The 144179-nt window shown below is 36.8% G+C and overlaps 2 protein-coding genes and 2 long non-coding RNA genes across 4 annotated transcripts; 2 read left to right on the top strand and 2 right to left on the bottom strand.

Moving 5' to 3' along the window:
* Positions 1 to 49174: 49174 nt before the first annotated feature.
* Positions 49175 to 50185, top strand: LOC129353443 (uncharacterized). The gene is made up of 4 exons (XR_008605016.1): positions 49175 to 49250; positions 49342 to 49513; positions 49692 to 49820; positions 49977 to 50185. It is a non-coding gene; the product is annotated as an uncharacterized LOC129353443 (long non-coding RNA).
* Positions 50186 to 53351: 3166 nt separating this feature from the next.
* Positions 53352 to 75508, top strand: snx7 (sorting nexin 7). Its single transcript, XM_055022787.1, has 9 exons — positions 53352 to 53522; positions 55313 to 55504; positions 56463 to 56573; positions 57400 to 57558; positions 58748 to 58946; positions 59279 to 59478; positions 61279 to 61365; positions 64266 to 64418; positions 74659 to 75508. The coding sequence occupies exons 1-9, from the start codon at positions 53439 to 53441 to the stop codon at positions 74737 to 74739; spliced, it is 1266 nt and encodes a 421-aa protein (XP_054878762.1). The 5' UTR covers positions 53352 to 53438; the 3' UTR covers positions 74740 to 75508.
* On the bottom strand, positions 67571 to 68224 carry LOC129353445 (uncharacterized). The gene is made up of 3 exons (XR_008605017.1): positions 68130 to 68224; positions 67915 to 67986; positions 67571 to 67824 (listed from the first exon to the last, which is right to left on the bottom strand). It is a non-coding gene; the product is annotated as an uncharacterized LOC129353445 (long non-coding RNA).
* An 8065-nt stretch (positions 75509 to 83573) lies between the features above and the next one.
* LOC129353435 (phospholipid phosphatase-related protein type 5-like) lies at positions 83574 to 143588 on the bottom strand. The gene is made up of 6 exons (XM_055022776.1): positions 143158 to 143588; positions 129645 to 129777; positions 112728 to 112978; positions 97271 to 97447; positions 94490 to 94624; positions 83574 to 88357 (listed from the first exon to the last, which is right to left on the bottom strand). Exons 1-6 carry the CDS (start codon positions 143359 to 143361, stop codon positions 88328 to 88330), a joined length of 930 nt encoding a protein of 309 aa, XP_054878751.1. The 5' UTR covers positions 143362 to 143588; the 3' UTR covers positions 83574 to 88327.
* Between the last annotated feature and the right edge of the window lie 591 nt (positions 143589 to 144179).

The following is a 144179-nucleotide window of genomic DNA, read 5'->3' as shown; positions in this document are numbered from 1 at the left end:
CCTAAGCTGTTTCAAAGATTATGAAGCTGAACTTTCATGAATTTGCAGATAATTACACAGTGGTGCATTTTTGACTTATTTCACTGAGAGAAAGCTTTTTTCTCTTAGTCTTATTTTTGACTTCTTTCACTGAGATCAACACTGGAATTGTTCAAAACACTAAAATATACTGCTTCTCAGTACTTCTAAGCTGTTTCAAAGATTATGAAGCTGAACTTTCATGAATTTGCAGAAAATTACACAGTGGTGCATTTTTGACTTATTTCACTGAGAGAAAGTTTTTTTCGTCTTAGTCTTTTTTTGACTTCTTTCACTGAGATCAACACTGGAATTGTTCAAAACACTAAAATATACTGCTTCTCAGTACTTCTAAGCTGTTTCAAAGATTATGAAGCTGAACTTTCATGAATTTGCAGAAAATTACACAGTGGTGCATTTTTGACTTATTTCACTGAGAGAAACTTTTTTCGTCTTAGTCTTATTTTTGACTTCTTTCACTGAGATCAACACTGGAATTGTTCAAACACTAAAATATACTGCTTCTCAGTACTTCTATGCTGTTTCAAAGATTATGAAGCTGAACTTTCATGAATTTGCAGAAAATTACACAGTGGTGCATTTTTGACTTATTTCACTGAGAGAAAGCTTTTTTCTCTTAGTCTTATTTTTGACTTCTTTCACTGAGATCAACACTGGAATTGTTCAAAACATTAAAATATACTGCTTCTCAGTACTTCTATACTTTTCAAAGATTATAAAGCTGAACTTTCATGAATTTGCAGAAAATTACACAGTGGTGCATTTTTGACTTATTTCACTGAGAGAAAGCTTTTTTCGTCTTAGTCTTATTTTTGACCTTTTCACTGAGATCAACACTGGAATTGTTCAAAACACTAAAATATACTGCTTCTCAGTACTTTTCAAAGATTATAAAGCTGAACTTTCATGAATTTGCAGAAAATTACACAGTGGTGCATTTTTGACTTATTTCACTGAGAGAAAGCTTTTTTCGTCTTAGTCTTATTTTTGACTTCTTTCACTGAGATCAACACTGGAATTGTTCAAAACACTAAAATATACTGCTTCTCAGTACTTCTAAGCTGTTTCAAAGATTATGAAGCTGAACTTTCATGAATTTGCAGAAAATTACACAGTGGTGCATTTTTGACTTATTTCACTGAGAGAAAGCTTTTTTTCGTCTTAGTCTTATTTTTGACTTCTTTCACTGAGATCAACACTGGAATTGTTCAAAACACTAAATATACTGCTTCTCAGTACTTCTATGCTGTTTCAAAGATTATGAAGCTGAACTTCATGAATTTGCAGAAAATTACACAGTGTGCATTTTTGACTTATTTCACTGAGAGAAAGCTTTTTTCTCTTAGTCTTATTTTTGACTTCTTTCACTGAGATCAACTGGAATTGTTCAAAACACTAAAATATACTGCTTCTCAGTACTTCTATACTCTTTCAAAGATTATAAAGCTGAACTTTCATGAATTTGCAGAAAATTACACAGTGGTGCATTTTTGACTTATTTCACTGAGAGAAAGCTTTTTTCGTCTTAGTCTTATTTTTGACTTCTTTCACTGAGATCAACACTGGAATTGTTCAAAACACTAAAATATACTGCTTCTCAGTACTTCTAAGCTGTTTCAAAGATTATGAAGCTGAACTTTCATGAATTTGCAGAAAATTACAGTGGTGCATTTTTGACTTATTTCACTGAGAGAAAGCTTTTTTCGTCTTAGTCTTATTTTTGACTTCTTTCACTGAGATCAACACTGGAATTGTTCAAAACACTAAAATATGCTTCTCAGTACTTCTATGCTGTTTCAAAGATTATGAAGCTGAACTTTCATGAATTTGCAGAAAATTACACAGTGGTGCATTTTTGACTTATTTCACTGAGAGAAAGCTTTTTTCGTCTTAGTCTTATTTTTGACTCTTTCACTGAGATCAACACTGGAATTGTTCAAAAACACTAAAATATACTGCTTCTCAGTACTTCTATGCTGTTTCAAAGATTATGAAGCTGAACTTTCATGAATTTGCAGAAAATTACACAGTGGTGCATTTTTGACTTATTTCACTGAGAGAAAGCTTTTTTCGTCTTAGTCTTATTTTTGACTTCTTTCACTGAGATCAACACTGGAATTGTTCAAAACACTAAATATACTGCTTCTCAGTACTTCTATGCTGTTTCAAAGATTATAAAGCTGAACTTTCATGAATTTGCAGAAAATTACACAGTGGTGCATTTTTGACTTATTTCACTGAGAGAAAGCTTTTTTCGTCTTAGTCTTATTTTTGACTTCTTTCACTGAGATCAACACTGGAATTGTTCAAAACACTAAAATATACTGCTTCTCAGTACTTCTATACTCTTTCAAAGATTATAAAGCTGAACTTTCATGAATTTGCAGAAAATTACACAGTGGTGCATTTTTGACTTATTTCACTGAAAGCTTTTTTCGTCTTAGTCTTATTTTTGACTTCTTTCACTGAGATCAACACTGGAATTGTTCAAAACACTAAAATATACTGCTTCTCAGTACTTCTATACTCTTTCAAAGATTATAAAGCTGAACTTTCATGAATTTGCAGAAAATTACACAGTGGTGCATTTTTGACTTATTTCACTGAGAGAAAGCTTTTTCGTCTTAGTCTTATTTTTGACTTCTTTCACTGAGATCAACACTGGAATTGTTCAAAACACTAAAATATACTGCTTCTCAGTACTTCTATACTCTTTCAAAGATTATGAAGCTGAACTTTCATAAATTTGCAGAAAATTACACAGTGTGCATTTGACTTATTTCACTGAAAGCTTTTTTCGTCTTAGTCTTATTTTTGACTTCTTTCACTGAGATCAACTGGAATTGTTCAAAACACTAAAAATACTGCTTCTCAGTACTTCTATGCTGTTTCAAAGATTATAAAGCTGAACTTTCATGAATTTGCAGAAAATTACACAGTGGTGCATTTTGACTTATTTCACTAGAGAAAGCTTTTTTCGTCTTAGTCTTATTTTTGACTTCTTTCACTGAGATCAACACTGGAATTGTTCAAAACACTAAAATATACTGCTTCTCAGTACTTCTATGCTTTCAAAGATTATGAAGCTGAACTTTCATGAATTTGCAGAAAATTACACAGTGGTGCATTTTTGACTTATTTCACTGAGAGAAAGCTTTTTTCGTCTTAGTCTTATTTTGACTTCTTTCACTGAGATCAACACTGGAATTGTTCAAAACACTAAAATATACTGCTTCTCAGTACTTCTAGCTGTTTCAAAGATTATGAAGCTGAACTTTCATGAATTTGCAGAAAATTACACAGTGGTGCATTTTTGACTTATTTCACTGAGAGAAAGCTTTTTTCGTCTTAGTCTTATTTTTGACTTCTTTCACTGAGATCAACACTGGAATTGTTCAAAACACTAAAATATATTGCTCTCAGTACTTCTATGCTGTTTCAAAGATTATGAAGCTGAACTTTCATGAATTTGCAGAAAATTACACAGTGGTGCATTTTTGACTTATTTCACTGAGAGAAAGCTTTTTTCGTCTTAGTCTTATTTTTGACTTCTTTCACTGAGATCAACACTGGAATTGTTCAAAACACTAAAAATACTGCTTCTCAGTACTTCTAAGCTGTTTCAAAGATTATGAAGCTGAACTTTCATGAATTTGCAGAAAATTACACAGTGGTGTATTTTTGACTTATTTCACTGAGAGAAAGCTTTTTTCGTCTTAGTCTTACTTTTTGACTTCTTTCACTGAGATCAACACTGGAATTGTTCAAAACACTAAAATATACTGCTTCTCAGTACTTCTAAGCTGTTTCAAAGATTATGAAGCTGAACTTTCATGAATTTGCAGAAAATTACACAGTGGTGCATTTTTGACTTATTTCACTGAAAGCTTTTTTCGTCTTAGTCTTATTTTTGACTTCTTTCACTGAGATCAACACTGGAATTGTTCAAAACACTAAAATATACTGCTTCTCAGTACTTCTAAGCTGTTTCAAAGATTATGAAGCTGAACTTTCATGAATTTGCAGAAAATTACACAGTGGTGCATTTTGACTTATTTCACTGAGAGAAAGCTTTTTTCGTCTTAGTCTTATTTTTGACTTCTTTCACTGAGATCAACACTGGAATTGTTCAAAACACTAAAATATACTGCTTCTCAGTACTTCTAAGCTGTTTCAAAGATTATGAAGCTGAACTTTCATGAATTTGCAGAAAATTACACAGTGGTGCATTTTTGACTTATTTCACTGAGAGAAAGCTTTTTTCGTCTTAGTCTTTTTTTGACTTCTTTCACTGAGATCAACACTGGAATTGTTCAAAACACTAAAATATACTGCTTCTCAGTACTTCTATAGCTGTTTCAAAGATTATAAAGCTGAACTTTCATGAATTTGCAGAAAATTACAGTGGTGCATTTTTGACTTATTTCACTGAGAGAAGCTTTTTTCGTCTTAGTCTTTTTTTGACTTCTTTCACTGAGATCAACACTGGAATTGTTCAAAACACTAAAATATACTGCTTCTCAGTACTTCTATGCTGTTTCAAAGATTATAAAGCTGAACTTTCATGACTTTGCAGAAAATTACTAAGTGGTGCATTTTTGACTTATTTCACTGAGAGAAAACTTTTTTCGTCTTAGTCTTATTTTTGACTTCTTTCACTGAGATCAACACTGGAATGTTCAAAACACTAAAATATACTGCTTCTCAGTACTTCTATGCTGTTTCAAAGATTATGAAGCTGAACTTTCATGAATTTGCAGAAAATTACAAAGTGGTGCATTTTTGACTTATTTCACTGAAAGCTTTTTCGTCTTAGTCTTATTTTTGACTTCTTTCACTGAGATCAACACTGGAATTGTTCAAAACACTAAAATATACTGCTTCTCAGTACTTCTATGCTGTTTCAAAGATTATAAAGCTGAACTTTCATGAATTTGCAGAAAATTACATGGTGCATTTTTGACTTATTTCACTGAGAGAAAGCTTTTTTCGTCTTAGTCTTATTTTTGACTTCTTTCACTGAGATCAACACTGGAATTGTTCAAAACATAAATATACTGCTTCTCAGTACTTCTATGCTGTTTCAAAGATTATAAAGCTGAACTTTCATGAATTTGCAGAAAATTACACAGTGGTGCATTTTTGACTTATTTCACTGAGAGAAAGCTTTTTTCGTCTTAGTCTTATTTTTGACTTCTTTCACTGAGATCAACACTGGAATTGTTCAAAACACTAAAATATACTGCTTCTCAGTACTTCTAAGCTGTTTCAAAGATTATGAAGCTGAACTTTCATGAATTTGCAGAAAATTACACAGTGGTGCATTTTTGACTTATTTCACTGAGAGAAAGCTTTTTCGTCTTAGTCTTATTTTTGACTTCTTTCACTGAGATCAACACTGGAATTGTTCAAAACACTAAAATATACTGCTTCTCAGTACTTAAGCTGTTTCAAAGATTATGAAGCTGAACTTTCATGAATTTGCAGAAAATTACACAGTGGTGCATTTTTGACTTATTTCACTGAGAGAAAGCTTTTTTCGTCTTAGTCTTATTTTTGACTTCTTTCACTGAGATCAACACTGGAATTGTTCAAAACACTAAAATATACTGCTTCTCAGTACTTCTAGCTGTTTCAAAGATTATGAAGCTGAACTTTCATGAATTTGCAGAAAATTACACAGTGGTGCATTTTTGACTTATTTCACTGAGAGAAAGCTTTTTTCGTCTTAGTCTTATTTTTGACTTCTTTCACTGAGATCAACACTGGAATTGTTCAAAACACTAAAATATACTGCTTCTCAGTACTTCTATGCTGTTTCAAAGATTATAAAGCTGAACTTTCATGAATTTGCAGAAAATTACACAGTGGTGCATTTTTGACTTATTTCACTGAGAGAAAGCTTTTTTCGTCTTAGTCTTATTTTTGACTTCTTTCACTGAGATCAACACTGGAAATTTTAAGAAATTTTTCTTATTCAAAACACTAAAATATACTGCTTCTCAGTACTTCTAGCTGTTTCAAAGATTATGAAGCTGAACTTTCATGAATTTTCAGAAAATTACACAGTGGTGCATTTTTGACTTATTTCACTGAGAGAAAGCTTTTTTCGTCTTAGTCTTTTTTGACTTCTTTCACTGAGATCAACACTGGAATTGTTCAAAACACTAAAATATACTGCTTCTCAGTACTTCTATGCTGTTTCAAAGATTATGAAGCTGAACTTTCATGAATTTGCAGAAAATTACACAGTGGTGCATTTTTGACTTATTTCACTGAGAGAAAGCTTTTTTCGTCTTAGTCTTATTTTTGACTTCTTTCACTGAGATCAACACTGGAATTGTTCAAAACACTAAATATACTGCTTCTCAGTACTTCTATGCTGTTTCAAAGATTATAAAGCTGAACTTTCATGAATTTGCAGAAAATTACACAGTGGTGCATTTTTGACTTATTTCACTGAGAGAAAGCTTTTTTCGTCTTAGTCTTATTTTTGACTTCTTTCACTGAGATCAACACTGGAATTGTTCAAAACACTAAAATATACTGCTTCTCAGTACTTCTATACTCTTTCAAAGATTATAAAGCTGAACTTTCATGAATTTGCAGAAAATTACACAGTGGTGCATTTTTGACTTATTTCACTGAAAGCTTTTTTCGTCTTAGTCTTATTTTTGACTTCTTTCACTGAGATCAACACTGGAATTGTTCAAAACACTAAAATATACTGCTTCTCAGTACTTCTATACTCTTTCAAAGATTATAAAGCTGAACTTTCATAAATTTGCAGAAAATTACACAGTGGTGCATTTTTGACTTATTTCACTGAGAGAAAGCTTTTTTCGTCTTAGTCTTATTTTTGACTTCTTTCACTGAGATCAACACTGGAATTGTTCAAAACACTAAAATATACTGCTTCTCAGTACTTCTATACTCTTTCAAAGATTATGAAGCTGAACTTTCATAAATTTGCAGAAAATTACACAGTGGTGCATTTTTGACTTATTTCACTGAGAGAAAGCTTTTTTCGTCTTAGTCTTATTTTTGACTTCTTTCACTGAGATCAACACTGGAATTGTTCAAAACACTAAAATATACTGCTTCTCAGTACTTCTATGCTGTTTCAAAGATTATGAAGCTGAACTTTCATGAATTTGCAGAAAATTACACAGTGGTGCATTTTTGACTTATTTCACTAGAGAAAGCTTTTTTCGTCTTAGTATTTTTGACTTCTTTCACTGAGATCAACACTGGAATTGTTCAAAACACTAAAATATACTGCTTCTCAGTACTTCTACTGTTTCAAAGATTATGAAGCTGAACTTTCATGAATTTGCAGAAAATTACACAGTGGTGCATTTTTGACTTATTTCACTGAGAGAAAGCTTTTTTCGTCTTAGTCTTATTTTTGACTTCTTTCACTGAGATCAACACTGGAATTGTTCAAAACACTAAAATATACTGCTTCTCAGTACTTCTAAGCTGTTTCAAAGATTATGAAGCTGAACTTTCATGAATTTGCAGAAAATTACACAGTGGTGCATTTTTGACTTATTTCACTGAGAGAAAGCTTTTTTCGTCTTAGTCTTATTTTTGACTTCTTTCACTGAGATCAACACTGGAATTGTTCAAAACACTAAAATATATTGCTTCTCAGTACTTCTATGCTGTTTCAAAGATTATGAAGCTGAACTTTCATGAATTTGCAGAAAATTACAAAGTGGTGCATTTTTGACTTATTTCACTGAGAGAAAACTTTTTTCGTCTTAGTCTTATTTTTGACTTCTTTCACTGAGATCAACACTGGAATTGTTCAAAACACTAAAATATACTGCTTCTCAGTACTTCTATGCTGTTTCAAAGATTATGAAGCTGAACTTTCATGAATTTGCAGAAAATTACACAGTGGTGCATTTTTGACTTATTTCACTGAGAGAAAGCTTTTTTCGTCTTAGTCTTATTTTTGACTTCTTTCACTGAGATCAACACTGGAATTGTTCAAAACACTAAATATACTGCTTCTCAGTACTTCTAGCTGTTTCAAAGATTATAAAGCTGAACTTTCATGAATTTGCAGAAAATTACACAGTGGTGCATTTTTGACTTATTTCACTGAGAGAAAGCTTTTTTCGTCTTAGTCTTATTTTTGACTTCTTTCACTGAGATCAACACTGGAATTGTTCAAAACACTAAAATATACTGCTTGTCAGTACTTCTAAGCTGTTTCAAAGATTATAAAGCTGAACTTTCATGAATTTGCAGAAAATTACACAGTGGTGCATTTTTGACTTATTTCACTGAAAGCTTTTTTCGTCTTAGTCTTATTTTTGACTTCTTTCACTGAGATCAACACTGGAATTGTTCAAAACACTAAAATATACTGCTTCTCAGTACTTCTAAGCTGTTTCAAAGATTATGAAGCTGAACTTTCATGAATTTGCAGAAAATTACACAGTGGTGCATTTTTGACTTATTTCACTGAGAGAAATTTTTCGTCTTAGTCTTATTTTTGACTTCTTTCACTGAGATCAACACTGGAATTGTTCAAAACACTAAAATATACTGCTTCTCAGTACTTCTAAGCTGTTTCAAAGATTATGAAGCTGAACTTTCATGAATTTGCAGAAAATTACACAGTGGTGCATTTTTGACTTATTTCACTGAAAGCTTTTTTCGTCTTAGTCTTATTTTTGACTCTTTCACTGAGATCAACACTGGAATTGTTCAAAACACTAAAATATACTGCTTCTCAGTACTTCTAAGCTGTTTCAAAGATTATGAAGCTGAACTTTCATGAATTTGCAGAAAATTACACAGTGGTGTATTTTTGACTTATTTCACTGAGAGAAAGCTTTTTTCGTCTTAGTCTTATTTTTGACTTCTTCACTGAGATCAACACTGGAATTGTTCAAAACACTAAAATATACTGCTTCTCAGTACTTCTAAGCTGTTTCAAAGATTATAAAGCTGAACTTTCATGAATTTGCAGAAAATTACAGTGGTGCATTTTTGACTTATTTCACTGAGAGAAAGCTTTTTTCGTCTTAGTCTTTTTTGACTTCTTTCACTGAGATCAACACTGGAATTGTTCAAAACACTAAAATATACTGCTTCTCAGTACTTCTATACTCTTTCAAAGATTAAAGCTGAACTTTCATGAATTTGCAGAAAATTACACAGTGGTGCATTTTTGACTTATTTCACTGAGAGATAGCTTTTTTCGTCTTAGTCTTATTTTTGACTTCTTTCACTGAGATCAACACTGGAATTGTTCAAAACACTAAAATATACTGCTTCTCAGTACTTCTATGCTGTTTCAAAGATTATGAAGCTGAACTTTCATGAATTTGCAGAAAATTACAAAGTGGTGCATTTTTGACTTATTTCACTGAGAGAAAACTTTTTTCGTCTTAGTCTTATTTTTGACTTCTTTCACTGAGATCAACACTGGAATGTTCAAAACACTAAAAATATTGCTTCTCAGTACTTCTATGCTGTTTCAAAGATTATGAAGCTGAACTTTCATGAATTTGCAGAAAATTACACAGTGGTGCATTTTTGACTTATTTCACTGAGAGAAAGCTTTTTTCCGTCTTAGTCTTATTTTTGACTTCTTTCACTGAGATCAACACTGGAATTGTTCAAAACATTAAATATACTGCTTCTCAGTACTTCTATACTCTTTCAAAGATTATAAAGCTGAACTTTCATAAATTTGCAGAAAATTACAGTGGTGCATTTTTGACTTATTTCACTGAGAGAAAGCTTTTTTCGTCTTAGTCTTATTTTGACTTCTTTCACTGAGATCAACACTGGAATGTTCAAAACACTAAAATATACTGCTTCTCAGTACTTCTAAGCTGTTCAAAGATTATGAAGCTGAACTTTCATGAATTTGCAGAAAATTACACAGTGGTGCATTTTTGACTTATTTCACTGAGAGAAAGCTTTTTCGTCTTAGTCTTATTTTTGACTTCTTTCACTGAGATCAACACTGGAATTGTTCAAAACACTAAATATACTGCTTCTCAGTACTTCTATGCTGTTTCAAAGATTATGAAGCTGAACTTCATGAATTTGCAGAAAATTACACAGTGGTGCATTTTGACTTATTTCACTGAGAGAAAGCTTTTTTCTTAGTCTTATTTTTGACTTCTTTCACTGAGATCAACACTGGAATTGTTCAAAACACTAAATATACTGCTTCTCAGTACTTCTATGCTGTTTCAAAGATTATAAAGCTGAACTTTCATGAATTTGCAGAAAATTACACAGTGGTGCATTTTTGACTTATTTCACTGAGAGAAAGCTTTTTCGTCTTAGTCTTATTTTTGACTTCTTTCACTGAGATCAACACTGGAATTGTTCAAAACACTAAAATATACTGCTTCTCAGTACTTCTATACTGTTTCAAAGATTATGAAGCTGAACTTTCATGAATTTGCAGAAAATTACACAGTGGTGCATTTTTGACTTATTTCACTGAGAGAAAGCTTTTTTCGTCTTAGTCTTATTTTTGACTTCTTTCACTGAGATCAACACTGGAATTGTTCAAAACACTAAAATATACTGCTTCTCAGTACTTCTATACTCTTTCAAAGATTATAAAGCTGAACTTTCATAAATTTGAAGAAAATTACACAGTGGTGCATTTTTGACTTATTTCACTGAGAGAAAGCTTTTTTCGTCTTAGTCTTTTTTTTTGACTTTTTTCACTGAGATCAACACTGGAATTGTTCAAAACACTAAAATATACTGCTTCTCAGTACTTCTAAGCTGTTTCAAAGATTATGAAGCTGAACTTTCATGAATTTGCAGAAAATTACACAGTGGTGCATTTTGACTTATTTCACTGAGAGAAAGCTTTTTTCGTCTTAGTCTTATTTTTGACTTCTTTCACTGAGATCAACACTGGAATTGTTCAAAACTGTAAAATATACTGCTTCTCAGTACTTCTAAGCTGTTTCAAAGATTATGAAGCTGAACTTTCATGAATTTGCAGAAAATTACACAGTGGTGCATTTTTGACTTATTTCACTGAGAGAAAGGTTTTTTCGTCTTAGTCTTATTTTTGACTTCTTTCACTGAGATCAACACTGGAATTGTTCAAAACACTAAAATATACTGCTTCTCAGTACTTCTAAGCTGTTTCAAAGATTATGAAGCTGAACTTTCATGAATTTTCAGAAAATTACACAGTGGTGCATTTTTGACTTATTTCACTGAGAGAAAGCTTTTTTCGTCTTAGTCTTATTTTTGACTTCTTTCACTGAGATCAACACTGGAATTGTTCAAAACACTAAAATATACTGCTTCTCAGTACTTCTAAGCTGTTTCAAAGATTATGAAGCTGAACTTTCATGAATTTGCAGAAAATTACACAGTGCTGCATTTTTGACTTATTTCACTGAGAGAAAGGTTTTTTCGTCTTAGTCTTTTTTTTGACTTCTTTCACTGAGATCAACACTGGAATTGTTCAAAACACTAAAATATACTGCTTCTCAGTACTTCTAAGCTGTTTCAAAGATTATGAAGCTGAACTTTCATGAATTTTCAGAAAATTACACAGTGGTGCATTTTTGACTTATTTCACTGAGAGAAAGCTTTTTTCGTCTTAGTCTTATTTTTGACTTCTTTCACTGAGATCAACACTGGAATGTTCAAAACACTAAATTATACTGCTTCTCAGTACTTCTATGCTGTTTCAAAGATTGAAGCTGAACTTTCATGAATTTGCAGAAAATTACAAAGTGTGCATTTTTGACTTATTCACTGAGAGAAGCTTTTTTCCTCTTGTCTTTTTTGACTTCTTTCACTGAGATCAACACTGGATTGTTTCAAAACACTAAAAAATATATTGCTTCTCAGTACTTCTATGCTGTTTCAAAGATTATGAAAGCTGAACTTTCATGAATTTGCAGAAAATTACAAATGGTGCATTTTGACTTATTTCACTAGAGAAAGCTTTTTTCGTCTTAGTCTTATTTTTGACTTCTTTCACTGAGATCAACACTGGAATTGTTCAAAACACTAAAATATATTGCTTCTCAGTAACTTCTATGCTGTTTCAAAGATTATGAAGCTGAACTTTCATGAATTTGCAGAAAATTACACAGTGGTGCATTTTGACTTATTTCACTGAGAGCTTTTTTCGTCTTAGTCTTATTTTGACTTCTTTCACTGAGATCAACACTGGAATTGTTCAAACACTAAATATACTGCTTCTCAGTACTTCTATACTCTTCAAAGATTAAAGCTGAACTTTCATAAATTTGCAGAAAATTACACAGTGGTGCATTTTTGACTTATTTCACTGAGAGAAAGCTTTTTTCGTCTTAGTCTTATTTTTGACTTCTTTCACTGAGATCAACACTGGAATTGTTCAAAACACTAAAATATACTGCTTCTCAGTACTTCTAAGCTGTTTCAAAGATTATGAAGCTGAACTTTCATAAATTTGCAGAAAATTACACAGTGGTGCATTTTTGACTTATTTCACTGAGAGAAAGCTTTTTTCGTCTTAGTCTTTATTTTTGACTTCTTTCACTGAGATCAACACTGGAATTGTTCAAAACACTAAAAATATACTGCTTCTCAGTACTTCTATGCTGTTTCAAAGATTAAAGCTGAACTTTCATGAATTTGCAGAAAATTACACAGTGTGCATTTTTGACTTATTTCACTGAGAGAAAGCTTTTTTCGTCTTAGTCTTATTTTTGACTTCTTTCACTGAGATCAACACTGGAATGTTCAAAACACTAAAATATATGCTTCTCAGTACTTCTATGCTGTTTCAAAGATTATGAAGCTGAACTTTCATGATTTGCAGAAAATTACACAGTGGTGCATTTTTGACTTATTTCACTGAGAGAAAGCTTTTTTCGTCTTAGTCTTATTTTTGACTTCTTTCACTGAGATCAACACTGAATTGTTCAAAACACTAAAATTATACTGCTTCTCAGTACTTCTAAGCTGTTTCAAAGATTATGAAGCTGAACTTTCATGAATTTGCAGAAAATTACACAGTGGCATGCATTTTTGACTTATTTCACTGAGAGAAAGCTTTTTTCGTCTTAGTCTTATTTTTGACTTCTTTCACTGAGATCAACACTGGAATTGTTCAAAACACTAAAATATACTGCTTCTCAGTACTTCTATGCTGTTTCAAAGATTATGAAGCTGAACTTTCATGAATTTGCAGAAAATTACACAGTGGTGCATTTTTGACTTATTTCACTGAGAGAAAGCTTTTTTCGTCTTAGTCTTATTTTGACTTCTTTCACTGAGATCAACACTGGAATTGTTCAAAACACTAAAATATACTGCTTCTCAGTACTTCTAAGCTGTTTCAAAGATTATGAAGCTGAACTTTCATGAATTTGCAGAAAATTACACAGTGGTGCATTTTTGACTTATTTCACTGAGAGAAAGCTTTTTTCGTCTTAGTCTTTTTTTTTCTTCTTTCACTGAGATCAACACTGGAATTGTTCAAAACACTAAAATATACTGCTTCTCAGTACTTCTAAGCTGTTTCAAAGATTATGAAGCTGAACTTTCATGAATTTGCAGAAAATTACACAGTGTGCATTTTTGACTTATTTCACTGAGAGAAAGCTTTTTTCGTCTTAGTCTTATTTTTGACTTCTTTCACTGAGATCAACACTGGAATTGTTCAAAACACTAAAATATACTGCTTCTCAGTACTTCTAAGCTGTTCAAAGATTATGAAGCTGAACTTTCATGAATTTGCAGAAAATTACACAGTGGTGCATTTTTGACTTATTTCACTGAGAGAAAGCTTTTTTCGTCTTAGTCTTTTTTTGACTTCTTTCACTGAGATCAACACTGGAATTGTTCAAAACACTAAAAATACTGCTTCTCAGTACTTCTAAGCTGTTTCAAAGATTATGAAGCTGAACTTTCATGAATTTGCAGAAAATTACACAGTGGTGCATTTTTGACTTATTTCACTGAGAGAAAGCTTTTTTCGTCTTAGTCTTATTTTTGACTTCTTTCACTGAGATCAACACTGGAATTGTTCAAAACACTAAAATATATGCTTCTCAGTACTTCTAAGCTGTTTCAAAGATTATGAAGCTGAACTTTCATGAATTTGCAGAAAATTACACAGTGGTGCATTTTTGACTTATTTCACTGAGAGAAGCTTTTTTCGTCTTAGTCTTATTTTTGACTTCTTTCACTGAGATCAACACTGGAATTGTTCAAAACACTAAAATATATGCTTCTCAGTACTTCTATGCTGTTTCAAAGATTATAAGCTGAACTTTCATGAATTTGCAGAAAATTACACAGTGGTGCATTTTTGACTTATTTCACTGAGAGAAAGCTTTTTTCGTCTTAGTCTTATTTTTGACTTCTTTCACTGAGATCAACACTGGAATTGTTCAAAACACAAAATATACTGCTTCTCAGTACTTCTAAGCTGTTTCAAAGATTATGAAGCTGAACTTTCATGAATTTGCAGAAATTACACAGTGGTGCATTTTGACTTATTTCACTGAGAGAAAGCTTTTTTCGTCTTAGTCTTATTTTTGACTTCTTTCACTGAGATCAACACTGGAATTGTTCAAAACACTAAAATATACTGCTTCTCAGTACTTCTAAGCTGTTTCAAAGATTATGAAGCTGAACTTTCATGAATTTGCAGAAAATTACACAGTGGTGCATTTTTGACTTATTTCACTGAGAGAAAGCTTTTTTCGTCTTAGTCTTATTTTTGACTTCTTTCACTGAGATCAACACTGGAATTGTTCAAAACACTAAAATATACTGCTTCTCAGTACTTCTAAGCTGTTTCAAAGATTATGAAGCTGAACTTTCATGAATTTGCAGAAAATTACACAGTGGTGCATTTTTGACTTATTTCACTGAGAGAAAGCTTTTTTCGTCTTAGTCTTATTTTTGACTTCTTTCACTGAGATCAACACTGGAATTGTTCAAAACACTAAAATATACTGCTTCTCAGTACTTCTAAGCTGTTTCAAAGATTATGAAGCTGAACTTTCATGAATTTGCAGAAAATTACACAGTGGTGCATTTTTGACTTATTTCACTGAGAGAAAGCTTTTTTTCGTCTTAGTCTTATTTTTGACTTCTTTCACTGAGATCAACACTGGAATTGTTCAAAACACTAAAATATACTGCTTCTCAGTACTTCTAAGCTGTTTCAAAGATTATGAAGCTGAACTTTCATGAATTTGCAGAAAATTACACAGTGGTGCATTTTTGACTTATTTCACTGAGAGAAAGCTTTTTTCGTCTTAGTCTTATTTTTGACTTCTTTCACTGAGATCAACACTGGAATTGTTCAAAACACTAAAATATACTGCTTCTCAGTACTTCTAAGCTGTTTCAAAGATTATGAAGCTGAACTTTCATGAATTTGCAGAAAATTACACAGTGGTGCATTTTTGACTTATTTCACTGAGAGAAAGCTTTTTTCGTCTTAGTCTTATTTTTGACTTCTTTCACTGAGATCAACACTGGAATTGTTCAAAACACTAAAATATACTGCTTCTCAGTACTTCTATGCTGTTTCAAAGATTATGAAGCTGAACTTTCATGAATTTGCAGAAAATTACACAGTGGTGCATTTTGACTTATTTCACTGAGAGAAAGCTTTTTTCGTCTTAGTCTTATTTTTGACTTCTTTCACTGAGATCAACACTGGAATTGTTCAAAACACTAAAATATACTGCTTCTCAGTACTTCTAAGCTGTTTCAAAGATTATAAGCTGAACTTTCATGAATTTGCAGAAAATTACACAGTGTGCATTTTGACTTATTTCACTGAGAGAAAGCTTTTTCGTCTTAGTCTTATTTTTGACTTCTTTCACTGAGATCAACACTGGAATTGTTCAAAACACTAAAATATACTGCTTCTCAGTACTTCTAAGCTGTTTCAAAGATTATGAAGCTGAACTTTCATGAATTTGCAGAAAATTACACAGTGGTGCATTTTTGACTTATTTCACTGAGAGAAAGCTTTTTTCGTCTTAGTCTTATTTTTGACTTCTTTCACTGAGATCAACACTGGAATTGTTCAAAACACTAAAATATACTGCTTCTCAGTACTTCTAAGCTGTTTCAAAGATTATGAAGCTGAACTTTCATGAATTTGCAGAAAATTACACAGTGGTGCATTTTTGACTTATTTCACTGAGAGAAAGCTTTTTTCGTCTTAGTCTTATTTTTGACTTCTTTCACTGAGATCAACACTGGAATTGTTCAAAACACTAAAATATACTGCTTCTCAGTACTCCTAAGCTGTTTCAAAGATTATGAAGCTGAACTTTCATGAATTTGCAGAAAATTACACAGTGGTGCATTTTGACTTATTTCACTGAGAGAAAGCTTTTTTCGTCTTAGTCTTATTTTTGACTTCTTTCACTGAGATCAACACTGGAATTGTTCAAAACACTAAAATATACTGCTTCTCAGTACTTCTAAGCTGTTTCAAAGATTATAAAGCTGAACTTTCATGAATTTGCAGAAAATTACACAGTGGTGCATTTTTGACTTATTTCACTGAGAGAAAGCTTTTTTCGTCTTAGTCTTATTTTTGACTTCTTTCACTGAGATCAACACTGGAATTGTTCAAAACACTAAAATATACTGCTTCTCAGTACTTCTAAGCTGTTTCAAAGATTATGAAGCTGAACTTTCATGAATTTGCAGAAAATTACACAGTGGTGCATTTTTGACTTATTTCACTGAGAGAAAGCTTTTTTCGTCTTAGTCTTATTTTTGACTTCTTTCACTGAGATCAACACTGGAATTGTTCAAAACACTAAAATATACTGCTTCTCAGTACTTCTAAGCTGTTTCAAAGATTATGAAGCTGAACTTTCATGAATTTGCAGAAAATTACACAGTGGTGCATTTTTGACTTATTTCACTGAGAGAAAGCTTTTTTCGTCTTAGTCTATTTTGACTTCTTTCACTGAGATCAACACTGGAATTGTTCAAAACACTAAAATATACTGCTTCTCAGTACTTCTAAGCTGTTTCAAAGATTATGAAGCTGAACTTTCATGAATTTGCAGAAAATTACACAGTGGTGCATTTTTGACTTATTTCACTGAGAGAAAGCTTTTTTCGTCTTAGTCTTATTTTTGACTTCTTTCACTGAGATCAACACTGGAATTGTTCAAAACACTAAATATACTGCTTCTCAGTACTTCTAAGCTGTTTCAAAGATTATGAAGCTGAACTTTCATGAATTTGCAGAAAATTACACAGTGGTGCATTTTTGACTTATTTCACTGAGAGAAAGCTTTTTTCGTCTTAGTCTTATTTTTGACTTCTTTCACTGAGATCAACACTGGAATTGTTCAAAACACTAAAATATACTGCTTCTCAGTACTTCTAAGCTGTTTCAAAGATTATGAAGCTGAACTTTCATGAATTTGCAGAAAATTACACAGTGGTGCATTTTTGACTTATTTCACTGAGAGAAAGCTTTTTTCGTCTTAGTCTTATTTTTGACTTCTTTCACTGAGATCAACACTGGAATTGTTCAAAACACTAAAATATACTGCTTCTCAGTACTTCTAAGCTGTTTTCAAAGATTATGAAGCTGAACTTTCATGAATTTGCAGAAAATTACACAGTGGTGCATTTTTGACTTATTTCACTGAGAGAAAGCTTTTTTTCGTCTTAGTCTTATTTTGACTTCTTTCACTGAGATCAACACTGGAATTGTTCAAAACACTAAAATATACTGCTTCTCAGTACTTCTAAGCTGTTTCAAAGATTATGAAGCTGAACTTTCATGAATTTGCAGAAAATTACACAGTGGTGCATTTTTGACTTATTTCACTGAGAGAAAGCTTTTTTCGTCTTAGTCTTATTTTTGACTTCTTTCACTGAGATCAACACTGGAATTGTTCAAAACACTAAAATATACTGCTTCTCAGTACTTCTAAGCTGTTTCAAAGATTATAAGCTGAACTTTCATGAATTTGCAGAAAATTACACAGTGGTGCATTTTTGACTTATTTCACTGAGAGAAAGCTTTTTTCGTCTTAGTCTTATTTTTGACTTCTTTCACTGAGATCAACACTGGAATTGTTCAAAACACTAAAATATACTGCTTCTCAGTACTTCTATGCTGTTTCAAAGATTATGAAGCTGAACTTTCATGAATTTGCAGAAAATTACACAGTGGTGCATTTTTGACTTATTTCACTGAGAGAAAGCTTTTTTCGTCTTAGTCTTATTTTTGACTTCTTTCACTGAGATCAACACTGGAATTGTTCAAAACACTAAAATATACTGCTTCTCAGTACTTCTAAGCTGTTTCAAAGATTATAAGCTGAACTTTCATGAATTTGCAGAAAATTACACAGTGGTGCATTTTTGACTTATTTCACTGAGAGAAAGCTTTTTTCGTCTTAGTCTTATTTTTGACTTCTTTCACTGAGATCAACACTGGAATTGTTCAAAACACTAAAATATACTGCTTCTCAGTACTTCTATGCTGTTTCAAAGATTATAAAGCTGAACTTTCATGAATTTGCAGAAAATTACACAGTGGTGCATTTTTGACTTATTTCACTGAGAGAAAGCTTTTTTCGTCTTAGTCTTTTTTTGACTTCTTTCACTGAGATCAACACTGGAATTGTTCAAAACACTAAAATATACTGCTTCCAGTACTTCTATGCTGTTTCAAAGATTATGAAGCTGAACTTTCATGAATTTGCAGAAAATTACACAGTGGTGCATTTTTGACTTATTTCACTGAGAGAAAGCTTTTTTCGTCTTAGTCTTATTTTTGACTTCTTTCACTGAGATCAACACTGGAATTGTTCAAAACACTAAAATATACTGCTTCTCAGTACTTCTAAGCTGTTTCAAAGATTATAAAGCTGAACTTTCATGAATTTGCAGAAAATTACACAGTGGTGCATTTTTGACTTATTTCACTGAGAGAAAGCTTTTTTCGTCTTAGTCTTATTTTTGACTTCTTTCACTGAGATCAACACTGGAATTGTTCAAAACACTAAAATATACTGCTTCTCAGTACTTCTAAGCTGTTTCAAAGATTATGAAGCTGAACTTTCATGAATTTGCAGAAAATTACACAGTGGTGCATTTTTGACTTATTTCACTGAGAGAAAGCTTTTTTCGTCTTAGTCTTATTTTTGACTTCTTTCACTGAGATCAACACTGGAATTGTTCAAAACACTAAAATATACTGCTTCTCAGTACTTCTAAGCTGTTTCAAAGATTATTAAGCTGAACTTTCATGAATTTGCAGAAAATTACACAGTGGTGCATTTTTGACTTATTTCACTGAGAGAAAGCTTTTTTCGTCTTAGTCTTATTTTTGACTTCTTTCACTGAGATCAACACTGGAATTGTTCAAAACACTAAAATATACTGCTTCTCAGTACTTCTAAGCTGTTTCAAAGATTATGAAGCTGAACTTTCATGAATTTGCAGAAAATTACACAGTGGTGCATTTTTGACTTATTTCACTGAGAGAAAGCTTTTTTCGTCTTAGTCTTATTTTTGACTTCTTTCACTGAGATCAACACTGGAATTGTTCAAAACACTAAAATATACTGCTTCTCAGTACTTCTAAGCTGTTTCAAAGATTATAAGCTGAACTTTCATGAATTTGCAGAAAATTACACAGTGGTGCATTTTTGACTTATTTCACTGAGAGAAAGCTTTTTTCGTCTTAGTCTTATTTTGACTTCTTTCACTGAGATCAACACTGGAATTGTTCAAAACACTAAAATATACTGCTTCTCAGTACTTCTAAGCTGTTTTCAAAGATTACAAAGCTGAACTTTCATGAATTTGCAGAAAATTACACAGTGGTGCATTTTTGACTTATTTCACTGAGAGAAAGCTTTTTTCGTCTTAGTCTTATTTTTGACTTCTTTCACTGAGATCAACACTGGAATTGTTCAAAACACTAAATATACTGCTTCTCAGTACTTCTATGCTGTTTCAAAGATTATAAGCTGAACTTTCATGAATTTGCAGAAAATTACACAGTGGTGCATTTTTGACTTATTTCACTGAGAGAAAGCTTTTTTCGTCTTAGTCTTATTTTTGACTTCTTTCACTGAGATCAACACTGGAATTGTTCAAAACACAAAAAATATACTGCTTCCAGTACTTCTATGCTGTTTCAAAGATTATAAGCTGAACTTTCATGAATTTGCAGAAAATTACACAGTGGTGCATTTTTGACTTATTTCACTGAGAGAAAGCTTTTTTCGTCTTAGTCTTATTTTTGACTTCTTTCACTGAGATCAACACTGGAATTGTTCAAAACACTAAAATATACTGCTCAGTACTTCTATGCTGTTTCAAAGATTATAAGCTGAACTTTCATGAATTTGCAGAAAATTACACAGTGGTGCATTTTTGACTTATTTCACTGAGAGAAAGCTTTTTTCGTCTTAGTCTTATTTTTGACTTCTTTCACTGAGATCAACACTGGAATTGTTCAAAACACTAAAATATACTGCTTCTCAGTACTTCTAAGCTGTTTCAAAGATTATAAGCTGAACTTTCATGAATTTGCAGAAAATTACACAGTGGTGCATTTTTGACTTATTTCACTGAGAGAAAGCTTTTTTCGTCTTAGTCTTATTTTTGACTTCTTTCACTGAGATCAACACTGGAATTGTTCAAAACACTAAAATATACTGCTTCTCAGTACTTCTAAGCTGTTTCAAAGATTATGAAGCTGAACTTTCATGAATTTGCAGAAAATTACACAGTGGTGCATTTTTGACTTATTTCACTGAGAGAAAGCTTTTTTCGTCTTAGTCTTATTTTTGACTTCTTTCACTGAGATCAACACTGGAATTGTTCAAAACACTAAAATATACTGCTTCTCAGTACTTCTAAGCTGTTTCAAAGATTATGAAGCTGAACTTTCATGAATTTGCAGAAAATTACACAGTGGTGCATTTTTGACTTATTTCACTGAGAGAAAGCTTTTTTCGTCTTAGTCTTATTTTGACTTCTTTCACTGAGATCAACACTGGAATTGTTCAAAACACTAAAATATACTGCTTCTCAGTACTTCTAAGCTGTTTCAAAGATTATGAAGCTGAACTTTCATGAATTTGCAGAAAATTACACAGTGGTGCATTTTTGACTTATTTCACTGAGAGAAAGCTTTTTTCGTCTTAGTCTTATTTTTTGACTTCTTTCACTGAGATCAACACTGGAATTGTTCAAAACACTAAAATATACTGCTTCTCAGTACTTCTAAAGCTGTTTCAAAGATTATGAAGCTGAACTTTCATGAATTTGCAGAAAATTACACAGTGGTGCATTTTTGACTTATTTCACTGAGAGAAAGCTTTTTTCGTCTTAGTCTTATTTTTGACTTCTTTCACTGAGATCAACACTGGAATTGTTCAAAACACTAAAATATACTGCTTCTCAGTACTTCCTAAGCTGTTTCAAAGATTATGAAGCTGAACTTTCATGAATTTGCAGAAAATTACACAGTGGTGCATTTTTGACTTATTTCACTGAGAGAAAGCTTTTTTCGTCTTAGTCTTATTTTTGACTTCTTTCACTGAGATCAACACTGGAATTGTTCAAAACACTAAAATATACTGCTTCTCAGTACTTCTAAGCTGTTTCAAAGATTATGAAGCTGAACTTTCATGAATTTGCAGAAAATTACACAGTGGTGCATTTTTGACTTATTTCACTGAGAGAAAGCTTTTTTCGTCTTAGTCTTATTTTTGACTTCTTTCACTGAGATCAACACTGGAATTGTTCAAAACACTAAAATATACTGCTTCTCAGTACTTCTAAGCTGTTTCAAAGATTATGAAGCTGAACTTTCATGAATTTGCAGAAAATTACACAGTGGTGCATTTTTGACTTATTTCACTGAGAGAAAGCTTTTTTCGTCTTAGTCTTATTTTTGACTTCTTTCACTGAGATCAACACTGGAATTGTTCAAAACACTAAAATATACTGCTTCTCAGTACTTCTAAGCTGTTTCAAAGATTATGAAGCTGAACTTTCATGAATTTGCAGAAAATTACACAGTGGTGCATTTTTGACTTATTTCACTGAGAGAAAGTTTTTTCGTCTTAGTCTTTTTTTTGACTTCTTTCACTGAGATCAACACTGGAATTGTTCAAAACACTAAAATATACTGCTTCTCAGTACTTCTAAGCTGTTTCAAAGATTATAAAGCTGAACTTTCATGAATTTGCAGAAAATTACACAGTGGTGCATTTTTGACTTATTTCACTGAGAGAAAGCTTTTTTCGTCTTAGTCTTATTTTTGACTTCTTTCACTGAGATCAACACTGGAATTGTTCAAAACACTAAAATATACTGCTTCTCAGTACTTCTAAGCTGTTTCAAAGATTATGAAGCTGAACTTTCATGAATTTGCAGAAAATTACACAGTGGTGCATTTTTGACTTATTTCACTGAGAGAAAGCTTTTTCGTCTTAGTCTTATTTTTGACTTCTTTCACTGAGATCAACACTGGAATTGTTCAAAACACTAAAATATACTGCTTCTCAGTACTTCTATGCTGTTTCAAAGATTATTAAGCTGAACTTTCATGAATTTGCAGAAAATTACACAGTGTGCATTTTGACTTATTTCACTGAGAAAGCTTTTTTCGTCTTAGTCTTATTTTTGACTTCTTTCACTGAGATCAACACTGGAATTGTTCAAACACTAATTATACTGCTTCTCAGTACTTCTATGCTGTTTCAAAGATCATGAAGCTGAACTTCCATGAATTTGCAGAAAATTACACAGTGGTGCATTTTTGACTTATTCACTGAGAGAAAGCTTTTTCGTCTTAGTCTTTTTTGACTTCTTTCACTGAGATCAACACTGGAAATTGTTCAAAACATTAAATATACTGCTTCTCAGTACTTCTATGCTGTTTCAAAGATTATAAAGCTGAACTTTCATGAATTTGCAGAAAATTACACAGTGGTGCATTTTTGACTTATTTCACTGAGAGAAGCTTTTTTCGTCTTAGTCTTACTTTTTGACTTCTTTCACTGAGATCAACACTGGAATTGTTCAAAACACTAAAATATACTGCTTCTCAGTACTTCTATACTCTTTCAAAGATTATAAAGCTGAACTTTCATGAATTTGCAGAAAATTACACAGTGGTGCATTTTTGACTTATTTCACTGAAAGCTTTTTTCGTCTTAGTCTTATTTTTGACTTCTTTCACTGAGATCAACACTGGAATTGTTCAAAACACTAAAATATACTGCTTCTCAGTACTTCTATACTCTTTCAAAGATTATAAAGCTGAACTTTCATAAATTTGAAGAAAATTACACAGTGGTGCATTTTTGACTTATTTCACTGAAAGCTTTTTTCGTCTTAATCTTATTTTTGACTTCTTTCACTGAGATCAACACTGGAATTGTTCAAAACACTAAAATATACTGCTTCTCAGTACTTCTATACTCTTTCAAAGATTATAAGCTGAACTTTCGTAATTTGAAGAAAATTACACAGTGGTGCATTTTTGACTTATTTCACTGAGAGAAAGCTTTTTCGTCTTAGTCTTATTTTTGGACTTCTTTCACTGAGATCAACACTGGAATTGTTCAAACACAAAATATACTGCTTCCAGTACTTCTATGCTGTTTCAAAGATTATGAAGCTGAACTTTCATGAATTTTGCAGAAAATTACAAAGTGGTGCATTTTTGACTTATTTCACTGAGAGAAAGCTTTTTTCGTCTTAGTCTTATTTTTGACTTCTTTCACTGAGATCACACTGGAATTGTTCAAAACACTAAAATATACTGCTTCTCAGTACTTCTAAGCTGTTTCAAAGATATTAAGCTGAACTTTCATGAATTTGCAGAAAATTACACAGTGGTGCATTTTTGACTTATTTCACTGAGAGAAAGCTTTTTTCGTCTTAGTCTTATTTTTGACTTCTTTCACTGAGATCAACACTGGAATTGTTCAAAACACTAAAATATACTGCTTCTCAGTACTCCTAAGCTGTTTCAAAGATTATGAAGCTGAACTTTCATGAATTTGCAGAAAATTACACAGTGGTGCATTTTGACTTATTTCACTGAGAGAAAGCTTTTTCGTCTTAGTCTTACTTTTTGACTTCTTTCACTGAGATCAACACTGAATTGTTCAAAACACTAAAATATACTGCTTCTCAGTATTCTAAGCTGTTTCAAAGATTATTAAGCTGAACTTTCATGAATTTGCAGAAAATTACACAGTGGTGCATTTTTGACTTATTTCACTGAGAGTAAGCTTTTTTCGTCTTAGTCTTATTTTTGACTTCTTTCACTGAGATCAACACTGGAATTGTTCAAAACACTAAAATATACTGCTTCTCAGTACTCCTAAGCTGTTTCAAAGATTATGAAGCTGAACTTTCATGAATTTGCAGAAAATTACACAGTGGTGCATTTTTGACTTATTTCACTGAGAGAAAGCTTTTTTCGTCTTAGTTTTTTTGACTTCTTTCACTGAGATCAACACTGGAATTGTTCAAAACACTAAAATATACTGCTTCTCAGTACTTCTAAGCTGTTTCAAAGATTATGAAGCTGAACTTTCATGAATTTGCAGAAAATTACACAGTGGTGCATTTTGACTTATTTCACTGAGAGAAAGCTTTTTTCGTCTTAGTCTTATTTTTGACTTCTTTCACTGAGATCAACACTGAATTGTTCAAAAACTAAAATATACTGCTTCTCAGTACTTCTAAGCTGTTTCAAAGATTATAAGCTGAACTTTCATGAATTTGCAGAAATTACACAGTGCTGCATTTTTGACTTATTTCTCTGAGAGAAAGGTTTTTTCGTCTTAGTCTTTTTTTTGACTTCTTTCACTGAGATCAACACTAGAATTGTTCTAAACACTAAAATATACTGCTTCTCAGTACTTCTAAGCTGTTTCAAACATTATAAAGCTGAACTTTCATGAATTTGCAGAAAATTACACTGGTGCATTTTTGACTTATTTCACTGAGAGAAAGCTTTTTTCGTCTTAGTCTTATTTTTGACTTCTTTCACTGAGATCAACACTGGAATTGTTCAAAACACTAAAATATACTGCTTCTCAGTACTTCTAAGCTGTTTCAAAGATTATGAAGCTGAACTTTCATGAATTTGCAAAATTACACAGTGGTGCATTTTTGACTTATTTCACTGAGAGAAAGCTTTTTCGTCTTAGTCTTACTTTTTGACTTCTTTCACTGAGATCAACACTGGAATTGTTCAAAACACTAAAATATACTGCTTCTCAGTACTTCTAAGCTGTTTCAAAGATTATGAAGCTGAACTTTCATGAATTTGCATAAAATTACACAGTGGTGCATTTTTGACTTATTTCACTGAGAGAAAGCTTTTTTCGTCTTAGTCTTATTTTTGACTTCTTTCACTGAGATCAACACTGGAATTGTTCAAAACACTAAAATATACTGCTTCTCAGTACTCCTAAGCTGTTTCAAAGATTATGAAGCTGAACTTTCATGAATTTGCAGATAATTACACAGTGGTGCATTTTTGACTTATTTCACTGAGAGAAAGCTTTTTTCCTCTTAGTCTTATTTTTGACTTCTTTCACTGAGATCAACACTGGAATTGTTCAAAACTAAAATATACTGCTTCTCAGTACTTCTAAGCTGTTTCAAAGATTATGAAGCTGAACTTTCATGAATTTGCAGAAAATTACACAGTGCTGCATTTTTGACTTATTTCACTGAGAGAAAGGTTTTTTCGTCTTAGTCTTTTTTTTGACTTCTTTCACTGAGATCAACACTGAATTGTTCAAAACACTAAAATATACTGCTTCTCAGTACTTCTAAGCTGTTTCAAAGATTATGAAGCTGAACTTTCATGAATTTGCAGAAAATTACAAAGTGGTGCATTTTTGACTTTTCACTGAGAGAAAACTTTTTTCGTCTTAGTCTTATTTTTGACTTCTTTCACTGAGATCAACACTGGAATGGTTCAAATACTAAAATATATTGCTTCTCAGTACTTCTATGCTGTTTCAAAGATTATAAGCTGAACTTTCATGAATTTGCAGAAAATTACACAGTGGTGCATTTTTGACTTATTTCACTGAGAGAAAGCTTTTTCCTCTTAGTCTTATTTTTGACTTCTTTCACTGAGATCAACACTGGAATTGTTCAAAACATTAAATATACTGCTTCTCAGTACTTCTATACTCTTTCAAAGATTATAAAGCTGAACTTTCATAAATTTGCAGAAAATTACACAGTGGTGCATTTTTGACTTATTTCACTGAGAGAAGCTTTTTTCGTCTTAGTTTTATTTTTGACTTCTTTCACTGAGATCAACACTGGAATTGTTCAAAACACTAAAATATACTGCTTCTCAGTACTTCTAAGCTGTTTCAAGATTATGAAGCTGAACTTTCATGAATTTGCAGAAAATTACACAGTGGTGCATTTTTGACTTATTTCACTGAGAGAAAGCTTTTTTCGTCTTAGTCTTATTTTTGACTTCTTTCACTGAGATCAACACTGGAATTGTTCAAAACACTAAAATATACTGCTTCTCAGTAATTCTAAGCTGTTTCAAAGATTATGAAGCTGAACTTTCATGAATTTGCAGAAAATTACACAGTGGTGCATTTTTGACTTATTTCACTGAGAGAAAGCTTTTTTCGTCTTAGTCTTATTTTTGACTTCTTTCACTGAGATCAACACTGGAATTGTTCAAAACACTAAATTATACTGCTTCTCAGTACTTCTATGCTGTTTCAAAGATTATGAAGCTGAACTTCCATGAATTTGCAGAAAATTACACAGTGCTGCATTTTTGACTTATTTCACTGAGAGAAAGCTTTTTTCCTCTTAGTCTTATTTTGACTTCTTTCACTGAGATCAACACTGGAATTGTTCAAAACACTAAAATATACTGCTTCTCAGTACTTCTATACTCTTTCAAAGATTATAAAGCTGAACTTTCATGAATTTGCAGAAAATTACACAGTGGTGCATTTTTGACTTATTTCACTGAGAGAAAGCTTTTTTCGTCTTAGTCTTATTTTTGACTTCTTTCACTGAGATCAACACTGGAATTGTTCAAAACACTAAAATATACTGCTTCTCAGTACTTCTATACTCTTTCAAAGATTATAAAGCTGAACTTTCATGAATTTGCAGAAATTACACAGTGGTGCATTTTTGACTTATTTCACTGAGAGAAAGCTTTTTTCGTCTTAGTCTTATTTTTGACTTCTTTCACTGAGATCAACACTGAATTGTTCAAAACACTAAAATATACTGCTTCTCAGTACTTCTAAGCTGTTTCAAAGATTATGAAGCTGAACTTTCATGAATTTTCAGAAAATTACACAGTGGTGCATTTTGACTTATTTCACTGAGAGAAAGCTTTTTTCGTCTTAGTCTTATTTTTGACTTCTTTCACTGAGATCAACACTGGAATTGTTCAAAACACTAAATATACTGCTTCTCAGTACTTCTATGCTGTTTCAAAGATTATGAAGCTGAACTTTCATGAATTTGCAGAAAATTACACAGTGGTGCATTTTTGACTTATTTCACTGAGAGAAAGCTTTTTTCGTCTTAGTCTTATTTTTGACTTCTTTCACTGAGATCAACACTGGAATTGTTCAAAACATTAAATATACTGCTTCTCAGTACTTCTATGCTGTTTCAAAGATTATAAAGCTGAACTTTCATGAATTTGCAGAAAATTACACAGTGGTGCATTTTTGACTTATTTCACTGAGAGAAAGCTTTTTTCGTCTTAGTCTTACTTTTTGACTCTTTCACTGAGATCAACACTGGAATTGTTCAAAACACTAAAATATACTGCTTCTCAGTACTTCTATACTCTTTCAAAGATTATAAAGCTGAACTTTCATGAATTTGCAGAAAATTACACAGTGGTGCATTTTTGACTTATTTCACTGAGAGAAAGCTTTTTTCGTCTTAGTCTTATTTTTGACTTATTTCACTGAGAGCAACACTGGAATTGTTCAAAACACTAAAATGTACTGCTTCTCAGTACTTCTAAGCTGTTTCAAAGATTATGAAGCTGAACTTTCATGAATTTGCAGAAAATTACACAGTGGTGCATTTTTGACTTATTTCACTGAGAGAAAGCTTTTTTCGTCTTAGTCTTATTTTTGACTTCTTTCACTGAGATCAACACTGGAATTGTTCAAAACACTAAAATATACTGCTTCTCAGTACTTCTAAGCTGTTTCAAAGATTATGAAGCTGAACTTTCATGAATTTTCAGAAAATTACACAGTGGTGCATTTTGACTTATTTCACTGAGAGAAAGCTTTTTTCGTCTTAGTCTTATTTTTGACTTCTTTCACTGAGATCAACACTGGAATTGTTCAAAACACTAAAATATACTGCTTCTCAGTACTTCTATGCTGTTTCAAAGATTATGAAGCTGAACTTTCATGAATTTGCAGAAAATTACACAGTGTGCATTTTGACTTATTTCACTGAGAGAAAGCTTTTTTCGTCTTAGTCTTATTTTTGACTTCTTTCACTGAGATCAACACTGGAATTGTTCAAAACATTAAATATACTGCTTCTCAGTACTTCTATGCTGTTTCAAAGATTATAAAGCTGAACTTTCATGAATTTGCAGAAAATTACACAGTGGTGCATTTTTGACTTATTTCACTGAGAGAAAGCTTTTTCGTCTTAGTCTTACTTTTTGACTTCTTTCACTGAGATCAACACTGGAATTGTTCAAACACTAAAATATACTGCTTCTCAGTACTTCTATACTCTTTCAAAGATTATAAAGCTGAACTTTCATGAATTTGCAGAAAATTACACAGTGGTGCATTTTTGACTTATTTCACTGAAAGCTTTTTTCGTCTTAGTCTTATTTTTGACTTCTTTCACTGAGATCAACACTGGAATTGTTCAAAACACTAAAATATACTGCTTCTCAGTACTTCTATACTCTTTCAAAGATTATAAAGCTGAACTTTCATAAATTTGAAGAAAATTACACAGTGGTGCATTTTTGACTTATTTCACTGAGAGAAAGCTTTTTTCGTCTTAGTCTTATTTTTGACTTCTTTCACTGAGATCAACACTGGAATTGTTCAAAACACTAAAATATACTGCTTCTCAGTACTTCTATACTCTTTCAAAGATTATGAAGCTGAACTTTCATAAATTTGCAGAAAATTACACAGTGGTGCATTTTTGACTTATTTCACTGAAAGCTTTTTTCGTCTTAGTCTTATTTTTGACTTCTTTCACTGAGATCAACACTGGAATTGTTCAAAACACTAAAATATACTGCTTCTCAGTACTTCTATGCTGTTTCAAAGATTATAAAGCTGAACTTTCATGAATTTGCAGAAAATTACACAGTGGTGCATTTTTGACTAATTTCACTTAGAGAAAGCTTTTTTCGTCTTAGTCTTATTTTTGACTTCTTTCACTGAGATCAACACTGGAATTGTTCAAAACACTAAAATATACTGCTTCTCAGTACTTCTATACTCTTTCAAAGATTATGAAGCTGAACTTTCATAAATTTGCAGAAAATTACAAAGTGGTGCATTTTTGACTTATTTCACTGAGAGAAAGCTTTTTTCGTCTTAGTCTTATTTTTGACTTCTTTCACTGAGATCAACACTGGAATTGTTCAAAACACTAAAATATACTGCTTCTCAGTACTTCTAAGCTGTTTCAAAGATTATGAAGCTGAACTTTCATGAATTTGCAGAAAATTACACAGTGGTGCATTTTTGACTTATTTCACTGAGAGAAAGCTTTTTTCGTCTTAGTCTTATTTTTGACTTCTTTCACTGAGATCAACACTGGAATTGTTCAAAACACTAAAATATATTGCTTCTCAGTACTTCTATGCTGTTTCAAAGATTATGAAGCTGAACTTTCATGAATTTGCAGAAAATTACAAAGTGGTGCATTTTTGACTTATTTCACTGAGAGAAAACTTTTTTCGTCTTAGTCTTATTTTTGACTTCTTTCACTGAGATCAACACTGGAATTGTTCAAAACACTAAAATATATTGCTTCTCAGTACTTCTATGCTGTTTCAAAGATTATGAAGCTGAACTTTCATGAATTTGCAGAAAATTACACAGTGGTGCATTTTTGACTTATTTCACTGAGAGAAAGCTTTTTTCCTCTTAGTCTTATTTTTGACTTCTTTCACTGAGATCAACACTGGAATTGTTCAAACATTAAATATACTGCTTCTCAGTACTTCTATGCTGTTTCAAAGATTATAAAGCTGAACTTTCATGAATTTGCAGAAAATTACACAGTGGTGCATTTTTGACTTATTTCACTGAGAGAAAGCTTTTTCGTCTTAGTCTATTTTTGACTTCTTTCACTGAGATCAACACTGGAATTGTTCAAAACACTAAAATATACTGCTTGTCAGTACTTCTAAGCTGTTTCAAAGATTATAAAGCTGAACTTTCATGAATTTGCAGAAAATTACACAGTGGTGCATTTTTGACTTATTTCACTGAAAGCTTTTTTCGTCTTAGTCTTATTTTTTTTTTCTTTCACTGAGATCAACACTGGAATTGTTCAAAACACTAAAATATACTGCTTCTCAGTACTTCTAAGCTGTTTCAAAGATTATGAAGCTGAACTTTCATGATTTGCAGAAAATTACACAGTGGTGTATTTTTGACTTATTTCACTGAGAGAAAGCTTTTTTCGTCTTAGTCTTACTTTTTGACTTCTTTCACTGAGATCAACACTGGAATTGTTCAAAACACTAAAATATACTGCTTCTCAGTACTTCTAAGCTGTTTCAAAGATTATGAAGCTGAACTTTCATGAATTTGCAGAAAATTACACAGTGGTGCATTTTTGACTTATTTCACTGAAAGTTTTTTTTCGTCTTAGTCTTATTTTTGACTTCTTTCACTGAGATCAACACTGGAATTGTTCAAAACACTAAAATATACTGCTTCTCAGTACTTCTAAGCTGTTTCAAAGATTATGAAGCTGAACTTTCATGAATTTGCAGAAAATTACACAGTGGTGTAATTTTGACTTATTTCACTGAGAGAAAGCTTTTTTCGTCTTAGTCTTACTTTTTGACTTCTTTCACTGAGATCAACACTGGAATTGTTCAAAACACTAAAATATACTGCTTCTCAGTACTTCTAAGCTGTTTCAAAGATTATAAAGCTGAACTTTCATGAATTTGCAGAAAATTACACAGTGGTGCATTTTGACTTATTTCACTGAGAGAAAGCTTTTTTCGTCTTAGTCTTTTTTTGACTTCTTTCACTGAGATCAACACTGGAATTGTTCAAAACACTAAAATATACTGCTTCTCAGTACTTCTATACTCTTTCAAAGATTATAAAGCTGAACTTTCATGAATTTGCAGAAAATTACACAGTGGTGCATTTTTGACTTATTTCACTGAGAGATAGCTTTTTTCGTCTTAGTCTTATTTTTGACTTCTTTCACTGAGATCAACACTGGAATTGTTCAAAACACTAAAATATACTGCTTCTCAGTACTTCTATGCTGTTTCAAAGATTATGAAGCTGAACTTTCATGAATTTGCAGAAAATTACAAAGTGGTGCATTTTTGACTTATTTCACTGAGAGAAAACTTTTTTCGTCTTAGTCTTATTTTTGACTTCTTTCACTGAGATCAACACTGGAATGGTTCAAAACACTAAAATATATTGCTTCTCAGTACTTCTATGCTGTTTCAAAGATTATGAAGCTGAACTTTCATGAATTTGCAGAAAATTACATATTGGTGCATTTTTGACTTATTTCACTGAAAGCTTTTTTCGTCTTAGTCTTATTTTGACTTCTTTCACTGAGATCAACACTGGAATTGTTCAAAACACTAAAATATACTGCTTCTCAGTACTTCTATACTCTTTCAAAGATTATAAAGCTGAACTTTCATAAATTTGAAGAAAATTACACAGTGGTGCATTTTTGACTTATTTCACTGAGAGAAAGCTTTTTTCGTCTTAGTCTTATTTTTGACTTCTTTCACTGAGATCAACACTGGAATTGTTCAAAACATTAAATATACTGCTTCTCAGTACTTCTATGCTGTTTCAAAGATTATAAAGCTGAACTTTCATGAATTTGCAGAAAATTACACAGTGGTGCATTTTTGACTTATTTCACTGAGAGAAAGCTTTTTCGTCTTAGTCTTACTTTTTGACTTCTTTCACTGAGATCAACACTGGAATTGTTCAAAACACTAAAATGTACTGCTTCTCAGTACTTCTAAGCTGTTTCAAAGATTATGAAGCTGAACTTTCATGAATTTGCAGAAAATTACACAGTGGTGCATTTTTGACTTATTTCACTGAGAGAAAGCTTTTTTCGTCTTAGTCTTATTTTTGACTTCTTTCACTGAGATCAACACTGGAATTGTTCAAAACACTAAAATATACTGCTTCTCAGTACTTCTAAGCTGTTTCAAAGATTATGAAGCTGAACTTTCATGAATTTTCAGAAAATTACACAGTGGTGCATTTTTGACTTATTTCACTGAGAGAAAGCTTTTTTCGTCTTAGTCTTATTTTGACTTCTTTCACTGAGATCAACACTGGAATTGTTCAAAACACTAAAATATACTGCTTCTCAGTACTTCTATGCTGTTTAAAAGATTATGAAGCTGAACTTTCATGAATTTGCAGAAAATTACACAGTGGTGCATTTTTGACTTATTTCACTGAGAGAAAGCTTTTTTTCGTCTTAGTCTTATTTTTGACTTCTTTCACTGAGATCAACACTGGAATTGTTCAAAACATTAAATATACTGCTTCTCAGTACTTCTATGCTGTTTCAAAGATTATAAAGCTGAACTTTCATGAATTTGCAGAAAATTACACAGTGGTGCATTTTTGACTTATTTCACTGAGAGAAAGCTTTTTTCGTCTTAGTCTTATTTTTGACTTCTTTCACTGAGATCAACACTGGAATTGTTCAAAACACTAAAATATACTGCTTCTCAGTACTTCTAAGCTGTTTCAAAGATTATGAAGCTGAACTTTCATGAATTTTCAGAAAATTACACAGTGGTGCATTTTTGACTTATTTCACTGAGAGAAAGCTTTTTTCGTCTTAGTCTTATTTTTGACTTCTTTCACTGAGATCAACACTGGAATTGTTCAAAACACTAAAATATACTGCTTCTCAGTACTTCTATGCTGTTTAAAAGATTATGAAGCTGAACTTTCATGAATTTGCAGAAAATTACACAGTGGTGCATTTTTGACTTATTTCACTGAGAGAAAGCTTTTTTCGTCTTAGTCTTATTTTTGACTTCTTTCACTGAGATCAACACTGGAATTGTTCAAAACATTAAATATACTGCTTCTCAGTACTTCTATGCTGTTTCAAAGATTATAAAGCTGAACTTTCATGAATTTGCAGAAAATTACACAGTGGTGCATTTTTGACTTATTTCACTGAGAGAAAGCTTTTTTCGTCTTAGTCTTACTTTTGACTTCTTTCACTGAGATCAACACTGGAATTGTTCAAAACACTAAAATATACTGCTTCTCAGTACTTCTATACTCTTTCAAAGATTATAAAGCTGAACTTTCATGAATTTGCAGAAAATTACACAGTGGTGCATTTTTGACTTATTTCACTGAAAGCTTTTTCGTCTTAGTCTTATTTTTGACTTCTTTCACTGAGATCAACACTGGAATTGTTCAAAACACTAAAATATACTGCTTCTCAGTACTTCTATACTCTTTCAAAGATTATAAAGCTGAACTTTCATAAATTTGAAGAAAATTACACAGTGGTGCATTTTGACTTATTTCACTGAGAGAAAGCTTTTTTCGTCTTAGTCTTATTTTTGACTTCTTTCACTGAGATCAACACTGGAATTGTTCAAAACACTAAAATATACTGCTTCTCAGTACTTCTATACTCTTTCAAAGATTATGAAGCTGAACTTTCATAAATTTGCAGAAAATTACACAGTGGTGCATTTTTGACTTATTTCACTGAAAGCTTTTTTCGTCTTAGTCTTATTTTTGACTTCTTTCACTGAGATCAACACTGGAATTGTTCAAAACACTAAAATATACTGCTTCTCAGTACTTCTATGCTGTTTCAAAGATTATAAAGCTGAACTTTCATGAATTTGCAGAAAATTACACAGTGGTGCATTTTTGACTAATTTCACTAGAGAAAGCTTTTTTCGTCTTAGTCTTATTTTTGACTTCTTTCACTGAGATCAACACTGGAATTGTTCAAAACACTAAAATATACTGCTTCTCAGTACTTCTATACTCTTTCAAAGATTATGAAGCTGAACTTTCATAAATTTGCAGAAAATTACAAAGTGGTGCATTTTTGACTTATTTCACTGAGAGAAAGCTTTTTTCGTCTTAGTCTTATTTTTGACTTCTTTCACTGAGATCAACACTGGAATTGTTCAAAACACTAAATATACTGCTTCTCAGTACTTCTAAGCTGTTTCAAAGATTATGAAGCTGAACTTTCATGAATTTGCAGAAAATTACACAGTGGTGCATTTTTGACTTATTTCACTGAGAGAAAGCTTTTTTCGTCTTAGTCTTACTTTTTGACTTCTTTCACTGAGATCAACACTGGAATTGTTCAAAACACTAAAATATATTGCTTCTCAGTACTTCTATGCTGTTTCAAAGATTATGAAGCTGAACTTTCATGAATTTGCAGAAAATTACACAGTGGTGCATTTTTGACTTATTTCACTGAGAGAAAACTTTTTTCGTCTTAGTCTTATTTTTGACTTCTTTCACTGAGATCAACACTGGAATGGTTCAAAACACTAAATATATTGCTTCTCAGTACTTCTATGCTGTTTCAAAGATTATGAAGCTGAACTTTCATGAATTTGCAGAAAATTACACAGTGGTGCATTTTTGACTTATTTCACTGAGAGAAAGCTTTTTTCCTCTTAGTCTTATTTTTGACTTCTTTCACTGAGATCAACACTGGAATTGTTCAAAACATTAAATATACTGCTTCTCAGTACTTCTATGCTGTTTCAAAGATTATAAAGCTGAACTTTCATGAATTTGCAGAAAATTACACAGTGGTGCATTTTTGACTTATTTCACTGAGAGAAAGCTTTTTTCGTCTTAGTCTTATTTTTGACTTCTTTCACTGAGATCAACACTGGAATTGTTCAAAACACTAAAATATACTGCTTGTCAGTACTTCTAAGCTGTTTCAAAGATTATAAAGCTGAACTTTCATGAATTTGCAGAAAATTACACAGTGGTGCATTTTTGACTTATTTCACTGAAAGCTTTTTTCGTCTTAGTCTTATTTTTGACTTCTTTCACTGAGATCAACACTGGAATTGTTCAAAAACTAAAATATACTGCTTCTCAGTACTTCTAAGCTGTTTCAAAGATTATGAAGCTGAACTTTCATGAATTTGCAGAAAATTACACAGTGGTGTATTTTTGACTTATTTCACTGAGAGAAAGCTTTTTTCGTCTTAGTCTTACTTTTTGACTTCTTTCACTGAGATCAACACTGGAATTGTTCAAAACACTAAAATATACTGCTTCTCAGTACTTCTAAGCTGTTTCAAAGATTATGAAGCTGAACTTTCATGAATTTGCAGAAAATTACACAGTGGTGCATTTTTGACTTATTTCACTGAAAGCTTTTTTCGTCTTAGTCTTATTTTTGACTTCTTTCACTGAGATCAACACTGGAATTGTTCAAAACACTAAAATATACTGCTTCTCAGTACTTCTAAGCTGTTTCAAAGATTATGAAGCTGAACTTTCATGAATTTGCAGAAAATTACACAGTGGTGTATTTTGACTTATTTCACTGAGAGAAAGCTTTTTTCGTCTTAGTCTTACTTTTTGACTTCTTTCACTGAGATCAACACTGGAATTGTTCAAAACACTAAAATATACTGCTTCTCAGTACTTCTAAGCTGTTTCAAAGATTATGAAGCTGAACTTTCATGAATTGCAGAAAATTACACAGTGGTGCATTTTTGACTTATTTCACTGAAAGCTTTTTTCGTCTTAGTCTTATTTTTGACTTCTTTCACTGAGATCAACACTGGAATTGTTCAAAACACTAAAATATACTGCTTCTCAGTACTTCTAAGCTGTTTCAAAGATTATGAAGCTGAACTTTCATGAATTTGCAGAAAATTACACAGTGGTGCATTTTGACTTATTTCACTGAGAGAAAGCTTTTTTCGTCTTAGTCTTATTTTTGACTTCTTTCACTGAGATCAACACTGGAATTGTTCAAAACACTAAAATATACTGCTTCTCAGTACTTCTATACTCTTTCAAAGATTATAAAGCTGAACTTTCATGAATTTGCAGAAAATTACACAGTGGTGCATTTTTGACTTATTTCACTGAGAGATAGCTTTTTTCGTCTTAGTCTTATTTTTGACTTCTTTCACTGAGATCAACACTGGAATTGTTCAAAACACTAAAATATACTGCTTCTCAGTACTTCTATGCTGTTTCAAAGATTATGAAGCTGAACTTTCATGAATTTGCAGAAAATTACAAAGTGGTGCATTTTTGACTTATTTCACTGAGAGAAAACTTTTTCGTCTTAGTCTTATTTTTGACTTCTTTCACTGAGATCAACACTGGAATGGTTCAAAACACTAAAATATATTGCTTCTCAGTACTTCTATGCTGTTTCAAAGATTATGAAGCTGAACTTTCATGAATTTGCAGAAAATTACACAGTGGTGCATTTTTGACTTATTTCACTGAGAGAAAGCTTTTTTCCTCTTAGTCTTATTTTTGACTTCTTTCACTGAGATCAACACTGGAATTGTTCAAAACATTAAATATACTGCTTCTCAGTACTTCTATACTCTTTCAAAGATTATAAAGCTGAACTTTCATAAATTTGCAGAAAATTACACAGTGGTGCATTTTTAAGCTTTTTTGACTAGGAAATTTTTGACTTTCTTTGACTTCTTTCACTGAGATCAACACTGGAATTGTTCAAAACACTAAAATATACTGCTTCTCAGTACTTCTAAGCTGTTTCAAAGATTATGAAGCTGAACTTCATGAATTTGCAGAAAATTACACAGTGGTGCATTTTTGACTTATTTCACTGAGAGAAAGCTTTTTTCGTCTTAGTCTTATTTTTGACTTCTTTCACTGAGATCAACACTGGAATTGTTCAAAACACTAAATTATACTGCTTCTCAGTACTTCTATGCTGTTTCAAAGATTATGAAGCTGAACTTCCATGAATTTGCAGAAAATTACACAGTGGTGCATTTTGACTTATTTCACTGAGAGAAAGCTTTTTTCCTCTTAGTCTTACTTTTGACTTCTTTCACTGAGATCAACACTGGAATTGTTCAAAACATTAAATATACTGCTTCTCAGTACTTCTATGCTGTTTCAAAGATTATAAAGCTGAACTTTCATGAATTTGCAGAAAATTACACAGTGGTGCATTTTTGACTTATTTCACTGAGAGAAAGCTTTTTTCGTCTTAGTCTTACTTTTTGACTTCTTTCACTGAGATCAACACTGGAATTGTTCAAAACACTAAAATATACTGCTTCTCAGTACTTCTATACTCTTTCAAAGATTATAAAGCTGAACTTTCATGAATTTGCAGAAAATTACACAGTGGTGCATTTTTGACTTATTTCACTGAAAGCTTTTTCGTCTTAGTCTTATTTTTGACTTCTTTCACTGAGATCAACACTGGAATTGTTCAAAACACTAAAATATACTGCTTCTCAGTACTTCTATACTCTTTCAAAGATTATAAAGCTGAACTTTCATAAATTTGAAGAAAATTACACAGTGGTGCATTTTTGACTTATTTCACTGAGAGAAAGCTTTTTTCGTCTTAGTTTTTTTTGACTTATTTCACTGAGATCAACACTGGAATTGTTCAAAACACTAAAATGTACTGCTTCTCAGTACTTCTAAGCTGTTTCAAAGATTATGAAGCTGAACTTTCATGAATTTGCAGAAAATTACACAGTGGTGCATTTTTGACTTAATTCACTGAGAGAAAGCTTTTTTCGTCTTAGTCTTATTTTTGACTTCTTTCACTGAGATCAACACTGGAATTGTTCAAAAACTAAAATATACTGCTTCTCAGTACTTCTAAGCTGTTTCAAAGATTATGAAGCTGAACTTTCATGAATTTGCAGAAAATTACACAGTGCTGCATTTTGACTTATTTCACTGAGAGAAAGGTTTTTCGTCTTAGTCTTTTTTTTGACTTCTTTCACTGAGATCAACACTGGAATTGTTCAAAACACTAAAATATACTGCTTCTCAGTACTTCTAAGCTGTTTCAAAGATTATGAAGCTGAACTTTCATGAATTTTCAGAAAATTACACAGTGGTGCATTTTTGACTTATTTCACTGAGAGAAAGCTTTTTTCGTCTTAGTCTTATTTTTGACTTCTTTCACTGAGATCAACACTGGAATTGTTCAAAACACTAAAATATACTGCTTCTCAGTACTTCTATGCTGTTTAAAAGATTATGAAGCTGAACTTTCATGAATTTGCAGAAAATTACACAGTGGTGCATTTTTGACTTATTTCACTGAGAGAAAGCTTTTTTCCTCTTAGTCTTATTTTTGACTTCTTTCACTGAGATCAACACTGGAATTGTTCAAAACATTAAATATACTGCTTCTCAGTACTTCTATGCTGTTTCAAAGATTATGAAGCTGAACTTTCATGAATTTGCAGAAAATTACACAGTGGTGCATTTTTGACTTATTTCACTGAGAGAAAGCTTTTTCGTCTTAGTCTTACTTTTTGACTTCTTTCACTGAGATCAACACTGGAATTGTTCAAACACTAAAATATACTGCTTCTCAGTACTTCTATACTCTTTCAAAGATTATAAAGCTGAACTTTCATGAATTTGCAGAAAATTACACAGTGGTGCATTTTTGACTTATTTCACTGAAAGCTTTTTTCGTCTTAGTCTTATTTTTGACTTCTTTCACTGAGATCAACACTGGAATTGTTCAAAACACTAAAATATACTGCTTCTCAGTACTTCTATACTCTTTCAAAGATTATAAAGCTGAACTTTCATAAATTTGAAGAAAATTACACAGTGGTGCATTTTTGACTTATTTCACTGAGAGAAAGCTTTTTTCGTCTTAGTCTTATTTTTGACTTCTTTCACTGAGATCAACACTGGAATTGTTCAAAACACTAAAATATACTGCTTCTCAGTACTTCTATACTCTTTCAAAGATTATGAAGCTGAACTTTCATAAATTTGCAGAAAATTACACAGTGGTGCATTTTTGACTTATTTCACTGAGAGAAAGCTTTTTTCGTCTTAGTCTTATTTTTGACTTCTTTCACTGAGATCAACACTGGAATTGTTCAAAACACTAAAATATACTGCTTCTCAGTACTTCTATGCTGTTTCAAAGATTATAAAGCTGAACTTTCATGAATTTGCAGAAAATTACACAGTGGTGCATTTTTGACTAATTTCACTTAGAGAAAGCTTTTTTCGTCTTAGTCTTATTTTTGACTTCTTTCACTGAGATCAACACTGGAATTGTTCAAAACACTAAAATATACTGCTTCTCAGTACTTCTATACTCTTTCAAAGATTATGAAGCTGAACTTCATAAATTTGCAGAAAATTACAAAGTGGTGCATTTTTGACTTATTTCACTGAGAGAAAGCTTTTTTCGTCTTAGTCTTATTTTTGACTTCTTTCACTGAGATCAACACTGGAATTGTTCAAAACACTAAAATATACTGCTTCTCAGTACTTCTAAGCTGTTTCAAAGATTATGAAGCTGAACTTTCATGAATTTGCAGAAAATTACACAGTGGTGCATTTTGACTTATTTCACTGAGAGAAAGCTTTTTTCGTCTTAGTCTTATTTTTGACTTCTTTCACTGAGATCAACACTGGAATTGTTCAAAACACTAAAATATATTGCTTCTCAGTACTTCTATGCTGTTTCAAAGATTATGAAGCTGAACTTTCATGAATTTGCAGAAAATTACAAAGTGGTGCATTTTTGACTTATTTCACTGAGAGAAAACTTTTTTCGTCTTAGTCTTATTTTTGACTTCTTTCACTGAGATCAACACTGGAATGGTTCAAAACACTAAAATATATTGCTTCTCAGTACTTCTATGCTGTTTCAAAGATTATGAAGCTGAACTTTCATGAATTTGCAGAAAATTACACAGTGGTGCATTTTTGACTTATTTCACTGAGAGAAAGCTTTTTTCCTCTTAGTCTTATTTTTGACTTCTTTCACTGAGATCAACACTGGAATTGTTCAAAACATTAAATATACTGCTTCTCAGTACTTCTATGCTGTTTCAAAGATTATAAAGCTGAACTTTCATGAATTTGCAGAAAATTACACAGTGGTGCATTTTTGACTTATTTCACTGAGAGAAAGCTGTTTTCGTCTTAGTCTTATTTTTGACTTCTTTCACTGAGATCAACACTGGAATTGTTCAAAACACTAAAATATACTGCTTCTCAGTACTTCTATGCTGTTTCAAAGATTATGAAGCTGAACTTTCATGAATTTGCAGAAAATTACACAGTGGTGCATTTTTGACTTATTTCACTGAGAGAAAGCTTTTTTCGTCTTAGTCTTATTTTGACTTCTTTCACTGAGATCAACACTGGAATTGTTCAAAACACAAAAATATACTGCTTCCAGTACTTCTATGCTGTTTCAAAGATTATGAAGCTGAACTTTCATGAATTTGCAGAAAATTACAAAGTGGTTCATTTTTGACTTATTTCACTGAGAGAAAGCTTTTTTTGTCTTAGTCTTATTTTTGACTTCTTTCACTGAGATCAACACTGGAATTGTTCAAAACACTAAAATATACTGCTTCTCAGTACTTCTATGCTGTTTCAAAGATTATAAAGCTGAACTTTCATGAATTTGCAGAAAATTACACAGTGGTGCATTTTTGACTAATTTCACTTAGAGAAAGCTTTTTTCGTCTTAGTCTTATTTTTGACTTCTTTCACTGAGATCAACACTGGAATTGTTCAAAACACTAAAATATACTGCTTCTCAGTACTTCTATACTCTTTCAAAGATTATGAAGCTGAACTTTCATAAATTTGCAGAAAATTACAAAGTGGTGCATTTTGACTTATTTCACTGAGAGAAAGCTTTTTTCGTCTTAGTCTTATTTTTGACTTCTTTCACTGAGATCAACACTGGAATTGTTCAAAACACTAAAATATACTGCTTCTCAGTACTTCTAAGCTGTTTCAAAGATTATGAAGCTGAACTTTCATGAATTTGCAGAAAATTACACAGTGGTGCATTTTTGACTTATTTCACTGAGAGAAAGCTTTTTTCGTCTTAGTCTTATTTTTGACTTCTTTCACTGAGATCAACACTGGAATTGTTCAAAACACTAAAATATATTGCTTCTCAGTACTTCTATGCTGTTTCAAAGATTATGAAGCTGAACTTTCATGAATTTGCAGAAAATTACAAAGTGGTGCATTTTTGACTTATTTCACTGAGAGAAAACTTTTTTCGTCTTAGTCTTATTTTTGACTTCTTTCACTGAGATCAACACTGGAATGGTTCAAAACACTAAAATATATTGCTTCTCAGTACTTCTATGCTGTTTCAAAGATTATGAAGCTGAACTTTCATGAATTTGCAGAAAATTACACAGTGGTGCATTTTTGACTTATTTCACTGAGAGAAAGCTTTTTTCCTCTTAGTCTTATTTTTGACTTCTTTCACTGAGATCAACACTGGAATTGTTCAAAACATTAAATATACTGCTTCTCAGTACTTCTATGCTGTTTCAAAGATTATAAAGCTGAACTTTCATGAATTTGCAGAAAATTACACAGTGGTGCATTTTTGACTTATTTCACTGAGAGAAAGCTGTTTTCGTCTTAGTCTTATTTTTGACTTCTTTCACTGAGATCAACACTGGAATTGTTCAAAACACTAAAATATACTGCTTCTCAGTACTTCTATGCTGTTTCAAAGATTATGAAGCTGAACTTTCATGAATTTGCAGAAAATTACACAGTGGTGCATTTTTGACTTATTTCACTGAGAGAAAGCTTTTTTCGTCTTAGTCTTATTTTTGACTTCTTTCACTGAGATCAACACTGGAATTGTTCAAAACACTAAAATATACTGCTTGTCAGTACTTCTAAGCTGTTTCAAAGATTATAAAGCTGAACTTTCATGAATTTGCAGAAAATTACACAGTGTGCATTTTTGACTTATTTCACTGAAAGCTTTTTTCGTCTTAGTCTTATTTTTGACTTCTTTCACTGAGATCAACACTGGAATTGTTCAAAACACTAAAATATACTGCTTCTCAGTACTTCTAAGCTGTTTCAAAGATTATGAAGCTGAACTTTCATGAATTTGCAGAAAATTACACAGTGGTGTATTTTTGACTTATTTCACTGAGAGAAAGCTTTTTTCGTCTTAGTCTTACTTTTTGACTTCTTTCACTGAGATCAACACTGGAATTGTTCAAAACACTAAAATATACTGCTTCTCAGTACTTCTAAGCTGTTTCAAAGATTATGAAGCTGAACTTTCATGAATTTGCAGAAAATTACACAGTGGTGCATTTTTGACTTATTTCACTGAAAGCTTTTTTCGTCTTAGTCTTATTTTTGACTTCTTTCACTGAGATCAACACTGGAATTGTTCAAAACACTAAAATATACTGCTTCTCAGTACTTCTAAGCTGTTTCAAAGATTATGAAGCTGAACTTTCATGAATTTGCAGAAAATTACACAGTGGTGTATTTTTGACTTATTTCACTGAGAGAAAGCTTTTTTCGTCTTAGTCTTACTTTTTGACTTCTTTCACTGAGATCAACACTGGAATTGTTCAAAACACTAAAATATACTGCTTCTCAGTACTTCTAAGCTGTTTCAAAGATTATAAAGCTGAACTTTCATGAATTTGCAGAAAATTACACAGTGGTGCATTTTTGACTTATTTCACTGAGAGAAAGCTTTTTTCGTCTTAGTCTTATTTTGACTTATTTCACTGAGATCAACACTGGAATTGTTCAAAACACTAAAATATACTGATTCTCAGTACTTCTAAGCTGTTTCAAAGATTATTAAGCTGAACTTTGATAAATTTGCAGAAAATTACACAGTGGTGCATTTTTGACTTATTTCACTGAGAGAAAGCTTTTTTCGTCTTAGTCTTATTTTTGACTTCTTTCACTGAGATCAACTCTGGAATTGTTCAAAACACTAAAATATACTGCTTCTCAGTACTTCTATGCTGTTTCAAAGATTATAAAGCTGAACTTTCATGAATTTGCAGAAAATTACACAGTGGTGCATTTTTGACTTATTTCACTGAGAGAAAGCTTTTTTTTTCTTAGTCTTATTTTTGACTTCTTTCACTGAGATCAACACTGGAATTGTTCAAAACACAAAAATATACTGCTTCCAGTACTTCTATGCTGTTTCAAAGATTATGAAGCTGAACTTTCATGAATTTGCAGAAAATTACAAAGTGGTTCATTTTTGACTTATTTCACTGAGAGAAAGCTTTTTTGTCTTAGTCTTATTTTTGACTTCTTTCACTGAGATCAACACTGGAATTGTTCAAAACACTAAAATATACTGCTTCTCAGTACTTCTAAGCTGTTTCAAAGATTATAAAGCTGAACTTTCATGAATTTGCAGAAAATTACACAGTGGTGCATTTTTGACTTATTTCACTGAGATCAACACTGGAATTGTTCAAAACACTAAAATATACTGCTTCTCAGTACTTCTATGCTGTTTCAAAGATTATGAAGCTGAACTTTCATGAATTTGCAGAAAATTACACAGTGGTGCATTTTTGACTTATTTCACTGAGAGAAAGCTTTTTTCGTCTTAGTCTTATTTTTGACTTCTTTCACTGAGATCAACACTGGAATGGTTCAAAACACTAAAATATATTGCTTCTCAGTACTTCTATGCTGTTTCAAAGATTATGAAGCTGAACTTTCATGAATTTGCAGAAAATTACACAGTGGTGCATTTTTGACTTATTTCACTGAGAGAAAGCTTTTTTCCTCTTAGTCTTATTTTTGACTTCTTTCACTGAGATCAACACTGGAATTGTTCAAAACATTAAATATACTGCTTCTCAGTACTTCTAAGCTGTTTCAAAGATTATAAAGCTGAACTTTCATAAATTTGCAGAAAATTACACAGTGGTGCATTTTTGACTTATTTCACTGAGAGAAAGCTTTTTCGTCTTAGTTTTATTTTTGACTTCTTTCACTGAGATCAACACTGGAATTGTTCAAAACACTAAAATATACTGCTTCTCAGTACTTCTAAGCTGTTTTAAAGATTATGAAGCTGAACTTCCATGAATTTGCAGAAAATTACACAGTGGTGCATTTTTGACTTATTTCACTGAGAGAAAGCTTTTTTCGTCTTAGTCTTATTTTGACTTCTTTCACTGAGATCAACACTGGTATTGTTCAAAACACTAAAATATATTGCTTCTCAGTACTTCTATGCTGTTTCAAAGATTATGAAGCTGAACTTTCATGAATTTGCAGAAAATTACAAAGTGGTGTATTTTTGACTTATTTCACTGAGAGAAAGCTTTTTTCGTCTTAGTCTTACTTTTTGACTTCTTTCACTGAGATCAACACTGGAATTGTTCAAAACACTAAAATATACTGCTTCTCAGTACTTCTAAGCTGTTTCAAAGATTATTAAGCTGAACTTTCATGAATTTGCAGAAAATTACACAGTGGTGCATTTTTGACTTATTTCACTGAGAGAAAGCTTTTTTCGTCTTAGTCTTATTTTTGACTTCTTTCACTGAGATCAACACTGGAATTGTTCAAAACACTAAAATATACTGCTTCTCAGTACTCCTAAGCTGTTTCAAAGATTATGAAGCTGAACTTTCATGAATTTGCAGAAAATTACACAGTGGTGCATTTTTGACTTATTTCACTGAGAGAAAGCTTTTTTCGTCTTAGTCTTATTTTTGACTTCTTTCACTGAGATCAACACTGGAATTGTTCAAAATACTAAAATATACTGCTTCTCAGTACTTCTAAGCTGTTTCAAAGATTATGAAGCTGAACTTTCATGAATTTTCAGAAAATTACACAGTGGTGCATTTTTGACTTATTTCACTGAGAGAAAGCTTTTTTCGTCTTAGTCTTATTTTTGACTTCTTTCACTGAGATCAACACTGGAATTGTTCAAAACACTAAATTATACTGCTTCTCAGTACTTCTATGCTGTTTCAAAGATTATGAAGCTGAACTTCCATGAATTTGCAGAAAATTACACAGTGGTGCATTTTTGACTTATTTCACTGAGAGAAAGCTTTTTTCGTCTTAGTCTTATTTTTGACTTCTTTCACTGAGATCAACACTGGAATTGTTCAAAACATTAAATATACTGCTTCTCAGTACTTCTATGCTGTTTCAAAGATTATAAAGCTGAACTTTCATGAATTTGCAGAAAATTACACAGTGGTGCATTTTTGACTTATTTCACTGAGAGAAAGCTTTTTTCGTCTTAGTCTTACTTTTTGACTTCTTTCACTGAGATCAACACTGGAATTGTTCAAAACACTAAAATATACTGCTTCTCAGTACTTCTATACTCTTTCAAAGATTATAAAGCTGAACTTTCATGAATTTGCAGAAAATTACACAGTGGTGCATTTTTGACTTATTTCACTGAAAGCTTTTTTCGTCTTAGTCTTATTTTTGACTTCTTTCACTGAGATCAACACTGGAATTATTCAAAACACTAAAATATACTGCTTCTCAGTACTTCTAAGCTGTTTCAAAGATTATGAAGCTGAACTTTCATGAATTTGCAGAAAATTACACAGTGGTGCATTTTTGACTTATTTCACTGAGAGAAAGCTTTTTTCGTCTTAGTCTTATTTTTGACTTCTTTCACTGAGATCAACACTGGAATTGTTCAAAACACTAAAATATACTGCTTCTCAGTACTTCTAAGCTGTTTCAAAGATTATGATGCTGAACTTTCATGAATTTGCAGAAAATTACACAGTGGTGCATTTTTGACTAATTTCACTGAGAAAGCTTTTTTTCGTCTTAGTCTTATTTTTGACTTCTTTCACTGAGATCAACACTGGAATTGTTCAAAACACTAAAATATACTGCTTCTCAATACTTCTAAGCTATTTCAAAGATTATGAAGCTGAACTTTCATGAATTTGCACAAAATTACACAGTGGTGCATTATTGACTTATTTCACTGAGAGAAAGCTTTTTTCGTCTTAATCTTATTTTTGGGCGAATACCCGTGGTTAAACGGATGGCGGAGTCCGGCGGTAACAGGCGCTTAAATTCCGTGTCAAAGGGAAGGGGGAAGAAAGGGAAAAAGGGAAAACAAAACAAAACAAAACAAAAAAAACCTTGGTATTTTATTCTATGTTGCATGCCTTTGTGTTTTGTGTTCATGATGTAAAGCACTTTGAAATGCCTTGTAGCTGAAATGTGCTATACAAATAAAATTTGATTGAGTGATAAAGCAGTTTTCCATCCACTCCAAAACTCATACAATGGTTTTCAAGCCAGCCTTTGTTGAATCATGGGAGTTGTTGCTCTTCTTGACATATTTTCAGCCTTTCTGGAGTTCGGCTTTCAATACTAAATATGGTGCATATAAATCTAGAAGGAAAATTGTTGCAGTAACCATCATTGATGCTTGAAACCACTACAGAACAGATTAACTGAATCTACACGCAAAAATGCTTTTGTTGGCACTTCTCCGACAAGTGCAGCATAAATCAAAATCGACCACGTTCCTCTCCTAAAGCGACTTCAGCGGCACCCTGTAGAAGAACAAGCTGCATTGTGCCTATTGATGTGAAAAAGAATGGCATTAATCATTGATCATTTTCCAACATGGGAAGCCCAACAGAGATGCAAGCACTGTGGTGAGAGATGCAAGACCGTTTTGCCCCTTGTTTTCCTTCACAGGAAAAATAGGAGAGTAATTTTTTCGGAGTTAACATTATTTTCATCAAAAAGAGTCAAATTTATACATTAGAGAGTGAAATCATTTCAGTTGGTCAATAGAATCGGAGTAAAAAAATAGAGGAAATTATATCGGAGTAAAACAAGACCACGCCTACTGAAGTTCCTTAAGTTTCGTTTCTTCCGCCATCTTGTCATCCCGCAGTGGAAACGGAGGCGACGGTTAGCTATGTGCCAGGTAAGTCCCTAAACGGGTTTTAGATATATTTTACGTGGGATTTTATATGTTTTTTTATTATTAAGACTAAAGGTGTGATAAGGTGCTGGTGTATGGTTGTGGAGTGTTAAGAATTAAAAAGATGAAGAACTTGATCTTAGCTCGTTAATTAATTCTTAGTCCCGAATTCCTGTGTCTGTGTAAGTGTGCAGAGAGAAAAGAGCAATCATACGACGTCAGACTTCAGATTCAGAGTTTTATCCAGAGAAAATCAATGCAAGAAGAATGTTACAATAAGCACCTCACCTAGAATATCAAAAGTCCAAGACATTACAAAACAGAGACAAAGAACTGAGTAAAAAAAAAACAGAAGTATAACAGAAGATGCATCCTCCGGGAAACTCTCACTCAGCACAAAGAGATTCCAACCTCTGTTGTGAAACAAACCATTTTTTATAGACTGCATATTCTCCTCATTTAAATATATGCATTAGGAGGTGTGTTCTTTTCCTTTGTGTGGGCTGTCTTAATGTTAATTTTATTACCTCCTGCTAAAGAGCCCCAAAAACAGATATACGGCAAACCCTTCTCGTATCAGCCGCTGTCCAGTTTGATATATGATTGCAGCTGCAGCGCTATCTGTGCCTCAAAATGTTTCCACAAGAAAGTAGTTTGTATTTTTAACCAAGCTTGCACACAATGTAATGCTAAATAATGACTATAAGTTTGGATCTAATAAGTAACTAATTAAAAACATGCTTAAAGAAATATAGTTAATTCTAATATAGATAAAATTATTTATAAAAAGTTTTAAGATCCTAGTGAACTTTTGAACCATGCTAAGGAATTTGTTAATTGCCTGGCAGACAGACTCTGTCTAAAGAGATTCTAGGCCTGTCTTTTCTGTAGAATCCTCCCTAAGAATTTATATAAGTTCAGAGATTCAGCAGTTGTTTTAGTTTGGATCTTTATCTCAATTTATGTGAATGTAGAGTGTACTTTAACTTTCTATGGTATATTTCATATGTATCAAAACTATCCTGTGCAGTATTGTGCTAATTTAAAATATTATTTCAACAGGAGGAAGGAGGGATGCAGCGAGGAATTAACATGGTTGGCTAACTAGTTAGCATGTGTACTTCAGCTAACTTAATTTAGCAGTTTACAGCAATGTACGCAGAAAAAACATCAATGCTGTCCAATGCTTCGTCCATTATTTTATTTTCACAAGTCAAGGCTGTCGCTATTTTTAAGCTGAGAGACTGAGCTGTACTGTCGGAGCTAGCTCTGCTAGCATGTGGAGTCAGTATTCCGCCCAGAAAAAGCGCGAGAAGGCTATGCTAGTAACTGCTCTTGAAATTACTAGCATAGTATTATTTTAGTGAATCCTAGGGTTGCAGCTCGTAGAGCAACGATAAAATAATAAAAAAAACAGAATTCAAGTTGTGCTTTATATGCAAACTGTGTAAGTTGTCACGGTTGTCTTTGTTTTGACAGCTTTAAAAACATTTGTCATTCACCTACTTTTAGGAGCATTATTACAATGCAGAAGATGGAAGTGGGTATTTGGCTTGGAGACTGAAGTTTGTACAGAGGGAAGCTTCTAATGGACAAAAAAAGGTCCCCAGACTGTCACAAACCCAAACAGGTATATGTATTTATATTTGTACACATTTCATCCTGCAACCAAACTGCACAATAAGTTCCCAAGCCTTATTTATGAATCCTAACATGGAGTCTCACATATATATGTTTTTTTAGGGGGACCAACAACTGATAAGAGACTGTTTGAGAGAAGAAGACTATCTTCTGACAGATAGCTTGTGTTCTGAGGCTATTGCACTGATGAAGCACACAGCTGATGAAGAGACTGTTATGAGGAACATGAAACAGACTTTCAACTCTCGTCAGAAGATGATTCATGACCCAGCGAAGTCATCTAGTGTCTTTTTGGACTTCCAAGATTCCTGGACATAGGAGGATTGGTATGTTTATTTTCACTTCAGTTTAACCAACAAAGTTTAAATAAGAAAACTTAAAATGATTTTTAAAACCCTCACTTCATCTATTCTCCAGGTTGAGCAAGATATTATGTTGATGTTTGGGGAAGCCATCTCTGCAAAGTTCCCTGAGAAGTGGCCCACTGTCTACAAGCATAAAATCCTCAAACAAAGCCGCAGTCTCACACAGTCTGATGACCTTCAGAACCTTCTTTACAATGCTGAAGGCACAACAGAAGTGGAAAATGGTAAGTTGCAATTACTTATAAAGAAAGTGTTTTATGTAACAGAATTTTATTTGAATTGGTTCAATATAAGTGCACCTCCTCCTGCTGTTAGTTAGATTTGGTAAGCTTTCTCTGGAAGTATTAACATGGTTGCAGATAAGAAGTTTTGGTAACATGTTTCTTTAACTTTTTCTTCTAGGATGGGACAGTGACATGTCATCCATTTTGATCCTGGTGTACCTCCTGCCACAGTCACCTCCTGGATACAAGAGACCAGGGAATACTCTCAGCCAGACAAGCCAGTGAACATCTTGTGAAGTTTGTCAAGGTAAGGTTAGAGTAAAGGAAACATTTGTGAAATTGGTCTTCAATTTTATTTCAAGTGACATTTAAGATATCCTGAAAAGTAATTTGCCTTATTTATTAGAACCCTGTCTTATTTGAAACCTAAGACTAATAATGTTTTATTCTGTTTTTGCCACAGACAAGAACCAGCATCAAGGAGCACCTTGAAGGCATCGCAGAGAGCTGTCAACCATACCTGCTTGCAGTAAGGACTCAGAGGAGCGTGATTTGATGAGCTTTTTAAAGCTCACTTTATGTTTGGCACTTCATTTGATCATGATCTGGTCAATGTGTACAAGAGACGGACCTCATGTTATTTATGTAGAAGAGCTTTACTGTTCCAGAGCTTTTCATTTCAAGGTCATACAGTCATGAAGACGCAAATGTTTAAATTGTTCCATGCTGTTTTCTGTGAACAATAAAAAATGGCTGTCCAAATTCTGATTTCTGGTCTATGCATTGTACTCTTACAAACAGCTGTGTGTTATAGCTGTAAAACAATTGCTTCGTCAGTGAAATATTTACATTTGGTACTACTTTAGAATTTAATTAAATGTTTAACTGCACAATATGGAATAAAATGAAATTAGGACTAAAATTTTATACTATTAAGAGCACAATTTATACTATATGGAATAAAATGTTATTCTATTTTATGTAAAATTCATTTTTAATTAGATTAAAATTTATCTCTACTTAGAATAGAATGCAATGCTTTTTGGAGTAAATTATATTCTACTTGGAGTTAAAATACGGTAGAGTATTTTTTCTTTTAAACAACTTGGAGTAAATTCTCTTGGCATTGATTAAAATTTTTGCACTAAATTGTGTTGATTTTAATCTGTAATTTCAACTCTTCCATGAGAGTAAATTTTACTCTATTTAGACTGGGACCAAATGTCTTTTTTAGAGTAAAATTTTTTTCAAATTGAGTAAAATTTACTCTGGAAATTTTACTGTGTTTCTAATCATTGTATGAAAACTTATATCTTGTAAGCTGGCAGAGCTTAGTGAGCTGGGTTAGACTTGCATCTAGACGGGCTTGATTATTCATTGTCTTATGAGCTGTCATAATTGTGCACAATGCATGAACAAACCTGATTGAGTGGTTCTACCTGAACAGTGCTTGGAAAGAGTTTTTTTCCACGACACGCAGAAATTAGAATCTAAACAATCTTAATATTTTGAGCACGTGTTTTAGAAAGACGCAGGAGCATTCATAAAGAACAGTTCTGGGTCTTGAAATTGAGAAGGAGGTACTACGTGCAACAATGACATTACATACACAGAAATAAACAGTGCTCAGAATGTGATAAAATTGTGATATGCACAATATTGGACAAGTATTGTGCATATCACAGAGAGATCAAACAATAAACGCATATTCTTGAACTTCGAACAAGTCGTCCTTAAACATAAAATGTATGAGACCTGCACAAATATAAAAGAGAAAATATGGAATTGATTTTTACTACTTGGACAAAAACAGTGTAAGTAGAATGGGTAGTTTCTTAGAGACTCATATAGGAACAAGGCTTCTTACAGGTTAATAACTGAAGAGAGGAGAAATAACAAGATGAATTATAAATTTACTTACTCCATTGACATTTACTCTGTGTAAGGCTGATTTGGTTATTTTAGATGAGGAATGTGTCAAGAAACAATGTATTAGTAGAATGCTGCTTGTTACAAGAGTGACAAGAAAATATTTAACTTTCAGCTTTATAATCTTTGAAACAGCGTAGAAATAATGAGAAACAGCAGATATTGGTGGTTTGAAAAATGTCTGTGTTTTTTGAACATAAAACTGTCTTAGGCCAAATTAGCTTTATCTCAGTGAATTCAAAAATGCAATTAAAAAATGCACCAATGTGTACTTTTCAACAAAATATTCAACTTTCAACTTTAAAAACTTTGAAACAGCATAGAAATACTACGAAGCAAAATGTTTCGGCGGTTTGAAAAATTCCTGTTTTTTGAACATAAATCTGTCTAAGGCCAAAATAGGCCAATCTTAGTGAAAAAAGTCAAAAATGCACCAATGTGTAATTTTCAGCAAAATCTTCAACTTTCAGCTTTATAATCTTTGATACAGCTTAGAAACACTGAGAAGCCATAAATTTTGGTGGTTTGAAAAATTCCTGTGTTTTTGAACATAAAACTGTCTTTTGAGGCCAAATTAGCTTTATCTCAGTGAAATAATCTAAAAATGCACCAATGTGTAATAAGCAAAATATTGTATGAAGTACTGTTCATTTATTTTGCCACCTTCAGTTGGATGAATGAAAGAACAGACTTTATTAATCATGTAATCAAATAAAAAGTGTGATAAAATATTGGTAAATACTGCCCCAATGGCAGCATTAACATTAATTTCTTTTTGTGTACCTCTAATTATTACTTTTCTGTAGCTTAGAAAATTAACCTGTAACAATAATAGCAAAATTTTTAAGTTAACCTGGACAAAGAAAAACAAACAAACAAACAAACAAACAAAAAAAACATACAGAAATCAAACATTATACTAAATGTAATGATAAAACAGCAGGCTCATAAATGGTTTTGTTAAATGTTTAAGATCAATTTTCTCACAATTTTTACTAATAAAACCACTCCTGAAAGTTGCAGTTATTTTGTAATTTCTCAAAAGCGTTTTAAACAGTCTCACCAGGAATAAAAGGCAGTGGCTACATCTACTGTATTATAGCTACTCAACAGAAACAATGGGATAATCGCCATTTCAGCTTTGTGTACTATCACTGGAGATAAGGAATATCTTTTACAAAAGTTTGTCTTGCAGCATTCTCGAAACAGATGTAAAACCACCATCGTGTCTGCTAGCGGCAGTGATAAGTTACAGACCGTCGCTCTCAGTTCTGTGGCTCTCTATCGATTCTTTGGAACTGATTATGAACTCACGTGAGTCTTCCGCATCTGCGTACTATAGATTCCAGTCATAGAAAAGAGAAAATTATTATACTGGAAGTACATTAGCTGCTTACCAAAATAAAATCACCAGTATTAATTTCCTAATTAAAAGATCAGGGCAGTCTGTTACTTTTTTAATAGTGTTAAATTAATCTAATCTCTTTGAAATTAATGATTCCTGTCATAGTGTTACATTGTTCCTGTTTTATCTGTCATCCCTCACCTTTCTTGAGTTGAAATCAACATCTGCAGAGGATTATTGCTGACCTTCTATCCAACCTGAAGTCAAGTTTATGGTCAAGAAAAGGTTTGATTGCAAACTGAATTATTAGCGCTATTAGTTATTGCCAATAATTGTTAAACATTATTGTGTAGACAAGATTGACTGTACCTGATTTTGAATTTGACTTAAAGACTGATTGTTCCCGTTTTATATGCCAGTAACTTACATAATATTGATCTCATAATATGCTGTGAGAGAAGTGTTTTTAATTGACTAATTATAAATAAACTATGACCAAAGTCGTAGTCATGCTTTTATTTTTGAAAACGCTCAGTGGAAGTGGTTTCGGTAGCTGTGGCTGAATGATTCGGAGCCTCTCAAAAGTTGGAATGGAAGTTTTCCTCAATTCTTCCTATTGAAGTCATTTCATTTAAAAAGTCGGGGATTGTAATGAGTGGAGCTACGGTTCCGGCGGACATTTCAGGACACATGTTGGACATTGATGAGGACGAAGACCTGGAGGTGTTCAGTAAGGTAAAATAAAGTTGGCCTCGAGTCAGCTTTGTTTTGCTCTGGGTTTCTGGTGTTGTGGACTGACTGACTGACTGAGTGGCGTTCCACTGACACCAGGAAGAGTTTAACAGAATCGAGTCTCCCGTCAGCTGCATTTTGTACTAGGCTTCTCTGTTCCTAACGTCATATAAAACTGCTGCTGTTTTCAAACTACTCTATTTTTTAAGGGACTTTTGTTTGTCTGTTTAAAGAAATTTTGCTGATATTAATTTCTGTAGGTTTGGAAGTGTGAAGCTGGCCTTATTTTCGCCTGAGTTAAAGTAAAACCTAGAATTTCAGGCAGAGAATGTGGCCAGGATTGATCGATGTCCTGGCCAACAGGAAAATGAAGAAATTGAAAACCTTTATCCAGATGAGCAAATCATCAAATCGGTCGTGATCGCTCGGCTTAATAGTCCCAGCAGGTGTGACTTGGCTTCCTCCGATTATATAAATATAATCGGAGCATTATACTTATATAATCCGATTATAAATATAATCGGAGAATTATACTTATATAACTTATATAATTGAAAGAGGTTGTTTTCTTTTAATCTCTATCTTCAGCTTTTCCTTTGAGTGTCTTGGTTTAAGTCACTTATTCATTATTATTTTTAAACACAATCATTTGGTAAGCTAACTGTATGTATCACACTTTGATCTCAAGTCATGACAAATAAACGTTGGTTTACTTTCATGATCTTGCTGACCACAAGGCGGCGCTCGCAGCCCACCAGTGATCCAGGAACCACAGTTTGACAAACACTGATCTAAAGTCAACATAGAGCTTCAGTTATTACAGCTAGAAACCAGAGATCAGGCTGAAATCTGAGCAGGCTGTGGTGATGAACTCTGACCTGAACCTTCAGAGCCACATAAAGACAGTTACAAAGAAGACCTTCTATTACCTGAAGAAAATTTCCAGGATTAGAGGTCTAATGTCTAGAGAAACTCATTCATGTATTTATCTTTAGTCACATTGCTTCTGCAACAGTATCTTTACAGATCTGTCCAAAAAATCTGATCAGCTGATCCAGAATGCTGCGTTGGAGTTCTCTCCTAAAACCAGGAAGATGGAGCACATCACTCCTGTACAATAGCTACAGGGACCTATTCTCTCGCTCACTCTAGCTCAGAGAATAGACTTAAAAATTCTCTTCTTAGTCTATAAATCACTGAACGGCTTAGCACCACAATACATTAAAGATCTACTGTTGTATAAATTTAATTTCTTCCTCCTAAATGGATAGCTGTTCTCTTCTTCCCTCAATCTTCCCTCAACCAGTTTTTTGGTTGGAGTAAAGTTCAGGAATTATCTTGAATTGACTCAATGTTGTCAGTTAAATAAAGGCTCAGAGTGAGACCTCTGTCTGCTGCAGATGTCTGAGTTTTCCTGCTGACTTCAGCAGGTACTGAACAGACCTACAGGCAGGGTTCACTGTTATATGCATAAACTGAGTGACTTGAATGAAAGGATCTGTGTGGAAGCTGTAAACACTTGAGTTTCTAACGTGTTGCTGCTGCGCCGCTGCACTGCTGCTGTCAGCTCAGTCACCAGGAAACAGTGAAATGTTGTGAGGACGCATAGAGGTTCATTTTATCATCTCTTATTGTTTTCTTCTTCAGAAGGCATATATTGTTCCACCTATAAAGCATGGTTAAACATTCAGGTTGTTTTAAACAGTTGTCTTGATCGGCCCTCCAGACAAATGCATTGAAATGATGAAAGCATTGCGCTAAGCTAACAGCAGCCATACTGTCTGTTGATCCAGAACACATCCCTGGTGGATGGCAACCCCATGCCCAACTCTCCTGACTCCATGGTTAACCAGTTTCGACTGGATGAAGAGAATGAAGAGGAGCAGCAAGGTGCCATAAACAAAGACATCTTTGTTACTGTTGACAACCCAGAGAGCCACATTTCTGCTATCGAGACCTTCATTACGTACAGAGTTGTAAGCAGGGTGAGTTGCTAAATCTGTCCAGTCACAAAGTAACATATTGATTCTTCCACAATCACTGGGGAACAGGTATAGATTAAATGTAAATATTTAATCTGACTCCATTTAAATGTTCAGATGAAATATTTCTTTAAGTGAGAGACTTAAATGTTCAGCTTCTGTCTCAGTCCCCTAATCCTGGGTCATTTGTCCTCTACTGGCCTTCCTTCCTTTCTGTCTTCTCTTTTTGGAACAAATTAAGTATTGTTGAATTGAACTGAATCAAATTTTCCTTCCTTCCTTCCTTTCTTCCTTCCTTCCTTCTTTCCTTCCTTCCTTCCCTCTTTCCTTCCTTCCTTCCTTCTTTCCTTCCTTCCTTCTTTTTCCTTCCTTCCTTCCTTCCTTCCTTCCTTCCCTTCTGTCCGTCCCCCTCCCTCCCTCCCTCCCTCCTCCCTCCCTCCCTCCCTCCCTCCCTTCCTCCCTCCCTCCCTCCCTCCCTTCCTCCCACAGGACATAGGTGCACATGTAAAACAGTATTTTAAGTTTGGCAACATGTAGTGAGAAAATTCAGTGTTAGCCGAGCTTTAATTACCAGCAAAACCACTGAGTAAATAATCTGACATTATATTTTCTGCTGGCATATGGATTCAGAGAATGATGTTCAAACCAAGGCCCCTTCAGATTACTTGCAAGCCTGACTGCTTAAAAATATATATTTTTTATATTTTTGGGATGACTGAAGTATTTTTGAATTGAACTGAATCTATTTTTTTTTCGGACTAAGACTAAAATTGATTTACACAAACATTTGCAGTGTAGCAAAGCATATTTCAGTTAGAAATATGAACAGTTACCAGCAGAATGGTGCTGACTTTTTTCTGTGTTTTGAATGAAAATGAACACATTAAAGTTCCACTTTGAGGTGGATCACAGAAAAAAAAAAGCTTCATGATTGAAGTTCTCATCTGGATCTATTCTCCAGACCACCCGCAGCGAGTTTGACTCCAGCGAGTATGAAGTACGGCGACGCTACCAGGACTTCCTGTGGCTCAAAGGCAGATTGGAGGAGAACTACCCAACTCTGATCGTCCATGTATGTATCACAGCATCACCTTTTCAGCCTCACCGATAGGAAATGCTGAGGTTTCCTATTGGTGTTGCTCTTTCCTTCTGATTTTTGTAATAGCTTCTTTCCTTTCAAATCTGTGCAATGATTTAGATTGAAGTGACTGCTTTTGTCTTATAGAATGGATATCTGAGAATATGCATGCGTCATGGATGCAGCAGGCTCCTCCTCAGTGGTTGATCTCAACACGTGGAGCTTCCTGAGCATGTTAGTCAGAAGATGCTTTGTGTCATGGCAACAGCACTCTTGACCAGTGAGCAGTTGGACTGACTCATAGTTTGTAGTGTTAGCAAGTGGAACTCAATTTGAATATCAACATGTTTTGTCCCTAACAACAGAAAGTGAAATGTATAGATTAATTACATATTGAGTTCAATATTTCAAGCATTTATGCTCTGTAAATTTGAAGAATTTGGTGAGAAAGAATAAAAGTCCTCAGATTCAGGAACCAAGTCTGAGCTCATTACAGGCTCTGGACACTGCTGAAGGAGAACTGGGTCAGTCACATCCTTCCAGTCAGAGCAACCAGGTCAATGTTTTGCAGATGTGAAAGATGTCCACTGGTTGAAGCTCTGTAGGCAGGCAGTTTATCTTTTCAATGAAGGCCAACACAGAGCCCAATAAGCACTGTAGAATCAGCCCCACGTTTTAGACATGACAGAAAACACGGTGATCCCCTGAGAGCTTAATGCTACGCTACATGAGCTGCTACCCACAAATGCTTTGTCCTCATCATCCTCATCACATTGGTTTCTTGGGTGAGATTTAAGTTTCTATGTTGGCGTGTTTACAGCCTCTCCCAGAGAAGTTTGTGATGAAGAGCATGGTGGAGCGCTTCAATGACGACTTCATAGAGACCAGGAGGAAAGCGCTGCACCGCTTCCTCAACCGGATTGCCGAACACCCCATCCTGTCTTGCAGCCACCACTTCAAAGTCTTCCTCACTGAAGAGGTTTCTCTCATAGACACACACACACTGGGTGGGCTGGGGAAGAATTTAATCATTCATATAACAGCCAGGGAGCCACACAGCTAAAGAGCTTAAAAAATGACTCTAGTGCAAAGGAAGAATAAAAGTTAGAATCTGTAATGAAATGTTACATAATAATGAAAAGCTTTTCAAAAATGAAAAGGTCCTGAGCTTTGATTTAAAGGCCTGGTGTAAATCCATTGGAAGCTGGTAGATCTGACTGCTGTGGTTTACCCAAAGTTTTAGTTCTTGGAACATTTAGAAAAACATGAGACAGTGATGTCAGGCAATCCAGCTGGGGCCCAATCATTAGAGCTTTAAAAATGAAGAAACATTTCAAAGCTATTCTAAAATAACCAGGGAGAGGATAAAATCACATTTTAGACCAACTGAAGCCTGTTGAGGGACTGCATCATAGTCTACAGCTGATTACAGCATCTGTAGATTTCTCAAGATCAATAGCTTAAAAACTCTGACATTGATTTTAAATGATCAAGGTGGTTACTAAATCAGCTTCTTTGTTTAATTTTAAATCCTTCTCAGAAATCCCACCCCAGATTTGTTGCTGTGGTTCCAAACTGAACATTCAGAGCTCTGATATCATTGGTGGTTGTCACCAAACTAAATGGATTCAGTCTTTAGTTGATTTGGTTTAACCTCTGGTCTACACCAGAGTCTTTAGGTGACCAAATCAACTAAAGACTAAGGAAGTGCTGACTTCTGGTTTTAACAGTAGAAAGACAAGTGATGCTGAGTTATCAGCATCACTCCCAGATGGGAGATATTTTTCTCCTTATAGTCGGCTTCACTTTCAGCTACTGCTTATGACAAATACTCTTCTCAGATGCTATGAGTGGTGGCAGATAAAGGGAGCAACAATGCAATAAAGGGACCAACAAAGAACCCATGTTCTTCTCAACTCTGAGAAGAACATGTCCATTAAATAAGATCTAGGCTATGAAATATCCTAGATCTTATCCTAGATCATTAGTTGCATTAAAGTATTATAGAAGTCTGAGTTGTTTTTTATTTAAATACTTCAGGTTCCTTCACAGTCTGGAAAGAGGACGGAATTATTGTCCTAATCTGAATAAGCTCGGAGGAGAAGTGTATGAGAAAAAAACTCTTATGATTCCGTTGCTTTAAAAGTCTTGATGTGTGTGTGGTGTAGGAGCTGGCCCCTCACAGGAAACTGGGTCCAGGCTTTCTGAGCAGGATGAGCGAGACCATGAGGGCCATGGCTAACTCTGTGCGAGGTCTCAGGAGCAAGCTGGAGGAGTTTGCCGTCATGCAGGAGTATGTGGACGACTTCAGCAACAAGACAAAGTCTGTGGACAAAGTCACCCACAGGATTATCAAGGAACATAGAGGTATGGCTCCAGCTTTAAAGCAGATGTCATAGAAAATATTTCTCTTCCCGTGCCTTCAATAAATGTCCTTTTTCTGTTTTCCTTGATCGTGCTTTAATCCTGATTTATTGTTCACTATAAGCCCCACCTGAATGCAGGTTGGAATTCTAATTCTAATATTTTTTGGATGTAGGTACTGTAGACCCCTGCCTAATTGTGATTTAGGATTTGCTTTTTTTTTTTGTATGTGGAACTTAACTCTCAATTATTTGTGTGAATTTTTCCTATTTGTGGATGTTTTGGAGAGCATGTCTAAAATATTCAAAGCTTCTCTCTGTTCTTTATGCTTTTAGAATACATGGATGAGCTGAAGCAGTATGGTCTTACCTACTTCCAGTGGGCAGAGACAGAGAAACTGCTGGCAGAACCACTGAAAGGTGTTGGTAGCTGTGTGGAGAGGTGCAGTAAGGAGACAGAGGAGCAGATCCAATACCTGTCCGAGGTCCTTGTCCCCACCCTGCATGAGTATGTCCTCTGTGCTGACACTCTGAAGGTGAGAATAGAAGAGAGGTTCTCAAACCTTTGACTGCAAACAAATTTGAGTCTCAGCTCTGGCTTGCTGTAGACTGCTTCAGCTGGGAACAGTTTAATCATCAACAATTCAAAATCAAAGGAATAATCTTTAAATTACTTTTAGCCTTGCTTAATTGATCTGCGCCCAGACTCAGTTTTAACTTGCTTACTTAAAATGCTAACTAACACATTTTAGAGCTGATGCTGCATGCAGTGATTTCTGCATGCATGCTTCTCCCTTTCAGGTTGCACCTGATTTCAGGGCCTCTTGACCAATCAGCAGCATGTATGTTGCAGCTTTTTGGTTGTTTGATGGCAGTTGTTGTTCTTCGTGTGTACCTCTTCCCTTGCTGCAGGGTCAGATTTCCATGCTTTTATTGAGGTGAAGTGTTGGTGTTGTAGAGAACTGATTGTTTGTAGTGAAAGCCAAATGAAGCCTCATGAAGCAATGAAGCATTCTAGCCTTCTAGCCTTCAATGTGAGAATGAATAATTACTCCATGGTTCATTCATGGAGTAATGAGCCAAAGGTTCATTACTCCATGCTTTAATTACAGGCGGCATCTGCTGCTGCACTAAAACTGTGACAGCCTTGTCACTCAGGCAGTAAGTTATACTTCAACAAATATTAGAAGGTAGTAGTGTCTGAATGTGCATTATTATCATTAGATAGTAATGTTTTATCAATAGACCATGTGAGATCTATTGAACCCAATTTAACTTTGTTGTGATTTGTACTAAAAGTAATGCCATTAACTGATTTGGCAATAAAGAAATAATTGTGAAAGTTTTGCTGGTTGAGGCAGACATGGTATTTGTCTGCCTCAAACAATTTGAAACAGTTTTTCTAACTTTATTTTTCTGGGAGTTCTGGTTCTGATCCCTCATTGTTAGAGAATTAGGACCTTTCAATTACTTTCAGGCTGTTTCTGATGTGCAAGATTAATATTTCTTTATTGATCAAACAAGAATAAAAAAAATGTCTGTAAAATTAGGAACGTTAACCTTATTTTCTTCCTTTTCAGATGGGCTTTACTTCCCAGATGGGAGATATTTTTCTCCTTATAGTCGGCTTCACTTTCAGCTACTGCTTATGACAAATACTCTTCTCAGATGCTACTATCTCTCTATAGTAGAGACAGCAGATGTCTACATTAGGTTGTAGACATTAGGTCTACATTAGGTTGTAAGTCAACCTAATGACCTACAACCAACAAAGCAGCACGGCTCATTGCACTTTCATTTTGAAAACCGACGTACAAAATGAAGTAGTGACATACCCAATGTAATGGGAGAAATGGTGTGTTGTTGATCACATGGTTTTCAGCCAGATGACATGAGCATCGAAGCGAGCCGTCGTCTGATGTGCCCCCTTACCGTGTTATTTTTACCTAAGGTCATCATACTGTCATAATTTTATACCAACCAATTCTTGCAAACTTCAGTTAACTAGGTTCCTCCAAGGCCTCCCCCTGCTCTGATTGGTTGTTTGGTTGTCTTGTAGTTTTGCATTTCTGCAAAGTAAAAGACTAGTACTGAGAGGAGATCGATCTGTTCACAGATCATCTGTATTATGTTGTCAGGACATGGTAATAGTTTAAATAAATATGTAAAAATAATTTTTGTAAAAGTTACTTACTCCAGTTTGAGGAGTGCTTGATAAATAAATTAGATCTGAGTTGGGTTTCAAAATATTTTCCAATGGTTACACTTTTACTTATACTAGTGAAGCTTTCTATGGGTCAACATTCAAGTCCAATAAATGTTTGTGTTTCTTCCAGGCTGTAATGAGACGGAGAGACAACATTCAGGCTGAGTTTGAAGCAAAGAATGAGGCCCTGGCCTCAAAAACAACTGACAACGAAATGGTAAGCATTCCCTTCTCTGTTCACCATACACACATCAACATGAATAGCTGTCCTATGTTGTACTTCTCTGCAGTCACATTTCATAAAGAAAAAAAAATGGAGTGAGCTCTCTCCCTCTGCACCAACCTCAGTCCACAGTGTGGAGGGACAAGAGCTCCCATAGAGAATTATCTCAGTAAGTCTGGCTGCTTTTCATTTGTCCAGTAGGAAATGGAACTACTGAAACACAGTGACAGTCACCACTGAGCCGTTTCCACCAGTGTGCATGCTCAGCTTGTACTTGTGTAGACGTGCAAGTGTGTCTCTCCTCTCCGACGGTGAACATTAAATCTATCTCCTAGATTTTAATTAGAAGTTCAGTGTGATACCTCAACCCATCCTACTAGGTGTGTTCTGGCTGGTCAGAGTTGAGCAGCTGTAATTCAGTTCTAATGCATGTAAGCCAGGACTGTGAGCAGTCCTTTAGCTGATCCACTGTAATAAGAAGTGAAATGTCACTTGGACACCTTTAGTTATTGTTCCCTGCAGGATCTCAGTATAGATTGGATGAGCGTTCAGCTCACTTCTTACCTCATTCTGAATGAGGTTCTTTGTTTAGTCGTTGTTTGCTGGTTCAAAATCTTGTGATCAGTGGAATCTGGAATTCATGCTATTCCTCACTGCTCCATCGAGCTACCGCTAAATATTGAAATCCAATGCAAAGAAAAGCCGACATCTTTGTTCACCGCTTATTTGTATTTTCCATCACTTTTGTGTTCCGGCGAGTTTGAAACATTGCGCCTTCGTTTTTTCTTCTCGCTTTGCTGCGGCCACGGTCAATCACTGAACAGCAGCAAAGCTTGCATTACTCACAAGAACCAGAGCCAACCCCGAAAAAAAGGTGGTGGAAACACTCAGAAAGCAAGACAAGTAGAGCCGATCCGAGCCAATCCGAGCTGGTGGAAAAGGGGCCATAGAGCTCAAACGTAAAGATTAAACTCACAGCAATCAAACTATGAAAATTGTTCTTTGAACTTTTACAAAGTAAACTTACCAACAATTTAAAATCTTTTAATGTATGTATGCTGAAACCATTAAATCAAATTTAGCAGCATTGATAATCTCAATAAACAAATGTTACATTTACGTATCTGTGGTCAGTGTTAAAATATTAGCCTTTATGGGGCACCTAAAGCCCTGGGGCCTTATGGAGTTGCTGACTTAATTTGGATTAAACAAATGTGCAAATAATTGATATTCATTTTAATTGTATTTTTTTATTTGTTGTTTTTAAGACTAGTTGTGAGTTTAATTTCACTTTTTCTGTAACATAATTACCCAGTAATATTTTGACATTTCCTGTTAACATCTTTCAATACAAAAACACGGTGAACTGCCAGTGGACCGCCCAACCACCGGGCTTTGCTAGATTTCTGGGGGAAACCCTGAGAAGTGTCTGTAAATGTTGCTGCAGCTGAATGAACGGCAAAAGAACATCAGATATAAGTTAAGTCCAACCAGTAAATGCAGTGGTAATGGTAGCAACATATATTTCTTGTAGTTGGCTTGGATCAAGGCTGGTCTGTATTCTCACCAAAGATGAAAAGCACCAGAATTGGTTTAGAAGTGGGCCAAAACCACCTCAAGAAATGGATCTTTGGTCTGTACTGGGATTCACTTGAGTGTTTTCACGCCTGGTCCGTTTAAAATGTACCTGTTCAGTATGAAGAGCCAGATTTCTCTGAACTGTTGGGCCGATCTGCGTAATCCATACTCAGCTTTGCTTCTGTAATGATAGGCAGCACCAACAGGTGGTGATGCAAGCAGATCGGCAAGTGTGCGGGCACACGAGGAAGTCAGACAGGATCAGGTTAACATGAGTGTACTATGACTGAAAAGGTAGTCCAGATCATTAAAAGACTGTTAAAGAAGTCAGGTGACAGTAGATCTGACCCTTACCTTGCATTGTTGAGTTACCGCACTGCACCACTGGCTTGCGGCTTCTCTCCAGCTGAGCTCCTCATGGGTAACAAGCTACGGACAATGCGGCCACACTTACCACAAACAAAGAACACAAAACGGCTGACAGGAAAGCAAAAAGAGCTCAAATGGAAACAAAAGGAGAACTATGACAAAACAACCAGGAGGCTGAGGGCTCTGGAAGAAAATGACACGGTGAGAGTTGAGGATTGAGGTATGTGGAGCGAAAGGCCACAGTCCTTAAGAAAGTGAACCCCAGGTCATACGAGGTACAAATGGATGTAGTACCTGAGTACAAGTACTCAGGAGAAACCGGAGGAGTTCACTCAAGACTCAGGAACAAGACTCACAGAAACAGGGTCAGGAAGGGAGTGATGCCGGCCATCAAGCCAGAAATACTACTGACACCCAGAGTGTGGGCAATGATGTGTTACAACATAACACTAGCTCAACACCAGTCTTAAGAAGGTCAACGAGGACAACAAGTCCACCAGAGAGACTGATTGTACAAGGGTAAGGAGGAAGTGAAACAACAAAAAGGAAATAAAAGGAAACGGGTTGGACTGTTCAAAGTGGAGTTCTGTTATTATGTAGTTCTGTTACCTCCTGAAGTCTGTATATGTAAAATAAAAAAGAGTATGTTATCAAATGAAAATGTTGTTACTGGTGACTGTTAGTGAAAGCAGTTGACATGTTAACAAACCAGCTTGAAAGGGGGATGTAATGATAGGCAGCACCAGCAGGTGGTGATGCAAGCAGATCGGCAAGTGTGCAGGCACACGAGGAAGTCAGACAGGATCAGGTTAACATGTGTACTATGACCGCTGGAGTAAATTAATAAAGGAGTCAACTTTAAAAGACGTGGCATCCTTTCTAGTACTACAGGACAAACATTACAGCTTCCTCAAACTCAGCGGTGATGATGTTTCTCTGTGTGGCAGTTGCAGGAGGAGGTGGATGACCTGGCAGACAGAGTGGAACAGGCCAACAATGCTTTACGGGGAGACTGGTCCCGCTGGAGGAACAGCATGAGAGCTGACCTCAAATCTGCTTTCATCTCCACCGCTGCCAAGAACATCGATTATTATGAGAAGGTGAGTTCGACTTACTGCCCTTCATCGCTTTTATGCTTATCTTCAGACCTCAAGAACTTTGGCTAGTTGGTTCTTCAGAGCAGTTCTGTTACCTCTGAGATGTTAAAGAAGAATCTGGTTTTTAAAAGGAAGTAATTGTTGAATTCATGTGTACATGTTGATTGATAAAACAAACAAAACTGTTTGTTTAGCATTCATCTTCTAGGTAAACAGGCATTCTCCTGGAAGTAATCTGCTGCTAAGAAAAGATTTTAAATGGAAGAATAAAAGAAAAATGTAGTCCAGAGTTGTATTTGTATGATCTTCAGCCATTGTTTGCATGTGTGTGTTGGATACATTGTGGGCGTGTGGATGTGTGTGAGAATTTGTTGACACTAGGCCTGTCACGATAAACGATAAGTCAATTAATCGCACGATAAGTTAAAACTATCGACCTCATTTTAATTATCGGCTATATCGTGTCATCTCTTACTGTTGATGACACTGAATGAAAAAAGGCTCAACTCCGGTGCTCTCCACTGACCCTCTCTTCCTTATTTCCTTAGTGTAATGCCCAGCGCACGCTGCACAATCTGATGTTACGGATTGTCGACTCATTATCAAAACCTGAGAGACACATTAGCCGACAGAAATCCTCGGTATAACGGTTCGATCGAAACCGTACTGTGCCCAACAATGGACACAGTTCACTAACTTTGAAACCAGGCATTAATCAATTCCTTACTACAATCTACCTGCAATGCATGTGGCGAGTGTCAGTCTGACTGAATGAAAATCATTATAACCTATTTGGGTCACGTTAACGAAGAACAGCTGAAAAGTTACCGGGTTTTCTGGTAGAAATTTCGCTCCAACGCCTCCCCTAGTTATTTATATTTTCTTTGCACGAACTGTTGAATAAACATTCATGTTGTTTCCGATGTCTGCTGGACTTCGGGTTGCGCCGTGTCAGCTGTTCGGGATTCCCTCAGTTTCCCCTCAGAAAGCACGAGGAGAATCCGCGCTTTCCGATTGGCTACCGGTCACATTCAACAGGCTGCGTTACGCTCCCAGTCTGGGCAAATCCTTGATTTAGATCAGAGCGGCCACGACGATCTACCATAACACACAAGGGACAATCTTAGAATGAATAACGTTCTAAGATTGTTGTTCGGGGTAAAAAAAAATCCTGTAGTTTGAACTATTGCATCAGGCAGTCGGATTCTTCTCTATTTAAAACTAATGATTACTGAAGGGCAATATACTATACAGACTTCATAATCTGCACTCTTTTGGTTGAATGCAGTGTTTATTTCCACTTTGGCTTCATGTTGTTTAGTTTTTATTCAAGTACATTTATTGTTAATGGAGACTAAGAATCTATTTTATTTTTGGTTTTGGTTGTTTTTACTTATTTTGTGTATCAGTCCCAGTGTTAAGTGTCTTTTGAAAGTAAAGTGTATCTATCTTTGGCAGGAAATCGCATGTATTATTACGTAATTTCCATTAAATCAATGTAAAAAGGTCTCCAAACAATATCATCGTTTATCGCAATACTTTTTGAGACAATTTATCGCCCAGCAAAATCTGTTATCGTGACAGGCCTAGTCGACACCTGTCCCCAGATCGGAAACGGAGGAACTAAATAACAGTATGTCAGACACAGCAGTCAACAGTACAGCATGCAAAAATACAGCAATAAATTAGATGTAGTAAGGATCATTTCTTGCTGTTGGTGACAAAAAAATGCTGCAGTGTATTTCAATCCTTGATTCTCCATCTCTGCCAGCAGAGGGCAGTAGCTCACTTTAATTCTTCCCCCTCCGGTTCAGTTCCTCTCTGTTAAAAATACACTAAATGTGATCAGAGGTGATTGTCACACTGAGCAGCTGAGTTAAAGACGTTTTCCTTTCCAGAGAAATACTGTGAAAGATAAAATATTGCTAAGGTAGAGGACTGTATTATGTGCTTTTTGTGAAAATGCATAACTACAAGGTTTCAGATCTGAATGAGTGGCTTGATTCCAGTCGTCATTAGGAAGAGTTCAGCAATTCAAAACAATCCATTTTATTAATACCGTCAATATAACAAAAATCAGCAGCAATAGCTTGCTGTTTGTTCCTATCTCTCACTTTAAAATTCTAATACCCATAAAGACACCATGTTGACGTTCTTCATCAGTTCTAGTGTGCTTAACAGTGTTAAGTGATGGCACTTAGAAGAATGGGGGAAGGTTGGAGCTAAAGCCCAATCTCTAATCCCACCTTTGAATTTACCACTTAGTCCCACTTCTTTATTTTACATGGATTACACCCTGCCTTGTTTTTCAACAGCTAATGTCACCAAGCCCTCCAGAAAGAGATAATGAGTAGAGAAGACAACTCCATGATCATTAATTGACCCTTTGGTCAACTAATCGAGGAGAAAGGAAGCACTTGGGTGAAGTTTGGTCAAGAATTTAAGCAGCAGAATAATATCCTGAAATATTGTTTGTGCTGACTGAACAGGAGAATCAAAATATGACTTGACTGAAAAAGACTTGATGTTTGAGCAATGACCAGGGAATATCTTACATGCATCTGGTATATTCCCTTTAATGTCAGCTAGTCAAAAAGGAGCCGTGACCAAAGCAGAGTAAGATAACACAGTGTAACACAGTTGAGAAGGGTACAATATGTTTTAGGTAGATGGGCCAATAGGTTCGGCTGTCGGAGCACGATGGGTGTTTAAATGACACACATACACAGTTGAGTGAATTTAAAATAACAATTAGCTTTAGTAACATAAATCATAAACTCACAAGTGGACAAGACATACAATTAAGAAAGTAAAATGACACACAATAAAATACATGAAATAAAAACGACAATACTTGGCCAAGTGCTAAATATCAAATTTAAATCTATTGGGTGCACCCTGGTAGTTTGCGCTCTAATCTCTTTTAGATGACAAATGAATCAAATTAAATCCTGGTTCAGGTCTCACTCAACATGGGAGGAAATCCAGATCTTTCTAAGTCCAGGTGGGAAGGCTCACCATCAAAGTGTAGAGGAATCCACTCCCAGGAACAATCCAGGAGAAGAGAAGAAAAAGCAAAAAACAAAAAACACAACAACAACAAAAAAACTTGATCTGTCAACAGACAAGACCAGCAGAAACATAGAATTATTATTAAACCATTCTAGCTTATTATGTTTCATAACTGTTTGAAAAATCCTTTTCCAAGAACAATAATAAAACATTACATTTTACACAAACTCAGCAAAGGTTCATGTTTTAATAACTAAGTAGGTCAAATAAAGATCATTATTTGACAACAAGATAAAAGAACAAAAACCAAATGAAAGGTACAAAATATGCTCACCGATCTCAGTGCGGCACGTTCAAAACAACTAGACAGGGACTCTCATTCCAGACACGGAGGGCACTAGACAGTGTAAAATGCATATTTTTTTAAGTTTTAACTTAAACAAAATGAATTAAGTGAAATAAAAATACATTATTATATAGGCTTTACCTTCAGTTGAACTGAAAACAACTGCCAATCAACTGCCAGAAAGTGCAACAGTTCCAACTGATCTTAGTGGTTCTAACAGCAGAAAATTGAAGTTCAGTTTTCTGAAACTTACCACTCTTTCTAACTTATAAGTTAGATTTAAACAATAACTATTTACAAAAAAAATTCCTTCAAAGTCAATAAATGATATTAGAAAGAAACCAAAAGACTCTCACTCTGGCTCAGCTGTCTGATCAGGGTCGGATCTCCCGCTCACAATCAACGCTGCCAACACGAGAAAGAAGGTGGAACCTCTGTGGCATTCCGCTCTCTGATTGGTCTAAACATTCATGGGAATCAAACTTCCCATTGGCCAGGCAGACCACCCCGGCTACCCAATCTCTATTTCCCAAAAGGCTATCCCCACTTTATGTGGGTTACATTTGCAGCTGATGATTATTGTTGTTGACAGCAGAGTGTTAATCATATGTAACACCCTGCTTCCATTCTATGTGAGAAAACTAAAATGGAAGGTGCTGGGTCTGATATAAATCCGGTACCCCAATTGTTGTGCAGCACCGATGACCTAATTTATGACAAATATTACCCAGAGAAAGATTAGAATTTTAGGCAAAATGGTTCAGCCTAACTTTATTAAATTACAATGACAGAAAACCTATTATTTAGTCACCACTGTAACTTTAGAGTTGAAAGACCCTTCAATAATATCTACAAAATATAAACCTCCTTACATAAGGTAAGAATAATAAAACATTAATGTCCACCTTTTGGTTCCAATGAACCACAACACAACAAGAAAGGCCCAATTATAGCAACCAACAGTCTTAAACAAATGTAACCCAGGCAGTTTATTATTCACGACCTCCAGGAGAGTGTGAAAACGTTGCAGGTCTGTTAAACAGCGAGGAGTTGAAATTCCAAAGGGAAAAACATTGAGAGTGCTGCAATCCACAAAAAAAAAACAAAAAAACATTAAGGGCGCTGCAATCTACTCGACTCGTCCGCTCCCTGAAGTCCATTTAACCCGAGCAACACGTGGGGCTGAAGCGGCTAGCTCCCTTAGCTTAGACGAAGTCCTCCGGACTACTCCCGTCTATCTCTCTTGTTCTCTTGTTCCGTCCCTCTCGCAGCGACCCAAGCCCCTCCAACTTCTTCTAAATTTCGTCCTCTGCAGTGTGTTTTTTCCTGTTCTCTCTCGCTCGAGTCTGTTTTTTCTTCCCTTTTGATCTGCTCGACTCACCCTCTGTTCTTCACTGTTCCGGTTCTCCTCTCCTTTCCATTTATGGTTCTTGTCAGCCGTCTCTGTTGTCAAATCGTAGGTTTTCTCGAGATCTTTCTTTAGCTTAGAGACATACTGATGATAGGAGACAGACTTATGACTTTCATCCGGCACACAGAAGCATTTGTCTATTGGTAGACGGGCTTCTCGTCCAAACATTAACAAGTAGGGCGAGTACCCTGTTGCCTCATTTTGAGTGCAGTTGTAGGCGTGAATCAACTGACTTAACTTTTGACTCCACTTGTTCTTTTGCATGGGATCCAGGATTCCAAGCATTGACAGAAGTGTACATTTGAATCTTTCGGGCTGGGGGTCTCCTTGTGGGTGATAGGGAGACGTTCTTGACTTACGGATCCCGAGCATCTTTAAGAGATCTTTGATCAGTCTGCTTTCAAAATCCCTCCCTTGATCCGAATGTATGCGTACCGGGAGTCCATAATGTATGAAATAATGCTCACAAAGAATCTTTGCTACCGTGGCAGCCATTTGATCTTTAGATGAGCATGCTTGAGCATACCGCGTAAAATGATCTGTCACAATTAAGATGTTAGAAAACCCCTGCGAGTCTGACTCTAGTGACAGAAAATCGATGCATACAAGATCGAGAGGGCCTTGACTAGTTATCTGTTTTAAGGGAGCAGCTCACTGCGGAAGGGCTTTACGAGTGATACATCTTCCACGATTTCTAACATACTGCTCAACCTCCACTCCCATCTTGGGCCAATAGAATCTGTCACGGATGAGTCCAACAGTTTTTTCCACCCCCACTTGTCCAGAGTCATCATGGAGGGATTTTAACACCATGGGTACATGTTCTTTCGGGAGCACAATTTGATGAATTTCAGCTCCAGATGGTCTCTTAACTTTTCTGTAGTGAAAAGTTAAGAGAAATAGTGCTGCAATAATTAAGTCTGCTGAAAACAAAGGCATGAACAAATTTGCCAATATTTTTTAGATGATAATATGGTGCCTTTGATGTGGTTGTCGGGCTTCAGATCAGAATCCCTGATCGCTGCCAGACTCCTGGCTTAGTGAGAGCATTTTAAACCAACAGATTGAAGGTGAATTCTGATTTTTAACCTATGCTGTGTTTTACGTTTACTTAGCTGAAGAAAATTTTTGGTGCATCCTCTATATATTTTTTATATATTTGAACCTGATTGCAATCTCTGGATGATATACTAATGTACAACTGTGTCCCATCAGCATAATTGTGATACTCTATCTTGTTCTTGTATAATTTGAATGAGTGGAAACATATATGTATCAAAGAGGAGAAGACCAAAGAGAGAATCTTGGCGAACTCTGCAGATAATTTTATTCAGTTAGCGTGGACCAATGCTGCCTGCTCCGGTCTGGCCTGGAGGCCAATCAAGCAAGCTGGTGACTGGATGCCAGTATATAACAGCCTCCTGGTGTGTTCAATTAGCAGCTAATCATCTGCTTCCTGACAAGAACAAAAGAATAAACAAATTGTAGATTGGGGACATCTACTGGATTGGAGGGGATCGTCACAGCCCCCTGACCCATAACAATGGAGTCCCTAATGGAACTCCAATTCAACTGAATAACCAGGTGACATTTACAATACTAAGCCTTTTCTACTGTACCACAGTCACCCATCAATTCCCACCTTAACAGCTCACCAACGGGAGAAGCCTATAAAAAACTTATAGAGAAGGGAAATGAAAATTAAGGGAAATTTGCCCTGGACAAAGCATCTGCCACAATATTATCCGAGCCTCTAATATGGCAGATATCCAGGCAATAAAGCTGCAAGAACAACATCCACCTCATTAGCCTGCGATTCGGACACTGCGATGAATGCAAAAATGTTAAGAGGGTTGTGATCGAATACGCCACCAGGGGAACACTGCCAGTATCCAGGTATATTTCAAAATGCTGATCCACCCCATGCTTCACTCTGGGCATGCTACAGTCTGGGTGGTACGCTTCTTTGGGGCTTCTTCATACCGTAACTCTCCCAGATGTGGGGAAAACAGTAAAGGTGGACTCAGAGAACAATACATGTTTCACATTGTCCATAGCACAAGATTTTTGCTCCTTGCACCATTGAAACCGACGTTTGGCATTGGCACGAGTAACCAAAGGTTTGGCTAAAGCAGCCCGGCCGTGTATATTGACCCTGTGGAGCTCCCGACGGACAGTTTTGGTGGAAACAGGAGAGTTGAGGTGCACATTTAATTCTGCCATGATTTGGGCAGCCGTGGTTTTATGTTTTTTGGATACAATCCAGGTTATCACCCGAACATCCCTTTCAGACAGCTTCCTCTTGCGTCCACAGTTAATCCTTTTGGATGTGGTTCGTCCTTCTTGGTGGTATGCTGACATTACCCCGATTACCGTGGCTCTTGATACATCACAAAGACTTGCTGTCTTGGTCACAGATGTGCCAGCAAGACGTGCACCAACAATTTGTCCTCACCCATAATGTTGTGTGATAATACTTTGAGCAAAACTGTGCTCTTACCCTGCTAATTGGACCGTCACACTCTGCTCTTACTGGTGCAATGTGCAATTAATGAAGATTGGCCACCAGGCTGGTTCAGTTTAGACATGAAACCTCCCACACTAAAATGAGAGGTGTTTCAGTTTCATTGTTCAACCCCTGTACATCACTTGCATCCACATGCAGGTCAAAAGGATAATTCAGTCGTGGAGCTGCAAGAACAGAGGAAGAACAGAGAACAAATTTGACATCATCAAAAGCTTTCTGACAGGAAGCTGACCAGGTGTACTTCACCTTATCCTTCAGCTGTCAAAGGAAAAAACAACGTAAAAAAGTTCTTACAGAAACTCTGGTAGTACCCCACAAGACCCAGAAACCGCTGGAGTTCTTTTTTTGTGGTTGGTACAGGATACTTAAAAAATGCCGTGACTTTGGCTTCCACTGGAGGTACTTTTCCTTGCCCCACCATCTTACCCAGATAGGTAACAGTAGCCTTAGCAAACTCACACTTCAACAAGTTAATGGTCAGGTGTGCTTCAGCCAGTTGTTCAAACAGCTTCTGTATGTGAGCCAGATGTTTTTTCCACATATCACTAAAAAACACTACATCATCTAAATATACGGCACACCCGTCCATCCCAGACACAACCATGTTCATGAGATGCTGAAATGTTGCCGGTGCATTTCGCAATCCGAAACTCATCACAGAATATGAGAACAGACCCTTCCACCAGCCAGATCATTGCCCATGATTACATCCACTCCCTCAAGAGGATGTGCAGGGTACATCCCCATGATAACCTCTCCTTGAACCAATCCACAAGTCAATGTCAATTTATGCAGTAGAACTGGTACCACTATAAGCTCCATTCCCCGCATTAAAACATGGTCTCCAGTGTTGGTTTCTTCAGAAAAGGGTAATACAGAGTTCACAATATATGAATTAAAAGCCCCAGTATGTCAAAAGTTGAACTCAATCGACGTTCTTCCAACTCCAGTTTTTTCACATCTAATCTTTTCTGTTCTATCCCAACCTGCATCAAAAACAGCTCCCGCTTCTGTTCAAAAATCAAGCTAGTGTCAAAAATGGCAGTGTCCAACCACGTCCAGCTGGTAGCCTGCAACTTAGCTGGTACTAATACACTAGAGTTTGTTAGATTAGCTTTAATAATAGTCCTAATACTGTCCTTTGACCTATCTCCAATTTAAAATGTTCAGCAATCTTTAACAATTGTTCGCGTGTACAGTGCTCCAACCCCTCCTCAGATGGATCTAGCAAAAACTCATCAACAGAAGCCATAACATTAGCAATTATTCTCACAACACCTGAATTCCAATCTTACCAATATTACTCTGAGCTCCCACAAACCCAAAACAACCACAGCCTCACAGCGACCCCATCCCTCTAACTGCCTTACCAGAATCCGACTAATCTCCCCCCTAGTCTTAGGGTGTTACCGTGATGGGTTTTTATGCACTGATGCCTGAGAGTCCGGAAAAGCAACCATTAAATGGAAAACCCCTGCAACTCCGGATGTGCTCCCGAGACAATTGTTCTACCCACGTTTACACCACACTAAAATCCCCCCCCCCCCACAACAAACTCCATAAGGGAAGTCGTTATTAAGCCTAACAGGGACAGAACCACCGCGACTTACTACGATTGCATATAAGCGATCACTGAAACTGCTACACAAACACACTCTCTCAAAACAGATGTACAATGGCTGCTTCATTCACAAGCACGCTCGTCAACGTCCCCCAACAAACCAGAGTTCACAACTCAAAACACACTACCTGACAGCTGAACTCCAATCCGGATTCTAACTTACGAGCCCCATATGTCACGCCCCACTTGTAGGTAATGACAAAAATGGGAGACAGACGAGTGGAAACATAAAAACAATAATTTAATCTGTTCAAAAATGATCTGGGAGAACTATACACCCAGTCAGAGAAGCGTGGTCTGCCTGCTCTGGTCTGGTCCGGAGGCCAATCAAGCAGGCTGGTGACTGACTGGATATCAGTATATAACAGCCTCCTGGTGCATTCAATGAGCAGCTAATTGTCTACTTCCTGAAAAGAACAAAATAATAAACAAATCATACATTGGGGACATCTACTGGACAGGAGGGGATCGTCACACAAGCTTTTCACCACACACACGTGCACACACCCATGCACGCACACAGACACACACATTGACATAAAGGAAAGCTGTGCAGCTATGTTTATAAAATGGCAAAGTTCCATAAGTACAGAATAAATGAAAAAGTGAGAGAAGTGTTGAACCTTGAGCGGTTTCCTGCCTTGTTTTAACCTTTTGCTCACCAATGAAAACACATCAGCTCATGTCTGAATAATGAAATGAAGAAAGCTTTATTGCATGAAAATTCAGGTGAAGCCACACATTTTTTGTTTGCCTTGTCCATTAATAATTGTACAATGGTGAAGCAGAATTGAAATTGTAGCAAAAGGTAGTTCTAGTTTTGCACGCCACCCATTTCAGTTTATTTATAAAAAAAATTGAAAAGTTTATTTTGAATCATGTATAATTTTTTCTACTTGACAATTTTATTCCTCTTTGTGTTTCTCTTACACATTAAATTCCAATAAAATATATTTATGTTTGTGTTTATGTAACAAAATATGTAAAAGTCAAGGGTTGTGAATACTTTTGTAAGCAACTGTATTTTAAGAAGTACCTATACAATGCAGAGACAACCATTAATATTAATTATTAATATTTTAACAGTTTAATAGGCTGTTTTTATCAATATACTCTGACAAACCAGCCCTTTAAGAACACTCATGATGTTGATGGGGCCACATGAGGGGTGTGTGCTCTGTTTGGCCCAAAATGAAAATGAGTTTGTCCAATCGTCCCAGCCTGTTGAGGTCTTTGCTGATGTGCCTCCATGTTAGTATCATGTGAACCCATGATGAGGTTTGGCTCTTGTTTTCATGTTTGAAGTGCTGATCCTGTTTCTTTCAGTGTCTGGCTGTATGGGAGTCCTTCCTTCTCTCTCAGAGAGGTGAGTCAATGGAGCAGAGAAACCGAACGGATGCCTCCTAAAGTTGCGGACCAAACCACTTGATGGAGACAGTGCGTCTTTTACACAAGCAAACTTTTCATGTGAAACATTTTCTTTCTCCTTGAATAAACACAACTCGATCTACTCTTCATTCCAGTGATGTTTCCACAGAACCAAACACTAATTCCACACACGTAGACAGCCAGAATTAAACACTCTACAAACAACACTTTGCATCTTCATGGTGATTGACTTTACAAGATGTAATGTTTGTGAATAAAGTGCAGAAATTCTGACACATTTCCTACAGCTGCTCTATAATGACCTGTCTCAGCTAAAGTTTGACGCATGTGCACTTTTGGTATGTGCAGCTAAAGCAAACCAGAGTGCTTTGTGGGATTCCATTTTAATCATTTTTCACTCTGATTAAAATGAAGTGAAAAAGTCCATTTGTGACATTAAGCACTTATTCTTCCTAACTATGCAGCAATACTTTTGGTGTAGCAACAGACAGTCATCCAAGGGCCTGCTCTGTTTTTAACAGCCTTAGTAAAGCCAGATCAGCTGAATGGGTTTGTGTGCTCTGTTTGACTAAAAATAACTGAAAAATTTAATTATTGTATGCATTTCTTTTTCTAGATCAATACTGAAAGAGAGTGTCACACTACAAATTAAAATTTTAAAGTCTGGAACTTCACTTAGTAATGTCTTTCATTGTTTTTTTTTTTACTTGTGAAAATTGTACTATTAAAGACAAATTAATGAAAAAGTGCAATTTTACCATGATAATAAAGATTGACATTAAAACTGTTTTGGCTTCTGTTTGCAAACGCCTGCAGCAAAAAGAAACCAAAGATGAGAAGTTGCCTTGTTTTCAGTGGCGGAGCCAGAGGGGTGGCCGGGGTGGCACTTGCCACCCCCAACAGAGCCCTGGCCACCACTAGTGCCACCCCACTGGAAATGGTCATTTTCAAATATAATACTTATGAGATCGGCAAAGATTTGTCAAAGATTTGTCATGTAATTTCCGACTGTCCCTGAAGGCAGCTCGATGCCCGACGCTGTTCATTGGTCAAACTGACATGTGGTTCCTGCTTGATCCAAAATACATTTAGAGTTACACCGTCGAGGAGTTTTGCAGGTATTTACAACATTTTACCGCTCAGCAGTAACCGCTGTTACCTTCCTAATGAGAGGCGGCACTGGTCATACATTTCTAAAAAGAAAAAAAATGGTTGTGCACCGCTGGGTAGTGCCTGGTTTATTATATTAGCCATGCTAGTGCTAATAGATCGTGTTTTAGACAGATTCTTTTAACATATGTTTTAGTGCACATGCTGCCCTGTAATGTTTTATATCTCCCAGCTCTTGCTTGAAATGTGTGTGGTAAGAATATGTGAAAAACCATTAAGTTTTATAATGACTGAAATGGAAGTAAGCTATGTCATATGAAAGCTTTGAATTATAACCTAACTAGTTATATTAATTAATTTTAATTAATGTATGTTTTACTTTAGTATTATTTTAGCTAGCTACAGAAAACTAAAAACTATAGTTTAAATAATAGTTAAAATATTGTTGTCTCTGCCAAACAGTTATGGAGTCTAAATACCAGGCTCTTATTTTGTGTAGAGCCCAAATGAAGAGAAAAGGGAATATCTCCCAGTTCTTCTTAAAGAGGCAAAAACCAGGACCAGACAGAACCCTGCAGCAGTGACCAGGACCAGACAGAACCCTGCAGCAGTGACCAACCTGGAGAATCCAGCCAGGAGACTCCAGGCCCAAGTGTATCACCAGCGGGTTACAGGCTGTGACAGAGAGTTATTAAGTATTAAAATCCAATAAGCCTAATTCTAAAGGTTAGCATGATGCTTTTTGCATTTTTTATTATGTCTGTTTATGTATTTCCAATTAAGTTTCAGAGAGAGATGAGGGTGATACAGATTCAGAGTCAGACTCTGGGAGGAAGACAGTGAAGCAGAAGGAAATGGCACTGAACTGCCCCCACCCAGCACAACCTATTGCACACCAGAAGCACCAGTTTATTTATTTATTTTTGAGAATTAGTTTTTGGTCATATTCTGGGCTCTGAGTTTACATTTACATGTTCACTGTTTCATAGTGCCGTTTAACGTCTTGTTTGGTCAAGGCAAATCTTTGTTAAATAAACCATTTTAATTTGAGTGTGTGTGAAAAAATATTTGTTTCCTTTCGTTCATCATTTGTATATGGACCCCTCTGATAAAGCCTTGCTAGGTCCCATTGTGCTAGCTCTGTCCAGACAAAACAGCAACCAATAACATTGTTCTTTCAATTAGAAATCGATGGAAATGTAGAAATCACCAAAAGGTCATGAGGATGAGGAGGATCACTCAGAGAAAGAGAACAGCTGGCAGAAGAAGCTGGTGTTTGATGAAGCTGAATGCAGCAGGACAATGAAACAATGAATGATGCGTACCTCTTGTTGGTCTGTGTGATCCAGTAGTTAATTCTGTAGCTCTGTCTAGTCTTTTGTCTGCACCTCTTTGAGGTGGGGCCTTTGGTCTGTTAACACCTCATTGAGGTGGGGCCTTTGGTCTGTTAATACCTCATTGAGGTGGGGCCTTTGGTCTGTTAATACCTCATTGAGGTGGGGCCTTTGGTCTGTTAATACGTCATTGAGGTGGGGCCTTTGGTCTGTTAACACCTCATTGAGGTGGGGCCTTTGGTCTGTTAATACCTCATTGAGGTGGGGCCTTTGGTCTGTTAATACCTCATTGAGGTGGGGCCTTTGGTCTGTTAACACCTCATTGAGGTGGGGCCTTTGGTCTGTTAACACCTCATTGAGGTGGGGCCTTTGGTCTGTTAACACCTCATTGAGGTGGGACCTTTGGTCTGTTGCCGGGGCGTGTTTTCAGTACTGGTGGCAGTAGCGAGAGTAACAACCACCCGTTCGATCCTTTTTCAATTTTGCTTAAAGTCTTCTGGAGGAAAATGTTGACAGCACAAATTAGACCCACCTCATTTCTTTTAATTACAGCTAACTGCAACACAGTGTAGCATTGTCTAAATTTATGGCAATCAAATGCAATATAATTCAAGCAACTCTGGTGAAGTTAGCTTTCTGTGTTTATTCTAGATTATAATACAGAATGGACCCAAACATGTTATCAACCCAGGATACATTGTGCAGGTGAAAAAATGGCGACTTCCATGAATGAAAAAATTAACAAAAGATATAACATTTTCAAATTAATTATGACTTTGAGATGTCATAGTAAACAGCATTTTATAGTTAACAGAAAAATCACAACATGTTTATCTTAATATGTTCAACTAGTGGTGAATCAATGTACTAATTTTCCCAGGTTGTTTCCATTCCAGCAGCTATATCCTGTCCTGCAGGAAGCAGGACAGGATATAGTTGTAAAACAGGAAGAAACTGCTGTTTCTTCCTGTTTTACAACTTGAAGCTGCATCATCACAGTAATGGTTTGTGTCCTGTCAGGTGTAACAAGTTTTGTGTCTCAACATAGAAAACCTTTTTGTAAAATGCAAAATTCTTAAAGAACACACCTCAGTGGTCATGTCTCAACAGTTAGGAGGTTTTATGCTGAACAATTATAGCGCTTAAGGCAACAATGATACGTCAGTGCCCCCTAATCAAGTCTACCTGCTGCCTGGTGGACTTAATACATTTCTAATAAGACAGGAATGAATCACTTCAGGACTTGAAGTTAATTTGCATCATGCCAGGATCAATTTCAGAAGTCATGAAAACAGGAGAGTAAATACTTTGCTGTGTTGGAGACAATGAATGCATCTATGAATGAAGGTTTTTGGCATGTTTTGAGAGATTATACAAACTAATTGTTTTAAATTATAATTCCATTCATTAGGGGACGAAAGCTTTGAAATCCAAACCAATCCTTTGTTAAAAAGGTCTTATTAATCTTCAAAGTAGCATTAATAAACCAATTTTTAGTTGATTTTTATCATTCTTCAATTCATACTGGCCCAGGTATTACTAGGCCAGTACGAATCTGCTTCACAACAGGAAGTAGGCCAAGATAAGTCCTGATCTAAACTAACCCTTAGTGTTAACTCACTGTTAAAGCTGCAGTATGTAACTTTTATATGTAAAAAATAATAAAATAAAACATTTTGAAACAGATAATCTGTGAAAAAGTTGAGCTCCTCTGCTGCCTACTGGAAATAGGAGGCTGTCAATCACAATCCCCTGTGGTGCTACTTACTCCCTTTACCCCTTTGGTCTCCTCTATCGCTACAGCTTTTCCCATCAGCAGATTCTACAGCAACCAGTTTTAGCACATTCAGCAGTGAGCACATGAAGAGGAGGAACAGCATTAAGCCCCTCCTCCTGGCTCGGGATTGGTTGTTTTTGGTTAGGAGGAATGCATTTCTCCAGACAGCAGCAGAAGTTCAGTCAGGAGATAGATCTGGCTACAGATCATCTGTCTCATATCAAACTGTGACGGCGTGGCGACACCTTTAACAAATTTTTACAAAACATTTGTTATAAAAGATACATATTTCACCTTCAGACCCTGAGGGTTAAACACTAACAACTCTCATGTACACACATGCAGCAGAACAATGACTGACTGAAAAGTTGTTGCTTCTAAATAATTAGGAATTGACTTAACATAATCCAGAAGGATTATGTTGAACATAATCTTATGACTCATAAGATTATGTTCTGACTTATTAGTAATTACTTTACTAACACAGTTAGTTATCACATCTAGCAAGTCATTAACCAGCAAATCAGCAGAGATATTTTATGTTCAATAATCCATATTTAATAATTTTATTTTTCTGCTCTGTATCTATATGATATTTTCATAATTTACTCCCTTAGATTCACTGTATTTGTGCGGGAGGGTTCGTTTCTCAGTGGGTGAATAACAGTACTCAGATTCCAGTTTTGAGAATGTCAGGTATTTTTCTGCTTCTAGCTGCTGTTTATACCAAAATACCAGCAGATCTGATACTATTTCAAATGTTAAGAGGTGTTAGACGATAAAATTCAGGACAAATGACGATAAGACCAGGGTATCTGTTGTTTAACAAGGAACGGGGTCTTGCAGAGTTTAACACAATTCTTACATCACATTTATTTGTATCTGGCAATGATATGTCCCACAGTAATGTAGCAGCTGTGATCATCTTTACATTGATTGCATGTGAATCTTGTTTCAGTCTCCTTCCTGCAGCTATCAGTAGCCTTGTGTTCCTCCACTCCATAGCCACTCCCATGAGTTAGGGTGAATAGGAGACTGATTACTTGCTGTCATGTCAGTAATCTGCCTCCTGAGACTGCCAGCCTCTTACCGGGTGTGCTGCTTTCATCACTCAGAGAGAATAAGGAGAAAAGCAAAGTTGGTTGGAGTTGGGTGGTATGGGAAATAGGGAATTGGAAGTTTAGAAGTGTGACTCCCCACTTCTACAGCCTTTTTCCATTGCTCTGTCAATTACAATGAAAGCGCCATCTGCAGAAGCTGAAAGAAACATATGACTGACAATAAGGCCGTCATATTCCATGACAATGAGGCAGTTGTCGGATCCCTTTAATGAGGCAAATGTTGACTTTCTTTTATCAGATGAAGTCTGCAAGAGTTGCAAAAAAATAAACAGATGTATTTTCATAAAACACCATCTTTCTCTCATATGATGTAAACATGTTAATTGTTGAGTCAGAAGGATTATCCACAACTCTCATCATGGCTAAAAAAATCCCTGCTAAGTTTAAGGCTGGTTTGAAGTCCTTACGTAACAACTTGACAACATTCTAGATGTTACTAGTGGAATGAATATCTCCGGTATTCACAGTGGTGAATGTTGTTTTAATAGTTTAAACACCAAGCATACAAATCGATATTCAGTGGAAACCATCTCAGCATAAGCTAACATCTACAGTGCCCTTTTTCATCATTGGGCGAACTCTGAAGCATGAATAATTTATCAGAACAATGATGAGATTCACCTATGAAACAGATTTTTTCTCGCAATCACAATGTCCACCAGTGGTTCGGGACAGACTGAACAACTGATGGAACTAATAAATTAACTTTTAATCAGGCAATCAGCAAAGTCACTAAGCCACTTTTGAAAGGATTAGTCCATAATCAGCAGTCAATCAAGTTTATTTGTACAAATCATTTCAGTAACAAGGCAGTCCAAAGTGCTGTTCATCATAAAAACAGACACAAAAAAACTAAGTTATGAAAGACAACATGCAGTCAACAAAGACGTGCTCTGAATTGACTAAATGTGTTTTTGTGTTCCCTGAAAGAGTCAAAGCATTTTTATTGCTTATTCAGATTTCTAGCAGTGGAGAAACTCTTGACTGTTCACTCCCTGAATGAGCCACTAAATGTTCTCCAGTCCAACAGAAAGACTGTCTGCCTCATAAATGTCACGTTTATTCGAATCTTCCTACATTTGTCCTTCTGAATGGACAGACTCCAGAAGCAGCAGTGAAACGTGAAGAGTATTCATTATAACCAGGGTCAGAGAAGGCAAGCTAAACCAAAATGAGGAAATAACATGAACTATGGCCCAGCATCAGACTGGGCCACAGTCATTAAGTCCTATTATGTCGTGCGTTCTATCAGACTGACTTTGTGTTAGCCTGGAGGCTTTCTGCGTGGGATGCACACAGAAAGCTTCACATAATGTCAGAAACAGAGCAGGGCAGGCCATCACTTTCTGCAAAAAAATGACAGGATGTTTTAAGCTGTGTTCTGTGGCTTAGAAAGATCAGAAATGAAAGCAAAAATTTCCTCTTTGTTTATTTCAGATGGCTTGCAGTGAAACAGCATCATTTCAAAGTTTAATTGAATTTGCATGACTTGAGCATTGCATGACATGTTGGGGCTCTTCATGAGCCCCAACATGTTCTGTTTATGTCAGAACACCGACACAGTGTGTCCTGTAGTGGACATTTTGTTCAGTCTGATCTTTTCCTTTTTTTATTTATCCTTCATACATTTTTTAGAGGACGTTTTGGGCTTCCCATCAATGTGTCATTTGATGGGTTTATGCTGTGAAATCCCCTGTTTTTTTGGGGGGGGCTTCAAACGTCCAAGTATTTTATATGAAATATGTTACACGATCAAATCCACTTCTGAATGTTGTTGATACTTTGTGACAACTCTTTGTTAAAATATAAAACAATAACTTCCATGAAGTGGTTTCTGAGTTTCTGATTCGTTCATATATTCATCCTCTTTCACTAACATATACCAGAAACTTTGTTTCTGATATGACTTTTCCTTTGAGACTGAATCATTAATTATTAGGGTTTGATAATTGCCCTGTTTTAATTTATGAAAATTTAATCAAAAAAGTGATAATCTGTTCCAGAAATTAGGTCTGGAGTGTATCTGGTCTCTTAAGTCATTGGTTCATGAATGTTTTCTCATTGCATTATGGAGTGATGATGAGGATCAAGCAATGCCAGACTGAAGGCAGGTTATGGATCCAACCCAGTAGACCCTGAGGAAGTGTTTGCTTATTCACTCTGCAACAAGACCAATCTCCATCAAAGGTAGATGATCTCAAAGGTTTAAATGTAAAGTTTATAAAAGATTCAATATTCAAATTCAAAAATACCTTATTAGTCCCGAGGAGAAATGCTCAGAGTTGTTGGGCAGGAAGGATCTCCTGAAGCATTCTGACCATAATTTTATTGATGTTGTGAAACACATTTGAGTCGCAATTACTTGTGTCTACTATCTTCTGCTCCTTTAGTCAAATAAATTTAGCAGGTTTTAGATTTTGAACCTAAATGTGTGAGATGATGGAAGATAAACTTACAATAATACGCTGTTAATTTTTAAATTAATTTTGTCAAACCTTTTATTAATTTCAGTTTATTCAAGAGTTGAACCTCAAAGTTCAACTCTTGATAAATGTGAAAAACTCAAAGTTTTTAAGTTATTACTTAAAAAAAATCTAAAAGAAAATAAAAAAAGACAGGAGTGGGAATTTTTTCCCAAAGTGCTTCACAGCATGTTTCGCAACATATCACTGCTGTGATACTGCAAATGCAATTCTCAGTCTGTAAAGTTTGAGGATAATATTCTATTTACACGTTTTTAAGCAGAATGTTAAATAAAAGTTATCAGATCAGAAATTTAGTTCATGCAATTTGAAACTAGAATTTAAATTGTTCTAAAGTAAAATATGTAGTTATTTCAACTTCATATTGTGAGTAAAACTCATAGCGAACGTGTGCTCTTTAACTAGGTGAGGGAAGTTTTTTTTTCCATATTGTGAAATAATTATTTGGTTTAAATTGCAGCATTAAATTAAAGATTAATTAACTTAAAAAGACAACTTGTCTTTTGTTGTTAAATCAACATTTTGAACTTTAATTTGTGAGTGAAAACAATATAACCTTCTTGTTGACTTAAATTGCATTTTCAAACAAGAAGATGGACTTTCATTTTCAATTTAAATCACCTTCAAATGTTTTGCAGTGTACAGTGCCAAAGTATTCTGGTTGTTGAACTAACATAGTTAACTTAGTCTGAATCATAGTTACTTTTACTGCTGAAGCATCCAGAAAGTAAACATGGTGACAGCTGGAGACGGGCTGGATGGCAGATCTCTTACACAGTGCAACAGTCTCTTCTTTATTTCAACACATTTTTATCATTTTAGCATTGAACTTGACTGCACTGCTTTCGAATTAGAACTGACTGTATGTAACTCAGTCTGGATTTCCTGAATTAATGCTAAATAAATTGACTGGACTGAATTGAAATAATTTCTATTTAGCATTTGTGTTACATGTCATGTATAGATATAAATATAGATGATAATATGTTAGTGTTTTCTTTAAAAAGTCACACAGAACAAGTTTTGGAGGATTTAAATATTTTTTTATTGAAAGTTTCTGATTGATACTTTTCTGCAGTGTAAAAGGTCACAATTTAAACTGAACACTGAGAAATAAGAAAATTAGATGGAAAAATACAATTAAATATGTCATCAAAGGAGCAGCCACACCTGTGACAAAATATTTTAGATATTATATATCTTATGCAGCCCGAGGATTGTGGGAAATAGTAGAAACCAAGTCAATAAAAAGTATGGATCGAGCAAAGCAGGAGGAATAGAATAACATTTAGGAAAAGTTCTCACTAAACATGACCCTCAATATTCACACAACAAAGTATGAAATATATCTGAGTGTGATCAACATGAAGGAAAACAATAATAGTTTCCACCAGAAGGAACAGTCACACAGTGCACAGTCTTAGGAAAATAGACAGCAGTAATGTGTAATATACATATATTAACATAAACATCTTTACACTTTTTTTCTTTGAATTGTACAAGAACATTATTGATTTTTAGGATATACTTTATGTTTGATCACCTTTACTAATGGAGTCAGGTGATGGAGTGTGATTTTTGTTTCCAACATAATCAGCAGTGATAGCTCCTGCTGTTGGCATGGCGCTGCCTGCGCTCTAACCACAACTGCTAGTCATCTGTACAAAAATAGAGATCTGAGTGTGTGTATTGGGGGTTATCGCTTTTCATCCCTCTCTTCCTGTCCTGTGATGAAAGACTGCTACTGCTACATGACACAGAGGATGAATGGAAGTGAAAACATGACACAGAGAAGTAAAATTTGACAGTTTTTCTCCAGTGTTTGCTTGTGTCTGTCCAGCCACCTCTGCATCCAGTCTTGACTCAGAGAAGCAGCTGGATGGATAGTTGGGTTTCCTTTCAATCACTGGTTTGTAAGTCCTGAGAATAATTGTCTCTTTTATCATGTCCTCCACAAATTAACACATTACATAACTTATTCAACAGAAAAAAAGAGTATAAAACAAAACATATTAAATTTACATAAGTTAATTTGCCTTATGGACCACTACATCAACATCAAATTGATTGATCGATTGTTTTCTTTTTTTATTGCAAACATATTGTGTCGTTTTAAATACTATATTGTGTGTAATAAATCTCATTTTATGTGGACTGTTGAGGTTTTTTCATCAAGCTTTCAAAACATGAAGAAAACCAGTTTTTATCCTCTAAGTCTGCCATCCTGCACCATGTGACATTGTAGTTGAACCCAACAGGTTTTCTTCCTGACAAAAACAATCAACCAAACCAAAACATCTGCTGTTTTTAAGGTATGAACAAGTCAAACTTCCAGCATAACAAAGGTGATTGCCATCGCTAATATATTAGGTCAAGAGGCAATTAAAAACAGTCATCATTGTTTCACCAAGTCGTGATGTTAGGTGTTGAAAGTTACATTCAGTCTCACTAAAGACAATAAAAACTAAAAAGAACATTGGTTTATTGATAATATATTCCAGACTCATGGTTTGATCTTGTTCTTTTTAAAACTTTTGTGAAAAGAGCAAACACACAGTAACAGCAGTCCAAAACACAAATTTTGTCATACCATGGTGAAGATTTCTTTCTTATTTATTAATTATTGCACATTGTAAGAATGTAGGTTTTATCAGAAAATAAGATTGCCTTATATGCACTGATCTGTAATTTGTAAAGATTGTATATCACCTTAATTTCAATTTATACAGAGCTGGTAAATGCTTTTAAAATGGCAGCATAACCATTTCCAGAATAGTGTGCAGGAGCAATTGCTTATTGAGTGTGTTGCTTATGAACAATTACTTTTTCATAAATTCTTAGCAAACAAGATTTGTTTTTCTTAACGGTCAGCAGGAATTCTGCTGTTTGATTCAATTGCTGTATCTGGAACATTCCTTCTATAAATGGAATGATTCAAATCTGCACACATAAAGAAAGTTTATATGTGGAAATAATTCACAAAACAACTTTACATAGTGTACCTTTAAAATATGACTTTAAACAGCAGAACTCTGCTCTTACAGAAATTGAATCACTTGAAACAAACTGAATGTAAACATAACTAGTATTGGAGAAAATCGGCCGACATCCAGATTGCCGCCTGCAGCGTGCAATCTGTCCAAACTCTGAACAGCGTTGGGAGATTGGATCGTCTTTATATAAAAACCACTCCAAAGTCATTCACGTGTTCTATTCTAAAAAAAAAAAACAACAACAAAAAATGGGCAGGATATTTTAAAAACAAATTCTAATTTTAAAAAAAGTTTTATTAATTTTTGTTGATAGAAATGTACCACCACTAATACCCAAAGCAAGCCTAATACAGCCCAGGTTATTTGAGCAGTGAGGGGGGATTTATAAAACATGAAGGCTGAGAAATTCTTAAACAGTGTGTGTTGCTTTTAACGTGATTCCATTTTTAATATTGTGGGTGAATTTAGATCAGTTGTGAGTAATTCACATTGCTCTGCTCCATTATTATCGGGTATGTTACTGATATGTAATTCTGAATAGTTTATTTTTATATATAAAAAAGTCAGCTGACCTGAGAATGCCCCCAAGTAGTAACCAAATGTAGCAGCTGAAAGTTTCAATTTTAGATTCAAATTTCCTGCATCTCTACGCATCTGAATAGCATAGAGAGTTTAAGTAAAGCTCCACTGGCTCACTGCTGTGATATCTGAGCTGCACTGTCCTGCATGTTGATCTCTGTGTATGATCAACATAAACAGAGAACCGAAAAAGCTCAGGAGTTTTGTGACGTCATAAATCAATATCACGTCATAAATCAATATTATGATTATCAATATCACTGTGAAACCGATCACAGATAACCTTTTATTGTTATATCTAATATATTTTAGGATATATTAGATATAATATGTAATATTATATATAATATTAGATATAATAGATTTAGATTAAAAAAGGATCAGTTGTTTCGCTCTTGTTTTCATTTTGAACTCAATGTCCTTTTCTACATTTTACATCTGGAAAAACATTGTTGAATATACAAATTAAACAGAAAGAGGCTGAATTAATTGTCCAGCAGTGTGCACACAGACAGACCTGATTTCTGAACTAATCCTGACTGTAAATCATAGTTTCTAAGTGCTGTTAGAGGAAAAAAACAATTTCTACAACAGAAAGATCAGCAGGGAATGAAGCTCTGAGAACAGCAACACGGCAGCATTCAGAAGACCTGACCTGAATCTAAATTATCCCCCTAACTTAAACTAATGTTTGTGTCTTTCTTTAAAATGCGGGAAGATGGAATGTGTTATTTTAATACTTCATCTCTAATATGATTTTTTTTCATAAATGTAACCTCTCTCTTGACCCCAGGAAGAATATCTGGTAGAGCATGCTGCAGATGCTGATCTCAAAAAAACATAAATACATGGAGGACAAATCTCATGAATATTTTCACTGGAGAAACAGAATACTTTTGTCCTGTTGGATGTGCTGTTCCTGACTGAAACAACAGGATGAACTGAAAGAACGACAAGATGATTGTGCGGCTGATCAAGTTTTCAACAATTTTGTTACAGTACAGTCCCACCATTTAGTGTACACATTCATACACACAAATGTTTTCAATGCATCTTTCTGACTTTGATTTGATTGAACTAAATTTTTCTGGTTCTGGTTCTAAAGTTCTTAATAAAACTGAGGTAAGTGATTCACAGCAGCGGCATGGGGCGGGACATTCTGGTGTTGCTCCAGGTAGTGCTGACTGGGACAGCTCAGATGTTTGTTTTTTTGGCTCAAAAAGAAAGGAGAAAAAAAACAAGAAAACACCTCTAAGGACAGATTTTACAGAAAACAAACAAATAACTATAAAATCTAAACAGACCTATTCAAAACAAGCTAGGTCATATTGCCTAAAAGCAGACAGGGAATTTTTTGGAATGGTGCAACTCTACAGAGATTAGATAAATGAAATGAAAGGAAAAATTGGCGTAATCAAAATGCTGTTCAGGAACAAATGTTTCTGAAAAGGTTTAATCATATTTAAGTAAAACCTTTTCTCTAACATCAGTCATTCACACTAGAGGACAACTTCTGTTAAATTTGGATTATTTTTGGACATCAAACTTTTTACAGATATTTGAGTTCTTTTTTTAAGTCTGAGTTTAATAAGTTTACCAAGTACTGAATCTGCATCCAGTGTAAAAATCCCATTTGTCAATTTGCTGTTCAGATATTTTTTTTTCTGTCATGTCACCAACTCAAACAGAAAGTGTAACCTGAGCTATTAGTTTGGCATAAAGTAGAACTGATATGGTCTTTACCAGCTCATATATTGCACATTTAAAAAAATGTTTTATTTTTCCTTTTAACATATAAAACTCTCAAAATTTAAAATGGGAGTGCTTCTGTATGACACGACTACATTGCAACAAAACTGTTTTACTTGTATGTAAAAATGTTCAATTATTCTGGTTGTTGAAGCCTTTAGAATTAACAGCTTTAAAATTACTTATTTGGAAGGAAAGAGTTTGATAAAAACTCAGAATAAGTGCATAGATGGAGGATAGCAGAAGCAGCCTGTCTCACTGAGTTGCTACTCAGCTTTTTTTGCCCCGTTTTGAATTCAGTAAACTGGATGACAATAGGAGCCTGATAGAGACAACATAGAATAACAACAACAAACACACACACGCACACACAGTATGGTTTACTGGTGCACTCGGTTAATAAGACTGGACAGTAAAGAGTGTGGACGTCCAATGGGTCTGCCATACAGCTGATTCCACATCATGTGACCTCAGCGAAGGCGATGTGATTCTAGAAAACAGGTAGAAGAGCAAAATCAATATTTGAAAGAAAGAGTTACCCTTTAAATCAGTTTTTTGAAGGAAAACTCTGTTTTCAATATAATTTATCACTGAAGTCTGTTCTCCTCAGCACCAGACTTTGACATACAGAGGGAGAAGGAATGCAATGCCAAACAGCAATATGAGGGAAAAATGTCAAAAAATTGCAAAGTTGATCAAATAGATTTTTATTCAAAAAGCCTTAATAGTAAATTCTTTCCATGGCTCACCAGGTTCCAAACTCGAGAAATGTATTTGAAGATAGCAACGTCATTGCACAGAAACACTTCAATCTGAAGGCATGCCAGACATGCAGCAGAAAAGAGTTTTAACCATCTCTAACGTAGTTTTTGGCAGTAGAGCCTGAGCAAAGGAAGGAAATGTGTGGGTCCTGAGAGAGAATTTCCAATGTTTTTATTTATTTATTTTTTCATTTTTTTCTCCAAAGAGTTTTCACGGGGCGAGTGGCTCGTATTTTTGACAGTAGCCAGACAGGAAAGAGGGCGAGAAGAGTGGGGAAGACAAGCGGCAAAGGTCACCGGGACCAGGAGTCGAACCCGCGATGTCCGTATCGAGGACTGAGGCCTCCAAACGTGGGACGTGCTCCCTGCTGTCTGCCTACTGTCAAAAATACAAGTCACTAGCACCGCATAAACTCTTCTGAGAAAAAAATGATTAACAAAGATTATCCAAAATATATATATATATATATATATAAACATTCAGTTTTTGCAGGTAAATGAAAACTCTTGGAGACGACATGTCTTGTGAACTGCGCTGCTGAAAGAATGACACCTGACCTAAACAAGCAACTTACAACACACATCCAACAAGGTTCAGCAGGTTCAACCGCGGAAAACCTTTTGAGTCTGCTTGAACAAGCAGACCACCTTCTCAATGTCCAGATTGAGAAGTCTTTCAGTACTCCCTCTTCTACCTGACTATAGTCTCAGCTCATCCATCAAAGCAAGCACAACCTGGAATGAGACCCAGCAGTGGCGGAGCCAGAGAGGTGGCCGGGGTGGCACTTGCCACCCTTACTGCCAACCCACTGGAAATGGTCATTTTAAAATATAATACTTATGAGATCGGCAAAGATTTGCCAGGAAAACTGTAATTTCCGACTGTCCCTAAAGGCAGCCCGATGCCATTGAAAGTGACATGTGGGTCCTGTTTGATCCAAAACACATCCGCGGCTTTAGAGTACACCAGGAGTTTTGCAGGTATTTACAACATTTTACCGCTCAGCGGAAACCACTGTTACCTTCCTAATGAGAGGCGGCACTTGTCATACATTTCTAAAAAGAAAAAAAAATGGTTGTGTACCTCTGCGTAGTGCCTCGTTTATTATATTAGCCATGCTAGTGATGATAAATCGTGTTTTAGACAGATTCTTTTAACATATGTTTTAGTGACATGCTGCCCTGTAACGTTTTTTATCTCCCAGCTCTTGCTTGAAATGTGTGGTAAGAATATGTGAAAAACCATTAAGTTTTATAATGACTGAAATGTAAGTAGGCTATGCCATATGAAAGCTTTGAATTATAACCTAACTAGTTATATTAATTAATTTTGAACGATAGGAAACAAATATTTTTTTTTCCTTTTGTTCCATGGAACAGTCCATTTGTATATGGACCCCTCTGATAAAGCCTTGCTCACCCTTTAACCACCCCTTGAAAAAAAGTCTAGCTCCGCAACTGAGACCCATCTCCTGTAAATTGTCAAATAAAAGTTTTTCACTCTAACCTCAAAAATCCTCTCTGACCTGAGGTTAGCCCAACCACAAAGTCATAGTTCTTCTGACCACTCGGTATCTGTCTCCTTTCAAAGTCTCTGGGAGCAACAATCCCTGGAGGCCTTCTTCTTCAGCTTCCTTCAACAATGGTGTCCACCAAGGGCTGGAAATATGGCAGAACCCATTTACCTTCGGTGGAGGTCTTGGATAGGGCTCATTCTGACACTACATTCTTAATCTCCTTCTGGAAAGTAAATAATTTCTCCTTGAGCTTATAGTTTCTCTCTGTAGCTTCAGGACACATTCAGGACAGAGATTCCCAATTAACCCTCACCAGTCCGGGTGTACTTGGTTTCTTCAGTAGCCATTTCCAGCAGATTCATCTCATTATCTGGTGATTCACTGAAAGTTCCGCCATGCTCTTCCTCTGAAGATCATAACCCTGAATGTCTGATAAGCAGCAGCAGCTACCAACCTGGTCATGGACCTCAGGCCCAAGGTCCTCTTGAACCAAGGATATTTTTAAACCACTTTGTGCACATAGGAGAAATCCAGGAACAATCACTGAGAAGCCACTCCTCTCAAACAATACCCTTAAGGTAAATCATTGTTGCAGATTAAAAGCCCTCAGCAGGACAACAGAAGCCCTACTTGACAACCCTTCCAGAACACAATCAGACAGCCTAAGAATAATAATCTGAACAACTGTTCTGCACACAAGCACAGGCAACATTCAGTAGCTTTTCTTAAGAACCCAGAGCAGCAAAAAGCAATTATCTGGTTTAGTGTGGAAAACGACAACAGTGAGGCACTCAGTGTGTTCCTCACACACTTTGCAAGTTCTCTTGTAACGGGTGTCAGTCTTTCTTTGATGCACTCTTTCGGCTAAAGCAAAAAAATGAGTGGTGCTCCTGGATTGGTTGCCTTGTGGATGCCAGCTAACAGCATGCCTTCCCCACTTGACATTGTGTTCTCCTCATGTCAAGGTTTGTATTCTGCCCTGGCTCCCTGTGATCTTTGTAAGTGTTGTTCTTTATGTTCAATGAATGTCTTCGCTTGCTCCACGCCTCTGCTGTTCTGAATTTGAGTCCAACCATCACTCACCAATCATGACATCCTAGGATTGCATTCCATGGCCCATCTACTTTTTTTGCCCTTTCATATTTATTTTTAAAGTGTTTTTTAAACCCCCTCGTCACATTTGTTTTTATTTTTTGAAGGATTTTCTTGTTTAAGGATGTAAATTTATGAGAGTTTAAAATTTGATTTTATCTCCATGTGTTCGTTTTGTGTAGAAAGAAATTTGTGGGTTGACCATTCATAATACATGGACCTCTGTCTGTTTGAAAAGTGTCTTCATGACCTTCAGGATTTATATTTGAGTTCCCTGGTTTAACTTGTTCATACTGGATGAGGTAAAGGTTCCTCATGCTGTGGCATTTTGTTCACTGTGGCCTGTTTAGCTCTCAGTCATTTTAGGCTCTGATATTTTTAGATCATGCAATTTTCCTCCAAGCCCATCCTAGCCGAGGTAAGCATGAAATGTTCTGCTTTTTGTCAAGCCACTGAGAACACATTCTGCAGTTAAATTTTCCTTTGGAGTAAAAAACAAGAAGAGAAAAGTTAGCTGTAAATCCAAAGATCCTCTAAGTACATCTAGAAACTTAAAGATGATGAGTAGATCACTAAGGTTCAAGGAATCAGTAGAAAAACCAAGAGAGCAAATCTGACCTGACAGTTGTAACCATCCATCCATTATCCAACATGCCCAGAAACTACAGATATTGCTAAAGTTAATAACTTAAAAAATTTGCTTTTTGATAATGTGGTTTGATATTTAGTATCACTCTATATGGCAAAATATAGTTCTTGAACCTTGTTTATATTTAGATGACCTGTGAATTGGAACTTTGTACATGAAAACTAACATTTCAAACTGTTTAATGGACATCAATAAATAGTAGATTAGCTACAGATGAAAAATTAAACATTTATTTTTGAGTGATCTGAGTTTAGTTAGATCACAGGTCTTTCTATCAATACAAGTGATAAATAGGTTGTGAAATTATTTTACTTTTAAATCACTTAGAAATATATTTTCTAAATCAGGAAAAGTCCCGCTGGGCCACAGACCAAAGATGTGTAATAATGAATAAGGTTTAGTCTGACAGTAAATGTGGGCTCTTGTGTTTGTTTTGATCAGACTGTGCTCAGATTGGATGAATCTGCCTCTGATTCTAGTCTATGTTAGTTTTTACAGGAAACACTCATGTTTTTGAAAGATTTTCTTCCTCTATTCATGTACAATGAAGCATCTCATTAACCCTGTTCTTTTATCTACGCCTGCTGAGTTTCTGGTTCCTTACAGACACATTTACATGTAAACCTCAGCAGGTTCTCACTATAGGACATTTTCTCTTTATGTTTGGTGTGGAACTCAGGGGAAAACACACACGACTCAGATTGTTATGGAAATAAAATGAAGTGAATCTTATGACATTCAAAACACTGCACTAGTTGCAATGTGTCAAAGTAAAATGGGAACGGTTCCTGATGCTTAGTTCCTTCATCTGATTCAACTTTGCACAGAAGAAATATCTGGTTTGAAAAATGTGTTTTTTAACCAGCTTGTTACCGACTTTTTACCTTTCTTCCAACTTATATACCTTATGTAGGTCAATTAAACTGGTTAACCGCTGTAAATGCAGCATGTAAATTACGACAAAACTTTGTTTTATTTAAATCAATCGAGCAATCAATCAATTTTATCTATAAAGCACCCTTTGTTGGAGGCAGCTTGCTGGAAACATATAATAAAGGGTATTTCTGAACTGGGATTGAAACTTTCAGGGTCACAGTCTGTAGGTGCAAATACCAGAGCTGTGAGTTAAACTGAAACCGGTGGGATCCCAGGATTGGTATGTTTTTTTTTTTTTTAAATATTAAAAGCGATGTATTTTCATCTTTTCCTACTTTCCTGGATTAGCCAGGGGAGTCTTTGTTCATTGTCTTTGCTTAATTTCTTAATAAAATAAGAATCAAAATGCATTTTGATTTCTTCTTGATTGACTCAGTGTTTCACCTCAGGTCAGATTTATTTATTTCCTTAACATATAACCAAAGAAAAGACGTCTGTTAATAAAAAGGTACAGCATGTCACTTATAGTTTTGCTTAACATTGTTTCCTGGACAAGTCATCTTCTAAGATTTCCTACTTTCATATCCAGTAGATTCTCTGGATTTCTAGATTTTTCTGTGTGAGAGTTGCTTTTAAAGTAATCTCTAGAGGTACAAAAATTTGATTTCCAAACTGTTTGTAAACTGTTTTTCTGCTGGGATCATATAGTAGACCAGAGTCTGATCAAATACAACACAACCAAGCTTTATTAGTCTGCTCAGTCAGTAAATTTTTCAAAAAGTGGAAGCAAAGACGGAGGTTTTCTTCTCCAGTTGCATGTTTTTAATCGGATTCACTACATTAATCATGCCTCCTGTTGGTGGTCAGAAAGTTATCGAAGAAATTTGTGGAAGCAGGGGCAGCATGAATCATAAGGGCAATCATTAAAATATTAAGATATGATGCTACGGAACAGAGAATCAATCAGATGCCCCATGTAGCCTGTATCAAAACTCTGAAAAACCAGAATTATAAACTGAATTGGAAAATGATAAAATCATTTGTCATTGATTTAGTAGGAGGACTGTGATTTCTCAGTGAATATTCACATTGAAAATGTTATAAACTGTTCCAATGGTAGTTTCAAGTAAGATGGCTACAGAATTTGGCTACAGAAACTTAGTTTTTTTTAGGGTATCAGAGTTCAATACAGATCATAGTTCAACGCTTCAGTGAGATTGAAAGAATTTAAAGTTGGTTTATCTTCAGTAGCTGATCAAGCAACCACTAAAGCTAAACTAACTTCTGGTGGCTGGTTAATGGGGGTAACCAAGCAGCAGAAGAAAACAGAGAGTAGGAAAGAGGACGAAGCAGATTTGTCCAGAGATCATCTTCCAAACCAAATCACAGCTGTTTTGCCTTTTATTTCTGAGGTGCTGAAACCAGCTGAGACTCCGAAGCCAGCGCAGGAAAACATGGAGGCACTCCTTAATATAGCAAGATTCCTCATCTTCATCATCTGTCTCCTGCAGTAGCAATGTGCATTTGAGGCATCACAAAGAAAAAAATCCACATGTTCCCCAAATGAGAAAATAATCTCTGCATATTGTGTTCACATGTGCTTCATGTTTCGCTAATTAATTTAAACATTTAAATAAAGAAGTGTCTAGATCTCCTTACAGATCTCCATATAGGATGAAAGTGGAAGTTAAATTCTGCCAAACCTGATGTGTGAAGTGCTCACCAACCTGGGAAGCGATGTACTTCTCCAGAGGACTGTCCAAGTGGCCTATGTTCAGCATGGCCGTGTTGTGCTGCGGCTCAGCAGGAGAGTCCCCATTCAGCAGCAGCTTGCCTTTGAAGTTATGAACAACACATACCACCTACAGAAACAGCAATGGTACAATGGTTACCAGAAACACACAGCAGAAAAGCAAAGGGTGCTCTGTGCCAGCTGCATCCTCTGGGTGCCACTGCGGTAAGGAGTGGAGCTTCTCCAGGGCTATGGAAAAACTGGCCAAGCTACAATTTCCACTTGGTTGAGTAGCTGCTGATTCAGATGTTTCACTTAGCTACACCACAGAGTAGCAGGAAAGGTTATGTTCTATGGATGACATATGTCATAGAAAAACAGTATCTTCAGTCAGGGCTTTTTCCGAGTTGCTGTAATACAGACCCTTCCTGCCCACAGCCATATCAACAAAAGGTCTCTGAAGACAACTGGATTATAACATGCAACAAGATTTCATTTTCTTTTGTGATCATTAAAGTATTTATGTTTACTTTTTTATATTTATTCAGCATAATTTTGTCTGATAAATCTATCCATCCATTTTCTTTTGCTTTACCAGGTGTTGGGTTACGGAGGTAGTAGCTTCAAAAGGGAGGCCAAGACTTCCCACTCCCCAGTCACTTCTGCCAGCTCTTCTGGCAGAAAGCGCTCTAAGGCCAGCCGAGAAACATAGTCCTTCCAGCCTGTCCTGGGTCTTCCTCTGGGCCTCCTCCCAGTAGGAAGTACCTACCTCACCAGGTAGGTGTACAAGAAGCATCCTGACCAGATGCCCGAGCCACCTCAACTGGCTCCTCTCGACATGAAGGAGCAGTGGCTCCACTCTGAGTCCCTCCCGGAAGACCGAGCTTCTCACCCTATCTCTAAGGGAGAGCCCAGACACCATACAAAGAAAATGCATTTTGGCCACTTGTATCCATGATCTCATGACCATGAGCACCATGAGGGTGGGAACGTAGATCGCCCAGTAAACCAAGAGCTTTACTTTTTGACTCAGCTCTCTCTTCACCACAACAGACCGGTACAGCGCCCGCTTCATAGCAGACACAACACCAATCCGCCTGTCATTTTGAATAGGACAACCCGGAGAAGGCACTCTACCCTTTTCCGGCTCAAGACCATGGACTCAGATGGAGAGGCATTGGGCCCACTCATGCCCAATGCCTCTCACCGTGGGCAACTCTAGAGCGGAAGTATATCCAGCCCCTCTCAAGGAGACTGGTTCCAGAACCAGAGCCATGCGTCGAGTTGAGAACCTCTTCTAGCTGCAACTCTTCAACCTCACACACTAGCTCCGGCTTCTTCCCCACCAGAAAGGTGAAATTCCACGTTTCTAGAGCCAGCTTCTGCAACCGAGGATCAGACCGTCAGGGCCCCCTCACTCAGCCGCCACCCATCACACATTGCACCTAACCCGCTTGGCCCCTCTCATAGGTGATGGGCCCATGGGAGAGGGTACCTGGGCTGAGCCCAGCTGGGCTCCATGGGTGAAGGCCTGGTCAGTAGGTGCTCATTATCATGCCCTCCTCCAGACCTGGCTCCAGAGTGAGGACCGGTGACTCACGTCTGGGCAAGGGAACACCTCCAAAGTTTTCATTTATCATAGGTATTCAGGTTGCGCTTTGTTTGGTCCCTCCCCTAGGACCTGTCTGCCTTGGGTGACCCTACTAGGGGCATAAAGCTCCAGACAGCATAGCTCCAATGATCATTAAGGCAATCAAACTCCTCCACCACAATTAGGTGGCAGTCCAAAGAGAGGTAATTTTGTCTGATATCAAGAATAAAACTATCAAAGATATTGTTAAGGATTATGAATAATCCCTCTAATGAAATCCTTTTTAACATATATCAATGACAGGGGGAGTCCTTTTTCACAACACTACAAAAAGTATTTGACATGTCTGAGATGTCTCTCTGGTCCAGATCAGCTAATTCAAATGATTGCATGAGCTCCTCTACAGCCATGCAGAAACCTGTTTATCAACCACTAATTCTGACTTGAATTAGTGTGACGGAAAGGAAAGGTCTATGAGTATCCATCAATTTTCTTTACACTCTTGTCCCTAGTGGGATCTGGAGATGCTGATGCCTATCTCCAGCTAACGTTCCGGGCGAGAACGTTAGCTGAACAGGTCGCCAGTCTGTTGCAGGGCAACACAGAGACAGGACAAACAACCATGCACACACACCTAGGGAAAATTTAGAGAGTCCACTTAACCTAACAGTCATGTTTTTGGACTGTGGGAGGAGACTCGTAGAGAATTCACGCATGTACAGAGAGAGAGACCCCGGGCTGGGAATCGAACCTTCTTGCTACAAGGCAACAGTGCTTACGTCATAGAGGACTGTGCAGCCCTCTATGAGGACCAGAACTGAGAAATACTGATGATTAGAATATGAATATTGACAAAGCTGAACCACAGTCCCAACTCCTCACAACTCGTATTCTGGTCCTCTAATTAAAACATTACAACATCGCGAGTTGTGGTGTTGTGTGGAGGCAATGGATGGTTCCCCCTGCCCAACCTACTGTCAGGAAAATGAGGACAGTTTTTTTTTCTGCTGGGAATACAGGAACTCAACAGAATGTCTGTAGTTCTGTATCCTGGAACAATGAATTACTGTGTCATATTTCTAAAACAACAGCGTGAAGGTTAAAATGTTCAAATGGTGCCAGAACAGGACTTAGCTTCTCCTAAACAGAAATGTTTCCATAGTGACAAAAATGTGTGATTCTCACCAGGAAGGTGGCGATCGCCATGCCAATGATAAAACCTGCGATGACATCCGACCAGTGGTTGCGGTATTCCGCCACACGGTTCAGACCAGTGAGGAAGGCGAGACACATGAACCCCAGAGACATGACGGGCTTGGCCAGGTGTGTCCCCTTGGCCTGGACCGTGCAGGTCACATACATCTACCAGGAGAAACACATGACTGGGTGAGATGACAGCCTTATTCAGTTTATTCAGTTTTTTATCTCGGCTGTTAGTGCATAAAAATCACCAATTCAACATCCGGAGGCTCTGGGGAGAAAAGTTAGATTCTGGTTAGGCAGTTAGAGGGATGGGCCGCTGTGAAGTTGTGGCTGTGTCAGCTCAAGGTGCTACTGGTCAGGTGGAAATGTAGGTTTTATTGTTTTAGTGACATGGATACGGTTGAGGATTTTTGGTGTGATCCATAAACATGACTGTTATATGTGAAATGTTAATGGGAATAGTTTGTTGCAGCTAAAGCAAAGCTCTGCCCCCCACTCTCACCAGGAAACAGTTATCACTTATCACCAGACCAGAAGCAGAGAAAAAACTGATAAAGGACCTAAAATTAAAAGGTGAAAAGAGAGCTGAAATCTGTAAAACTGACTTCAGCTCTTTATTTAGGACATAAATTCAAGAAGAAAAATTAAACTAAGGAGGCAACATTCTAAAGAATTGAATAAAAACTCACACAGAGAAGAAAATATAAAACATCCAGACCAACTTGTATTTATTACAGCTGAACCATACAACATGATGTATTTATTACAGCTGAATCATATTTATTACAGCTGCTGCATCTAACAACTGTGCAGTTGTTAGATGTTTTACACACTTCCAGGTCTCAAAGCCCTCTGTCATCACTGAGGCAGATTCATCAGTAGAGCTTTTTCTTGAACAAAACTGTGAAACTATGGCACACATGCATGTTAATAACAAGTCTGGCCTTGATTTAGTGCCAGTAGGTTGAACTCCAGAGAGAAAATGAGGCAGGGAGACACATATGGCGTGTTTTTGGGTCTAATTACTAATTTCTTGTATTGAAGCAGCTGATATCTTCTAAGGACATAGTTTATAATTCTTCATTTGAGCACAAAATGTCCTTCAAGGCCCATTTAAATCATCTCTATTTTCTCTTTCCTAACCTTTTCATCCCACTATTTTTATTCAGATTGATTGGCAGACAGACGGAATTTCATCAGCTGTAAATAAAAAATCAGCATAATTATTAGATACAGGCTTGTCAGTCTGAGTGGAATTAATCTATATAATGTGTGGTATATTGAACCGCATTGCTTATATTACTTTTCAGTAATGCTAACATTTATTTAGCATTCCTCAATATACACCAATCATAGGTTATATTGATCTTTGCATTATTACTGAATTTGTTACAAACAAATCATAATCTAGAACGCAGCTGTCATGGTAACAGTCCATGTTTCCTAAAGCAATCTAGTGACCCACTTTATATCTCCTCGTTAAACGCTTCCATATTTTTCAAAAGCATACAAATTAGTATTTTTTTTTTCCAAAATGCCTGAATGAAAACATAAATAATAGATAATTACATCACTATGCTTACAACCAGCTCAAAAAGGAACACATCTTTCAAGGTTTTGACTGACAGCCTGGCAACCTAGTCTTAGTCAGAGCCAGAGTTCAGTCTGCCACACCTTGATGATACTAACCATAACTACAGGTTAAGACAGAGGTCGGTAACCCAACATGTTGAAAGAGCCATATTGGAGCCAAAAAAACAAATCTGTTTGGAGCCGGAAAAAAGTAAAAGCCTTATATAAGGCTTATAATGAAGACAAAACAGGCTCTAGGTGTTTACATTAGCGTATTATCAAAATGACAAAGTGTATACATAATTAGTATTCATGATTAAATGTTTATTTTCCCTGCATCACGTGACTCTTCTGTTGTACGACGGTGCTTTAAGTTTACCTTCTGTTACAATATGAATGCATTTACAAAATTAAAGAAACGCAATAAAGAAATCAGATTCTTGATATCATTTTTATTATGAAGAGCGACAGGGAAAGTGACATTTTTTCCCTTTTTGGAACACGGAAAATCTGCCCCCAAATGCAGTTTGCATAACGACGATCGCTCTTTGTAAATAATCACCGTTAAGTGTGTGATCAAAAAAACTACAAACGGAGTGTAATAAAACGGCAGCCTTTTGAAAACGTAAAGTATATAAAATTAAGAGTTTAAGTTCAATTTCTGTGCAAATACCAAGCAAATCAGAGCAACAGTAACACAAAGCAGCCATGAGCAACCCGACCCGAGCAACAACACAAAATAATATCGCTAAGTGTCATTCTAAATGTATATTGATGAAAATTACTGTATCCCTTATTTATGTAAATTCGTAGTTTCGGCTTTTATTAAGGTGCGCTCCGGAAAGTACAGTACTCTTTTAGTTATTTGACAACTTGTCGCTGCAGAGCGAACATTCAGGCAATCCTTCCACACTGGCAACGAATGCAGATGATTCGGTCCAAGAATTGTAAAATTTAATGTTTCTTCTACACATTTTTATAGCATTGGAAAACATTCAGAATGATTGTGTCGTGTTTGTCCTCCTACAGAAACCATATTAAAATAAAAAATATATTTCCTACCCCCATCTTTTCCCATTTTCAAACATTTTTGATGAAGCTCCAAAGAGCCACAAGGGCGGTGCTAAAGAGCCGCAGGTTGCCGACCCCCGGGTTAAGATTTGTAAAAGAGATAAATAATGCATGCAGAGATTATTTAACATATGTTCTTTGATAAGTCATTCATACACTGTACCTACTGTTTTACATAATGCTGCCTTTAATGTGTTGCAAGTGTAAACCTCTTGATGAAGTACTAATGTTTACAAGCTTCAATAGATGCAGAAGAACTCCAGAGAGAGTTTGTATAACAATATGACAATTGTTATACATTATCATATCTGTTTACTACATAGACTCATTTAGTCGAGTGCATACAGATCAAAAAAGCACAAAGCAAAATCTGTTCATGCACTTTAAGGGTCACAATTTCTTCTTTGTGGGTTTCTGTGGTCTTCTGGCTTTTGTCCACTGCTTCTTAGATACTGGCATTAGTGGCATTAACACAATCTACAGAGCTTGTCATGACTTTCTGAACTCCTCTTCTTGGTCTACGAGCTCTGTAATTTGGACATGACCCTGTATAGGCTCCTTTGATAGGTCTGAAGACGTCGAGTCCAACTCAGCCCCAGAACTCTGTACTTCCTTGTGTCAAGCTATCAGTTCTCCAGCTGTACTATGAACCACAGCTGGTTAGATCTTGGGTTGTTTTTTTGGCCACTACACTCTGAACAGCCAGCTTCTTTAGCCATTATTTCTTGAAGCTCAATCAGCAGTTTGGTTGTGTATAAAATGAAATATTGTTTGTGTGTTGAAAATACATTTTGAAGACTTGACATAATATTCTTCTTTTCTTAGAAATTTTATTTTCTATGTCCTTCATAAAAGGACATAGAATGTCAGAGAATGAATTAATAGAAAACATTCTTTGAAACATCACGCTGACAGTTTTAAGATCTCTGAAGTGACGCAAATACACACAGGGAGTAGAAGGGCTTTCTCCACAAAGCAATCTGTTTAAGTCAGCTAGGTATATACATGCAATCAGACTTCAATTATATAACCAACAGCTTCTGTGAAGACAGCCTGCTTGGCTTTCTTTAAGAAAATCTGAGATTCTACAGATCCCCACCAACCTGAAGCAAGCAGTCCTAACTGGATTTCTCCACTTAAACCATGATGCATGTAATTTATCATCTTTTCAATGTTAATTGGATGTAAATGTTTAAAAAAAAACACAAATGATAGATGAAGGTGAACCCTACACAGGTTTCCTCTACACTTCTAATTGTTTGGGAGACCTGCATGGCTTTATGTACAACATAAGGTCTATCCTTAAAAAGCCACATTTGAGGCTTTTTAAGTAAAGACCTCCATTTAGAAGTCATGCCACTGCATCTCAACTGGATTCACGGACAAACACTTTTTCTCACCACTGTCTATCCCACCAGAAGGATTCTTAAATGTACCATACTCCAGAAGGATTTTCTGACCTAAACTGGATGTTTACATCAGCAATGTTTGCAGGCCAGTTAGTTGCTTCCGTGATGCAGAAAGGCAGCATTGTGTTGATGAATGAGAAGCCACTGCACTGATGCCTCTTTCCACTCAAGACACATTTTACTGAGGCACAAACCTATTAGACAGATTAGACTTACACAGGATTCCACTATGCTGGGTGATGTTAAATTAAATCTGTTTGAAATAAAATTCAATTATTGCAGACATTGTGCACCATCTCTCACACTGGGTATTCTGTCCTCACAAAGGCGTGGTGCACTGCTTGAGACAGATAGCAAACAAAAAAACGGTGAGTCGTCTGAACTTTTATTTCTCTGTTTTTGTGAAAAGACAAAGATACTTAAGACTTGAACAAGCTGTCGCTCAACCACGTTGCACGCCGAAAAATGCTGGACAAACTGAACTTTAATCAAACATAATCTAACTCAAATACTACCACAAGGGGGTGGTAAGATAACAGAAAATAGGATACTAAGAAATCTTTTAGTATTACAATGCACTCCCCGTCTGGTATATAAGAAAATATACCACGCTTGATTCAAACATTCATGGCAGAGTTGGATAAAAGTACTATTACATCACTAACAGGCTTAAGATATGTTTTAACAGTACCTTGTTTCACAATGTCAACCTCAGCCTTTCTCATCCTGTTGTCCCCACTGGGACTGGTCTTGACCACAATACCAATACTCATTGCGTTTTAATTGATTATCTTTCAAGAGGACTAATTCACCCTTTCTCCCTTCCACTTTTGCCATGTCTGCAGTGTATGAAGATACTCTTGTCTCCATCTTTTCCAAAAGCAATCCACAAGACCCTGAACTTGCTGCCACTGGGCCCTGTAAAGGTCTTTGAGTTCAAAGTCTCCTGGTGGTGTAGGAATAGCACCACCCTTAGAAGCATTGCAGGTGAGAGAACGTCAGGTGATTCAGGATCATTTGAAGCAGGAATTAAGGGTCTGGCATTTATAATGCCAGGCGGGTGGTTAAAGTTTGCGATAACAAGCCATCAAGAATGCGTCGAATAAGTCAAATCATTCTCTCCCAGACTCCTCCCATGTGAGATGAATGTAGGGCATTGAATGTCCAGGTGCAACTTTTGTCCCGTAGATAACTTGTGATCTCTGGGTCTTGAGCATTGATTTATAAATACTTACACTCACCAATGAAGTTTCTTCCTTGGTCTCACCGTAAGTGTTTGACAGGTCCTCTGAGGAAACGGCGTAAGGCGTTTATAAAACTTGAAGCTGACATTGTCTCTACGACCTCTATGTGCACGGCCCTGGTACTGAGGCAGGTGAACATTGCTGCCCGTCTTTTACGGTCGGTGTTATTTGCCCTTGTGCGAAGAGACTTGACATTCCAAGACCTGAAAACGTCCAGACCTACATGAGTAAACGGTGGGTCAACTGCCAGTCTGTCAGAGGGTAAACTAGCCATTTTCTGCACTTCTATGTGGCCTCAGTTTCCTACAACAAGTTATTTGTGAAGTGTGCTGGAAATTAGCTTCTTGCCACCAATAATCCATAATCCTGCTGAGCGCAGAGCACTTTCAGTGAACTGTCTGCCTTGATGAGCTACTTGGCTGTGGTAATGTCGAACTAAAAAACGGCAACATGATGATTACCTGAAATTATCACAGGGTGTTTCTCCACATCTGAAAGATCTGCTGCTTTAAGCATCCTCCGACCTTTAACAACCCACCATCAATAATAGGGTTGAGTTTTCCAAGAGGACTGCGTGAGGGGATGTCTGTTCCTTTTTTAAGACTTTCAAACTCCTCTCTATAAGTCTCAGTTTGAACGCACTGAATGATTGCTGTTTTTGCTTGTGAGATTTCTGTAGTATTGGCAAGATTGCAGCTGTGCCAACCCTTTACATATGCTTGAAACTTTATAGAATGACTTAGGAACATGAATGAGGGATTTGATTGCTCTTTCTACAAACTTCCAGCTTGAGAAATAAGCAAACCTGTGGGATCCAAGCCCTTTTTTCTCTGCTTTTGTTGCTAGGGAAATTACTTGAGGACAAATTTCAACATTTGTTGAAGGCTGCACAAGGTAAAAGTATCTTTGTTCTGTTCTGGATCTTTTGGCTCAGTGCCAGACAGTGTGAGGAACCGAGGTCCGGAGAGCCAAGTAGTCTGTTGCAGTAGGTTTGCTTATACAGTTCTAGTCCCATGATCTGCAGGGTTCTGGTCAGTCGTGACAAAATGCCACTGGTCTGGTTTGGTAGACTTGCGAATCTGATCTACTCTGTTGGTCACATATACATAGAATCTGTGGGTGTCACTATGGATATAGCCTAGAACTATTCAGCTGTCTCTGTAGAAGTTCACTGCATTAAGCTCAATATCACTTTCATCTAAGATCACTTGAGACAGTTCCACTGCTAATACAGCAGCACATAATTCTAAGCATGGGATAGTGTGGGCAGATCATGGTGCTAGCTTAGATTTGCCCATGGCAAACCCAAAATGACATTGGTGATGTTAAGAATTAAAGAGGAATAACTTGATTTAGCTCATTAATTCTCCTCTGATCCCGGATTGTTGAGCCTCAATATGCGCAGTGAGAAAGAGCAATCATACGACATCAGACTTCAGATATCTAGAATTTTATCCAGAGAAAATCAATGCACAAAGGAATGTTACAATAGGCAATCTCACCCAGATTATCAAAAGTCCAAGATGTGACAAATCAGTTAATAATTGCACAAGTTGAAAGAAAGCAAGCACAGAAAATGCATTTTCCGGAAATTGCGACCTCGGGCAGAAAGCAATTCGAATTCTCTGTTGCAAACGAAAACTTTTATAAGCCTGTGCCTTTCTCTAAATTTAAATATATGCATTAGGAGGTGTGTTTTTCCTTTGTGGGGGCTGTCGTAATGTTAATTTTATTACCTCTGGGGCCTGCTAAAAACACCCAGATCTTCTCGTACCAGGCTCTTAGAGCCCAGGCCATGATTTATAGCATGTAGCTGGAGCATTCTCTGCCTCAGTGATTGAAGTAGAACGTGTTTTTCTGAAACAAAATCTAATACTAAATACTAACTATAAGTTTGGATCTAAAACTAACTAATTCAAAACATGCTTAAAGAAATATATTTAATTCTAGTATGGGTAAAATAATTTCTAAAAAGTTTTAAGATCCTAGTGAACTTTTGAACCACACTAGGAATTTGTTAATTGCCTGGCAGATAGTTAAGGAGTCTAGGTCTCTCTTTTTCTGTAGAATCCTCCCTATAGAATTTATGTAAGTTCAGAGAATCACCAGCTGCCCCAGCCTGGATCTTTATCTAAGTTTGTTTTAACATAAAGGTTAGTGTGTGTACGATTGTGCCAATTCAAAATTCTTATTTTCAACAGTGACCAGTATCAATAACCCTAAAGTGTGCTGCAGCTGCTATTGCTGTTGAGGAAGCATCCAAGAAAATGCATAGTTCCCTTCTCTGAGCCTGCTATGCTGAAACTCCAACAAATGGTCTGTGGATTTCAAGATGTTCAAGAGCGGTAAGTGAATCAGACCACCTTAACCACTCTGCCTCTCGGTCTGCCGATAAAGGCTCATCCCAATTTTACTGTCCAACAGTTAACTTTCTGTACGATGTGTTTCCTTGGATTGTAACTGGGGCAGCAAATCCAAGGCGATCATAAAGTATTCCTCTGCGGGTGAAAGGTTTATTGTCCTTGAAATGTGAAGAAGTAATTTTCCAGATTCCAGCTCACTCCAAGACTTCGCTGAAGAGGGAGAGGGTCAACATTAGGCCTGTCGCGATGAACAATAAATAAATTAATCGCACAATAATAAATTAAAACTATCGACCTGATTTTAATTATCGTCTATATCGTCTCTTCCTGCCTTTTTCTCCTACTGTTGATGACACTGAATGAAAAAAGGCTCAACTGCGGTGCTCTCCACTGACTGACCCTCCCTTTCTTATATCCTTAGTGTAATGCCCAGCGCGCACTGCACGATCTTATGTCGCCGATTGTCGGCCCTTTATCAAAACCCGAGAGACACATTAGCTGACAGAAATCCTCGGTATAACGGTTCAATCGAACCGTGTGGTGTCAAAATAATAAGTCCAATTCACTAACTTTGAAACCAGTCATTAATCAATTCCTTACTACAATCTACCTGCAATGCATGTGGCTAGTGTCAGTCTGACTGAATGAAAATCATTATAACCTATTTATGTCACGTTAACGAAGAACAGCTGAAAAGTTACCGGGTTTTCTGGTAGAAATTTTGTTCCAACTCTAGTTATTTATATTTTCTTTGCACGAAATGTTGAATAAACATTCATGTTGTTTCCGATGTCTGCTGGACTTCGTGTTGCACCGTTTCAGCTGTTCGGGATTCCCTCCGTGTTTCCCCTCAGAATGCACGAGGAAAATCCGCGCTTTCTGATTGGCTACTGGTCACATTCAACAGGACGCGTTAAGCTCCCAGTCTGGGCAAATCCTTGATTTAGATTGATGCGGCCACGACGATCTATCGTAACACAGAACACAAGTAAAAAATCGGGGTAAAAAAATCCTGTAGTTTGAACTATTGCATCAGGCAGTCGGATTCTTCTCTATTTACATCTAATGATTACTGAAGGCCAATATATTATACAGACTTCATAATCTGCACTCTTTTGGTTGAATGCAGCATTTATTTCCAGTTTGGCTTTATGTCGTTTAGTTTTTATTCAAGTACATTTATTGTTAATGGAAATTGAGAATCTATTTAATTTTTGGTTTTGATTGTTTTATTTATTTTGTGTATCAGTCCCAGTATTAAGTGTTCTTTTGAAAGTAAAGTGCATCTATCTTTGGCAGGAAATCACATGTATTATTACGTAATTTCCATTAAATCAATGTAAAAAGGTCTTCAAACAATATTATCGTTTATCGCAATAATTTTTGAGACAATTTATTGCCCAGCAAAATTTGTTATCTTGACAGGCCTAGTCAACATAAAAATCAAAATTTTTGAGGTCCTCTGCTCTTTCTTGTGGTGGAGGAAATGCATTCATCACATGACTGACATGAGGCTGTTTTGTGAAGCCTTATATTTTACTCTGTCATCATGTTCCTCACTTGTGTTAGGAGTTCGATGGCTTCCCTTTCGTTGTCCACTGAAGCCAGTGCATCATCCACATAGAAGTTCTGGAAGACAAACTGCTTTGTGTTGGAGCCATACTTTTCTTCTCCAAGTTCAGATGCTCATCTGAGACTGTAGATTGCAAAAGCCGGAAAAGGACTGTAGCCAAAAACCGGCACCTTCATGCGAAACTCCATGATTTCACCTTTGCTGAGGTCGTTATCTTGGAACCATAGAAACCAAAGATAATTTCTGTGACTTTCTTTGACTCTGCAGCAGTAAAACATCTGCTCAACATCTACAGTAACTGCAACTCGTCCTTGCCTAAAGTGCGGTAGAACACCAAGCAAGTTGCTTAAGTCAGGGCCCCTAAGTAGAATGTAGTTCATTTTAAAACACCCTTCCATTGAGTTAAATGCAACTTGTATTTTCCCTGGTCTCTGGGGGTGGTACACTCCAAATGTTTGTAGGTACCAGCATTCTTCACCTGGTTTGAGTGGTGGGGCTTCTTCGGCTTGGTCATTATCAAAGATCTTCTGCATGAATTAAGTGAATTGTTCTTTCATGTCTTTTCTTTTCTCTAGAGTCCATAACAGAACAGTAAGATGCTTCAAAGCCTGTTCTCTGTGGTTGGGAAGTAGAGGACATGGTGTACAGAATGGTAGTGGTGCCACCCAGTGATTTTCATTATCCATAAAAACCTCTCTGTCCATGATTTCCAGAAAGATCTTGTCTACAATAGAAAAGGCATCATCAGGGTTTTTTGGAACATGTTAAGCCCCAGATTGTCAGTTAGCTTGACTGCAGCTGTTTGTGTGATGTCCAATGAGTGGTCTATAGTTTGCTGTATGGGATCACTGAACTTCTCATTTATATGGGAAGGTTCAAGAAAAGCAGTTTGCGTACTTTGTGGACACACAGTACATCTCTCCCCAATAAGAGAAGGATGGATGTTTCTGGCTCAAATGGAGGTATTTTACCTGCAATAGGAGCTAGATGGGGGAAATACTGCACAATGTCGGGGGTAGGAATTTCTGAGCGATCGTCTGGCATATATTGCATTCTAAAAGAGGTGGGAGAGGTACATGAGTCTTTCCATGCAGAGACGTGACAACAAAATTGTGAGCTTTTCTTCTTGTTGCCTCTTTTATTCCTCCACACGTCCTCAGAGTACAAGTGGTGGAGACTGCATCAATGCCAAACATGTTAAAGAAGGCTGACTTTCCAGAAGATGTATGTGTATCTAAAACTACATACATCTTCTGGGCTTTGCTGGGATCGTTAACAGGGTACATGTTCACTAATGACATTTTTGAACAGGATCTGAGTCCATGAGATCTGTCAGATCTTTGTACATTTTGACGTAACCTCCGGAGATGGGACTATTTTCTTGTTCCCCGCCTTGCTCTTGCTGTGTTGCTTCAACCTCTGTAACCCAAGGAGCAGGACCAGGATGTAAAGGAGTAAGATGCTTGTCACTGTTGCATTCTTTGCGCATCACAGAAAGTTTACAGTCTTTGGCCAAGTGCAAAGTGGATGAGCAACAATGAAAACAAATGGAGTTTTCTTTTAGATAAGCTTTTCTCTCATCTAAGAACTTCATTCTAAAACCACGACACTTTGCTAAGGGATGTGGCTTACAGAGTATCGGGCACCTCTCAGCTGGTTCCTCTAGTTTCTTTTCTGATTCACTGTTGACTGCAGGTGCGACTGCAACTTCAGTTTTTCTCACTGACACTGTTTTTAAGTGTTGTTGTGCCTTACCAGTTTCTGACTTTACATGGGTCATAACACGGCATGTAGAGAACATAAAACTTGGATCATTATAAGTTTTCGCTTGACTACATATGAAACTTACATAGAAGCTAAAGGGTGGAAAGGAAACATTATGTTCTCCCTTGTATTTAGAACCATGTGTAATCCAGCATTCTTGTAAGGCATAGGGAAGCTTTTCCACAATTGGGTTCACCCCTCTGGCTGTGTCAAGATAGTAATTTTCCACCTGACTTAGCTGACTGAACCTCCATTAAAATATCCCCCAGTTCTCTAAAACACTGATTGTCGTTGTTGGATATTTTTGAATAAGTCTCTAGCTTTAACAGAAGTGCATTTTCTATAATCTCAGGGGAACCATATATATTATTTACCCTTTACCACATCATAGTGACACCAAATGATAGTGTATCGATGGTGTGGCAAATATGCGGCAAATATGACACGTGAGCCAGCGTCTGTGGGGCCCAGCGCCCCTCAATTTACGAGAAAAAAAAAAGATTAAAGAGCAAAAAAGAAAAGAAAAATCCATGGACTGACCTGATACGCATGACTTGTGGAGATGAGTTTGGACCAAGCCACTTTAACAGCAGGTCAAGGTCTTTCCATGCTTTTAAGTTGAACTCTCCAGTGATGTCTTGGAAAGAAGTTTTCCAGGCCTAGTAGTTTTCTGGATGGTCATCAAATTTTAGCAGCCCAGAGCTTCTGACGAGGTATTTGGTGAGATCAGTTACCTGTGCTGGTTCACACGGATAATCTCGGAGACTGGATGGTTGCAACATTGGTAGAGGAAGATGAGGTGGGTAGCCTCTGTTTTATGCACCAGACGTTTCTTCATCTTCAATGCAGAGCTTAGATAAACGAGGCTCTTCATTTTGAATTGGAAATCACAGAGTTGGGTCAGGATGAACTCGTTCTGAGATTCTTGTGAGACCGGAGCTTCCTGCTGAGCATTTAATGTCACATTGTGAGCCTGTATGTACTCATGTGTGCGTTGAGTGCGATCCTCAGGATAAATCTGGGTTCTTTCTTCAAGGGAATCCACCTCTGTTGCTGCTGCCACTCATAGCCTGCAACTTCTGCTGAGGCTGCTTTTGCGGTCCTGTTTAGTTTCAGGACGTACAGATTTGCCTCCAACTCTGCTTTGCGCTGTTCCGCTTCAAGCTAACATTTACTGATTTACAGCTTCAATGGAGGCTATTTCTTTCATCCTCTCCGCTTCTTGAGCTGCATACTTGACTTCTATCAGGGCTGCTTGAGCATTAGCTTTTGCCTTGGTAGCTGCTGCAATGGCAGAGGACTTACTAGATCTCCTCAATGACTTGGACGCTGCGACCTACAACAAGACCTCAAAACCTGTTTGCCTTCGTTGCTCCATAATGTTCTTATCTTGATTGCAGTACGTGGTCAACGACAGTGAGTCTGTTCCCAGACGGTTGTGTAACTGTCTTTTTACTATTCTGTCCTCACACAGGTGTGCTGTGCTGCTTGAGACAGGTAGCAAACAAACAAAACAAAAAAAACCTCCAAATTTTGAGTCGTCTGAACTTTTATTTCTCTTTTTTGTAAAAAGACAAAGATACTTAAGACTTGAACAAGTTGTCACTCAGCCACTTTGCACACCAAAAAATGCTGGACAGACTGAATTTTAATTAAACAAAACCTAACTCAAATACCACCACAAGAGGGTAGTAAGATAACCCTCTTGTGGTATCTTACCACCCTATATAGGTGGTATAGGTGGTTTTAGTATACTAAAAGATTTCTTAGTATTCTAAGAAATCTTTTAGTATTACAATACACTGGGATCAGTCACCTTTTAAGCTGCCATTTCCCAGACCTGCCAAATATGACACAGTGTATCGATGGCACACACATACTGCTGCTGCAGGAAATTAACAGGAAAATAACTGAAAATATTTCTACTGCTTCAGCATCCATCTATATTAACTAATTGAGGAATGAAAGTACGTATCACAGTACACTAAAACTCATGTCATTCTCCGTATTGCCATGGTAATCTGAGATTATCTTGTACCTCACTGCCTGGTTTGGTGGTGGAGCAGTCTGAGTAGGAATCTGGCTGCACCCTGCAGACTGAGTGACAGTATAACGCTGATGGCTCAGATGGTCACAGCAGACCTCTGGGAAAGGATAATGTCATTGCGGATGCTTTGTCAATTGCACAAAGTCAGTAACTTCTTTCTCCCCTAACCTAAGAGTCACTTCAAGGTACCAGTTGTTGACTTAGGGATGGGACCTGAAGGAATCTAAGTTTTTGTTTTCTGCTCCAGCTCAGCTTGTCAGAGATATTGTACATGCATCTAATTATTTTTTTTTCTATTTTTCCAGCTGTTAATACATAGGTTTCTCAGGGTCCCAGTAGAACCCTGTCTTGAAGAGGAGGGGTGTTACAGCCCAAGGCCTTTCCTCTGGGTCTGTTTTAGAGCTTTGATTCGGTGCTGATTGGAAGTGGAGGTAGCTGTCCAATGTCTCCAGAATGAAAACAGATCCAGCTTAAGATGCACTTTTCCTTCTCACTAATGCAGCTCATTCTTTCTGTCTCTCTGCCTCTTGCTCCCTTCTCCCTCTCCTCTTCTTTCTAACCAGTTATGATTCTTGATTAAATCCCATTTAATTTCTTATGGTTCAAGAGCCAGACGATATATATTGTCGTAAAAACTGGTATGAGGAGGTGAGATCTGCCCAGGTTCACGCAGAAAACAGATCATAACGGGCCTGAGAGACTGAAGTAATCTTGTATGCTGATTCAATGATGATTATGGAAAAATGTATTATGTTGAAGTAAGTAAATTCTGCAGTTGATTGTTGATAATTATATAAATCAGTTAAAACAATGAATCACACGTTTAAAGTATAATCATACTGAATCAAAAGTAATGAGTATTAAGAAGCTATGATTGAAGAATTGTATTAAAAGATTGTGTTGATGAGTTATAAGTTTGTATGACATATAAAGGATTGAAATCAAACAATAAAAAAAGCATAGGGACAGTCTTTGGCTGCAAAAGCAAGCTTTGAAATGTTCTGGTAATGGGCGTACACAGGTCTGGCTCGGACGCTAAAAAAGGAAATCTTGGCAATGAGCCACAGGGCCTTGGTGCAAGCAAACAATGAAGTAATCAGTGGACCTGGTGTAAGCAAGCAGGCCTGGTATGAAGTAATCAAATACTTGAGCAATCATGTAATCTGCTCCCCATACACAACAGTGGGGGAAAAGACTATAAATAAATAGAGAGCTTGGGTTCTCCGTCTTCAGCAAGTCGACCAGGCAACAGTGGGCCAAGAAACCATCGAGGAGCCTCGCCCCGGACCCAGAGGGAAGATAAGCCTACACTTCGCTGGAAGAGAGACGGGACCCGATATCCAACAACTCTGGTTCCTAATTCGACCGAGGCTCCACACTCAACCCAAGAGATCTCAAGAATTGCTGCAACGGACTTGGGGATCAGACAAAGATCACAAAAGTGATGAAGATTTGGGACGTTTGAAGGATAACTACCAGTCTGCTTGGTTCCTGTTCAAAGGAGGATTTGTCGTGCCATCAATTCACGCTAAGAGTCACTTCAAGGTGACTCTTAGCGTCTTAGGATAAATACAAGATTTACTGTAGCAGATTTCCACAATTGACAGATTATGATGATCTGCCATAGGTCAGAGGTCATGAGTAAAATGAAAAGTGCCAAGACAAGACTAGAGTCTTGTCTTGGCATGACAAGAATATTCATGTCTTCTGTTGCCAAAATCCTCTATCATCCGGGTATGAGTTGCCTGCACCCCAAAAAGCCTTATTTATTGAATTGATGGCACAGTGTTAGGAGAGATTTATGTTGATTATATTTAGATTTAAATTTTACTCTTAAAAACTTTTAATAATTGATAATTAATCTGTTTGCCATCTTCTCCTGCTTAAAGCTTGCTTAATATATATATATATATATATATATATATATATATATAAATTCTATTGAGGTTTGGACATTGAAATTAATTGAGTCATTTTATCAGTTATTCTATCTAATGTAAAACCCAATGTTCATGGTTCCTTTAGTTGACATATAAAATAATGACCATGGGACTCACAAAGTCACTGAAACTAATCTAGCCATTAACAAGTGCTCGTTATTCTTAGAGAGAGGGCTACTGTTAACAGAAGTGGTATATATTTACACAACATGGCCTTCTTTGTTAAATGACCTAGATAACAAAGGCAATCTGCTCTCCACTCCATGCAGGGAGTCCAAAGCCACTCCAGTACATGACTGGAGGGCCCTTCACAGAGCAATCAAAAACAGAAAGAAAAACTGAACCAGCAGCCTACAGAAAACAACGGAGATGCAGAAAACAACGGAGATGCACAGCTAAACTGATCAGAGTGCTTGTAAGATTAATCTGGCCCACAGATCAGAAAGATAAACTCACAGCCAGATAGAGAGCGGCGTAGATGCTGAGAGCAGCCTCCTTTGAGGGAAAGGTCTTGCGGGCCCTGACGACATCATCTTGATTCCCTGTGCAGGCCTCTTGGTGGCTGATGTAGCGCTGCGCCTGTTGACACCCGAGTGCTGTGTAGTTTGGCTTACAGACCGTCAGGAAGTACGGTGCCAAGTTCCCTGTCACTACCTGCCCTGCATTGACGAAGATGTCAACCGTGAAGAGGCCAAAGGCGTAGACTCCTGCGGAAGAAATGAAAGCTGAAGAAGTGGACCAACTAGATCACAAATCTGATAGAAATCCTCATAGATATTAATAATAATAAGAAGAATTTTATGTTTCAAGTCTATAGCTATGTCTGAATTCAGGTTTTGCATCCTTTGAAGGATGGATTTGTAGGCCGATTACGTCATAGCGTGGTTTACTGAAGTATTTAATTTATTCCTGAGCAAATCGATTTGATTGATTAAAGTTAAGCCTTCAAACATGCTAGTTTTAATTAACTATAATGCCATATCTGAGACTTCGAAATAGATTTGAAAACAAATTATTTTACTTATATTGTATTTATCATGGTAGAAATATGAAATACATGTTTGAACATCTTAGAATCAAACTAACAGTTTGTGCCAGATACAATGTCAATATTTCACACCCGAATGCATACTCTTATAGAGAAGGGCAGAAGGTGAGGTGAGAAGACACCAACGGTTGTCCTACATCCTATTTTTGGTTTTGATGGAAGACACTGAGAATAAAACAAAACTAAAATTATTTTTCTGTCTTTTTCTGCTGATTTCCACAAGATTTCTTTTTTTTACTGTGGAACAGCCTTTACTATAAAAAGTGCAGAATAATACAGAATTCAGGGAAAATACATGGGTGAAAAACAAACTTCAACTCTGTTACTTTTTCTTCTTCTCCACTCTGCTTCACGCTGTCACGGCTGCTGGGCAACGTGAGTTAGGCTGAGGTGGGGATGAGAATGGCTAGACTTGTCTGAATTCACAGCTTTTCTCTTCTGGTCTTAGTTTATTCATGTCATGGTGTTGGAAGGACCCGGTGCAGAGCTTTAATTTGGACACAGCTTATGTCTCTATATAAAACTATGGGTTATGGTTTCTAAGGATTTATTTGTATATCATTAACTTTCTATGGTTTTTCCTTGGCCAAGCAATTTATTTAAATCTGATATATATAACTTTCATTACATAATTGCTAAAATTGTTATGTTGTGACAGTATATTAAGAGAAAAGATTGATCTCCTTCACCTTCTCCCTGTGCTGCCATTACTCAGAGGCTGATTGGCAGCGTTAAGACCCGCTTTCTGACTGGTTGGTTGTTTCTAGATAGCATTAGGAGAAGCTGGATGAACTTGATTTATTTCACACACCACATAGTGATATTTTCAACAAATATGTAAAAAAAACATTATAAAGGTTACATCTTTAAACATAAGTTATGTGCATCTTCTTACAAAATGTAGGTATTTGTTTAGATTAAAAGACAAAAAAAAGAGAAATAACTTAAGTTTTTAAATGAATCCAAACAGAAAATGGAAGTGAAAGTTTCTTTGATTTGACATTATACAACCTGCTGAAAACCTGAATTAGAATGTTTTTTAACATGCTGACTTTGAAATTCAAAACTGTAAAAATGGACCTCTTTCTAAAAGAGCAAAAGAAAAAATATACTTTTGTCACAAAAAGAGATTATTAAACACTAAATAGTCACCACAATATCACATTTCATCACCCCCCCATGGACATGGTCAATACATGCACTTTAGTTTAGTTTTGTTCACAACACTGAACCTATGTATTCTACGGCACTTGTATTTATTTATTGTGTAGTATAAGGTTTTAGCTCTGTTACACTGGTAGCCAAGTAACGACATTTCGTTGTCAAGATTCACCTTGTGTTTTTTTTGTACAATGACAATAAAGGAAGTCTAGTCTCTAGTCTAGTCTAGTCTTATTTATTTACTTGCTTACCAAGAACTAAGTTAACATCCAGTAAGATGTGAAAAGTACAGTTGTGCTGTAGAAGCTCAACTTCAAACAGCACAGACCTGAGGATGTTTCTGCAGAATCTCTTGATGTTAATACTCCCTGAACCACATTCACTCAGCCGCTCAAACCAACCAACTGGCCTTTATGTTTCTCTGACTAAAAGATTTTAACAGAATAATTGCCTCCACTCTACTTTATTCCAATCCTCTGTCAGTCTCAATTATCCAACAGGTGCTTACTCAGGCAGGTTTTTCACATACAGTCTCTCTCACACACATATGTGAGAAGTGTTATTTGTCAAAGAAACATTCACAGCTTCTCAAGTTCCTGTCAAGCGTTTGTGCAACACTAATTAAATCTTACAGGCTTTGAGAGGAACCTATGATTAGAGACTGCAGCGTGCCATCAGAGGAGCTTGGTTGTCATCAGCTGAACTCATTGTCTTTCTTGTCTTACCTTCAGAATGTAAGACATCTAGAGTGGAGCTGCTCTAGATGCTGACAGCTCCAAGCATCAAGCATCAAATAGGTTTAGTCAAGCATCATGTGACTCAGTTGCTGTGTAGTCACCACACTCCTTATCTTTTTGACATTGTCCCAGTTTCTTCGGCGCTCTGTGTTTTACTGATGGCTTTCACCCCCAGCTTCCTTCATTCTGACTCAGGGACCACAGAAGGAAGAGCAAAACTTGCTTTGCCGGACATGAATCAGATCTAGCCTGCTTTCTTTGAACACAGCATGGTGTCAGAGATGCTGTGGAGAAATGCTGTGTGTGTGTTCTGAGCAGATGTTCATGGAGGAAAGGCAGTCCATCTGTCAAACAGCTGGACAGGGATATTTCCATCCACTGTTTAAAAAGACACACAACTTTTTTGTTTCACTGTGACAGTTACTGTATTTTCCCGACTATAAATCGCAGTTTTTTTCATAGTTTGCGACTTATACTCTGGAGTTATTTTTGTGTGGAAATTAACACGTCATGATATTATTTCACATGTTATTTACACACTAATCCGCCAGACGGCGGTCTAGGCCTGTGTTATTCTACCTTCAGAGTTGTTTACAAGCGACATGGAGGACGAAGATTTCATTGCGTTTAGTGATTTGGAGTGACACGGATGGTTTGGTAAACTTATTAGCATGTTATTTGTACTATAGTTATCTGAATAACTCTTAATATGTGCCTGGGATATTAACATCCCAGGCACGTTCTCAGTTCGCTGTTCATGTGTCATGTAACGTTAGCATACCGTACTATTAACCTCTATTCTATTTTTATTGCCTTTCAAGATGACATGTCTGTTCTTGGTGTTGGATTTTATCAAATAAATTTCCCTCAAAAATGCGACTTATACTCTGGTGCGACATATATGTATTTTTCTTCTTAATTATGTATTTTATGGCCGGTGTTATGCCGAGAATTGCATCCCCTAAACTTTTAAAGATATTCGTAACATTATCACGTTTATTAATCATTTAAGACCTAAAATTGTGGGTTTTATTTAGCAAATTAATTGAAATAAATACGTTTTTTTACGTTTATTGAGACATATTTGTCAAACGTTTTTTAGTGTCTGATGAACAAGTTCTCCGCAGCTGGTTTGAAATTCCCTGATTTCTCTTTTAACACCATAATAGCTTAAAACTTTACAAACTGAGGCCCATTATATAGAACATTTTATATCACGTTTAACTGTCTAGTGTAGGGAAATACATTTTAATTTCTGAGCCTGCTAATATTTGCATCCCCTGTCTATCGAATATGATAGAATTGATATAAAACTAATACCAGTAGTTCATAGAACTACTCTGGTTATGTAGAAAAAGTTATTTCACTCTTAAGTCTTTATTTCTCCAAGTTAGCAGGGGGATACATTGTTAGGCAATATGGATTTTGCTCTTGCCAAAATTTGCATGTCCTCTCTATTTTTCTCTAATGTTATGCTAATAACATAAAACTCATAGCAGTAGCTCATAGAACTATTGTGCTTATGTAGAAAAAGTTATTTCACTCTTAATTTTTTATTTCTACATGTTAGCAGGGGGATGCGTTTTATGGCAAAGCCTATTATCAACCTGCCAAAATATGCTTGCCCTCTCTATTTTCCTTAAATGTCGTCCTATTGATATTGATATACTCATACCAGCAATTAAGGGAACAAATGTGATTATGTAGAAAAGGCTATTTCACTCGTAACTGTTTGTTTTTTTAAGCTTGGGGCAATGCATTTTTTGGCAAAATGAATTTTGAGCTGCCGATATTTGTATGCCCTATCTATTTTTCCTAAGTATTGTCCTTTTGAAACAATGCCAGTAGCTCAGAGAACAGGAATGATAATGAAGAAAAGGGAAATCCTTCCTAACTCTCTATTTGGCAGAGTTAGCATGGGATGCATATTTTGGCATAGCAAATTATGAGTTGCCGATATTTGCATGCCCTGTTTTTATTTGATCGTATGAATTAATTATATCACAACAAAGGGTAAGACAGCAATAAGTGGTACCACAATCACAGTCAAGAAACCCCCAGCAGACACAGATTGATGGCTGTGAACTACTTAAGAGTTAAATTTGAGTAAAGTGGGTTCTTAATGTCTGTCCTTGGGCTGCCACCTTATGATGGTGGAGGGGTTTGAGTGCCCCAATGATCCTAGGAGCTATGCTATCTGGCACTTCATGAAAGTCACCCAAGGCAGACAGGTCCTAGGTGAAGTACCAGACAAAGTGCAGCCCGAAGATTCCAAAAATGAAGAAAACATTTCGATTTCGTGTTCCCTCGCCCGGATGCGTGTCACCGGGGCCCCACTCTGAAGTCTGGGCCTCCCTTCTTAGGCTGCTAGCCCCGCGACCAGATCCCGGATAAGCGGCAGATGATGGATGGATGGGCTCTTTTTTTTTTTTATAACTCTATTTTTATTGAAATTTTCAGAATAAAATCAAAAAGAAAAGTCAAACAGTACTTAGAAATTATAAGAGACAAAAAATACAGAACAATCAAAACAAATATTGCAAACGGGAGGAAGACTTATTTTAGTGACACAAAACACAAGGGACCGTTCATACCCATAATTAGTCCTGTAGCGTTGATCTGACGTTTGTCCATTTTTCCCTTTTATCCTGACATTGCTCTTCTTGTGTCCTCAGTCCATGTGTTAGAATCTCCATCTCAAATAAAAAGTTCACAGTCTGTATCCATTCCTTTGGGGTGGGAGGTTCAGATTGGCATCACTTCCTAGTTATCACCAACAGAATTTTAAACAAATAGCAGTCGGTATTAAGTCCAAAAGGCCAAGATCTAAAACCAGACCAGTCTTAGGTATTGTGTAACCTCATATTATTACAATCTTTTTGTGTATTTCGATCCAGAACTGTGTAATTCTAGGGCAAAGGCAGAAAATATGCGCATGGTTAACATTAAATACTCCACAGTCTCTCCAACACGTTTGAAGAGTAGATTTAAATTTACTGGTAATTTTGGGTGTTCTAAAAAAATTGGATTATATTCTTCCAACAATGTTCTCCCCAAATTTTGGAAGAGGATGTCGTAATTTGGGTCTTCCAGATATTCAACCAGTCATCTTCCGTTAGCAGAATTTCCAATTTCCTTTCCCATTTTCTTTCAATTTTCAATGTATTAGTGCCTCTATTTTCTAATAGATATTTATAGAGTAAGGACACTGTTCTATGTTTTTTTACCCTTATAGGTCTCGATCAGCATTTTGACAATCCCATTTTCATTTTGGTCTATTTTGTATTTTATCTCTTTGTTATAGAAGTCCCTTAATTGTGGATATCTAAAGTGATCTTGAATTCTTAGAGCAAACTCTTGCTGTAGTTCCTGGAAACTTCTGAAGTGCCCATCTTTAAGGATTGTTAAACCTCTTTCTTGCCATTGTTTAAATTGTAGGTCTTGAATAAAATATTCAAGACTTACAACTCATCTCTCTCTCTGACTATGATTTCTTATGATTAGATATAAAAAAATAAGTATAATGAAAGCTAAGTTTGCAGGAGACAAAACAACACACACAACCAGGTTTATTTTATTGCAGTCTGGGTCTACTGTTGGATCTAGATGTGATTGGTGTGACTTATTTTAAAGATAACTTTATTTGTTGTTACTGTTAACTAAAATCTCCAGCATGGGGAAATGGGATGATCTCGGATTTTTCTTGACACTAGTAACAGCATTAACTTTCTCAAGTGTATTCTTGGTGGTCTCTATATCTTCAATGATACTCCACAATTCTCTTCCATGGACTTTTTGTTCAATATTTTTCCATTTCGCTTCATAATGTTTTTGCCATTATATTTATTATGGGAGTTATTTGGGCAGCATAAGAATATTCTCTAAAGTCAGGTAATGCCATACCTCCCTTTTCTTTTGGTAATTGTAAAGTTACAAATTTTATTCTGGGTTTTTAGCATTCCATATGATCCGAACCGGATTACATCTGGTTTTAAACTGTCTGTTCGGGATTACTGTAGGTAATGCCAGGAAAAGATACAATAACCTTGGTAAGATGTTAATTTTATGGCTTCAATTCTGGAGCTGAAATCTAGTGTTAGTGCATGGATGGATGGGTTCTTAATGAATATTTCTTACTGTATTGTGAAGTAATGAATGGCTAAGACCAAATAGTCGTCTTAGAGGTGAGGAAGGTCAAGCAGTGGCCTCCAAATGTCCCTTGCCAGAAAATGCATGCCCTGCAATTTGAAGAATTTGGATAGCAGTCGGTATTAAGTCCAAAAGGCCAAGATATAATGTGTTATATGAAATGTTCTAGACAATGACACATATACTCTGAGCTACTAGAGTGACTTTCAAATCTGCACCACACTTTTGAGCTGAAAAACAGGGCATGCAAATATCGGCAGCTCAAAATTAATTTTGCCAAAAATGCATCTCCCCACAAGCTTAAAAAAAACAAACAGTTACGAGTGAAATAGCTTTTTCTACATAATCACATTTGTTCCCTTAATTGCTGGTATGAGTTTCATATCAATAGGATGACATTTGAGGAAAATGGAGAGGGCAAGCATATTTTGGCAGGCTGATAATAGGCTTTGCCATAAAACGCATCCCCCTGCTAACATGTAGAAGTAAAAAATTAAGAGTGGAATAACTTTTTTCCACATAAGCAGAATAGTTCTATGAGCTACTGCTATGAGTTTGATATATATAAGAATTTTCTATGTTCTTTGATAAATTGTATGTTTAATTTTCTATGTTCTTTGATAAATTGTATGTTTCATGCTCATTTTATACATTTTCAACACATTTTAAGAAGTTGAGTGCTGTATCGTGGAATGAGCTCATGGTCGTCACCTCTGGAGCCCATGGACAACAGCGGTCGAGTCATGGACAACAGAAGACTGAGTACTGTATGCTAATTGATCACGCTCTAAGCTCATGGTCAAGTCGTGGGCAGGGAAGTAGCATTCTGATTGGCTAACCCATCTGGAAGAGGGGAAATGGCCATTCCCTTCTTTCATTCGAGGTTGTTTTGGTAATGAGTATAAAAAGCAGAAAAGTCCCATTGTTCAGTAGAGTCAGAGTAGAGTCAGAGTAGAGTCTCTGCTGTGGGTTACGTACGGATGCCCAATTACGTGATGCTATAGCTCTGACCCGGACTGTTGGCTCTCCAGTTCACTGTGTCACGGTAAGACACAGTGAACTGTGTCTTACCGTTCACTGTGAAGAAAATGCTTAGATTTCTTCTAAGCATTTTCTTCTGAAGAAAATGCTTAGATTTTCTTCAGAAGAAAATCTAAGCATTACGCATTGTTTGTTGTGTGAATGAATTTGCTGTAATCTGTGGCAGAATAAAAGGACACATTTATTCTAGCAGAACAGCGTGTTATTATTTATCACCTATCACCCCCAATCCTGCTTAAAATTTAACAAAACAGAGTTTCATGTTGTTAGCATAACATTAGAGAAAAATAGAGAGGACATGCAAATTTTGGCAGGAACCAAATCCATATTGCCGAAAAATGCATCCCTCTGCTAACTTGGAGAAATAAAGACTTAAGAGTGAAATAACTTTATCTACATAACCAGAGTAGCTCTAAGAACTGCTGCTATTAGTTTTCTATCTATTTGATGAATATAGAGGGGATGCAAATTTTGGCAGGAGCAAAATCCATATTGCCAAAAAATGCATCCCCCTGCTAACTTAGAGAAATAAAGTCTTAAGAGTCAAATAACTTTTTCTACATAACCAGAGTAGTTCTAAGAACTGCTGCTATTAGTTTTATATCAGTTCGATCATATTTGATGAAAATAGAAGGGATGCATATTCTGGCAGCCTGAAAATCCGTATTGCCAAAAAATGCATCCCCCTGCTAACCCTCTATGGCATGAATTTTTATTTTATGAGGAAAAAATATTTCACCCTAGTTTTGGGAGCTTGAGGGGGTCTTTATAATATATCAATCAGAAAATGTGCTCCACCCTGCCCCCCATCCCCCCCAAACCAGATTTTGGTTAGTTGTCTCATGGTAGTAAAACGCCAAGGTTTTATTTATACTGTAGTATGTATTTAATAAGTGGAATGATGAACAAACAAGCAATAAATACATTAGAAGAAGTTTTATTTCAACAACAACAATTTCAACAAGTTTCCATTCAACAAAAAGCCACAAATGGTTTATCAATTAGTGCATTAGAGATTAGCTGCATGCGGGTGCCTGGTAATCCACACATCCATCCATTTTCTGAGCACCCTTCTCCCTAAAGGGGTCGGGAGGTGCTGGTGCCTATCTCCAGCTGCGTTCCAGGCGAGAGGCAGGGTACACCCTGGACAGGTTGCCAGTCTGTCGCAGGGCAACACAGAGACAAACAGGACAAACAACCATGCACACACACACTCACACCTAGGGAGAATTTGGGAAGACCAATTAACCTGACAGTCATGTTTTTGGACTGTGGGAGGAAGCTGGAGAACCCGGGAGAGAACCCACGCATGCACAGGGAGAACATGCAAACTCCGTGCAGAAAAACCCCAGGCCGGGAATCGAACCCAGGACCTTCTTGCTGCAAGGCAACAGTGCTACCAACTGCGCCACTGTGCAATCCAAACAATGACATGTATACTGCTATACCCATAAATTGTTCCAGTTCTTTTTTAGCGAGGTTCAGGTGTCACACTGAATTGCATATAAATTTGACTGCTCTACAACTACTTCCAGAATCTCTTCAGAAGAAAACATCTTGAAGTATTTGTAGGGGGAAATGACATGATCTGATTTTGGAAGGGGCTGCATAGTGGCACAGTTGGTAGCACTGTTGCCTTGCAGCAAGAAGGTCCTGGGTTCGATTCCCGGTCCGGGGTTTTTCTGCACGGAGTTTGCATGTTCTCCCTGTGCGTGCATGGGTTCTTTCCCGGGTTCTCCGGCTTCCTCCCACAGTCCAAAAACATGACTGTCAGGTTAATTGGTCTTTCCAAATTCTCCGTAGGTGTGAGTGTGTGTGTGCATGGTTGTTTGTCCTGTTTGTCTCTGTGTTGCCCTGCGACAGACTGGCGACCTGTCCAGGGTGTACCCTGCCTCTCGCCTGGAACGCAGCTGGAAATGGGCACCAGCAACTCCCGACCCCGTTAGGGAGAAGGGTGCTCAGAAAATGGATGGATGGATGGATGATTTTGGAAGACTGACCTGCTATTCTGGGTAATATTGGCACTGTGGGGTGTTCTCCAATGGGGTAAGCGTGGAACAGCTTCCTGTGATACTTCATCATCTTCATTTTCCTCTTCATCCACAGACTCATTGTCATCACGCAGGTCATCTGTTTTCAAAAGAAACCAGTAAGCATAAATTAGAATAGGTCATATATACCTCTCTTCACTCACTGATGTACAAACGCACATACATGCTCATTCCATACCGTATGTTACTCTACTGACTGAACCCTGATCTCCTAACTCTCCCTCAAACCTGATTTTGGAGTCAACTCTTCCTCACTGTCACTCTCCTCAAGCTCACTGTCAGAAGGAATGAGCCTAACCGCTTGATCATGTTCCTCACGCCTATAAAATCTTTGTACATCCATTTCCTGTGAGTAATAGTAGATAGTACAGGAAAAAAATTGATTATGTTGATAACTACACATCCCTACACATCTCCATCCATGAGCATGTTATAGTTCACACAAAAGTGGTCTAACTGCACAATGTTGCCCTGAGGCAACGAATGAAAAACTGCCATTTTAGTATATAAATGAAGACAAATGGTGTCTTTACTCAATCAAATATGCTTTTTCACTTATTCATGCACATCGCACATATTATTTATACAAAATTATTTAAATTTAAACATGTAAAAAAAGTGAAATTTATCTTACCTTCTGCTAGCGGTGTGTCCGAGTCAGCTGCGGTCCAAAAAAGGATCGTTTCACTCCAAGACAAAGGTCAAAGCCAAGTCCAGCTCAAATTTTATTGGTCACAGACATATCATCAGACTTTTAATGTGATGTTTTACTTAAAAAAATTTAAAGGGGCTGTGTGTGGGTCAAAATAGTGGTTTGTTGCCTGAGGGCAACACAATTTTATATCAGTTCGATCATATTTGATGAAAATAGACGGGATGGATATTTTGGCAGCCTGAAAATTCGTATTGCCAAAAAATGCATCCCCCTGCTAACTTGGAGAAATAAAGAGTTAAGAGTGATTTCACCTTTTATACGTGAGGACACTTGTTCTCTGAGTCACTGCTATAATTTTCAGATGGAACAGGACAATAGACGGGGGATGCAAATATTAGCAGGCTCAGAAATTAAAATGCATCTCCCTACACTAGACAGTTAAGTGTGATATAAAATGTTCTATATAATGGGCCTCAGTTTTGTAAAGCTGTTAAAAGAAAAATCTGGGAATTTCAAACCACCTGCGGAGAACATGTTCATCAGACATTGAAAAACGTTTGACAAATATGTCTCAATAAACGTGAAAAAAAAAACGTATTTATTTCAATTAATTTGCTAAATAAAACCCACAATTTTAGGTCTTACATGATTAATAAATGTGATAATGTTACGAATATCTTGAAAAGTTTTCTTTTCGGTTGGATTTCAGCCCGTTTTCTCATCAATATGTGAGAGTTTAAATCGATGCGCGCTCCCGCGACAGGGGATGCAATTCTCGGCAGGCATGCATTGCATTTCTCGGCATAACACCGGTGCGACTTATAGTCCGGAAAATACGGTAATTAGAATGAACTGCCTCTCTTTCAGATCAGTTATCCCTCCATTCATTTCTGATCACCCTTTTCCCTAACGGGGTCAGGAGTTCCTGCTGCCTATCTCTAGTTGCGTTCCGGGTGAGAGGCGGGGTACACCCTGGACAGGTCACCAGTCTGTTGCAGGGCAACACAGAGACAAACAGGACAAACAACCATGCACACACACACACTCACACCTAGGGAGAATTTGGAAACACCAATTTACCCGACAGTCATGTTTTTTACTGTGGGAGATTAGTTAGGATGAGCAAAATTATTTTCTGTTTTCTAAATATCAGTGTAGGAAGAGCTAAAATCCCAAATTATCTCTCCCATTTGAGAGCAACAGTTTTGTCTTTACTTTCCTCAAATTCATAAGTTTACATACAGTTCCTTAGAATTTGCAACAATTGGTTTTTAAACTCTACAATGTTCCGGGTTTTCTTTCACAAGATTCTCTCTGTGGCTTGCTGAAATGTGGTCCGTCTTTTTCTGGTAAAACTGGGTCAGGTTTCTGAGAGCAGAACTTTGTGACAGCCACTCTGTCAGGGTGTTAGTTGCGGTTCTGCATAGCGAGAGTTGCAGACTCTCGCTATGTTAGGGAGCGCCATTTACAGGATGGACGAGGCAAGAGCCAGAACTTTAGAAACAGAAAGCTTGGTTGAAAAGAGGGAATAAAAAACAGACATGGAAGGAATGCCAGAGAGATGAGTAGATCACATATTGGTGATGGAATAGAGGCGAGTTATGGAATGAATGAGATGGAGCAGGTGAGAAGATGAAGAATGTGGCATGGTTGGCAAACAGGGAAGCAGATTAACAAGCTCCATCCCCATCAGGACTTGGAACTGAGATGAGCAGGTTCGAAGATTGGAGTCTTCGCTCACCAAACTGTCCTCTGAACTGAATTGAGGTGGAGGCTGCCAGTCCCCTGGCTACTTGAGCCAAGAAACTGGAGTAGAAATAACAGCAGGCGTGTCATCCCATCATTCCTGGGATAAGTTCATAAAAATTGGTAACTTTATCTAATTTCAAGGGTAAAAATTAGGGGCTGCACAATGGCGCCATTGGTAGCACTGTTGCCTTGTAGCCTTGTAGGTTTGATTCCCAGCCCGGGGTCTTTCTGCATGGATCTGCATGTTCTCCCTGTGCAGGTGTGGGTTCTCTCTGGTTACTCCGGCTTCCTCCCACCGTCCAAACACATGACTGTCAGGTTAATTGGTATTTCTAAAATTCTCCCTAGGTGTGTGTGCATGGTTGTTTGTCCTGTAGAGACAGGGCATCACAGAGACAGGAAACCTGGAGCCTGTCCAGGTGTACCCTGATTTAGAGCACCGGTGCTCTAATTCAGAGTACTGGTTTCATGGTATGGGAAAACCGTCAACAGCAGATGAGAGGAAATCCAAGAAGGGAACATCTTTGTCAGAGAATGGACACAATGAGTAAATGGAGAATGTAGGAGCAGACCTTGGTTGGAATACAGGAAGGAATTAAGAGGGCATGATCAGAATAATCAAAAGGGGATTATTCAGATCCTGCGGGAGTCTGTGACCAGAGTGGAAGTCCATAACGGCGATGGGTTGGCGAATGACACATCCAGGATAGATAAGAGAAGAGGTAGAGGGAGTGAAGGCTTGGTCAAGAACAGGGAGTCAGAAACACTTATGGAAGGACTACTGGACATTTTTACTCACATGATGTGACTTTTGATTTGGCAAGGACTGAATACCTGAAAGAACATTGTATCAGCGCTTGAACAGGTGCAGGTTATAGCAACTGAGAAGAATTGAAGGATGGAGGCTAAGGCAACAGATAGATGGTTAATCAGAAATATTTTTGATCATACCTGCCATGAATGGGAAAATTTAGACTAAATTAATGTCCAACAATGAGAAGAAAGGTTAATTTTTTTTATAAGATGGATGTAAATATCTGAATTTTACCTGTATGTGTGTGTATACATGTATATGTATATGTGTGTGTGTGTGTTTGTAATGCACTTCCTGTTAGATCTACTGCCAGTATCGCCACACAGCTGTAGTTCTACACAAGTCAACATCAAAGTTACCACAGCTACCCAGAATCTCCGCTCACCAGTGCTCACACACACTTGGGCAAAGTCAATGCATAGGGTTGAATACAGAACAACACAGTGTGAAAGTGTTAATTTTATAAAATGTGTTTATCTGACTGTTGTCACCCTTACACTCAAGAGGAATATATCTGCATAGAATAGAATAGAAATATTCTTCATATTCTTCTGCAGATTTGAAGTATCTGCAGAGGATGCAGAACAGCAACATTTCTGCAGTACAGTGAAAAGGTAAAAGTGGTACATATAAGAAACTTGCAGGTGTATCCACATACTCCCATCATAAGAAGAGATTATCCATGATTCTTGTAGTAGTTGGTGAGGTTGAATTACAAAGAGCCAAAGCACCAACAGCGGCAGTAGAGTGCCATAGCTGAGGTTTATGTAAAATAAGTTTAAAAAAGTACTAAATAACAGGCTGGGCATGAAGAAGGAATAACAGTGAGTGAACATGAACCTACCAAAACCAAACCAGAAACCAGTGAGAAATAAAAATCAGACAGGAACTTAAGTAGCACAGGAGGCAAGTGAGTAGGATTTTTGATGTCATGCAATAAAAAACTTCCTTCCAATAAAGATAATACCACTAGGATGATATTTCTGTCCTTACTGCCCACACCTGACCTAGATCCTTAACCCCAGGAATAATGAAAAGAAAAGAGCAGAAGGGAAAGGTTTATTCATAGCTCATATTGTCATTCTTCTATGCAAAAATAATCTATTTTATAATAGAAAATTACTACCCTTAATTTAAAAATACACTTAAAGCTTTAGCATTCTGCATAGTATCTTACTGATTGACTGAGTGGACTGTGCATCAACACAAAGCTCTGACTGCATACAGCTGAAGACACTGGTGGAGTGTGTGAGAGCTCCACGGCCCTTAGCTCTGTTCTAAATTTAATCTTCCCCGACCAGCGCAGCCACACTGAGTCATTATGCAAAGCCTGGATACGCATGAATGAGAGGAGAGTGCTGTGAAACTGCGAGATGGCTGAGCACATGAAGCTCCCGCTCCACTGCAGATGGAGATGCAGAAACCAGTGGGAATAAACCAGCTCTGTCTGGCACATATGCAGATATACAAAAGCAGAACAGAAGCAGGCACACTTAGTGGAACATGTGAGTTTTGATATTAGCTCAAATAAAGCAGGAAAAAATTTGAAAAGAAGCAAAAGCTGAAAGCGTTTGGCTTCTGCTCGAGGTCAGGAGGACTTGGAAGGAAATGTTGGGTGTCCCTGCTGATGCTGTTTTAAGCTTTCACTGTGGTGAATTATACAAGAGAACAGTTACAATATCAAAACATGTGGACTGTTTACACACCTGCTGCAGTCTCTTTATAGAAAAATGACAGTCTTTCCATTCACAATGCTAATAAGAATCCTAAGCCAAACAAGGTAAAGCTGGGAGAATAATGAGAGAGACCTGCTGATGATCGAGCTGTGTATGCGCGTGTGTACGCATGTGTGAGAAGAACATAGCAGCATCAGCAGCTAATCACAGTCAATAAAATAACAGAAATGTCTATAAGTCAAATTCTGACTTCAAGTCTGTAATGACAAACTATCTTTTTCTTCTTATATATGCCATTTGGTCTGCCAACAGCAGCAAACTCTGTAAACTTCTACCATTTGTCCTCATCTCAATGTAGAGGAGTATTATGCTCCACTGAACGGTTTTTATAGGTCATGGGTTATATAAAACATATAAAACAAGATTTCACCTGCCCTGTTCTACATGTTTTGAACACCTTCCAGACTGAACTGTTTCAGGGCTGCATCATCATTATGCAAATTGCTGCTACTTAGCTAGCAAAGTAGCTCAGTGATTACACTTTATAAACATCAAAAGGCTACCAGCAGATGCATCTTTGACTCTGACTCAGAACCAGAAGCAGAAGAACTGGAGCCTCCTGCACAACCATGAAGGAGGCAGCAGCATTTTCTGGACAGAAACAACCTCAGGAGGGACTGAGAGGGCCTGCTGGAGCTTTTCACCCTGTATGAGATCCCGGGTCAGACTAACCCATTCAGACGTTTTCATGACATAACTTTTTTTGTCTTTCTGCAAACTGATGAGACATCAAAAAACACTAATTGATTGCCAATGAAATGGCTGGGTGGTTGTTTTTAGAGCTCTGATTGCTTCTAGAAGCTGTTGAGACCAAATATACAAAAAGTATAAAAAGACAATTCTGCATAACAAATCCCATTTAACAAATGAAAATCTGACAATGATCACATAGGGAACTGAGCTTTGAGTTACAACATACAACAAGAAAAAAAGTTTTAAATAATAATTATAATTTTTTAACTATTTTGTTTCACCAGAAGAGTTTGAGCTGAAAAAGAGCAGGACATGCAGTAATGATCCTGAGGGCAGGAGTAAATGACAAACATCCTTCATTGATATATTTTGGATATAAATTCACATTAAGCCAGTTTTAAAGTCTCAGCATTGGCTACCTGGCAGGGGCCCTCTGTAGGTTCCTAGAGTGCTGAGCAGCTGAGAGTTAAATTAATCAATTCTCTCTTTAATTAATCACATCTATTTATTTACCCTATTTTACCAATTCAAAAAAAATATTATGTGAGAAACTGAAAGTTTATAATTAGTCAGTGGCTTAGCAAACTTTTTTTAAGTGCGGTGGCTTTAACAAAGGGAGCTGGGCGGGGGCCGATGTGGTAACAAAAGTTGTGGTAAACAAAAGTTTACCACAAACAAAAGTTTGTTATTTTTGTGGTAACAAAAATAAATAACTGGACACAGAATATATGTCAAACTGTTAAAAGAGTGTGGGAACATCTTAGAATTTCAGAGGAGGAGCTGAATATATGTTTCTATAAAACATAGACCCTCTTTCATTTAATCTGCATTTTTCGCAGATTAAATCAATATTGTTAAATTCAATAGCAAATAATAACTATTGACGTGTGCAAAGCATTATAAGCAAGCAAAGTTGTACAAACTAAAGGGCCACTTTCACTGAGACTCCAGTCTTTGGTTCAGGGTAAAGAGCCGTGAAAAGAATGTGATTTTTCATGAAGGACACATTGTTACCCCGGACCTGACCCCCGAAAAGCAGCAGATAACAATAAATACAGCATTTTTTCCCTTTTATCCTTTACAGGCAAATGCAAAATATAGCCAGGAATATTCTTAGTCTTGTAAAGTAGAGATACCAAAAGTCAAGAGGAAAACCGTTCTGGTTAAAGTGCCCAGTGTCACAAAAAACCTTTGAAATGTCTCTTCAGATTGTGAACAGTTTATAGATGTTTGAGTCTGAGCCTGGGGTATAAAACATTTCCACTAAATTTAACTCAGGTAAATTTAGTGGAATTGGTTTGGCAGTGACTCCTTTGAAAACGTTCCCAATTTGGGGAGCCAGTGTTTCATTGGGAAGAGTAATTTTAACTGGAAAGTTGTGGGATTGATCCCAGTTAACCCCTCCAGACTAATCTTCTGTTGTCTACAGACTTGGGTATGAATGTGTGAATGTTGGGAGTGCAGCTTTGATTGGTCTGCATGACTAGAAAAGAGCTGAAGAGGTCCATTTCATTTACCCTGAAAAAATGAGAGCCTCACCAAGGAAACGGAAGATTCTGCGCACCAACGGGTTGAGGTAACAGCAGTCACCAGTTGCCACTGTCTTCTCTGAGCGATCAAACTCTTTGGATGTGTACTGGACCAGGAACAATACCGTTTCAGTGATTGTGATCTAATGGCAAAAAAAAGATCAGAGACAAATCACAGAATTCAGTTCATCTGAATATTTTCATCAGAATACTCTTAAGGAAATGCATGTGAGAGTAAAAACATCTTTGCCAGGATTATAAATGTTAAAATTCTAGACCAGTGTGTGTTAAAAATGTCCTATATGGGGCCCTGAATGTCTGGGGCTTTCAACTGCTTCTTAGTTTATTTATACCGTGGGCCAGCTCTAATTGTGATTAGAATTACATTGTGTTTGAAGATCCACTCACTGATGACTTGATTGGGATTTAACAGCAGTGCAAAAATGATTTATTTCAAGTATGTTTTTTTTGCTCTGTTGCTTTTAAAGCTCTATGATTGTGTTTAAATAAGTGTCTTCCATTATTATCCAGTAATATTTTTACATTTCCTGTCAGCCTGACATTTTTTAATACAAAAATATGGTATTTATGGTATATGGTAATATCTGTGCCCTGACCACCTGGCTTATTTTTCTGAGGGAAACCTGGATGTGTAAGTGTTTTTATGACTAACAAACTTTAATAACCACTAAGACTAGAGATGCCCAGTTCTAGTCTGGTAAACTGAAATGATACTCAGGCTTTGCCCTATTTCATCGGTCCGTAAAACTGAACATGATCCTGGTTCATTTTTCTATTTGCACACAGAACAGTGTCTTCTCATTGCTGGGGCTGTGCTGCAGCTGTAGAGAAAAAAGTAACAGCAGCCATTATTCAGCAACTAGAACCATACTTCACAAAACCCGTTTTACCCTCAGCTCTCTTTAGTATCACATTAAAAAACACAAGAAAACAAGAACCAGAGGGAGACCAGCAAATTACAAGTGAAGCCTTTGTGAGTAGTGATCACATAGAAACTTCTCTGTGTCACATTGAATTATAAAGCTTATCAACTATAAGATAAACATGTAATTCTCCTGTTATTTGTGACATGTTTAGGGTTATAGGTCAGGGTAGAAGCTGGGCTAATATGTCTGTTTTCACGAAAGAGGAGTTTTTATTGTTCACATGAATACAACAGGGAGAAATTTCCATTTGGGAACTCGTTATAAAAAAAACTTTCTTGGTTCTCTTCAACGGTGTTTCTATGTGAACGTGGGCACTTATGGTTATATGTTGAGGTTTTTCTTTAGTTCAGAAGACACTGCCTGTAGAGATGTCCCTGTTTTAGAGACCTCACCAACCTTTTGCTGTCAGAAATTTGTCTGAAAACTCTTTCCCACTGTGGGATTTTTGCCTTTCTTAGACAAAATGTTTCATTGTGAAAGATATAAAAAAAAAAACTGAAAACTGATGACTGCTTATCAAAGACAGTCAGCAACTAGCAGTTCCTGACATGACTCTGATGTAGTAACATGTCTTTCAGTCTGGTGTCTTTAATCTCAGACAGATGATGCACCTGATGAGTCAGGGGGCATTTTCTAAATTACCTTTAGAGGAAGGGAGTAGTAGAAAAAATGCAATGCCAGGTTTGGAATGGGAGTCTATTTATTGTGCTCTCACTGAGGAACGGTTTACATCATCTAAGCCGTGTGGCTGATTTGCTTCATTTGCCAGGGTGCTCCTGACGGCGCATGGCGATTCTGATCCGGGAAATGTGCTTCTGGCTGGTTTCACACTCAGCCTACTAAGGAGTTAATGTTTAATTCAGAGGTTCTATGCTCTGGGATTTGAACTAACAACTCCCAAACCATTCCTGCTCTGGATGTTTCCAGTGGGCTGAACATCCACACATATGACGTTCAGCGAGCTAATATAATACAGTGCATCCAGGTGTGCACAAGTCTGTGCACAAATGACTGTTGTGTGATCTTGGGAGCAACTGGTTCTCTCAGCAGGAGCCCACGGTGTGGGAGGTAAATGTTTCTGTCTGCTTGCTGCTGGTTTGAGGCTGCTGTCGCTGCAAAAATGCCCAACATCCTCACACAGGGTTCAGATGGGATTAAAATTAAGTAATAATAATTCTGTAATTAATTCAATTTTCTCTTCTATTGCTTTGTTGATCAAACTTGAGTTACTTTAGGTAGAGGGCCAGATGGTGAGTGCTGTAGTGACCTCCTTGGTCCACTCCGTTCTCCAGCCTAGGTCAGTGGACAATAAGTTTTAATTCTACTCATTCAGTTCTACTCCATTGTTGTTTCATTCTATCATCGACTGAACAGCCAGATGTGAATGAATCTGTGCCTGTAGTCTGGCTGTGTATGTGTGGAAGGCTAGACGTTTTCTTGTTACGTTGAAGTCCTCATCAGCTTGTCTCAGAAAGATGGATAACTGAGCAGTTGTTGTGATGCACCCATCCCTTCCCTTAGTGCCCAGATGCCTGTTTCTATCAAATGGTAGTTCTTCAATTCTGGGAGTCACAGTGCTACGTCTCAGAAAAACATTAGGGAAATTTAGCTTTTTCTCAAAACAAATGTTCGCCACCGTTTTTTAGACACAGTCTTAAACATTCCATAGAAAGTATTAATATTTTTCACACAGCAAATTATTGAAGTGTGGAAAATATGAACATGAAATTTAGTAAGAAAAATTGTAAATTAAGAGTAATTTTGGCCTTTGTGCAACTAATTTTCTTGTTATTGGGATTGAAATTCTGGAATTATAACTACTCACAAAAAAGTTGCAATTGTTTTAAAAAGAACCACAGTGAGTTTTATTTAATACTTGTGTCTCCTCCAACTACCCAACATTTTTAGAAACCACCTTTGGAAAAGGCAAGGCATAGCTGAGGTCCAAGGTCAGACTGCAGTCTTGGCTTAGCAGCACTGAGAGCCAAAGACAATATGTCCACTTCCTCATCAGCTTTAACAGGAGCTGACAGCACCACAGTGACAATGTGTTACTTGTTTAGTCCCTAACTACCTCCCTGTGTTCTCTGCTTTCTGTTCATATCCTTCTGACTGGACCTGCTCTCTGCAGACTGTAGCCGGAAGTTGTGGTCAGGCCGTCCTTTTATGGCTTATTGGCTCAACTCCTCCTCTGTTGATGTTGAACTTGTGCACTCTTTCTTTTCCTCAATCCTTTGTACTTAAGCTGTCACTTATTTCATTTTCTAGACGTCTATGCCAGGACACTCATCTGTCATCTTCAGCAGTGTAACACAGGACAAGGTTTAGCAGGTCATTTAGCCTTTCTCCAGACAGCTTCCACTGTCATTCCCACTGGCTCAAAATTTCTCCATCTGCAGGATAATCAAGTTTGTAGCCACAACAGATGTTAGATGGAAAAACAACACTGGCTGGTATGTGAGCAATAGAAATTGCTTCACAAAGAGACTCTTGAGACAAGATGGAGGACTATCCCATTTTGTCCCCATTCTGTCTCATAACAGAAATTCCAGAGGTCATCATTCAACAATTTGAGCATTATGGTTTTTTCTAGTTGTCAAAAAGATATTATGCAAGTGAAAGAAGAAGGCAATCACACCCTGCAGTGAGGTCGAAGTTGGTGGGGATGGTTTCAGCAGAAATGCGCAGCCACTGCTGAGGTAAGAATCATTTAGGCAGAAGAGGCTCAGCATGCTGCCTGCGACGAGCCAGTGTTAAAGGTGCTGGAGGAGGAGACGGTGTTGTGTATCCTGACAGTCTAAGTTCCGTTGGTCAATGAAGACCAGAATCCAGTTCCCCAGTGTGGGACTCAGTCTATGAGAGGAGAGCTTCTGCACCAGGATCTGTATTGTTGTGACCCCTCCTTTCAACTCTGGTCCGAACTAGATGACTTTGGCAAATTGCATCAATCACTTCAGGTAATATCTCATTGTTGCTGCTGTTTAAAAGATGTTGTTGAGCAAACAGAGAGATGAGTTCCTGATCTTTATGTGCAACCTCATCTGTCACAGGTTTTCCACAGGGACGATGAGAAAATGCATCAGCATCCAGATACTCGATACTGCAACGTAAAGGAGAAGGTAGAAAGTGCAGCCAGCCAACGATGACTGGTAGCATCCAGCTTAGCTGATGTCAGGATATAAGTAAGGGGGTTACTATCAGTGACCACTGTAAAATCCGCTCCATACAAAAAATCATAAAACTTTTCTGTTACACTCCATTTTAGTGCTAAGAATTCAAGTTTGTGAGCTGGATAACGACTAACTGGCTGACAAACCCCTGCTAGCAGAAGCTACTATCCTGATAGTAGCTACTATCCTGATAGTAGCTACTATCCTGATAGTAGCTACTATCCTGATAGTAGCTACTATCCTGATAGTAGCTTCTGCTACTTTGAAGATACACATGGACTTCCTGTCAGGATACACAACACCGTCTCCTCCTCCTCCTTCTCCTTAGAGAATTAACTAAACTGGAGATGATTGATGGCATTCTTTACAGAAAGCGGGAGGAGCATGAGTAACATAAATACCAATTGATCCTTCCAGCAGACCAATTGGTATTGAATCTGTTCTCTGTAGTCTCCACAATGACATGGCCCGCCAGAAATGGAGCGAACCCTGGACCTTGTTAGAGCTTGATTCTATTGGCAAAGAATGGCTATGGAGGTGGAGCAGAAAATAAAAACATGTGGACGTTGTGTTTGTCGGAAGAGTCTGCCAGAAAGAGTTGCTCCATTGGTGAACATTCGGACTTTACATCCATTGGAACTCATTTGTATGGATTTCCTCAGTATTAAGTCTGATACCAGCAATACCAAAGACATTCTTGTGCTGACAGACCATTTCACCATGTTTGTCATTGCCATTCCAAAGCCAAATCAAAAGGCAAGAACGGTCGCCAAATGTCTTTTGGATAATTTCATAATCTATTTTGGAATACCAGAAAGACTACATACAGATCAAGGTTCAGATTTCGAGTCCAAGTTGATAAAAGAGCTATGTGCTGTGATAGGAATCCATACCATCCTAGAGGAAACCCTGTAGAAAGGTTTAATCGTACACTGCTGGCAATGTTAGGAACTCTTGAACCGAAACAGAAGTCAAAATGGAAAGAATATGTTAAACCTCTCGTTCATGTGTACAACTGTACCAGAAATTAAGTGACAGGGTATACTCCTTATGAACTTATGTTTGGACGCTGTCCTCAACTTCCAATTGATCTCGCTTTTGGTCTTCCTGTTTGTAAAGAGAAATGTTCATCACATTCACAGTATGTACAGAACCTGAAGTCACTGTTGAAAGAGAGTTATCAGATGGCATCAAAGAACTCTGCCAGGAGTACTAAAAGGAACAAGACTCGGTTTGATCAGTGGGTTCTACCATCCAAGCTAGAAGTTGGAGATTGAGTACTTGTGCAGAATGTGAGACTTAGAGGTAAACACAAACTCTGTGATAAATGGGAACAAGATGTCTTTGTAGTGGTGAAGTGTGCTGGAGATCTTCCAGTTTATACAGTAAAACCAGAGTGCAAAGATGGCCCAATACACTACACAGAGATCTTCAACTGAGACGGTTTCAGTTACAAAACCCCAGTCACGTCAACAAATCAAGAAATGGCAAGAATCTCCTGATGACTCTGCAGAAGGTGAGGACTGTGAACAAGAAGAGATTCCATTCTATCTAGTTCCACCTCCAGTGACGTTTTACATGGAGAAAACACTCACAAAGTCATCACCTCCTGATGTTGTAGAGAACTCTGTTGTTCCAACAACCTCTCCAGAGAAGAAACAATCTGTTGAAATTCTTTCAGATTCTGAGAGTGTAAAGTCAGTTGTTGAAGTGGAATCAATTGAACCAGAATTCAGTGTTGAAGAGCAATCTGATGTGTCTGTAGAACAAGTCCCACCTAATTCTGAAGACTTGCCTGATCCAGAAAGCCCAATTTGTGAAACTGTTCAAGCTCCTGATTCTGAAATTACTTTGAATATATCCCTAAACTTTGATGGCATAAATCAAATTAATGACATTCCTCCAAAACGTTCAACATGTCACAGAGTGGCTCCTAAATGACTGCAATATAACACTTTCGGCAATCCGCTTATTTCAGTCGTTATTGCATAGTTTGTCAGATGCTCTAGTTTTGACATCCACTACTTCTAGCACTGTTCATATTATCTAATGTTTACATGTTACGGGACGTGCATGATTTAAGGGGGGAGGGTGTAATCCAGGGTAAAAACTGCCCTTAAAAACTGCCCTTAATTCCGCCTTTGCTGCTCCATTGATTAGAGTTTTAGTCAGTCACACAGAGTATTCAATCATTGCACCTGGAGTGGTTTTTCAGGCCTGCTCCAGCTTTCCCAATCAGGTGTGAGGGGGAGAGCTGGAGACAAAGGAGCTACAGATCTGAGTATCCAGTGAGCTTGGAACCATGACATGCACTGACAACTTCATGTCTGTGCATGTCAGGCCAATTTTCCTGGCCTAGAATTGGCCAGGTGACCCTTTTTGTTAGTGATGGTGAGATGAAGACTCATGAGGCATTGAACCACTTGAGCCAACTGGTTCGAGAAAGGGTTCATTTCTTGAAGCTTCATGTGCACATGAAACCACCTACTTGCCAGGTGTATAATCACAGCCAGCTGTATCTTAACACGTGTAATGCATTGAATATTTGTCTATTATGGCTCTTGGGAATGAGGTCACAAAAGGTGTAGGACGAAATCATTTGTCTACATAAATTATGTGTCATGTAATATGGCATGTTGTGTAATAATGTGACTCTAGAAAAATGGCATGGGCTTAATCAGGCAGAGAACAGTGAAAGTGCTTGTGGAACTAGGAAGTGGGTAGTGAATAGGCTAAAGCTTGTGTTATTATTGTACCCCAACTCCTTAGAGCACAATAAACACCTCACCTTTAAATAAAATAGGAAACAGTGAATAATACAGTTCCTCATAATCAAACCTAATGCATCTGCAAATGTTCAGTTCACCTTACCTTGTTAGGGCTTATGAAATTGAAATGTTCCCACATAGGGGAAATCGTCCTCTTTCTTGCCGGCTCCATCCTACTCCTATACCTGTCACGCTCCCCTACTCCTATACCTGTCACGCTCCTCAGTCAGTCAGTCAGTCAGTCAGTCAGTCAGTCACACCTATGAGGTGGGATGAATTATCTCAGCAAAGCAGAAGTGCTCACTATCAAACATTTAGACAGATTTGTGGACAACATTTGAAAGAAATGGTAATATTGTTTTTCTGGAATGAATTTTAGATGTTTGAGTCCATCTCATGAAAAATGGGAGCAAAACCAAAAGTGTTGCGTGTATATTTTTGTTGAGTGGAGACGGGTATGTGTTAATTTCCACACATAAGTCGCTCCGGAGTATAAGTCGCACCCCCAGCCAAACTACGAAAAAAATTACGACTTATAGTCCGGAAAATACGATAATCAGAAATGTCATGTTTTCATTAGCTGTAAACAACAAATTTACATTTACAAATAAATGGAAAATTAATCTGTATGATGTATTTAATTTGTGAGTTGAGTTACTAAAATACATTAACTTTTAGAAAATATTTTAATTTACTGGAAATGACTGTAGTTAAGGACTGCTGGAGTGATGCTGGCTCAGAGTTTTAGCTGCTACATCGAGGCAGAGAGGAGTAAATGACAGAGATGAGTAATTAACATCTGAGATGGTGTTTTCCACTGATGGAGACACCTAAGTTTTGAAATATCGTTTCTGAAAATATATGATAAATACTTTGTTGCCTTTCATGCTAAAATGTTCCTTTGAAAGAGGAATTTTTATTTTTAAGCCAGCTTAAATTTTTTTTTATCAAATTCAACATGGTACATTTTTTAAAATTGCAGATCATTTTCTAATTCTATGAGAATTAATTTAAATGATTTGGTATAGTTAAATTTGTATCCATTCCTAACCTTAGCTGTAGCTGAAGTTTTTTTGCTCCAATGAAGTATGAGACATCTGTTAAGAGAGTCTACTGGCCCTTTCAGAGAGATCAGTTTGAGGTCATTGCTTTAAAGAGCCCATCCTTTCAGGATTATTAATTTGAAGGCATAGTGTGTTAATAGTTGATGTTTTTATTACTCTTTTCCAATTCTATAAATTAGGATTACGATTTATTAAGCGCATATGTTTATTTTGAGAGAAAGCATGGCACTCATCTCCAGCAATACCTTTCAGTGACTACAATGGCTATCAAAAGGAAAGGAACTGACTCCAGTGAATGTGCTTCAACCAACAAGCAAAGAAAACTCGAGGAAAACAGTAAAATTTCTCAGAAGAGCGTTGACCATGCTGTCCAGGTTTTCCACCCTTTTGAAATAGTGGGACTGTCAAGATTTTGAATCCTGGTGCAGCAGCTTCAGCCTAACTCCACTGTGATGTCACGTTCAATAGTTCGAACCATGATTGAAAAAACTACAGCTGAAATGAAAGGAAATGTAAGGACAGCACATCAAAATGTCAAATACACAGCTACAATAACAGATTCCTGGACTTCACACTGGCAGAGCTTTCCACTCTCTAGAGTGACTGCTCGACAGAAAGACCTTGGACATCTTGAGAGATGTTTTGGTAGCTCTTGCTTGCAGGCAGAGGTCCCCACACATTTAATGCATAGGCTGGTGTCCTCAACAATATATATACAGAGTTCAACATCCGGGAAAAATTGTGAGAACCACCAATGACGGTGGATCCAATTTTATAAAGGCCTTTAGGATTTATGGCACTAATGAAAACAATATTAAGGCACAAAGTAGTGAAAGTGAATGACAATGAAAAAGATGACCTTCTGGGAGTGGAGGTAGAGGCTATTGAAATTGAATCTCTCATGGATAAAGAAGATTATTGTTCAGAATATCAGCAACCAAAGCATCATAGCTGTGTCTGCCATGTGCTTAACCTGATTTCAACAATGGATACCACAAACTTAAATGAGACCTACAAAATGTTTTCACATGCACCGTTTTTATTTGTCTGTAGAAGAAGAGTGCTTTATCCACAATAGTTGCTGAGGTAATTGAAAGACAGTGCAACCTCCAAATCATCTGCCCCAACATGTTAATCAGTTTAATTTACATCAGTATTTCAACAAAGGCAAAATCTTCTCTATAGATATAATACATGATATTCTAGAGGGATTGGACAATTTGATGTGAAGCTCATTCTGAAAAACATTCAAGGTAACTTTCTATGTGCTAAACAAGTTGCTAGTAGAATATCTGCATACTACGGGATCAATCAGCAGTAAAACGTCCATCCACGTCAACTATTTGGGGTAATGATTTGGGGATGACAGCCATTCAGTCTTGGTGCTTGTTATGCAAGATGCTTCTTTTTGCTGGACTGATTGAGACAATAAACACTAAAATTTCCTACTTTTGCTTCTAAATATCATGCTATTTCCACCTGTCTTGTCACGACACATGTCAATGTATTTCAAACAACTAATCATTAATCATCATTAACAACTCATGCAATTATTTCCTGAAATAAATTTCTAGCCAAAGCATCACTACATGATGCTTTATCCCTGTAGCATAATCCCCATTGCCCCAAACATATTTTTTTCAAGAAACAATTAAAAATATCAAGAAACAAAGAAGATGGTTACACCTAAAACAGGGTGAAAAGATTGCTTAAAATTTTGAAATTGTGTTTTATGTACCGAAGCAGAATGTGAGATGCCTGTATTTTGAAAGATTGAAATGATTGCAGCAAAAGATTGCAGTATGATTCTCTGTGGAAAATTGATAGAACATGTTTTGAAAACCATTATCACACCCTCAAAGTCAAGCTTCAGCCAGACAAGATTCTAAAAGAGTTGCACATAAATTATCCATTTGATGTCCAACATAAAAGCAGGTTCAAATGCAGTATAGAACACCTTATATGTTCTTCCATTTTATGCACAGGATTATTGTGCTGTGGAGTTTATGAACTATTGATGTTCATGTGTTTTTGAGATCAGCTGCTTGGCACAGCAGGCACACCTGAAACCATTTACGCTGAAAGTTTTTTACAATTAACTTGAAGCCCTGAAATATAATGGCAAGCATACCATTTATAGTGTTACTGTAGCATTACTAAAAATTGACAATGGATCTTTAAAAGATGCTTTTGTTCAATAAAGTGAAGTCAAATATATTCCTGTGATAATTTGATTTAACTCAATTGTACATTTATCTTCAGTTCAGTATTTATTACCATTGTTCCAGATAAGTTGATGGTGAAGCTCCAAGACCTGGGACTTTCATAATCAATGTATCTTTGGATCAGGGTCCTTCTCAAGTTGTGAGAATAGAGGACTGAACATCATCCACCCTAGTTCTGAATACAGGCCCACCACATGGCTGTGTACTTTTTCAGGTTCTTTATGCACTGTTCATCCATAGCTGTGTAGCCATCCACTCCTATAAAATGGTTCTAAAGTTCGCAGATGATACTACTGCAGTGGGTCTGTTAATAAGCAATGATGAGACCCCCTTTAGGGAGGAGACTCAGCACCTTATTTCTAATGAGGAAGACGCAACACAGACTCTTCTTCCTCAGGAAACTGAAAAGGCATGGGGTTTGGAGTCTCTCCTCAGCTGCTCAAGAACTAATGTAGAGCCATTATCGACATCATTCTCTGCCTCAGTCTGACTGTGTTGTACGGCATCTGCACAGTCCAGGACAAAAAAGACATGGCCACTGTGATGAAAACTGCCCAGTGGATCGTGGGAGTCAGTTACCAAACCTGGACTTAATTTAACCATGTTATGCATAGAGGTCACTGAAGTGGACAGCTATCTAAAAGCCATTTTCTTGGGTTTCTTACAGAATTTTATGTTATAGATTCACACAACCCACTGGACACTATGCATCATACTATACACTATCAATTACTGACCATCCACTGCAATTGAAATAATTTTTTGTTAAGTCCAATATGGCAGAAGCATGCCCACCCATCCTTCCTTTTCTGTAGAAGACTCTTGCAGGTAAATAAATAAATAAATTGTGACATCAAGTAACCCCTAAAAACTAATACTGATGTATTTTCCAAATAACTTTGTATTTGGAGAAAAATCCAAGGATTCTTTGCTAAATGGGAAACGGTAAAAGCACATAAAAAGCTAAAACCACACAGATAAGGAACAGGTTTTCCTTTCTCAAGAGCTGTGAAATCCATCTGTCCACCTTCCAACCCTGCTCCCCCCCATGCAGACACACTAACACCCATTAGCTGCATCATAAGAACTGACTGAGATTTTATTTATCACTGAGGGCATTTCTTTTGTTATGTTCTAGGGATATGACAAAAAAAATCTTGTCTTATGTCTTATTTTAAATGTATCATAATTGATAGATGCAATTTGACAATACAAAAGTGTATATAGAGAACATATTTATCTATGCAGTGGTAGAATTTGACTGAGCAAGTCAAATTGCTCAGTCAAATTCTACCACTGCATAGATAAATATGTTATCTATAATCAACTCAGTATGAACTCTCATTGGAGTTGAGTGTCCAGTGTTAACCTTCCATATGCAGTGTTTAAAACCATAAGAATCAGAGTTGATTTGTTACAATAGAGTAACTTTTTAACTATTAGGAACATATTTACTCTCTGCGATTTGATTGTTTTATTAACACTGTTAGCTAGTGTTAAAGTTTTACTAAATGTTCAGTTAATTTTAATTCTGAAATTGTAACAGTACAAAACTAGTCCACTTAACACACTGATTCTGATGAGGACCAAACAGACAGTGTTAAATTTGACTCTGTCTGTGTTAAATTTGATGTGATTTAACATGGCAAAATGTTCTGTATTGATGCACAGGTCCTTCCTCTTACCTCTGCCCACATTAAACTTAAAATGTCTTTATAACTTTGTTATTGCAGTTTTAATTCTCTTGTAAATATTGTTATTTTTCAGTGCACAAATATTTGTGCATATTTTCTACATTTATCAAATTATCCTGCTAAGTTGCACATAAGTCGGATAATGTGCAACCTCGGCACATTAAGTTGTCTAGGAATCAGTTTAAACATAAGTTTAATATTGTAAACTTGGCCTAATGATACAGTCTCTTTTCTAGCTTTTCTGTTTTTGGATGTTTACCTCAGTCAATCTACATCATTCCACTTCCTGCTGGTACACCTGAATTTCTCCACTATCAGACAATAAAGTATATTTATTTTGTATTCCTATATTTCTGTTTGTCTTGTAAAGCTGTGAAATGTTGATATCTCAATGACCTTAATATATTTCACTATTTTATCCTACCAATGTTCTAAACAGGGTTTTATGGGACTTCATGTTACTAAACTGTGCTGTCACCGGGCTTTGCAGCAGCTGTTGATAGATGGCAGAGGTCTGATTATCCAGGAGACATTTGCAGGTAAAACTACCTGCTATTTATAGCAGGGCATATAAAGACATTCACACAGATGGTGACACTGGTGTAACATGGTAGCTTGTCAGACAGTTTCTGATGTGTGTGTTAATCTTATAGTATTTTTATGAATGAATGAATTGAATAGGGCTCAATAGTGGATGAGCAACAACAGCTGATCCTTTAGCTGGATTAGTTCTTATCCAGCTCTTGATCTTGTTTTCTCAGGGCAGCAAACTGACTTCAGTCTGGCTGATACTCTTTCACGAGATGCTGCCACAGTGAGTGTTATCCAGATTCTCAGACAACAAAGGGAATTCCTTATTCTGCAGGATGACTCACCTCTTCTATTTGATTTCACATTTGCCACTAAACTGTTTATGAATGAATATTCAGAATTGTTGTAATTTGTCAAGTTTCTGCAACACTTTGGTTCCACTTTGTTCTCAATTAAGACATTTCTGGTACAGGAAAACGGAAAAATACTCCAAGCATAGTTCACACCTACAGTTTACATCAAACGTTAGAACTGAATTAGATCTTATATTTCAGAATTTAATGATGATAATAAAGTCAAAAAAGGCATTTTTATTCAAATATAAATGCTCTGTAGCGCCAGCATTGTCTTTGGACTCAACAAGTCTCAGCTTACATTTATTCTGAAAAGATTGTGGTTTCTTCAAAGACCGCTTGTTGAATGATTTGTTTGAGATACTCTTGATAATTTATGGTTCCTTCCATAAGAGTTTTGGTGTTGTTTAATTCATCTGGATAAAAACAACCTTTTGTTACAGCATAATAAAGAATTCTGTCTTTAAACACAGATTTGCAACTTGATTTCTGACTAACTTTCAGGAGGAATGTCATATTGTTTACATGTAATATAAAAAGGTCCTTATTCCTTTTTCCAGAAGCTAAAGCTTATCGCTTTCCTTACACATTTTCAGGCAGATTTTACAAAGCCAGTAAACTCTGCTGCTTCCAGGAAGCCCCACCGTGAGAAGATGAGCAGTGGTCTGGCTGCCATTTTTACCCATTCAGGGGAGAAACCAGCCGTTCAGTCATGCTGACTGACATTCCTCATTTATTGTAATGAATGAGACAGCAGCGAGGTGGACTCACCAGCAGCGTGGGCAGCCCGGCCACCACAGCGTACAGCAGGATGGGTGGGACAGCGCTGTTGTCCTCCGGCCCCAGATACGGCTTGGTGTACGACGTGTCGTAGCAGAAGAAACCCTGCACGTGCACGGTGAAGGTGTCCGTGTACTCGAAGTAGTAGGCCAGCATGATGGTCCCGGCCATTATCACCAGCTGGAAGTACAGCATGATGTAGATGGACAGCGAGAGACATTTATTTAGAAACCCCTTTATTGCGGTTTCCTCCCCCCGCCTCCTCCTCTCCTCCCGGTGCTAGCCGGTGGCAGAGCTGAGAGGCGCTGCTGACTCGCTCATAACGGCTCGGCTGCTCGCGAGGAGCCACGTTATTCCCGCTTCCTCCGCTCACAGCTCCTGGTGCTCTTCAGCACAGAGTGTGTGAGACGGGGGGAGAGAGGGAGGAGACTGAGAGAGAGAGAGAGATGACGAAAGAGAGGGAGAAGGAGAGAGAGACGTGGACAGCCTCATGTATGAGTGAGGGAGGAGGAGTTCACTTCCAGGTGAATAAAAATTGGACAGATTGATAGTCGGAAACACAATTGGAGATGTCACATGAGTCTGGATCACTAAGAGCTTCCTGTCAAATCCTCTGCTGAAAAATAAAGGATCTGTCCAGAGAAGTATCCCGGTTATACAAGGCCCTGAGCAGAGCGGGAGTTTAGGGCCATACTGGCTCTCCTTCAGTCCATCTGCAACTTTCACTACAGTCTCCCAACGCAATACAGACAACACATTTTATGTTGAATTCAACACAATAACTGTGCTAATAATTCAACAGTTATTGTGGGAAATAATTTTAAACTCTTAGCACAGTCAATGTATTGAATTGAGACATTCACACAGATGGAATGTGTGAATTGTAAAATGTATCATCAGTTTAGATGTGTCATGGTATTGGTTGTTGGAGTGTGGACCCAAATGCAGAGCTTGATAAAACCTGGGCTGATGGGCTAATTGATCGAAGGTGAGAGTGGTGAGCAGGAGCCAGA

This window comes from Poeciliopsis prolifica, unplaced genomic scaffold (assembly GCF_027474105.1).
Source record: "Poeciliopsis prolifica strain line A6 unplaced genomic scaffold, Auburn_PproV2 SCAFFOLD090, whole genome shotgun sequence".
Classification (NCBI taxonomy): Eukaryota; Metazoa; Chordata; class Actinopteri; order Cyprinodontiformes; family Poeciliidae; genus Poeciliopsis; species Poeciliopsis prolifica.
Note: the sequence above shows the minus strand (reverse complement) of the source record. Positions and strands in the feature narration are given on the sequence as shown.

Excerpts from the sequence above, each read along its gene's own strand:
- snx7 (XM_055022787.1), top strand. The coding sequence starts at position 53,439 with ATGAGTGGAGCTACGGTTCCGGCGGACATTTCAGGACACATGTTGGAC. Across the intron at positions 55,505-56,462 it reads CGTACAGAGTTGTAAGCAGG|ACCACCCGCAGCGAGTTTGA; the intron begins GTGAGTTGCTAA and ends TCTATTCTCCAG. Across the intron at positions 61,366-64,265 it reads AAACAACTGACAACGAAATG|TTGCAGGAGGAGGTGGATGA; the intron begins GTAAGCATTCCC and ends TCTGTGTGGCAG.
- LOC129353435 (XM_055022776.1), bottom strand. The coding sequence starts at position 143,361 with ATGCTGTACTTCCAGCTGGTGATAATGGCCGGGACCATCATGCTGGCC. Across the intron at positions 97,448-112,727 it reads ACGCCGCTCTCTATCTGGCT|ATGTATGTGACCTGCACGGT; the intron begins GTGAGTTTATCT and ends TTCTCCTGGTAG. Across the intron at positions 88,358-94,489 it reads AGAAGTACATCGCTTCCCAG|AATCACATCGCCTTCGCTGA; the intron begins GTTGGTGAGCAC and ends CCTGTTTTCTAG.